Source organism: Calypte anna, chromosome 4A (genome assembly GCF_003957555.1).
Source record: "Calypte anna isolate BGI_N300 chromosome 4A, bCalAnn1_v1.p, whole genome shotgun sequence".
Lineage (NCBI taxonomy): Eukaryota > Metazoa > Chordata > Aves > Apodiformes > Trochilidae > Calypte > Calypte anna.
This window is the reverse complement of record NC_044248.1, coordinates 9,529,446-9,672,820: the sequence shown is the minus strand read 5'-3', so window position 1 is coordinate 9,672,820 and position 143,375 is coordinate 9,529,446. Positions and strand designations below refer to the sequence as shown.

Sequence of the window (143,375 nt, the reverse complement as noted above, 5' to 3'; positions counted from 1 at the left end):
ACTTTCTCTACTTGAAAGCACTTTTCTAAAAGAGGGGGTTTGGTGCCAGCTGTGTCTGTGCCAGTAAGCACAGGAACATGGGGTGCCAAATCTGAGAAAGCTGAAAAACTTTCTGCTGAGTTGTTCAAGACTGCAGAATCACAGAATCATCATGGTTGGAAAAGACCTCTAAAATCACTGAGTTCCACTGTCAACCCAGAAAAAAACCCCACCATGCCCACTGAAGTGCCTCATCTACACAGTTTTTTATTATCTCCAGGGATGGTGACTCCACCACTTCCCTGGGCAGCCCCTTCCAGTGCCTGACTACCCTTTTGGCAAAGAAATTTTTCCTCATAATCTATCCTAAGCCTCCCCTGGAGAAGCTTCAGGCCACTTCCTCTAGTCCCATCACTATTTACCTGTTCTCTGCACAGCCACAGTGACTGATGTCCCAATGGGTCCCTTCTCTTGGCCACCAGCACACCCAGAATTGTTGTCATCTGTTGCCAGGCAGAAGCATCCATCAGCTCTAACAAACTGGATGGGACGTGCAGATCTCATCCTCCCCTCAGAGTTTACAACCAGCCAGAAGGAAAGAAAGCTCACAGACCTGCAAGTTCAGAGCATAACTTGCTGGTGCTTTGTCTAGTCTGTAGATCCCAGTGATACAGTAAAACTGTTCACAGATAAGAAAATGCACAGGGTTTGGTGAGCTTTGGATTGCAAGAAATGTTTGCAAAGCACAGCTGCACCTTTTCTTTATTTTTTCAGTTCTGAATTAGGACAATATGGATACCTAGGTAATTTTTGCTCCCTTTTGCAGGGAGCCAGAATTAACCAAATAAGCTCCTCTTCCTGGACTTCCTTCTCCAGCTCATGCAAACAAGACTTGACTGCTAATACTCTTGCTATCCACCCATTTTACATGTTTAGACTCATTTCTAGTACTGCAGTCCTCATGGGTTTTTGGTATGATACTTAAAACCTCTCCAGTAACAACTGACTGACATGCATCCTTCAAATAGCTCTGCACACTTCTCACACTACTTCTCCAGATGTAGATATTGCTTCCTTCCAGAGAGTATACTCAGAGTTCCACAAGAACACAGACCAGGAATTCAGCAGTCCTAGAAAATATTTTTTTTTATTCTCAAAAATCGTGGGTGAGCACAACCTACCTGCTCTTGTCTTTCTGTTTTATAAACTTTCACACACAGGTTCTTGCCTCGCAAGTTTTTCTGGGGCTTTGCACACTTGTAGAGGTTTCGCCACTACTCTCATCCTTCTTACACAGGTAATGTGCAAACACTTGCAGTTTCCAGGCCTGTTGTCTCCCTGTGGCTCTGGCCAACACTGAAGCCATCTGACTCACAGTTCCCTCTGCCTGTTTTTTTCAGGATTTTGGCTGTCAGGTAACCAGCTTCCCAAGTGCATGGAAGCTCTTGCTGCCATTTCAGATGTGCTCCATATAATCCCACAGCTCTAACCCCTGCATCTTACCCCAAGAAGAGAAGTCTTTTCTTGTTTTCCTCTCACAGATGCACCATTAACCTGGTGGTCAACAGGAGACACACATTCCCACAGAGCCAAATTTCTTTTAGTGGTAATGAGAGGAAGAGACCATATGAGCAATGTTTAACAAATACACTTAGCTAAAGCCCATCACGGAGTAGATCTGCCCCATGCAAGGGGTAAAAGCAAATTATCTGCTACTCACAAGCAAAATACACAGATATCATTTCCACAGCTAGAGAAAGGTTGTATGGAGGATTTGTTCTGGTTCACACTCATGAGACTTTTCAGGCTATAAGCTTTTGAACATAGGATCACTTTTACAAAACCTTTCTGAAATTCTGACCTTGGAGGCAAGAACTGCCTTATAGAACATGTCATCACCTCAGCTGCTGTTACACCAAATGACACCATGTAAGAGCACGCTGTATCTGGGACTGCACGTGCAGCATGGGACCTCACAGAGTTCCTATTCACCAAATGCAGTTGCAATGCAGAGCAGTGTGTCAAAAATGCCTGGGAAACAAAAGGGGAGACGCTTTCAGTCATCACAGCAAATTATACTTTCCTACCTGACAACACAGAAATTTTATGTAGTGTGTCAGGCAGAGGAGATGGTTTAGCCTTCATCTAGTGCCAATTCAGAGCTGGTGTCTCTGGAAGGTACCTGCTGAGCTCAGAATTGCTGCTCAGTGCCAAAGACACAAGCTCGGGATGGCTGCTGAACTTGCAGTGGCAAGTTTCCTTTGCCCACCAGGAGATCAACAGGCCAGGACAGAGGAAGTGTCTGAGAAGGAGAAAACTGCTCCCCAGCCCTTGAATAGAAAAATCAGAAGCTGGAAAAGCTCACAGAAATATCTTCCTACTTTCCTGGAGTAGTCAGGCACAGCTTGAGCCTTGCCCAATACAGAAATGACTGGGTAGAAGAACAAGCAGGACAGATCTCAGGGACCCTGGAGAAGAAGGAAGACACTCAACCACCCTCCACCTTTAAGTCCTTTCAGTTAACTATGGTTTTTTTCACATGTGTTTCAAAGCAGCCTGCATGATTTACTACTTCTGTTTAGTAGAGGCTCATCACTCTACAGAGGACCAGGGGGAATGGATTTAAACTAGAGGAGGGTAGATTTAGATTGGATGTTGGAAGAAGTTCTTCACCACGAGAGTGCTGAGACACTGGCACAGGTTGCCCAGAGAGGGAGTGGAAGCCCCATCCCTGGAAGTTTTTAAGGCCAGGGCTCTGAGCACCCTGATCTAGTGGGAGGTGTCCCTGCCCGTGGCACGGGGGGGGTTGGAACTGGATGACCTTTAAGGTCCCTTCAAGACCTAAAAAATTCTATAATTCTATGATTACAGTAATTCAACAACACACAAAGGTAATCAGGAACTTTAAAATGAAATTCTGTCTCTGAAGAGTATCCACCAGCAGGTTGGAAGCTGACGGGTAAGAATTAAAGACCAAGACAACAAAAGTAACCTTGTGGTTGGTGTTTACTGCGAGGAGTAGTTCCCCTATCAAGGGGAACCTATTGATGAAGCCTTCTTACTCCAACTACAGGAGGCCTCATGCTCACAGGCTCTTGTCCTGATGGGGAACTCCAAGCACCCCAACATCTGCTGGAAAATGCACAGTGAGCTGTAGGCAAGCCAGGAGAGTCTGGAGTGCATTGAGGAGAACTTCTTAAGCCAGGAAGAGTCCTTTCAGAGGGGATGAGATCCTGGACCTGTTGGTCACCAACACCTGTGAGCTAATCAGAGGTATCAAGGCTGGAGGCAGCCTGGGCTACAGTGGTCATGCAGTGGTGCAGTTTGCAGTCCTGAGGGATATGGGACCAGCAGAGTAAAATCAGGACCCTGAATTTTAGGAAAGAAACTTCCAGCTCCTCAAGGAGTTAGTCAAGAGGATTCCTTGGGAAACTGCCCTCAGGGACAAGGGAGCAGAACAGAGTTGGCAGGCCTTTAAGGATGTTTTCCATAGAGTGCTCTCAACCCCAGGTTTAAGAAATCAAGCAAGAAAGGCAAGAGACCAGCATGGCTGAGCCAAGACCTGCTGGTCAAACCACAGAGCAGGCAGGGAATGCACAGGCAGTGGAAGCAGGGCCAGATATCCCAGGAAGAGTACAGGGACTCTGCCCAGTTGTGTAGGGATGAAGTCAAAAGGACCCAGTTACAGATGGAGCTGAACCTGGCAAGGGGTGCAAAGAGTAGTAAGAAGAGCTTCTACAGGGATGTGATCCAGAAAAGGAAGATCAAAGGAAGTATTCCCATCCTGATGAGAGAGAGTGGCAAACTGGTAGCAACAGGAGAGAACAAGGTCGAAGGAGTCAACAAAGTTTTTGCCTCAGTCTTCACTGGGAACTTCTTCCCACACCTCTTGAGTGGATGGACCACAGAACAGGGAGAGGGGGAGCAAAATCCCTCCCACTGTAAGAGAAAATAATGTTTGTTACCACCTGAGGAACCTGAACATACAAAAGTGTATGGGACCTGATGAAATGCATCCCAGAGTCCTGAGGGACCTGGATGATCTAGCTGCTGAGCCACTCTCCATGATATTTGAAAGGAAGCCCGATCCCTGGAAAAGTTCAAATCCAGGTTAGATGGGTCTCTGAGCAACCTGATCTGGCTGAAGATGTCCATGCTCATGGCAAGCAGGTTGGACTTGGGTGACCTTTAGAGGCCCCTTCCAACCTGAAGCACTCTATGATTCTGTGAAATTAGATTTGTCAAGGCACTCAAGGCACCTTGATGGAACAGCATAATACTATGGTGCCTCACTGGCCACATAGTCAGGATTTTGTCACTTGGGTGCTTCAGCAGAAATGGCAGTAGATCACTCAAGCTTCCCTTCTGAAGCATTGCATAAAACCCCAAGGAGTCAGGAGAGGAGGTTAGAGTTGGAGGTAGGTGTTGGGAACCTTCCACCTCCTACGCTCCAATGCTGATTTGTCAAAACTCTTTGTGAATCATATATTTTAAAACAATAAAACTTCTGATGGAAGGGTTTCTTCAACTGAGAATTAGACCATTCTTCAAAAAAAGAGGAAAGGTTTGTTAGTTAATGAGTAACTCCCAGTAAGAGTTGACTGTACATCCTCTTCTAACCACAGCTATTCCATGCACACACCTGTGGACAGGGTCACTGGAATAGCAGTTTCTGGGGACAAGAGCTACCAGAGCTCATTTTCACTTGAAAAAAAATTAGGAGTTGATAACCTTGGCAACTCAGCAGCAGAGATGGCTTTGGAGCAGAGGTGCCCATCTGGCAGAGGCCTGAAGATAACACTTCATTTAGCTACAGTTGGCTTTATCAAATGACAAGTGATCAACATTTTCAACAGTACTCAGCATATCAAATAGTGTATGTTTAACATCAATTATTAATTGTCTGGTGAGTAAGACTACAAAGAAAACAGGGTAAGATTAGACATTTATATCTTATATTCACCTAGTGGTCAGAAAATATAGAAAAAAAGAACCTTTTTACAGTTGCCTGTATTGGATGTGTATCACTATCAGATGCAAAAAGAATTGAGGGCCTGTATGTGATAGAAATTTTTCATCCTAATAATAACAAGTCACAGCAAAGCTGAGGAAGTTAAAAAAAGACCCCAGAACATGAGGATAAAAACAAATGAAAGTTTAAATGTGAGAAGTTCATAGAAGGGAAAGAGGAGAGAAAGAAATAATGGGTATGGACAATACTTCCAGTATCACCTGAAAATGTAGTTTAAATAAAAAAGGTTAACATGCTTTTAGAAACTCAGAACCAAATGTACAGAACAGAGTTTTCCATTTGGGTCATTTCCATAAACATCTCTTTTACTGACTCATAGGAGTAATTTGAGGACAACACTTTTAGGAGATTCTCCCATGCAAACATCTCCCTCATGCCTTGCCATGTATTCCAGATACATAAGAAAGCTATAAGATAATTCTACCTTTCTTTGAGCATTAATTCACATTATAATTCCCTTTTCTACTGCTGCTTTTACAGTCAGATGCTTAAATGTGATTAGATCTAACAGGGCCTCTTTGTAAGAATAAAAAGGAACTGCCAAGAAGAGGTAAAAAGTACTTATGGATGTGATGACTATCATCAAAGAACTCAGAGATTAGTGGAGTTTAATGGCATTACTAAAAGCTGGCATTTCTCATTATATAGACCAACAAGAAAGTACATGACCTTTCTAGGGCTGACCTTAACTTCCTCTGCTTAGGAAAGTGCAATTTCTCTGTAAATCCTTTATTCCCACTGGAGAAGAAGAAAAAGATCTTTAAAACCCAGTATTCATTCAAATGCTAAACAATCTAGATTCCCCAGTATTGGACACTTTTAAGATTCAGCTGGACACAGTGATGGATCATCTTGTCCAGATCATGTTTTGCCACAAACATTTGGATCAGAAGATTCCTTGAGGCCCCTTTCAACCTGGTATTCTACAATTCAACAAAACAGGGTGAAATCAAATTTGCAAAATCAAAGCTGGAGAAAGAAAGTGAGCAAGTTTTCAGCCAGTCCTTTCAATACAGGAAATTGTCTCCTAGAAGCTTCCACTCCATAGAAAAGAAATAAAGGACGTTGCTGTCACATGGTAACATGCACTGAATACCCAGCTTAAAAGCAGGATTTTATTTGTAAGATATATAGATAGCTATAGATCAGATAGCTACTGATCTGCAACTACTTTCCATAGTTTCAGCTGGCAGTCCTTATTTAAAGAGCATCTAACTACAGAGGTCCTAAGTAGTCTCATAGTGCTCTTGAGCTGGCTCCTGCTTTTCATCCTTTCTCTCATCCTCGCAGATATAAAGGCCCTCTGGCAACTGGAGCAACAGAAACTCTGAAGTTCCTTTCTAGTCACAGGAAAACCATGGATACCTCCAAAAGCTGTGTCATTCCCCTTCATAAAACCCTTTAACTAAAATATGCTTCTGTTAGCTGTAGGCAGCCTGGACTGCCACGGGTCTCTTCAGAGGTTAAGCTCAGTGACATGAAAACCAGCAGAACAGTAACTGCCTTTTCAGTCTAAAAAAACCCAAATAAAATAAATCCTTACAAATTCCTGACATCTGTATTTTCACACAGGGACTCCTTTCAACCTATGCATAGGAAAGCTGTAAAAGCACCAAGAAACAGACAACAAAGGTACTGGAAGCAGTCTATCTGCACTAGCCTGGGCCAGTCTACCCTCAGGTATTGGTAGTAGGCCAGATCTTTATATATTTTTATGTTGAATGTGCTCAGGCCAAATGAATTACAGGTTTCTTATCACATAGGGTTTGTTCAGACCAAGTATAACTTCACTGCTGGAAGTCATGGAGGTGATCTGGAAGATGGAGCAGCTAGAAAGGCACAGCAAGAAAAAGCTGTCACACAGAAAGAAGAAACAGCTGGGAACTGCAGAAGAGCACATGGCTGCATGCTTGTGTTAAAATGGTTATTAGACAAATTATGTAAAAAACCTGAGGACTGATAACCGAGAGAGGGCCTGAGGTAGCCAGCCCAGCCTCACAGGATTATTCCTCCTGCTTTCCAGGCAGTTGCAATAAATGGCAAGAGAGCTGCTCTTCCAGAAAGGCTTCAGAGGCAGCTTCATACCTCAGCTCTCCTGCAAAAAGAGCCTTCTTCTCTGCTGATTGAAGAGGCAGCATACAAACATTTTGTAATTTGAATTCTTTCCCCTAACTCATTTTCTGAACTCAGTACCCTGCGACTCCTGCAGAGTGATGGGTTACATTAGGGGAATAATCTTGGTATTCTGAGCTCCCAGGAGACAGTGACAAACACCTTTCCTGCCCACCAGACTAGGCTGAAGGACTCAGTGACTGCATACATAGACACAGTGAGGCTTCTCCTTAGAAGGATGGGGCTTCCTGAGAAGAGGACTCAACAAACCAAGGCCAGCCTTGAGCCAGGAGGGTAAGGTCAAAAGAGAGGAGAAGGAAAACAGTAAAAAAAATTCAGGGATGGTACCTCAGGATGAAACTGAGGGGAAAAACTCCCACCATGTTTCCAGTTACAATATAGGATGGTCTGAAGTCTGAGATTCTGAGATTGTCACCTACCAATGACCTTTACAGAGGTCTGGGATATACTTACACACCCCATGAAGTCACTGTTTAGGTTTGTTGACCTAAACCAGCTCCAATACTAAAATATTGTAACTGCATCACACTGGAATGCTGCAGAGAGGACCCTGTAACTGGTCTGGAAATATTTCCATCTTGCAGCTGCAATAATCCTCAGGAGCCCTTGAGCTGTGGCCACCACTCAGCTGGGAGCATGCAGGGTGCTTTGCAAACATCAGGAGTTATCACCAGGCTGAAGAAAGATTGGGTGTTGATGTTTGAAATACACAGTTCAGGAGAGAAGTGTCATGGGATATTTAAACATCCTAAATTCTCATGAAATCTGATTTATGTCCAGCTCACAAGAAGGAAGCAAGTAACAGTGTCCCCACACCTAAGGGCATGCAAATCAAGTCAAAGGAAAGATTTGCCATTGCTCAACCATTCTGCCCATGCTACAGAAACCTCAGCTTTGCCCCTGGTGACAAAGAGCATGCCAGGTATGAGGAGATTGCAGGCCCACACTCTATGATTTCAAGCCAAAAAAAAAAAAGAAAGAAAAAAGGATACATTAGATGTTTGCTGTGGATGAGGAGATGACATTCTCAGAAAAATGGCTAACTCCATAAGGCAGCAGAAGTTAATAAGAAGATCTTGCACAGGGGTTGGAACTAGAGGATCATTAAGGTCCTATCCATCCCATTCTATGATTCCATGGAGTAATCAGAGGATTACATCTTTGCACAGTTCAGATACTAAGCCAAACCTAAGCAACTTTGCTTGGCTTCAAACAAGGGAGAGGAAGACCGGACCTCTGAAAATGTCAAGTGCTGCTCTTGAACATTTTACATTACTCAAATCCTGTGAAGTATCAGAGAGAACAGCTTTATCATCCAATAATAATAATAAAAAAAAAAGGTGTTTTGTTTGAAGAGCTTGTTAGCCTTTCAGATAAAGTCAGCCTACCTGCAGATCTATCTATCAAAGTTTCATTTAATGGCAAATAAAAAAATCCAAATAAAAAGGCCAAATGAATGTCAGCCAAACCTGAAGATTTACATACTCAGGGTTCCCAGGTTCTCTCTTCATTTTCTATAGCTTTGTACTCATGGCTATTTGTTACTATTTTTAGCCCCAAGAATCTTCTCTGAATATTAATAAAACAAGCAGAGTCACATTCCAACAATGAAGGGTAAGTCAGACAAAAGAACATCCCAGCCTAGTTCTGGAAAGACTATGGGCTGTGGAAGGATTAAGTCCAAAGGAGTAGCACCCCTTGTGAAGTCAGAAGGATCATGCCCCGACCAGCCGTGTGTAGGCACAAACTAGCACATAATACAACCCAACTACTTTGATTCCTGACCCAGTGATCACAAGACATGTTTCCCCATATGGTTTTGGAACTTTGAGATAGTGGAGAGAGTGCACACCGGTGAGAATCCCTGATATGAGGGGCAAGTAAAGGGCTGTGTTTTCTTGCCCTCACTGACAGTAACTTTTTTCAAGACAGGATGGATGTTTAAATCACCCTGCTTATAGAAACACCTTCTCAACATACATATCAGACTTTAATGGATTTATTATCCACTTACAGAGATGGGCTTCCTCCAGAAAGACAAAAAGAAAGACTCCCCTATGTACTTAGAGAGGGAGAACAAGAAAAGCATATTTAGGTGGTTTGTCCCTGTAGAGAAAGAAGTACCAGCACTGGCTTCAGTTTATTAATAGGTTGGAGCCTGGCATCTGCTCAGCTTTCTCCTGCAAGCCAGAGGCTCCAGCTGCCATAACATACTGCTTCATTGGGATGTTAATTCTCATTGTATCAGTACCTGAGAACATGCACTATATCCTTGAAATACACTGAAGAAAGCACAAAGTTCTATAAAAGCAACAGCTGAGAAAAAATGTATAGATATGAGGGAATTATTATCTATTATCTCTCATTTGTGCAGCTGCAGTTTCTGAACTGACCAAATGACTTTGCCTCAAACTCACATTCTTAGATTCTGTTGAAGCATCTATCTTAAAGGAAATACTTAGTCCTGGTTTAAAGATGAGATGATGAGAAAGCAAACACATCTCTGAATTAACTGCTTTCAGGGTAAACTATCCTCACAGTTAAAAATATGAACTGCATTCCAAGCCTTTCTCTGCCCATCCTCAAGACCTTGAATATTTTTCTTGATGTAATGAAATTAATTATCTGGTACTATTCAAGTTCCAGCTTGAGCACACTTTAGATTGTGTCTGCCAGCCTGTCAAACTGGAAAAATTCACATAAGAGTTTAAGGAAAAGAATTTCAAGGGCAGAGCAAGTAATTTTTTTTTTACTTCAGAACTGAATGTTATAGTCAAACACATGCACAAATCCATTTTTCATTTTCTGTTTTCAACCTAGCATGTTTATAATGAGAAGATAAATCTAACTGGGTTTAAAATTGCAAATAGACATTTACAGATAAGAAATATGAATTATGCCATCAAGTGGAAGAAAAAACATTGCAAAAATTAAAGGATAATATCTATATCTATTAATTTTGTGCTGTGGTTTCTCCTCTGTTATTTACCTTGCACATTCCTACTACCAGAACCACATCAAGTCAAATTTTATTTAATCTTGGTCATGCATTTACATTGAAGACTATGACAGCAGTGTCTCAAAATCTGTATGTGCACTAACACCCTTTTCCCATAGCTGCTCAAACTTCAGTTCAGCTCCACCATGTATTTCCATTTGAGTCTGCATCAGCTGGCACTGACTGACACCCTCTGTGCTCCAACAGACCCATTTCCCAGTGACCAAGCATCCTCAGTACACAAACCTTGCTCACATCCAGCTCCATCCCTCAGACACAGCATCACCAGAGATGTTCTTTATAAAACATCTTGATGAAGATGTTCTTTATATGAAATATTCAGAGATAGAAAAACAAAAGTGAGTTTAGTAGTACTGTGTGCTGGGGTATGCACAGTTGCCCCAGAAGAGGCAAAATGCACAAGAGGTTCCTCCTCTGCCTGCCCAGGATCATGCACCTCCAGATGATGCAGTAGGTGTAGGCAACAGGTGCCTGCACTCAGCTGATGCTCAGCCCACCTGTGCCCAATTAGGGCTGACCCAAGTGGGCATGCCCGAGATCATTGGGCCAATAAAGGGTGAGGCTGAGCAAGACTAGGTCGCTCATTCCTGAGCAAGGGCCTCTGAGAGTAGGTACTCGGCTGGCTTAGCTAAGCTATCCCTAACCGTCAGTGGCAACAGCGCCATAACACCGGACTTAGCATTATCACCAAGACTCTCCTTCCTGCAACAGTAGGAGAGAACAAAAAATTATTGAATGATCTGGGTTGGAAGAGACCTTGAAGTTCATCTGGTTTCAACCCTTCTGCAATGGGCAGGGACACTTCCAGCTACACCAGGATGCTCAAAGCCCCATCCAACCTGTCCTTGAAAATTTCCAGGGAAAGCCAAAGATTCTTTGGGCAACCTGTGCCAGTGTCTCACCCCCCTCACACTGAAGAATTTCATCCTAAAATCCAATTCAAATCTACCCTCTTTCAGCTTCAAACCACCCCCCCCCTTGTCCTGTCACTCCATGTCCTTGTAAAAAAGTCCCTGCCCAGCTTTTCTGTAGCCTCTTCAGGTACTGGAAGGCCATTACAAGGTCTCCCTGGAGCCTTCTCTTCTCCAGGCTGAACAACCCCAACTGCCTCATCCTGTCTTCACAGCAGAGCTGCTTCAGCCCTCTGAGCATCTTTGTGACCTCCTCTGGACTCACTCCAACAGCTCCATGTCCTTCCTGTGCTGGGGCTCCAAAACTGGACACAGGATTCCAGCTGGGGTCTCACAAGAGCAGAGCAGAGGGGCAGTCACCTCCCTTGACCTGCTGGCCACACTTCTTTTGATGCATCACCTGTGAAGGGTGAGCAGCCCCCCAAGGGTTTGCCAAGGGGGTCCCACACTGCCAGCCCACACCAGCCCAGGTTTGTGCAAGGCTGGCTACTCCAGAAGCAAGATTTCTCAAACTTGTTGCTGTTATGTCTATACTTACTAAACAAAAAGTACTGGGCCACACCTTGTCTCATGGTGACACTCAGATATAATGCAATATTTAATTTCATGAAACCTGTCTAGCCAAAGTTTGCAGTGACCTCAGCCTAGGTGCTGCATCCTCACCGTCCTTTGGCACAGGTGCCTGCACTCATACATAGGACTTGGCCTTGCTTTTGTTTCACTGCCACTCTTCAAATTATTTTTTTTCATTCTCTCACAGTTCTGATAAAAAGTGTTCGCCTTTCTGAGCCCTCTGCCACCTCCTACACTTTCTATTAGTGTCTTACAGGTCTTTAACATTGGTCTCTTTCTCTTTGCCTTCAAAAATTTCTCCTAGAATCTCAAGTGCAAGCAAATTGCAACTCCCATTTCCTTACCAGTGAAGTGCTAGGGATATAGAAGGTATTATGATTTTTTTTTTTAAAGTGAAATTCATTAACAATTCACAAAAAATAGCATCTCACATTAGAGAGCTCCTCCAATGTTTTGGTCACTGGTTTTCTATGAGACTTCCTTAAAACTCTACATAGAGTATAAAAAATTTAATCAAGCCAGAACTTCCACAGACCCAAATTTGTTCATGTTCAGTCTTACAAGGTGGACTTCAGTTTCACAGAATCATAAATATCTCAAGATGGAAGGAACCCTCAAAGATCAAATCCAACCTCCAAAATAACAGGGGAAGAAACCCTGACCTGAGAGCACATTATTTGATAAATGCTATGCTATATAACAAAGGCTTACAAATAACAAGCAGCAGCACAAATTTTACATGTGCAGGCTTACATAGCTGTATTTTGACTTCTGAGTACTCACTACAGGTTTTTATGCTTTCAGTTAATTCCTTGAGAAGCCCAACCAGAGGTTACCCACAGAGGGGGCTGCAATGTGCTGTGCTTGGAGCAGCAGGAGCAGGGGAATAAAGTGCCATGAGCACTGTAAGACAAATTCTGGCCCTTCTGAAACAGGTGTCAAAATCTCTACTCCCAACTCCAGCTAGCCTTCCATCCTCATGTTTAAAACCCACGTAGCCTTCTTTTTGAAGTTTGATAGGATATGTAGTCTGCACTAGATAAGGATGTTGCTATGCTTACAGTAACCATAAGGACCCCAAAGAGAGCAGAACACCAAAAAAGCCCTTAAAATACCAACAATAAAAAGAAGTCACTCATTTTATACTTAAAGTCATCAGAGGTGGCTCCATCTCAGCACAGCTCTGGACTCTGTGTGCTCCAGCACTGCAAAGCACACATCAGCCCAAAGCACAGGAGGTGGAATCAGCACTGGAGTTAGGAATAGGGAAGCCTCGTCTCCTAAATCTGTGGTGGCCTTGGTGACACTGACCACTGGGGCAGGGAGCATCCTTTAACCTGAACAAAGATGTGTAGAAACAACAGATGGAGAGAGGAAACAAATTAGAGTCTGGCAAGAATTGATTATCTAATAGGGAGCAGCTGCAGTCATATTTGGTCATTGGGCTTGGATAGATAAGATTAAGGATGAGAAATGAATTGTCAAGGATGAGCAAAAAAGGGAGACAAATCTGAGGAGTACTGATACCAGTACTTTATGCTGGTGAAAAGTGCGAGACAGAGCCAGGAAACTGGGAAGCTTTGAAGAGAGGAGACTGGGGAAAGAAATTGTGCTTGAGAAGGAGGGAAAGATGAGGAAAAATGGCAGTTTGGTTCAATAGCAATCACCTAAGCAAGAAAAACAGGAAAAAGTAATCTGGATACTGGTGGGGGACAGGACCAGAGCACTCCCAAAAGGACAGTGATGTCTGGGGAGAGGTCTGCAAGCAGGAAGTTCAAAGAGCTTGGGTAGTGATCACCAGAGTGAATTCCAGGGGGATATCTGAGGAGTGACTGGAGAAGGAGCCTGGCAGAAGATGCCTCAAGAGAACAGAGGAGCTGAAAAAGCAGACAGGGTGCACAGGAACAGGGCTGGGTCAGGCTCAGATTGGAGAGGTGGGGAAAAACAGGACAGAATGGGGAGAGGCAGGAGATAAAGGAGAAGCTGAGTCTGTGCCACCAAGTACATGCTTTTCTTCAGCCACCAAAATCCAGCCCTAAAGAGATTTTTCAGCCTTTCCCCATTTCCAGGCTATAATGCCACTTCCAGTTTTAAACTGCAGCACACTTGCTTCGGCTGCAAGAATTAGGAGTTCATACCATGTTATTTAGCCTCCATCTAGCTCAGAAGTTACAGATTTATGACAAGAAACTCAAGGTTTTCTGTACCTCGCTTTCTGACCTTTGAGTTTGGGTGGTGGTTTTTAACCTAAGTATACTTCTGTTTATTATATTAATAGTTATTATAGCAAGTAAAAATACAGAACTTAAAAACCCATAAAGAAGAACCATCAACATTATCTAATGATTCATCTAAGCTGGGTAAGGGAGCTGTATAACATTAAGTGTATTTCAGGAGCTGGTTTATCATGAGAGATAGTGTTAGACAGCTGACTTTTATGAGGAACATATTTTCTCATTATTTTAATCTTGGGAAAATATGAGAGTTACACAAAAGCCTAATTTATCAAATCTGTTTCTTGATTTAATTAGTGCAGTAATGAATTAAATACAGTTATCAGAGTAGGAAAGCACTTCTAAATCACTGCTCACCAACAAAGATGAAGTCGAGCTCAGAAGAGACCATCTGAAAACAGACAATTAGACATTAGCTTGAGGAATTTGTTAATTATCTTTCTGGCTGGCCCACCAGCAGCTCTCAGCATTCAGCTACCGGGGAAGAACCCAGAAGCAACGCAAGGGGAGCAGGACAGGGCTGCACCTTGCTGACAACATCTTCTCAGACCAACTTACCCCAGCACTGAAGCCTGACCCCTTCTAACACATCAGCCAACTGCAGCCCTGTACTCCCAAGAAATCCTGTTTGTGCCTGAGAGAGCAGGAATTACATTTAAACTCTTGCATTTGCAGAAGAAACCATTCCACTCACATTTAGGGAAAAAAAATTGTCTTGTTAACACCATACAATGACAATTTGAGGACACAGTTTTCCTGTTACTCTTGGGACATATGTCTGGCAAGTAGATCTAACAGAAATAGTGTTTAAAAAGTGTTGTATTTTTTTTTGGATGTGAATTAATTTTTTTTTTTCCTAGGTGTATGATGGCATATAAATGTGCAAATACTCCTTGCAGAAGACAGCTTGATAACTCCATGTCCAGATTGTTATCTTTCAGGAAGGACGAAACCAAACTGAACCTACAGCAACCATAAAAATGTGTTTCCTCACTAACCTCCACTGAGATGTTTATACCAAAACCAGATGAGGCTCACACACTGCCCTCACAGAAGGCATTCATTCTTACAGGATGCCCTATAAAATTGCAAGTTTTATTTCTTACCTTATCTTCATGGCCTTTACCCTACTTACCTGTATTTAGAATGCCTGCCTCGTGCAAAGGCCCTGAGGTGGTGGCTTGAGGTTTCCCCCAGGACAATGAGGAGTCACCTCTGTCCCTTCCAGAAGAGGCATTTGGTTTCAGTCTATCCCAGTCTTGTCCTTTGTGCCATGATCCAAAACTGCCTCAGATCCTGTGTTCCCCTGTGCTCCCCTGACCATAGTCCTCCCCCCTAGGTGTCTGAATACTTAATACATCTTTTCTCTTTCTTTTTTTCTTTTCTTTTTTTGTTCTTCCCATTCCCTCCCCCCAATATCTGCAGCCCCTAAAGTTTGTTGATATCACCCCAAGAGTCTTTGCTCCCTATGGTGCTCAGTGATCTTAAAACAAACAAAAGTTTATTTAGGAAGATTTCAGGTCATGGTAAGAGACTAAAACCAAAAGTTTATCACAAGTATAAAACAATTCAGCTGATATTTAGCTGGAAACCTTCCAAGATGCTTCTCCCTCTCTTGCCTGAGAGCTCCCAGGCATTTCCCATTACCTGGAGCTGGGAACACAAGTTTTACAGCACCAATGGGTCAGCCAGTTTTTAGGCCAAGTTCTGAAATTTTCCAAGCTGGGGAGCAGGGAAAGTTGGGTCTCATCTTTTCCCTCCATCAATTTTACACCTAGCATTACAATTTTAATTTTCATTTAATATCCTTCTCATTATAACTAGCCTTAATATTGATAAAAGTTCTTGGAGATTAATTTTATGTCAGCTTTCAGCGTTCTACTGTGTTTGGGGATAACATCTTACCAGTAAGATAAAAAGTTGCTAGTTTTGCTTTGTGAGCAGGAAGAAACTCCCTGGATGACAGCCTGTCTCTACCTGATGACTCTTAACTAATGCCTAGGCCTTATCAACACACTGAATTATCTGAAGATTGAACCCTGACCTCATGTAGAAGATATTATTGGAATTAACTTCTGTTCTGGCATCTGATCTTCTCATTTCATGGCAAAAATTCTGATATCCTGGATGCACGGCTTCATCCTACACCATTTGCTCATCTCACAGAAGTTACAGGTTCAGAACACAGTAAAAACATCTGTGAATTTTTCTATGTTTAAATAGCTTCTTCCACTGATGAAGCTGTCAAGCTTTTATTTACTTATTGATTGAATGGCAGCAATATTGTGAAATTTTTCATAATAAACAATCAGGTGTAAGGTGAAGACCATGGAGCATTGCCTCAAAGAAAGGAATCTGAACCAAGTTTTGTGTCTGGGCAGTCAGTGGGCTCATGCACCAGGAAAGTGCAAGAGAAAACATCCTGAGAAAAGTCAAAAATTATAGTATTACCTAGAAGGGTGGGACCAGATGATCCTTGCAGTCCCTTCCAACCTGACATTCTATGATTCTATACAGAGCCTAGGGAACCAAGGACATGACTTGGTATTTTGAGTTTGTTTTATATTTAATAGTAGCTCCCTTTCTGGGTGCACTTGCACCCATCTGTAGGTAAACTGGAGCCCAAAAGCAGAGCTAAAGAACACTGTTACTTCACACACAGTAAACTCTGCAGAACAGGCAGAAGGGACACAAGTGCTGTGCTGACTGGTGTGCAGAAGATTGGTTTTTATTTCTATAAAATTAATTCCTTTTGGTCTACTTCTCCAACATAGCTATATTACTTCCATGCACAGGCTGTGTTCCTGCTCACTCTCCTACCTTTTATTTGAGCAGCATTTGCCTCCTTGTTTGCACCTCAGAGATGCTGCTCAAGCTCAACTTAAATATTAGCAGTTACATATTCTAAGGATGTATCAGGAATTGAGGATACTCACTCAAATATCATGCATCTTAGTGTCTGCAGTCTCCTCTAGGGAACAGTCGTCTTCCACCTCTTCCTCTGGGACCCCCTCAAGAAGATGAATCAACCCATAATTTGACAACACCTAATTATTACATGGTGCTAATATTCACAGATGCTGTCAGATAAAGAAGAGGGCGTAGCCTCCATGCAAACGTACTTTCCTGTTCTCAAATCAAAGGCCTTCCTTTAATTAGAGTCACCTAATTAATTTAGGTCCAAAGGAAGCTTCACAGGCAAGGTGAAATCCAGATGAGGCATCATAAATAAGCAATACAAATCACTTATACATCCTATAATTATTTGATGTTTTCAAAACAAGCCTTACAAGGAGGCTGAGGTCCCTTGTTGTTGCTATAAGGAGGAAAAAGGTTCTTTAATTATTTTATTTTTAAGTATATTTATATGGAACATGATACAGTGTACAGTAACCTAACAAATACTGTAACCTAAAAAGTTTAGAAAGCAATTAGGACAGGCTTAGAAATTATTATAAAAAGCTAAAGCTATTAGAATTATGGAAAATCAAATCCTTCCCTTTGAAACTGTTCTGGCAATTAGCCTATATTTTCTCATTATGGAAAGGCTGCTCAAATTTTTAATTTAGGCATTTCTAACAGAGGGAATCATTAATCCACCCAAACATCACACTTCCCTGCAGTCATTGATTTTTACTGGATGAGTTTACACGTTAGGTCCAAAATTCAGTGACATTCTGATATCCAGTGCTGTAAAGCAATATTTTGGGTTTTTTTCAACCAATCAGCTTCTGTGACAAACTTTCAGAGACTGAAGAAGCACTTTTCTTCCTTTGAGCAACTCTGCTTTCTTCAGCTGTATCTGTTCAGCTGTTGCTCTGATAAAGCATATTAATTTCTCCCTATAAATATTGCCTTTCAGAACACCACAGGTCTGTCAAAACTACCACTAAAACAGCTGACTGTGATAGGTAATGGAGAGTAATTCCAGGACCAACTCTGAAGGAGGACTCCACCTGTATTTCTGAAGTGCCAATGCTCAGATGAAGGCAGTGCAGATTTAAAGATGCCACATGAAGTCATCAGTGAGTGGTCTACACTTCCCCAAAGCACTTTTAGGATGAACCCCAAATGGTCAAAGCATGGGACAAGACCCTGGCTGACCTGCACACCTTCCTATGAGAAGTTTTCCAAACATAAGGATGAGGTCAATAGGAAGGCTAAGGAGGCCTCTGGCAGGTCATTAAGCAGAAAGCATCAGCATTTGAAGTGATACAGAGAAAAACATTGCTTGAAGGTTTCCAGAAATAAAGGTTGACTTAAGATGAAGACAAACAGGAATTCAATTTTACAGTTAGAGCACAATGAAACCTGTAAATATTTTCCATTCATTTAACTTAAAAACAAATTGACCTAATCTGCCTTCTCCTTTGCTGCATTTGCTCTGTTCTCATTACAAACAATTTGAATAGGTGGCACATTCTTAGAAACTTAGTTTTAAGCAATTACTGCAAAACAATCACTTTGAACACAGGGTGTTAAATTTACACACTGAAGGCAGCCTGAGTGAGTGTAGCCTAAACAAGCACAGGGCAGCAATTAAAACCAACTCTGTTTAATTTAAATACTTGCAATAGAAGTAATGATTAAAGCTGACTTCTTACAGCCCATGTTTATTCCATCCACATCTGGCCCTAGCCCCTATCCTCAGTAGCACAGTAAACACACTGAAGGTTCCTGAAATCAAACTTCACAATGTAATTCCTCCTTTTTCATACAAAATAATGCATCTCATGGCTCCTTCTTAAACATCTTCATCTAATCAAAGAGAAGAAGGCTTCTGTTCCTCTTCTCCAGTTGGGCTCTCAGTCTTTACCACCTCAGATCTATTCCTAGCTGGGTCTGACAACTGAAGGACCAGGCAAGAAGGCACATTAGTATTCCTCTAGTATCCCATGACAGGTAGTCAGAAATGGAAAAGTATAGGTTTAAGCAGAAATCTTAAGTCACAGATACAGTCTTTAGCTGAAGCAGAAATTATAGAAAGGAAAAATTACATTATCAAAAGCCTTCCATGGTTTCTATGCCCTGGTACAAAGTTGAAGTTTGGCTGTGTGAAAGTAATGAGCGTGCCAAGCACCTGGAGATTTAAAATAATTGTAGTTCCTTACGTACTAAAGTATGCAAATTATCCAGCAGTCACCACACTTCTAAGAGCTTCTTCCCATGCTGACCCTCTTCTTCCCCTCTAGACATTTTGTTTGGCCATTTCTGTTTTCTGGATGTTAAGTAACCTAGAAAAATCCTTGATAAATAGCCATACAGACCAATCCTACAATGTGTGCACTGACACTGCAGCAAGCAGGTTGAAGACTGGCAATTTTTATTTGGAGGCAGTAAAATAAAAGGAAATCATGCCCTTTGCCAAAATCTACATCAATGTGTTGTAAGCTTGCATCAGGTCCACATATCCTTTAGATGTGCTCATAACAGTAGGAACATGTGCCCCACATTTCAGTCCCAGTCTCAGGAAAACCTTCCTGACTGAAGCCCAAATTTTCAGAGGTACCTGCTTGGTCTGAAGAACCTCTCAGAAATATCCAGTTTGTCCTGGTGAATCAATGTAGATCTACATCATCCAACAAAATGAGTAATTCACATTTTTCCAGATAGGTTACAAACTTCAGTTCAATTAAGAAAAAAAGGGGCATTACAAGCATTGTCATTGCATTAATATTATCAGCATTTACCTTGAGCACATTGAAAATAAACCTTTCATTATGTCCAGGCATGATTTACAAAGACACTCCTTCAAATAGAAACAGTTAATTTTAAGACAAATCCTTTCTTATGTCCAGATGTGATTTATAGTTAATTTCCTTCAAATAAAAATGCATGACGCAGATTTCCATTTGCTTTCTGCCAGAAATTTCTATTTTTAGATGCAGGGCAACTTTATCCTCCTTTAATACACCTACCACTCCTACCCAGCAAATGGTGCACCTTAGCAAGCACTGACACATTCCATTAGATAAATAAATTCTGCAGAACTGCTGACAAAAATTGTATCAACATTGATAAGAACAGCAATGTTCTTGGACCTCCTACCTGATGGAAGTAATTACTTAATTTTTTTTCCTTTTTTTTTGGTGGGTTTTGGTTTGGTTTTTTTTTTGGGGGGGGGGTTGTTTTGTTAATTTTCTTTTTTGCCCTTTTCTACTGTCATTTTTATATGCTGAAATAAACCAGAAAAAGAAATAGCTGTCTGGGTACACTCTGTACTGGAACCAAACTGCTCTGACACAAAATGTCTTTCTGCATCTGTCAAGTTAGGGCTGCTCTAGAAGTCTCCACTGGCTCCCATGGTCAAGGCATCAGGTCTCATGTCATTAGCTTTGCCCAATATTGTCTCCACCTATGTCTCTCCCATTTCTTCCCACATTCACCTCCCACTCTCCCTGCTCTGCCCAAATTGCTGGTGACTGATGTTTTTGGATTCTTTATCCACTCCCAGCTCTGGACCTCCTTATATCCTACTCATGCTAACTGGAAACAACCCCTCAGACAGAAAATTCCTGTTCTGAAAAAGCTCTCCACTGTTAAAGCTTATGGTTACATGTAGAATCCATGACATGATACCTACCACACCTTGTGTCTGACCCTTTCTCTGGCATATGCTTGGTAACATACATACAATTTAAGATATATATATTATTAGCTAAAGGAAAGCATTTAAATAATTCACTTGGTTTGCTTTTGACAAATTTGGCTTGAGCCTTTCAATAAAAGTGAATATTTGGCACACATTTCATACACACATTTAATTTTTTTTCTCTTTTCTCTTCCTATACCTCAACATCAAGTGAAATAGAACTTTCCTGATTAAAAAAAAGTTTTTCTGTCTACCTTTGTGGTGGCCTGGTCTTTTATATTTTATGAAATGGTAACTTCAAAAGCAAAGTAATTGAAATACATCTTGTGAGAGGAACATGTATTTACTGCTTTTCCTGAAACTAAACAGCTGATTATTTACAGTGTGGAAATGCAGACAAAAAGGTCTGTGTCTCCTAATTTCATTCTCCAGAAGGCCTCTGCTACACAAGTAATGTCAGAGTGCAGAGGAGATCATGCAACTCAAATGCTGTGTTTCAGTAATCTGTAACACTCCTTGCTGCAAGCTTCTGGAAAAGAATCAACTTCTACTGGTAAAAAGATTTTCTACTATTAGCTAAATGATTTTGAGTTATTTGAAGCTATGAATATTTGTCCAAATATTTATATTACTGAGCAAATATTAGGTAAATTCCATCCAAACAATGAAGCAACTTCCAGCAATGAGTAACAGAAATAACACCTCCCTTACATATTTACTGCAGTAAATGAGGAAAAGCAACCCTACAGTCAGGTATTGGAGTGAGAAATGAAAGACATGGGGAGGATCACAACATTTAGAACAAAAACTCTTTCACCATAACACAGATAATTCTGTGTGGGAAGAGAGACCTTGTACTCACTTTCATTTCTCACGGGTGTTCTCACTTATCTATTCTTCTCAGTGCTTCCAAATAATTTCCTACTTTGACAAAACAAAACTATTTTTAGAGAATTTCTCAACTCTGGAAAAATGTTTTAAAATAACACTTGGAAATAAAATAAAAATAACACTTGGGATGAATAACACTCTCTCCCCCCCTGCTTGGTATAACTAGCACTATCACATATTTCCCATTTTATTTAAAACACTTCCATAAACTGAGAAAACATGATATAGGAAATAATTATATTTAAAACAACTCACAATTCTGATTGAATATGCAGTCCTTTGAAAACACAAACGTAGTCTCTCTCACATTAATGACCAGCTCCTTCAGAATCCTGTGTTTAGAACTGCAAGTGTTTAAGCACTGAATGAAGTTTTGCCAAAGATACAGTTATACAAGCACCCCCTTGGGATTACAAGGGTTAGAGAACATCAGTATGGAGTATGCAGAAAAAAAAAAAGAACTGAGTTTTACCTGCAATCAAGAGTTTAAGTTAGCTAAGGAACCTATTAGATTACAAAAATACTGTTTACTTATTTTTGCCATATGACATTTTCTGTTTTCAACAGAATTAGTGAACAAAGTTGAAGCAAGAGTGCTTCAGCTTGCACAGCTCTCTGCAACAATACTTCTCCAAAGTCAATGCCTGAAATTTTTGCTGGTCACCTATAATTAATACATTCCCTCACATCTCAAAACAGCCCCCCTCAGCTACCATAGAAGTACAGAACCTTGTGTCAGGACCTTTTCAGAGGGCTTCCAGATATGTAGCAGGAATACTGATATTTTAAATGAATGAAAGACCTTCCTTTAAAAATAAAACAAAAAAGTCACAGGCCATGACCCAAAGCAGTAACAATGATGATGTGTGGTATTTAAGAACATTAATGTAAACAACTATGAAGTTTGCATTAGGATTAAATAATAAGGTCAAGATAAGACACAGCAGAAGTTGTCTCCAAAAATTAGACCAGACCTGATTGTAGAAACCAGAACATAATTTCCACTACTGCTGTTTCCCTCTGGGCAAATCCTGAGCCCTTAGAGAAAGCAAATCTCCAACTCATATTAAAAGTTGTCTTAAGAAGCAAAATTTCATGGTGGAAGTCTGCTATATCAAAGCAGCAGTGGGAAGAATAAAAGAGGGGCAATGTACAGGAGGGGTAATGTATAGCATGATCCATGTCCCACCACAGTTGTTTCTCATCCTGGAAAACAAGTAAGAATGCTTACCAACCTCAACGTGTCACAGAATAATGGAATTTTCATCTTTTGCTGAAGAACTGACACACAACACTAGTGAATCAAGCTGTATTTGGCAAAGAGAAATTTAAAACAAAAGACTCTTTTGGGAGAGGGGGCTTCAGGAAACAATCTTAAACTGACATCACTTCCCAGGGCTGACACCCTAGTGACATAATGCCACCATGAAGCTTTATTTTACTGCCAAGTCTGGTATCCTCTTGTGAATCTAAACTGAGCATAGTGCTGGTCTGCCCTGCCAGCCTCCTACTGCTCCTCATGCCCAGGGAGCAGTGAAGTTCTGGGGAGCCAAGACCCCCAGATCAGTTTCTGCTGGATAGGAAGTGGTGTAAGCAATGCTGACTTTGCAACAAATCAGCTGAGGAAGAGTCACAAATCCATCCCAGAAGTGATGGCAGCAAGCAAGAGGGCAAAAATGAAGAGCTTGTAAAGATAGTATAGTTACCAAGGTAAGTATATAGCCAAACTGCAGTGAGGACTCCGGGAAAATGCAAACCCCTTAGAACACCTGGAGTGTTCTGTGTGGCACCTGGAAGTGACACATTAGCCAGGTATTTATGCATCACCAGCAAAAGCCCTTGAATCTTCAGTATAAAAAATATCTTACTTGGGAGCACAGCACACCTGGCATTTTAGATCTCTCTGCAGCTGAAATAATAACATTTGTAAGGAAGTCATCAAGGTGACAAGCAACTGAAAAGTGAAAGCTCAGTCACACAGTTACTTCTGATTTCAGATTAGTGGCTGCTTTCATTAGAAGGAAGGGATCAACCCTGAGATTTATCTACTAACCAGGGAAAGCTTCAACTTGGAACACTGGTAGAGGTGAAATGTGTAGCTGGGAAATCAAAAGCCTAAGTCACTTTGTACTCCTAGGGCACCATTTTAGGAACATCAGTGTCTGTTTAAATTCGTAACAAATTAATTCACTCCAGCTCTACTGGTTTATACCCCTTTGCTGTAACCTGGACATTGATAGGAAAGACAAGAAACTCTTTTATCCATTTATTGTATGTCACGATACCCTTGACCCCGCATGACCACCACTCTCTGTCATAAGTTCTGGAAGAAACCAGACTAAGAAGTAGGTCTGATCCAATTGTTGCCATAAACATAGTAGGAATTTAACACAACCTTCTGCTTTTAATTGTGTCCAGGAGCCTCCAGTGACCTTTTACAGAGATAATCAAAGGCGGAATTTGGCCCTGAGCAATCTGCTTTTAAGTTGCATTCAAACATCAAGATGACCAACAGATAGCACAGAGAAATCAACGTAACCCTAAAAGTCTGGAATGGTTTTCTAAGTCTTTCAAAATTATCTCAACACATTGCTGAAAATCTTCACATACAGTTCTTGCTCTCCACTTTCCCTTCTTGCTCTCTTTAGACTGGGTGCATCCTTTCAATCTTAAAAAAACCCCACACCTGGCTACATCCATCCCTCTCCCCTTTGCCATTGTTTCTCATGTAATCAACACAGCAGCAGCAGAGCAAGCCATAAAGCCAGGCAGTATAAGTATGAACAAAACTGATTTCATTCACTTACACCCTCATATCCACATACTCACAAGCACCTGGATGTGTGTGTCCAAGCAGTCTGTGCAAAACTCAGATGCCAAGGCAGGAGGTCTGCCTAGGACTTGTGACAATAAAGAGAAAAAAAAGACACCAGCTATTGAGTTCTTGCCACTTCAGTCTCTTCGTTGGCTGGTAACCACATGCTGGTTTTGGATAGGCCTTTTTCTACCCTCCTGTAGGCACTGTTAATCAAGTTGTCCATCTTGTCCTGCCTCCAAGAGGCATCATTTGCTCAGGTGCTTTGCCTCCTGGCCACCTGCACGTAGACAGATACTAGGATTTTGATGACCTGCTTATCTAAGAGACTTCAACACATGCCATTCCTACATTCTTAGCAGCCTTTCTGCAGCTGTTATTCCTTCTGATTCCTCTATCTCCCAGACATTCTCATACATACCAGTCTTGATGTGTCTATTACAATTCTTCCAAATGTCAGTGCCCACCTATCATGGGAGAGGAACACAGACATTATGACCCTCTGCACTACAAAGCAAGAAACTGTTTTAATGTAAAGCAGAAGTGCACAGTGAAGTAACCATGATTTGCCCATAGGTTATCAACAAATTATCTTCCAGCATTAGTTTCTTTAATAATCTTCTAATAAGACCATATGCATTCCATGTTATCTCTCTCAAAGGATTGCTATACATTGATACATTTTCTAGAAAACAAACTAATTTAGAAGAGTTCTATTTCTAGGTACCATGAAAAAAATACAGAACTCTCATCTGTTTTATTCAGTAGCTCATCTACCTGCCTCAATAACACTTTTTAAAATAAAAAGGAATTAAGAGCAAATAGCATGCTGCTTTTCATGCAACTGATCAAAACAACATCACCTCAAAATTAATATACACTATCTGGAAAACACAGTGCCCACTGATGCCTTCCATCCTCCTTCTGCATTTCAGTGTTCTGAACACCAGCCAGTTAGTTGGAGCACTGAGCCTAGCACAGTTTAGCTGCAAGAGAAGGGACATCACAGATACCACACATTTGTAAAAGGGAAAACACAAAGCATTGTCAATTTGCTTCTAGTCCAGTAGGATTCCACTGCAAGGGAATAGGCTTATTCCAGCATGTAGAAAGATAAAGTTTATTGTCCTTCACATTACTGCAACATTTGAAAGCACTGGTCTTGTGCTCCTTTGAGGAAACCACGGGTTACCCCAACAGTCTAAAATAAATAGGTGACCAGATGAACAAGTTCCTTACCTTTGTCCCTAAGGGTCCTACCTGTAATGGCTGTTTAAGAGATGATTTTCAATGCATCTTCATTATAAAATTTGTATATTAATTCTTCTGAGAAATACAGGAAGCAAAACCTATGAAGACTGTATTTTAGTAATTTAAGAAAAAAATATTACTGTGCCTCTCTATCTGTAGAAGAATCACTAGGGTGAGGAAAATAAGGGGTTTTTCAAATCCAATTTTTGGTTACTTTGTAAGAAGGCCTTCAACCCCACCTTCTCAGGAGGCTAGCACATCAGTTTATTCAAAACAGAACAGACTTAATCACTTACCAAGAAAACTCCAACACCACATCCAACATGCAACAGCTCTTCTGAGATGGGACTGAATTCCTCTTGTTTGACAGTAAGAGTATTGATTTGAAAACAGTCTCTTCCATTTCCCATGCCAGGCCCTAAGTGGTTCCTTTTTTTCCCTTGAAGTAAGAATAGATGAACTTTAGGAGGTAGAGCTCCTGGTGAGACCTGCGACGGCTACATGATAGGATTCTTTACCTCATGCTCTAGGTTAAATGTGAAAATTGCACAAAACCACCCAAAGTCTTCTGATTCATGGGAAGAGGTACAGTTACTGAATTACCAGAGAGGTCCCAGCAAAGCTGTGAAACTGCCAGTAGCAATACTCATGTAATAAATACCCCATGCGGGAAGAATGCCAGAACACCCACTCTACACTTACATCCCATTGTAACTTACTTCAACCCTGGACTTTGCTGGCACCAAAGGTCTCCAGATTGCTTTGCTAGCAGCTCTATTACTTAGAGGTACCTAGAGGTACAGTTAAATGTATTTTATTCACCAGTAAGTGGCATTTCTTCTCTTCCAGTTCCAGAAGTTCCTCCATAGTGACATGCCCCATAGAGATTCCCACATCATCTTGCATCTCCCTCCCTGAAACTCACCCTGTAACAATTTCATTTATCTCTCCCCTCATTCATACGCATTCTCCCTACTGCCCATTACAAAGCCTTCCTTCCCCTTCCCAAAATATTAAGACAGCTACCATTGCTCCATGTCAGAAGCTAATCCAACTCTTCTAAACTAGCTCATGAAGCAAGAAATTAGTCACAACTCCAAGATCAACAAGTTTAAGGCAGCAAGAAAGATCTCAGATACTACTGCAGTATGTAACAAGATACATGAGCCAACTCTGACTACAGAAACTCACTGAAGTATGTAAGCAGACAGATGGCATTCCCATTCTGTCAAGGTTTTCATAAAGGCTTAAAGATTATTAAGGTTTCTCAAAGCCAAGGAGCATTAGGACCAACTGCAGGCATCCTTACAAAACCACACATCTCCTCTCCCCTCTGCAAAACCAAACAGCTAACTAAACAAGCTTTTGTACCCTACTTCTTTCCCTCTATCTCCAATCTTCTTGAGCAGATGAAGAGGTCCTTTACCAAGGCAGCTGAGAGCCTGCAATACAATCCATGTCAGTGGGAGGCAATGGTACCCTGGCATGCCCAGAATGTGAAGCAAAACTACTCATGCAAGACAAGTAAGGCAAAGACTCAGCAGAGTGGGAAGTTTTCAAGTCATGCAGGTCAGGCAGAAAAAACAGCATAGACAAAAGGTCTGGAAAATGGATTACACAATGTGAACAGCAGAAAATAAAAGCTGGCCAGAATCTTAAAAACCTAAAAATGTCACATGCAAAACAAGTAGATATTAAAAAAGAGGGAGCAGTAGATGATTTCTAAGAGACCTCAAGATTAGTACTACAGAGAGTGAACTGAGAACATCCTTGCTGAGAATATAGAAGTTCTTTTGACTACAAAACTGTTAGCAAAAAAAAAAAAAGCGATGAAGAGATCAAAATGGCAAGCAAGATCAGCATGTCCAGACAACACCAGAAATCCTGGGAAACTTCTAAATCCATTGCTTTCTATCACCTGTTTCTGAAAACAGATGTAAAAGCACACTATCAACACATTTATTATTACAGAAATCTGGTAGCAAAATAAAAATATGTTTGACAGAAGGAATCAGCAATGTATTCAGAAGCACTGACCTAAACTAGTGCATTCATATCATGTCACTTTTAAGTCTACACAGTGCACCTCTACTTATCCAAGCCAGAAGTAGAACTCTCATTGCCTCAGGTCTATCCAAGACTGGACTAGAAAGATGCACAGAATAACCTCAGGGTGATTTCTGAAGGGCATGCCCCTGTGGCACAGGGCACACCTATTAACAGAAATTTAGAAACAATTATGGACAGGACAAATGAGATTTCTATACGCCTGTGGTTTAAAACTACTCAGCAGAAAGTACAGCAAGCCAATTGTTCCCAAGCACTCTGGTGTGAAAATTCAAGTTAGATCAGGAGCAAATGCTTCCTGGAAGAACACAAGGCCAAGCTTCAGCTGAATGGATTCTGTTGAAGCAGCAAATTCTCACCAAGAGTAACTACTTTGCTCAGAAAATCCACAGCACTTTGGAATGGGCACTTCTGCCCCTCCTGTCCTACAGCCTTGCCATGCCTTCAACCATTAGCATCTGTCAGGTGGGGATGCTGAACAGCAAGCAGCTGAATCAAGTTAAGAAAGGAAGGGAGAAGAGAAGTCTCTCTCAAAACTGAACAACTTTGTTTGCAATGGTCTCCCCCAACAGTCCAAAAACTTCAAAAGTCAGCTTAAAAAAAGTTACTTTAAAATAGCATATTTCAAAAATGACAGAGCATAACTCTAGTGTTTGATTTGTGCAATACCAAATAGCAATTCCAGAAGGCTTATTTATTTTTGAAGTACAGAATGGAGCATTATGCATACGAACTTGGTCCTCTTCACAAATACTGTTCTGAAGGAAGATGGTGCATTTAGCATCACTGTTCATTCAAAGAGATGTTTTAAGCCAGTTAAGTCTCTGACAGCTACTAGAGAAGAAGAAAGTATTTTAGATTTCTCAACACTGTTTCTAGCTTCTACTACTTAGCACTATGTCATTCCAAGAGCAATATATAAACCAGTAAGGAATATGATTATGCTGAAGGCGTGACATACAACGCCACACACTAATAATAAAAATAATAATAAAAATAATCTCTGTTGTAACTTTTCATTACAAAAATACCAGATGGAGAGAAGACAGACTTTCAGGAGCAATGTCACAGAGCCCAGGCAGGCTGTGACATGCAAACATTTGAGAAAATACACTCACAAAGAAATGCTTCACTGATGACTAAAGAACTGTACAGGCTGAAATACTGCATTACTGAGTACAGATGTTAAGAGTATTTAGAAACAGGTATTGAAGTTAAAGTTCACTTAATATACCTTAAGTATATTAAGTAAACAGTTGCTAAATTTTATTTTCTTACGCTAATTCCCAAGCTTCTTGTCCAAACACACTCTTAAATTTTGGCTCTACAGGAAACTACTGCACCCATTACTAGAAGATGACATCTGAGAAGAAAAAGAATTCAGTCCTGAGTTTTATTTTTTCCACAAGCAAGTTCATTTTATCTTAATAACAGTATTCAGGATGGAACTGGTTAACTACAAAAACATCACTTGGTATTTCCTTTCCTCCAAACCTATAAAAAATTTCAAATGAAAAAGTTGTCAAGGGAACTGGGTTCATATCAAATCATGTGTGAGATAAAAAAAGTCAAATAAACATACTGTAGAACACAGTCTTAGCTGGGAAGCAACCCAGAATTCTGACACACAACACTGTACAGGTGCTTGAGCAGGTACAGGTCCCATAATCTCAGCAGCCTAAGGTTAGGCTACAGTCTTGTTTCTTTACCAGTATAAAAGCCTACGTCAAGGATCCAGACTTGGTTCTTGTTCTTCAGTTTCATCAGGTAGCTCTTCAGCAGAAGCACCACAAACATTGTCCTGGTTATCTCCAGACTGATTTAGCTCATCAGGTTCCCCAGCTGCAGTCTGAGTCGTTTCTTCTTCCTCTTCTTCCCCATCATCCTCTACATCCATCTCAAATACCCTCACATGGCGGAGATTTGCACTTAGCTACAGAGACAGTAAGCAGTTGCTGTCAATAAATAAGTAAATAAAAGCACCAATACCCTTTTTTAAATGCCAGCCAATAGTTCTGAAAATAGCCTTTATCTCCAAAATGGAAGTATCAGGGAAACTAGCAACTTTTTTTTTTACTGTTCTGTGGGCTAGAAAAATAAAACAAGCAGAACTATTAATTCTTTTAAAGTCTGTGCTATGTTATCAGACAGGTGTGACTATCCTGACACACTTATAAAAGATTAAAAGAAGAAATTATTTTTAAAAAATAAGTTTTGATAAATCTCACTGAATTTTTATAAACAAGTGATCACTCTCTCCATTCATAGCATGTTTTCTTTAATAGTTTACAGGCTTGTTCACAGATACTGTACTTACCACACAGGAAACTTTTCTAATACCATTTACAGCAACATACTGAGCTTTCATATTCTCCAGCACTCTCCACTGATTCTCCAACAAGACAGCACGTGTGGGTATCTCACTGCTTTGCTCATCCAGCCTGCACACAGCCAAGAAGAAAAGCGCAATACAAGCACATAAGAAACAATTCCAGTACTAAAAAATAATTAAGTAAACAATTCAGTCAGTCCAGCTTCTTGTATCTAAATTTTATATTGTATGCAACAGCAGATAAGAATTTGAAACCATCACAATTCTGCTATGGATATTCTGGAGTAGGGGGATCCTGCTGTGGAGACACAGCATGTTTGAACTCAGGTAAAAGATTAAAGCAGGTGAGGAGGGAGTTATAGGGCCTGATCTTCCCCGAAGTAACAGCTAAAATAAGAGGATGGGATGATACTGCTACTCCTCCTTTCAAACCTCTCTTCTGCATGAAGTTTCTGAACAAAGTCCTGGAGGCCATGCCTCTCCTAACATTGTGGCCTCCATGGCCTTTCAAATACATATCATCACTCCAGTTCATCCCCACTCATAGGGACTGTAAGAAGAAACTCTCTGCCAAGTACATGGGGCAGGATTAGTCTGAACTTCTATTTACTATTTTCTGTTCATTCTTTAGTACCCATTCATTCTCCATTTACCCAAACTTATGCAAAGCATTGGGCACTGTCCCATATGACACCATTATTTCTAAACTGGAGAGACATGGACCTGGAGATGCCTAAACTGGAGACAGCAACCACTCAATGTAGGAGGAATTGACTGCATGGTCTTACTCAGAGAGCTGCAGTCAATGGCTTGACATCCAACCAGTGACAAGTGGTGTTCCTCAGGGGTCAGGATTGGGACCAGCACTGTTTTAACGTTTTTGTCAGCAATATGGGTATGGATTGAGTGCTCCCTCAGCAAGTTTGCTGCCAACACCAAGCTGAGTGGTGTGGCTGATATGCTGGAGGCCACCAAGAGGGACTTTGATGGGCTTGAGAGGTGGGCCCATGCCAACCTCATGAAGTTCAACAAGGCCAAGTGCAAGCTCCTGCACCTGGATCAGGGCAATCCCAAGCATAACTACAGGCTGGGTGCAGAATGGATTGAGAGCAGCCCCTGGGAGAACTCAGGGATACTGGTGGATGAAAAGCTAGATATAATGCAGCAGTGTGCACTTGCAGCCCAGAAAGCCAACCATACCCTTGGCTGCATCAAAAGAAGCGTGGCCAGCAGGTCAAAGGAGGTCATTCTCCCACTATACTCAACTCTAGTGAGACCCCAGCTGGAGTCTTGTGTCCAGTTCTGGCACCCCCAACACAGGAAGGACATAGAACCGGTGGGAGTGATGCCAGAGGAGAGGCACAAAGATCATCAGAGGGCTGGAGCATCTCTGCTACGAGGACAAGCTGAGAGAGTTGGCATAATTCAGCCTGGAGAAGAGAAGGCTCTGGCAAGACCTTATACCAGCCTTCCAGTACAAAACAGTTTAGGAAACTTCCATCTCCCCACTCTCCCTAGCACAAGAAGACTTTAAAAATATTTACACATACACACAAAGCACAAGTAACTGTACATAATAACTGCCTGATCTGTTTTTAAGTTCTGCATTTTAAGACTTGCTCAAAGTACCTTTTAGTAGAATCCCAAATGAATTCCCTATTTGGGTCCTCATCTGTGTATACTGAAGACAGAGGCAGCTGAGCCAAGACTCTCTCCTTCCCCTCTTGTTCCACACTTTCCTTCAGAACCACAGTTACAGTTTCATCATCATAGAAATGTGCATCTAAGCAACTGTAGCATCTGCAGGGAAAAAATTTAGAAAGCATCAAGGAACAAAAGTGGGTACAAAACTGAAATACTTTGAAGTTGCAGGATATTCATGTTAAAAAGTATTCAGTACGTAACAGTGAGCTTTACTGTAAATGATAAAAAACATCAGTCATGTAGCTAAGCCCGAGAAAGAACCAGACCATAAAGAGCAGACTTCTTTATGATACAGGAAAAAGCAATTCTGAAGGAAAAAAAAGCTTACTAACAATTTTGGTTTATCTCCATTTAATATGAAATGAAAAAAACACTAAACACAAACATCCAAGAAAAGTCAGAAGCAAAACTGAAGGTACTGAGGGTAATCACATTTGGTCTTTTTACATGAAAAGGGTGTGCTTAGTCTGCCATGCCTTCTAAGATGCCCTCATTCAGGCATATCATGTCTCACTCTCTTATTTAAAGAACATCACAGATGTAAGGAAGAGCTGTTTCCAGATAGCTTTGTTTCTTGCATGTATGCTAAAGCTTCAGTCAATTAGAAAACTAAAATTTACTTAACTTTGAGATGAAGTGCAATTTAAGACTCCCATAATCCTGTATCTTAATGCACTTGTGCCACTGTCTCTCAGCCTGACTCACTCAGGGACTACAAGCTGGCCCAGCATCTGAAGTAGTAACTTGTAGGATAAAAGCCAAACTGTAATGCCTGAGAAGTTAACTTACTGTAAGTAAACACTAGAAAACATGGTCCTCAATTTAGCAATCTGCAGTTATGGAAAAAAAAGTCAAATACACTGACCTGGAATCTGAGCTCTCATTTATACTGTTGTTCAAGAAGTTTCCAAACTCTACTGCAAGAATTCCATTACTGACAGACCTAGAAGAACAGTGTCCATTACCTCAGTGACTAATTTCTTTTCCATTCACAGAGAATCCAAAACACCTCATGACAACTGTGGTAAGAGATGATGCAAGTTTAGCACAACACACAGCTACATCCCCAGATGATGTAAGTGGTGGATGGGAACTTTTTGATTTCTTCTACCCCTCAGCAAAACATGACTAATGGAGCCACATGGAAAAGAGAGTCTGGCTTGTGGAAAACTGTTCTTCTTTGCAGAACTCTTGGCTCAGCTGCCCTAGTCTCAGATCCATGGAATTGTTACTCAAATCTACAAAAAACTAGTTTAGATATCAAAAAGGGAGGAAATAGGATAACTTTGACATCAGCAGTTCCCAATTTGAAACACAAAAGACAGCTTCATCATGTGTCTTCTTCAGCAGGAAAACTGCATTAAAAATTCCCACCCTACCACTGTTACCTCCTAAAATGAAACACAGATTACAAAAATCAGTATTTTACAGAGAGCAGGAGTTTGTGTTATTTTCTAAACCCAAAGTTTCAGTAATTTCACTGACAGAATGCATCTCAGGCAGTTGTAACACCATAACCAGGCAGTGATAAACTGCATTTCAGACACAGAAACTCCTGAAGGTACACAGACTACACCCCGAAGAGATGTATTCCATTTGATGCACCTTTGGGTCCACCTCCCATTTTTCCTTTAATTACAGGCTAGAAGGGGTTAATCAAGGAATAAAATTTACAGTGAGACAAAGCAACACTTTTTTACAGGTTTTTTGTCTTTTTTTACAGGTTTTCACACACAAGTAATTCTTTGAGAAGCAGAATTAAACAAGGCTGATTTTTTTTCCTAAGCCTAAAAATATCTTGGGTCTTGTGATTAGATTTTCTGAGTCTTATATGACACAAAATTCCTGGAGCAGTTTACTACAGCATTTCCTAATGTCCTCCTCATTTTCTCTAGCTTTCATGCTGCTCATTACTTCTTTTTTTTTCAAAAATATTAAAATTCTATTTTTGTCTGTACACACATGCTAATGGTCACAAACCATCTTCTTCCCTTTTTTGTCTTACCTGGAAGTATCAGTATGTCTCCTCAAAATGTATATTTTAGAAACAGAATTTTCTAATATGGTGAAGAGAACATAATGTATATTGGATGTTTTGTCATTCCATCTGTAATGTGGGGGGAAGAAATGAAAATTTAGGTCAAATTTCAACAACTGATAAATGCCATAATGACACAGAACAAGAAAAGCAGCATACTTACAAAAATGGTAGTTTAGATAATTGAGGTGTGGAATCTTCACTGAAAAGGAAAAAACAAACCAGTTTATAAAATGCTACTCTAATTTCATGCAACTGAGGCTTAGAAATAATGTAAAGAAATACCTTTGAGAAGTTTTGTAAAGAGACATGCAGACTGCTTCATGCACTGACTTTCCAATTACATCCTAAAAAATATAATGAAAACAGACAAAAAAATACAACTCTTTATCCATACTAATGAATTTTTTTCAAGACAAAAAACCCCAACCACACAAAACAAGTACAACTGAAAGAATAACCCACCAATATTTATGCTGGAATAAACTTTCCCTGCAAACACTACTGTCACTGGGTACACTCGTTTCATGTTTTTTCGTAATATATAAACTTGTGTACTGACAATGAACACAGTTACCTAGCACACAGCAAAAATATCAAGCTAATTAATAGTAAAAACAGATGCCTAAAATGTGGAAATGTTAGACACTGAAAAAAAAATAAAAAAAAATAAAAAATAAAAAATCACACTCTCCCTAGATGCTTAACTCCTCCTGCCAATGGTAAATCTGGGCTATGTGCTACAAGCTGCAGGCACTCAAAGGTAAATATTAAAACTTCAGGCCTTACTAAGCAAGACTACTATCTTCACTTGATTGCTACCCCTAGCAGAAAGTTAGCATCTAAATAAACTGAACTTACCGCTGGCTTCTGTAAACACTGATCAATGACCCCTTCCATTTGCCTTTTGACAAAATGCAGTGATTTCTCAGGATAGTAGGGAAACAAAAGTGGACTTTCTGTGAACAGATAAGTCTTTTAAAGCTGCTTGTATCTCTAGAAAAACATATTACACTGTTATTAACATGACAAATTGGATTGAGCTCAGTGAACAGTCAGTAAGAAAGTGATGAGGCTAAAGGAGAGGATGAGGAGGTTGGGTCTGTTCAGCCTAGACAACCAAGGGCTAACAGGCAGGAACCCCTTGGTCTTCAGCTGCCTAAAAGAGGAGCTACAGAACACATCATTTTCAAAGCTGCACACAGGGAGAGGAGATGCAACAGTCATAACCTCCATCAAGTGAAATTCCAGCTAGATACAAGGAAAAAAGTTTTCTCAAGTTTTCTCAAGGACAAGGACTTTGATTAACTTTTATTTTTTACTAAAGCAGGAGTTACCTTTAAGGTGAGTACTATTTTTGAGAAAGTTAAACCACTGGTTTCCCTCTGTATTAGGCGGGGATACAAGGTCATCATCTTCATCTTTCAAGTACTAGAAAATAAAGGGACACATATAAGATTGCATTTTAAGTATAGGGGACATTAAAATTCACCTCCAGGATTGCCCTTCCCAAATCTGTTAAACATGTCTTAAATTAGCATACCCTACTCTTAAAACTACCTCTTCTTGAAAGAATAAGAAAAATCAACTATTGCCTAACATCATACAGTGATTTTTCCATAAGAAACTGATTCTTAAACCAGGTTTGAGCAGAAACATTTTGAAATCCACTGATCGATGGGATAAAACAACAAGCACATTTCAATTCTACATTACCATTACTAGCTATAAAAGAATTTGAGCCTTTTCCTAAGAATACAGCATGTATAAGTATGTTTTAAACATTTTCTCCTGGAATAGTGGAAAATAATTAAAATACCCTCCTTTACCATTACTGTAATGCACAACACAGATCAAAGGGGACAGAGAAGAAAAGTAGGCATGGCTTTAAAAGCTTTTCCATCTCAGGATTTTGTAATTGATTATTTTTTTATTTATTCCCTGTTCTTTACCTGGCCAACTCTCTCCACATTGAAGTATTTTCCTTTACGATTATAAAGTTCTGGTGCCTGAAAAAATAATACAAAAAAAACCATTACTTAAACCAAAGTTAATGAGAAGTAGTGTACAAAATAATTTATTTTATTGCAAGGTTTTTCAGATTCAGCTCTTGGCAGAAAAAAATTGTCAGAAAAATAGCAAGTCAATAGAACATACCTCATTGAAGTGTTCAGTAAGAAAATCAGCAACAAATGTGATATCTTTTTGAGTCATCTAAAAAAAAAAAAAGAAAAAAGATAAAAATGAATAAAATAAAATAAAGCAGAGGATAAGAAATACATTTCAGTGAGCACAGAACACATCTTCTGTAGGCTGAACAAGTGCAGCTCCTTCAGCCCTTCCTCCCAGGCAAGTGCTCCAGCCCGCCACTTGCTCAGAAGCCCTCTGCTGAACTCACTCCAGTTTATTCACACCTGTCTTGCACAGGAAGGGCTCAAACTCCCTAGAAGTGATCTGATGAGTGCCAAGTATGGGTGAGGGGTAACTATTTAACATCCTGGACATGCTCCTGAGCATAACCCTGCATTCTCTAGGCTGCCTTTGCTGCCAGGGTGCACTGCTGGCTCCTACCCAGCTTGCAATCACCAACATCCCCAGACCCCTCTCAGCAGAGTGACTCCCCAGCCAGCTGGGGCCCTGCTATGCAATTGCAGGGGGTTTACTCTTCCCCAGGAGAGCACCTTTTCCCCATGTGTCCTTGTGGAACTTCAGGAGGTTCCCATCTGTCTATTCCTCCAGCCTATTTACCTCTGGAAGGCACCTCTGCCCTTCAGTGCATTATCTGGTTCACTCAGGGTGATGGTGTCTGCAAATCTGCTGCAGGTGTATTCCATCTCCTTCACCAAGGCATTGGTGAAGATGTTAAAATCCTGCTCCCATTAACTCACTCATTCAGACCACAAAGAGCTGCTATACACAGAGGTCTCACATTCACTAAACAGAGAAGTATCAACAAAGAAAACAAAAAGCCACTCATGCAAGACAGCATATTAATGTGGATCTGCAGACACCAACTTGCTCAAAGAAATGACACAGATGCTCTCTTTTAAGTTTCGGAACAAAAATCAGCTTTTAGTCTTGTGCTCAAGTCAAGCAGAATACAGAGAATACCAACATGTAGTAGAAAATGTTACTGCTACCTTGTTCAGCTCTGGAAGTACATGATCTTCTGACATTCTCAACATAGCTGAGGGAAAAAATAGACTCTTACTGCATTGATATTGATATGTTTTCCTAATATTCTTAATTTTCCATGGCTATGTAATAAGACTGCTGATAAAATGGGAAAGATTAATACGTCAGAAGCAAGAGAGTCTGGAATGAAGATTATGAATTGAGACTGAAATTAAATCTCACTTTGCTCACTAGTTTAAAAAAAAATTCCAAGATTTGTATTGTTAATCTTTTCCAGCTGCATTTATCCTGTACAAGACTGAGAAAAGATTATTATTAAAAGGGGCCAGAAGAACTTATCCATACACATACTAAGAGTAGTAAAATGGACATATAAAAAAAAATACATGAGTACTGTCATGCCCAGAATAATATGTTTTAAGAGAGTTGTACTGAAGTAATTTTAATTCAGTGAGGCTTAAACAAACAGTTCTCTGTTTAAACACAAGCAAACACAGTGAACATTTAAATAATGCAAGTTCTAATGTTATGACAGAATTCAGCTTTCTGAAATTTTTAAAATAAAAATTATTATATTCCTGCTACTAAACACTAACACTGCACTTCTAGTGCTTTTACAGTTTCTGGTAAGACTGCTTAGTTTATTGTAAAGTGGTTTAAAACCAATTAATTAAAACTTACAGACTTATTAATAACCACTTCATAAAAACAAGCAGGCTAAAATACAGCACTCTGCACATCCCTCTAAAATTTTATCTGCAACTACACAGCTACAATTGGAGGTGGCTGTTAAGTGCACCAGGACATTCACAGACTGTTTACATCTGTGCATAACCTTACAGCCAACTCCATCTCCACAGGAGAAAAAAGCAAGTGACAGAGTGAAGGTGAGTCAGACTATACTTCATATTTGGTATAAACTGAACAAATCCTTTATTCTCCAAGTCAAGACTGGCAAATTGCTCATGAAGCAGAAAACAGCTTGGAGTATCACTACAGCATAAGTACATAGAGCACCCACTGCATACATACTAAATTTAACTGAAAACTATCAAATTTATGATATGTGGGTTTATTAATATTATAACTATTCTTGTTTCATCAACTGTAACAGTTTAGATGCCCAGAAATTTTCCATTATAGAAAGAAATAGATTGTAATAACCAAGACTGGCTTAATTCCTTGCAGGCACTTCAGTGCTGACAACACAAAACAGGTACTGGATGCTTAATGCCACTGAGCTTACCAACGTAGAGCCACCGAAAAAACGCTTTGAAGTTTTTCATGCTACTGTCGATAACTCTGAGCAAGAAACAAGAGAAGAAATCATCAGATCTAAAAGTCACAAGCTGCTCCAGGCTCGTCTCAGCCTCACTACAGAAAGGACTGCAAGCACTATCAATTTCTCTTTAAATGCCCAATACAACCTTCCACGTGAGGCTGTTCCTGGTGTATGAGTTTGTGAGATGCACTGAGACAAGATAAAAGTTGATCACCAGAAGAGGAGCTTTGCTCTCCCAACCTTCTTAATTCCCAGCCACATGCTTCCCTTTTGATACAAGGCTCAGTAGGGATATTTTTTAAACTCTCCATACTTACTGAAGCAGCTCGTTTGCTTTCAGGATGAAAGAACCAACAGCAGTAATAGCATCTGCAGAGAGAGCTAACATTACTATTAGGCTTTCAAAAGTGCAATCAGAGTAGGCACACAGCACATACACAACTGTACCTTCAATTCCAGATGCATCTAATCCCAGGGATTCATACTTCTGTTTCCATAAAGCCATTCCTTTCAATTCACTCAAGTGGTATAGCAGTGCCTCAGAGCCACTAGGAAGGCAGAGGAAAGAGGTACAATCTTTAAGTCACTCTTTGGAAATTCACTGCTTCACTTCAGGCTATATTTTTATCATTTTATGTGCAAACTAGAGTGCTTTATAAGGTGGCCTTGGCATTTAAGAGCTAAAGTATCACTTCACAGAAGAGCAAATACTGCCCTAGTGATTTTAACCACCACACAAAGTTGGTGTGAGACTTTTGCATATATCCTATAAACACACCAGGCAGTAATGTACAATCCTGGAGAGTATTCAAAATACTTCAGTAGTTCTCCAGCACCCAAAAGTAAAACAGTACAATTTGCCATGATCAAGCTCTGCACCAGCACACCCTCATCCAAAGAACCACCAACACAGCATCCTGCCTTTTAGCACACTATACTCCATTTTATCTGTAATTCACTTAACATTCTCTGACTTACCTCTGCAAATGACTTATAACCAACTTTTGTATACTGGAATAGGAAGACTCTATGGACTGACCAAGTTTTTTTAAACCCTGTTAAAAAAGAAATACAGAAATATAAAAATGTTCTGCTAACTTAACAGAATAGTAGTTAAAATATATTGAAATGTAATATCTTAATATGTTAAAAATATTAACCTACCTTTACTGTCAGTTGGTTCATTAGTAATGCTTGAAGTTCCAGACTAAAGGGGGTGGGGGAGAAAACCAAATACTAGTTCATTTTGTATTTCAATACCAAATATAAATGCATACTCAGATAAACCAACAGTAACTACCTTGCTTTGCCCCATAACAACAGCTGCATAAACTCATCCTGAACAGAAGTGGTTGTATTCTTTTCCTGTCAGTCAAAATGATTGAAATAAATTGGTAAAGAGGTTAAATCCAGGCTACCAAATAATCTCACAAACACTTCTATTAAAATATATTGGAAAACCCATCCACCATATCCTTGAATGCTGGAATCAGACTCCTAATCACCATAAACTTTCTAGTATTCTAAGTTATTTTAAATTTTATTACAGAGTAAAAATTCTAAGCAGTTTGTCACCACCAAGAATCTATGAAAAAAGCAACTATTTGATTCAAATTACTTCTAGCCATGGCTAACAAACACAAACTTCAAGCAAATCTAAAAGCATTTTAAGTATGGCTGTTATAAATGCTCCACTTAACAAGGCTGTAAGTGTAGGTGGGCTGCTATTCATCCAGGAATACTGAATTCTGCATTCAGTTCACAAATGACTGAACTATATGGAGCAAAACCTTAAAAATAAAGGAACTGATCAACAGCTGTACAGGCTGAAAACTATCACTTTTCAATAACTTAGAATAAATAAAAACCTGAAGTATCACAATACAATTGTGCTTGATTGTACTGAGATCCCTTCAGCAAGACAGCACTTGACACACAATAGCTTCCAGGTTGCCTCTGAACTTAAGAGATTTTTATCTGGAGGCATTTTGCTTACACAACACTAGGATATGCAGTATGTTAGAATGAACAACAGAACAACTGCAAACATTTTTTTTTTCCAAAAGAATGTTTATCAGTACAGTACCTGAACAAACTTTGTTAGCCTTGAGTCCATCTGCATCAGTATTTCCTCCCAGGCTTCACACATGCATGTCAAAGACAGCTTTATATACTGTAACAGAGACACAAACACTGGTGTGTTCCCTGCCCACCCCCCCCAAAAACACATGCAAGAACTGGGTGTTAAAATACAAAGGGAAGATATACTCTAGATATTACACTAAAATCTACTATCAAATTCCAAGTTAGAGCTCTACGTTTACTTAAAACCAACTGAAGCTTCCTGCCAGAACACATTTATTTTATTTGTATTGAGAATACTGAAGCCTGTAAGAAGTGTGAGATGAGAAGGTGCCCTCACACAACTGTACCTGTAACAGAGTTGAAATGTGAGTAAACTTCCGGGCCATCCGAGTTACCTCAGGTAAGTAACTTGATAACAGACTGGTGTCCAGCTAAAACAAATGAAATAAGCAACAGTTAAGAGATGATTTGCCTTTCAATAAATTTAAGATTACAGAAATGAAGAGACAGATCGGAAGGGCCCACAGAAAAACTGTCACTCCTCATTTCATAGAATCATAGAATTGGCTGGGTTGGAAGGGACCTCAGAGATCATCGAGTCCAACTCTTGAAGCACCGCTGCAGTTGCTAGACCATGGCACCAGTTTCTTTCCGTAAAGAAATTCTTTCTAATATCTAACCTAAACTTCCCCTGGCACAACTTAAGACCGTGCCCTCTTGTCTTGTTGAAAGTTGTTTGGCAAAAGAGACCAACCCCCACCTGGCTACAACCTCCTTTCAGGTAGTTGTAGAGAGCGATGAGGTCTCCCCTGAGCCTCCTCTTCTCCAGGCTGAACAGCCCCAGCTCCCTCAGCCTCTCCTCATAGGGTCTGTGCTCGAGTCCCTTCACCAGCCTGGTTGCCCTCCTTTGGACCTGCTCCAGGACCTCGATATCCTTCCTGAACTGAGGGGCCCAGAACTGGACACAGTACTCGAGGTGTGGCCTCACCAGTGCTGAGTACAGGGGCAGAATCCCTTCCTTGGACCTGCTGGCCACGCTGTTCCGGATACAGGCCAGGATGCCATTGGCCTTCTTGGCCACCTGGGCACACTGCTGGCTCATGTTCAGCTTCCTGTCGATCCAGACTCCCAGGTCCCATTCTGCCTGGCTGCTCTCCAGCCACTCTGTCCCCAGCCTGTAGCGCTGCATGGTGTTGTTGTGGCCAAAGTGCAGGACCCGGCACTTGGCCTTGTTGAACCTCATCCCGTTGGAATCAGCCCAACTCTCCAGTCTGTCCAGGTCCCTCTGCAGAGCCCTCCTGCCTTCCAGTTGATCCACACTCCCCCCCAGCTTAGTGTCATCTGCAAATTTGCTGATGATGGACTCAATCCCCTCATCTAAATCATCAATGAAGATACTGAACAGAACTGGGCCCAATACTGATCCCTGGGGGACACCACTAGTGACCAACTGCCAACTGGATGCAGCCCCGTTCAGCACCACTCTCTGGGCCCAGCCCTCCAGCCAGTTCTTAACCCAGCATTTCCTTAAAGTTGATTTTAAGAGGGAAATACATTTAATTTAAAGAGACAATATTTATATTTTTATAAGTCTGTCAAAACTCCTGATAAAATCCCTCACTTTGGGATTCTAACAGTACTTTATGGATGACCTTTCTGGATAGAGGACTTTCCTGGATAGATTAGATAATGAACAGCACTGCTGCTATGCCTTTATGTGCAGAATGAAGAAAATCTGTTACTGTAACTGAATAGATTAATGCTATATTTAAAGTAATATTTTAAAAGAATGCTTCAGATCATCACCATCAGTCTCATCAATGGAACTGCATACTAACATGGTAAATCCAAAAGCTAAATAAGGATGAATTTCAGAAAGGTTGGAAATAGGAGTTTGTGGGTTTTTTCTGCAAATAACAGGAAAGCAATAAAGCTACTAGAAATTAATTTAAAAAGCAGTTTTAAAAAAAACATTTTAAAAATTACTTGCCTGAAAATATGTTATCTCTGCTTCACTGCCTGAAGAATCTTGTATCTCTGTAATAACTGATAGTGATTTCAAATCACTGGACAAACACAGTCCTCGACATGAACCTGCCACCTGGAGGATTCCAGTTTAAAAGTTAGTGAAATATTCCATTTCCTCTGAAGATGCATTTACTGCTCTAACACATTCACATACAAAAAATGTTGCAACCAACGATGTGAAAACAAAGTGAAATTTTCAGCCACTGCTCAGGAACAGAACCCTTTTTTTGCTGCAGATTAGTGTTGAACTTTGCTTCATTTGAAACAAGATGTGAAACTGCTGGAGTTACAATGTCTTTCCAACATTAACCACTCAAATCAATTATGAGAAACAACTATTACCTCATTTAAACTTCAACAACTTCAGTTTCACTTATGTGTAGGCATACATATGCATTTTTTTCACTCATTTCAGCTGTAGTTTGGCATATTATGAAGGAAAAAAAACAAGGAAAGGAATGGAACATACCCCAGTTACTGTAGCAATCTTGAACATTCCATAAGCATAAATCTCAATAAATCCTGAGCTGCCACCAAGGACAAGAGCATTAAGCCTATAAAAATAAAGAGTAAGTACTGATGAGCATACTGCAACAAATTCTAATGCATACAAACATAATTCTTAATACTTGAATTCCATCCCTTTCTAAAGATGCTCTAAAGAATCACTGAACAAAAAGAAACACTGTACTGCTTTTTACAATCCAAGAAATTTAAAAATAAAAAAACATTAGTTTGGATTTTATTGAGAAGAGCTGCCTCTAACATTTACAGAAAGAGTATAAATTACTAAATTAACTGATAGGATAGGGGAAAAAATAAAATAACTGGCACAGAAGTCCTTCTTTATTGACTTTCTATCTTCTAAAAGAAGGGAAAAGTAAGTTTATTGCAACAGTCCACCTACCAGTACAGGCTGCAAACCATTCTTAAAAAGCTACTTTTGTATTCTCTTAAGTTTACATTATCTACACACAAAGTAAGTTTGCTGCAGTCACTCAGTGCTGCTCATCAGCCAAATCTCAAAGACATTCAGCATCTGAAATAGGTGCAGCAGCAAAGACCAGGCACAAGGGACAAAAGCATCAGGAACAGAAACCCAGCTCAAGGGATACAGCCTGGGACAGACAGGTCTGTGTTTTGCTGCCTTTCTAGCATCAGTTTACTACAATGACTTGGGAAAAAGCTTCTCTCTCAGCCCTCCCTTTTTGTCTATATTTAAAATATTAAACTTTGGGCAGGGAGGTTGTTGCTCTCATACACCCATACATCTTCAACTACACATATCTGCATACATACATCACAGTGAGCAGTAATGCTCTCCAACATAAAAAATTAGAATATATTTACATGTCCCCTTGTAAAAGACAAGAAAATCAACTGTAACTTCTGCCTGCTGCACACCTACATTTATGTTAAATGAGAATGTTCCTGTTAAAACCCAGAGTGAAGCCAGAAAAAGCTCTTATACCACAGACAGCCATCACAACTCTCTTTCTAGCAAGGAAATTCTACTGTAAGAAAAGATATCAGGTCTTAAAAAGGAATAATTGGTGACAGAGATGCAAATTTTGAAATAAGGAGGATGATTCTCGGTGGAGAGACTGGAAGGAGCAGTGAAATAAAGAGAATGGAGAAATAAGGCACAGAAGTTAAGTGCTCTCCTCAAAAGTGCACCAAAAGCACTGCACAAAGCCAATCTCAGGCTGCTGAATGACACTTCCTGCAGCTGCTCCTCCTGTGTTTAAGGGACATTTATTATAAAGTAACTCTAATACATCTTATTTCAGAGCCAATTTTAAGTTTAGCTCTGCCACACTCATGCAAGCCCACAGAAATATCCTGTCTATAACACACAGTCACAAATGTCTCCAAGATCAGCTTAAATAACACATATCTCTACCCCAAGAAAGCTTCTAAGGAAAAGATACAGCACCACCAGCAGTGGGTGATAAAGTGTCTCATAAACCCTCTAAATTGAGAGGAAAGGATGTAAACTGATGGAGACCTTTTTTAATATATTCTTTGAATGAGAAAGAGACATTTAAGGAAGCTTAGAAACAGATTAAGAGTAAACATGAACCAATTTATACAGTATTTTATAGCTTAAAAAAACCCAACCCAAACCAGCCAACCAACCAAAAAAAAAAAAACATTAAAAAAATGCCCACAACAACCCAACACACAGAATTTACCTGACATCACCCAGAAGCTTCATAATCTCATCTGACTTTTCTTCACTGAAAATACAAAACAGGATTGGGGTTTACGTAGCTTGTCTCAATACCAGACAAGAAATATAAAAAACAAACAAACAAACAAAAAACCCACAAAACACAGAAGAGAGATAAAAGATGACAATTTCTTACCTGAAAATTTTCGCTGTGGCACTGTAACTGAAAGCAAAATAATTATTCTCAATAACAGTGAGCAGATAAAGCATCAGAGACAAATAGCCAAAGCAATGACTACAAATGACAAATCCTGTCTTGTCAAGCTTACTAACAAAACACTTACCTTTTTGGTAGTGCTGGTAATTTAGGCAAAAGGACATTAGATTCATCCTCAGCATTGTAAAAGGAAGTGAGAACACTGAAACAGAAGCAAGATGGTCTTGAACAAGATATCAGGAGATAAGTCTGTACCCATCAGGAGAATGCTAGAGTGATTTAAAGTGCAGTTATTTTCTTGCTACTTTAAGGTATTTTTTTTCTGGAGATGGGGGAAAATCCAAGTCAGGCTTAGACTACCTCCCTTTTTTTAATATGTGTTTTATTTAATTATTGTCTTGCACTGCAGAAAGTGCATCTCAGAGGCTTTTGTAAGACCACAGAAATAGGGACCATGATGTCCTCCAGCTCTTCTGTGCTGCTGAGACCTGTCAATGCCACAGAGCTCAGGGTCACCAGAGGCAATCTGACTTCCTGAAACAAGTACAGCCACAATAGAATTGCCTCTGTAGATGGATGTAACACCCAAAGCACATCAGGCACCAAACTAAAGTTCTTGAACACAAAGGTAAATTAAACAGTATGGAAGTAAAGTGGATCAGAAAAGCTGTACAAGCTTTTATTAAGCAGTTCTTAAGAGGTGGGTGCTCAAGATCATGCTTTATACATCCTTAAGAACCACAAGATTAAAATATCAGCACTATAAATAAGCATATAAAATGTGCCTATCCTAACTAGAAGGAAAATTTTAGACAAGTGGTAATAGAAAGCAACAGCTACATAATAGGACTGCTTGTAACATCCTGAGTATAACTGTTATTACAGTGACACTACATAGCCCATAATTTACTTTTCAGACTTTACTTTTCAGGCTCACCTGCTTTCCTCAGTTACTTCCATCCAATGCATGTATGTAATAGATGAGTCCACAGAGAAGGAGTGCAAACTTTCTGGTTTTTCTACATCACACAGAATAACCCGCTTTGTATCAGTGAGGCCAAAAGCCAAAACTAGAGAAAAATGAGTAAAATGTATAAATAACCAATGTGCAAAACTTTGTACTTTATACCAATCCAGAAAGTAATGTATCTTCAAAGTCAACTACTAGGCAGAATTTTCTATTTGCAGTCCTTCCAAATTCTCATTTGATACCTACTTATTATAATGAAAGTTTGAAGTCCTATCATATTTTAGGGGATAAATTTAAGTCTAAGGCCTGATTTCACAGCTTTTTTAACCTACATGTCAAACTGTAAATGCTTCAAACACTTTTAAGAGTAGTTCTCATAAAGCAGAAGCTTCAGTTTTTCTAAAGCCAAAATCTTATATAAAGACTTTTCACCAGGAGGTTTGGGGCTTATTACAACAAAACACAATTTGAGGCTTGCTGGGCTATTTCAGCATCACCTTCTTCTTAACTTTATTCATGCATAAAAGCACACGGCAGGCATAGGTTTCTGTGCTTACTGCCTTCCAATCACAGGCATTCTGCCTAAATAGAAGTTTCTTAAACTCCTCAGATTCCATTGTAAATCAATATTTGTAGTTGTCACCCACATGTCATGGAAGACAATTGTGCTCATTCTCCCATCTCTAATGAGTCAAAAACCCATCTAATCTCTAGCCTAAGTTTATTAAGCTACCAATTTCAAAATTATTTCTGTTGATAAGTAAAAGGCTTTTTTTTTCCTTGCCTGATGCATTATTACAGTAATTTTAGCCCCTAAAGTTCAGCCTATGCTAGATAAATAAGCTCTCCAGTCAGTCTTTATCACACAGCCTTTCTCTTCCAATAAGTTTTGTAGTTCATACTAAAATATTCTGCTTTTGCTCGGGTTTTGCTAGACCTTAAAAAGCAGTATTTTGGATATAAATCCTCCCTGTAAATCATTATGTGCTGTCAACAGTGTAGATCTCTCTGAATAAGCCTACATAAAACTAAATCACACTTCTCTTTGAACACCATTTACTGGAAAATTTCCCTCTCAGATAAAAGGTATGATCACCACAACTTCCACCATTTTCCAGGGGGATTTTTATTGCTCCACATAATCTCATATCCTTGACATTACTTTTGCCATCAGGTCTCCAAGCAAGAGCAGTCACTTCTTTTCCTGTATTTTCATTAGGAGGCAAACTCCACACTCGCTGGAAGTTTGCAAGTCGATGAAGTAAAACCTACAAAGCAAACACATTGAAGACAAAAATAAACGACATTCTTAACACCAGGCTGCAAATCTATTCAAGATGCACTTTTTTTCTTTTTTTTTTTTTTTTAAATCATTCTTTATAATTTCTGCATCTTAAGTATCACCTGCTTCTCTAGTAGGTGATTCACTCTTATGCCATTTAAGAGGACAAGATAGTGTTTTCAGGACAGAGAAACAAGCTATCCACAAGCCTAGAAGCCTGGAACCTACAGGGGTTGCCCTCACTTCTCCAGCGGAGTCAGCCTGAAAGCACCACAGGCAGTCTTCATGCATGACTGACTGTATACAGCAGCTCCAGGAAAAAGAAAAAAAAACCAAAAAACCAAAAAAATCCACAAACAACAAACCCCCAAAAAATCAAACAAAAAAACCCCCAACAAACCAAATAACCATACAAAACCATAACACCTGAAAATACATTAAATAGGAAATTTCATGTGCTTTCACATCCCACAGATGCAAGCACTCAGAGCATCACCTGCGAATTTGCAAAGAGGGAAGGGGTATTAAGCATTGAGATGCTGGATTAAAAATCTGCTATTCCTACAGTCTTGGCTAATCTAACAGGAATTACACCACTGCAAACAGCGACGGCATCCCAGCCAATGCAGAACAGAGGCAGAATCTCCCTGCTCCTCTCCCTCCACATCCCTTCCCCGCCAGCCCCCCCGCAGCTGCGGCCTCCATCGCGGCCCCGCACTCACCTCCCCGGCCCTGTTAGCCAGGGCGATGAGGTCCCTTTTGGGGGACCAGGCCATGAAGACCACCTCCTGGGGCAGCTGCTTCTCCCCCACCTGCCGGAAGGGAGGCATGGCTGCGGGCAGCTTCGGGACCCTTCCCCCGCTTCCCTTCCCTTCACCCGCAGCCCCTGACCCCGCACGGCTCCCCCCTTCCGGGGGCGGTGCTTCCCGCCGCGGGGCGGGATGGGCCGTGAGGGGAGCGGAGCTTCAGCGCCGGCCCGAGGAGCGGGTCGGGAAAACGGGTCGGGAAAGCTTTGGGGTCGGACTGTTCCTGCCCCGGCTGCCCCTCAGCCGGCGTCAAGGGCTGTCTGCCGGCTCCCTCCCCTAGCCCGCCCCGGGGTCCATTGCCCGCGGGCCTCGTGGATGGGAGGCGGTGGGGTCCCGGTCCCGATCGGAGGTGGACGTTGGGCAGGCAATGAATGGAAAGCTCAGCCTCCTGTCCCTGAAGGGCACGGCCGTGCTGCTTGAACTCGGCGTAAGAAGGCGAAGGGATCAGGCCGTCCCGCTGCGACACGAACTTGGGGTGTCTTAGGCTGACACCCAGGAACAGGCTGCACCCTTCCCCCATTCCCCCAGTTTCACAAGGCAACCCTCTGCCACCAGCACGGCCAGTCCGAAAGAGCAAAACTTAACCATTTAGAAAAATTTTAACTCGTGGAAGTAGTTTAAAAATAAGGTCACTTTTTCCCGCTCGCTGAGCTTCTGAAGTACCAGTATTATTATTTTTCTTCTTAAGCTCTTCTCCACTGGGAGAGACGATTCAAATACCCCAAAACCCCTACTGCCAGAGGACTGGGACTAACAGAGCCCAGACCCCCCAGGATCTGTGCCTTCTCCTCACCTAACCTCACTCCTCCCTTGCCCCAAGTCCCCCAGTACCTCCTAGTACAAAACTGCATCTCCCAGCATCTCCCCTCTGGGCAGCCCTCTCCTCCCTGGACTTCAGATTCCCACTACAGCTACAAACACCTAATCCTAAACACACCAAATTGCAATACCTGGGGTGTGGTTTATTTAGCTTTGTGTGTGTGTGTGCACTCCAGTAACGACGTACAATAAAAGAACCAACACTTTTAATTCAATTAGGTTTTATTTTGGATATTAATGTTAACATTTTTAGAAAATGGAATCAAAGGCTTTGGAATCAATGCTTTTTTAATACATAAAGTATTAATAACTGCATATCAGCAAGGAGTCATGTCTTTTTTTTCTTATTCTTTACTTTCTTTCTGAAGAATATAGCATGCTTTATAGCTGATGTTTTACAGATGCCCATCTTCACCCTCTTTAGAGTTTTCTGTCTTTGCCTTTTGTCAGCTCTGTAAAGCAAAAAAAGGAACATGCAGATTAGAATAAAATGGGAGAATGTATTCCTTCGTTTGTTTGTATTTTAAATAATCTGTCCATGTAAGTATATGAAGTCAGAAGTACTGTCTCAAGAAGTAAAAGGAAGCTGTACTCCATCATCCAAGTGTTACTACATTTAATCTTCCTAAACTGTTCATCCACTTTACTGCCACTGATTATTTTCTATTCATGTATTATTCAGCATTTATTTTTAAACTAATGTAGAAAACTTCAGAAATGCCACTCAAAAAGTACAAAAAAGTACATACAGACTACACAGACTTTCAAGCTCGATATATAAAGCATTAATATATAACAGGAAGATTTAGAATGAAGTACGTAAAACTTAACATTACAAAGACTCCTGGAAATAATACAAAATATAACTAAATATAACTATCAAGTGGGTTGATTTCTGTCTCTGACAGAGAATGTATTTCAGTGTTTTGTGTTATGAACACTTTTAACAAAATATACAGATGTTTGTATTAGAAAAAGAAACCTAAGTTTATCCCCTGCAATGTCAGCAAAAAATAACCAGTGACCTGAAAGGACTAAACCATTCCAGTACAACACACACATGGCAGAAATAACAGATGAGGCTTCATGAATTCCTTTTAGAATCCCTTTTAACGTTTTTAAGCAAAGAGAAAAAACAGTAAAGGAGGGAATTTTTAGAGAGACATGTAAAATGAAATATTCCTAGCTTTTAGCTTTAATGCTCCATAATCAAAACTCATTAACATCACAGCAGGACATGAAGCAATACACCTGTAAGTGTAGGCATAGCAGCCAACTAATAAATCCCGTGATGCTGGTCCAAGAAGTTACCAATCTGAATCTCACTTTACAACAGAGGTACATCCTTTGGGAGGGAAGATTTGCATTTCCACTGCTACAGCCACTCAAGCAAAGAATCACAAACAAATCTACACACTATGGAGAGGAAGTTACAAAAGTGTGGGCCAACTATCCCAAAATGGAAAGACTGAAGCAACCCACTGGATCAAATCCCCTTTTCTCTTTTCAGTTAGTGTGATCACATGCATTTTTATTTTTACTGTCTTCTGATACATACAAGATATGTGCTTGTGTATTGTTACAGAAGCACAACCATGGCAGAATAGAAGTACTTAATATCACCCTCATTAACACAGATCTTACATGGCAAAGATACAAACCATACCACAGAGAGCACCTGAATTACAAGGAAAAAACAAAAAGACACCACAACAAAACAGAAGAGACAGGAAGCAATTAAAACAGTGTAGTGAGTTTTTTCTGCCCTTTTAAGAGGTGACTGTAGGGTACAAAAGTGTTTCATTAATTTTGAATCTTCTTGACAGAGCTATCCCATGCACTATTCTTGTTTGGGATCCATATAAATACCTTTTGAAAGACAAGCCACAGTTAAGGAACTGGGAGCCAGGGTAAGTGACCTGCCTGTTCTCTATCATATCCTCCTTCAGTACATCCTCCCCAGCAATACAGCAAGTGAAAGCTGACATCAACACACAAAACAAAAAACAAAAAACAAAACAAACAAACAAAAAATATCATCTTTTTCTAAACTGTTTCCATGAAATAAAATCTAATCTCATCTTAGTGCTATTTTTTATTATATTAGTGCAGTATCACACTTACTGGCAAACTGTTCTGGTGTGGGAGAGACTGGGGCAGGTGGTACGTTTGTGCCCTGCCTTGCCACAAACAAAACAGCCAGCAGCAGCCTTCTCACAAGAGTGGTTTTGAAGAGCACAGCAGTTGCAATTGTTGCAGTGAAACCAAGCTGCAAAACAAGTAGCATGATTTACAGTCTTGAAAAGGTTTAGAATTATCATCTGGATGCTGTATTACCAGCTTTTAAAATTTGTTTTACTTTTACAAAGATGAATGTAGTCAGTTTCAGGTCCCTTATCACATTCTATAAGGCAGCCAGGTACTCCTTCATTAGATACACTGTGTAACTACTGCAGTGTATCTGAATTATTTTGCCTTTAGAGCTATCATCCAGTAGGAACTCCTAATATAAAAAATAGTCCAGATGTTAAAATGGACTTTACAAATAGCAGTTTCTGTCACAAAAATTACTGCTTCAGCTATTTAAACACAGCTATAAATAAAACTGCATTTGCAGACAATTTGATAATGCCCTCACAAGCATGTTAGTAATTGTCTATGTGTTTATAAAATTCTAATGAAAAAGTTCACAAAATCAGGAAACAGATGATAAGTAAGTTTTCCTATAAGAAATGTAATTGGGATTTAGTACATCTTGACAAGATTTTATCAGATTTCTACATAGTGTAAATGTACCAAAGTTATCAATTGGCAACTCATCTAAAACTGACATTTTTCCTTTATCTCTTTTGAATGATTGCATTTTAGTTCTTTTACACTTTTTCTTCTCATTCGTCATCCCAGTTTCTCTGGATCATAGCTTTAATAGTAAGTGTATTTTGATTCAGAAGAAGTACTTTTATGTACTTACAGGGTTTTACACATTTTTTGCAAAGAACACAGTGTTTCCATCGTCTACCATCCTACAAAAGATGAATAAATGCATGTTTGTTAAAAAAAACCCAACACTGAATCAATCTTAAAACTGAACTACTAATGTATGGTCCCCATTATTTACAGAAACAACTCCTCTGTAGGGAGGACTCTAAATTAAAAGCAACAGTCCGGAGAATCCATGACAACAGCAGCAAAATGGCTGCATTTTAAAGCTGGCAAGAAAAATTAGAAGACATGTCAAGAGACCACTGATGAAAACAATGTGGTGTAAGTGGCAAGCAGCCAAATTTTCCTGTCATATTTCCAACACAGAGGAATTGGGGTAACAGAAATTAATTCCCAGCAGGTTATAAATTGTGTCCTGTGAAGTTATTAGTAAGTCCAAAAAATTGAACTGACTGGGGGGTTCCCACAGAAATAAGTATCAGAACAGGTTTTTAAAAGAGCAAAAATTAAAGAAGGTCTTTGACTACTGCTAAAAAACCTGTCCCAAAAGGTCGTAATACTTACTTTTGACGTACATGAATTGCATATCTCACAGTGCTGGTTACCAGAACTAACATACCGTTGACATAGAGCACAAAACCTGGAAAAAAAATGAAATATATTGGTCCATGGTTTGCTCAAGAAATGTAGATTAATTATATACAAGTTAAACAATAAGCATAAGGATGGCAAAATTACTTTGTAAATTAAAGATAACGGTTTTGATGCATAAAATCACCACTTAGGACCAGGGCCTCATAATCATTTAGACACAGTACATCCCAAAGTAAAATTCAAGTGTCTGAATTCAAATTAGCAACAATATCAGCAGGAAATCATGCTAATTCCACTCCTGATGCTTCTCAGAGGGTTGATTTTATTAGACACTGTCTCAGCCAAGCTGATTATCAGCTGTAAATATGTCTCACATTTCCTATAGAGTGAGGAAAAATGCCAAAAATGTAAACCTCTTTTTAGGTGCCCAGCTCTCCTACACATTGTTTAAAGAACATGTGACCATAGAATGAGACAGAGAAACGTGCTCTTGAGCTGGGGATCCAAGTTAGGTCTGACAATACTGAACAGCACCATCCCCATCTCCTTTAGATTCTTCATCCTTAAGAACCAGCAGAGTCTTGAGCATTAATATATCTTACCTGTAGCCCTCTTCTACAGGAAGTACAATCATACTTGGGGTAAGGTTTGTGAAGATACGGACAGGGGACTGTCTACGACCTGTCTTGCCATGCTTATAAAGTGCATGATTATCATAGTCTACCTAGAAAAATAAGACCATAGAAAGAGTGTTAAACTGCTAAGTGCAGACAGAACTATTTACATAGTTATTATCTTTATTTGTGCCTTATATAAAAGGCTAATTTCAAATTATGTTACAAATTCTACAGCAAGTATTTTGTCTCATTTATTTTTAAATTTGTGCAACCACAGTATCAAAGCTAAACTGTTTTATTTATTCCTTTTTGTTCTTCTGCATGAGATCTCTGAGGTAACACTGCAGTTCACTGTTCTACAAAAGAGCACCTCTTAAATTAAAAAGAAACAGAACTATACTGTTTGTCTAGCTGGCAAGAATTGATGTACACCTTAATTTATCTCAGAATAATTACAAAGTTGCAAACCAACCAGCCCTACTTTTTTCCAGCACTGCATTCAAAGACTCAAAAATTCTCATCTAGCAGGAAGGCAGAGTCTACCCTATCCTGAGTTTCCAATTTTCTTCAAAAAACTTCCATTCTGTGAGACACAAATACGTTGTCCACAGCACAGATATCAAATATTATGCAGAGCTGTTATATGAGAAAACAAAACTCTAATGTTATGGATGTCCATGACTGCTCTCTCAAAAGTCACTGATGTACACACTCTTAAGCAGTTCACAGAACAGATACAATACTGGAGAAGCTGATGACAGATTATTGCCTTATCATGAACAAAATCATTACATAATTCCTTATCATTCCATTGTTGTCATTCTACCCTGGTCTCAGCTACTGACATTTCAACATCTGGGAAAAATGAAACACTTTGCCTCTCCCCTCTGCAATATGCACCTGTCAAAACTAGTGCAAATTCTGTCACAGTGAAAACCTGGCAAAAAATGAGTTAATGGACAGATGACAGATGAGGTAAAGGTATATAACAAACTGCAAGAGTGTGACAAAATAATCAAAGGTATGGCTAACACAAATACAGAATCTGGGGTTCACATGGTGAGCACCATAGGGCTTGCAGTGCCTCTGATGTGGTCAAAATTGAAGTTCAAGAAGGTGTCCCATGTCCCAACTAGTGGCACCATTCTGTCTGCTTTCATTCATACTCCTCTCACATTGCACACAACAAATGCACAGGGTTCAGTCATACCTGATAATCCATCATTCTGAAGCTTGGGAAAAATTCAAGAATACGAGACTCAAAGAAATATGGAAATATCCAGAACATGGGCATCTCTGGGTTGTTATGGCCTAGAAATAAAGAGATTTAGGTGAACATTTAAAAAAAAATCAAACAAGGTAGATGAAGCAAAACTGACAGTAAATGTTCTGAATACAAAAACATGGATATGTACATCAGCTTGGAAGCAAAAACTTGGTCTTTTATGCAACAAAAAGTTTTGTCACCTGTGGAGCTGTAAGCTCCCCTCTTACCACCTCCCTAGGCTGGCAAGAAACGGTACTGGTTTGATAGCTTTTTCTTCTCACCCTTTAAAGTCCATTTTAATTGCAAAGTAGATTTTTAGAAAGAATTGTAAAAAAATCTTAAGTAAGAATTAGCTATTATTAAAGTAAAAGCATCAACAGAGCAAACTGGATATAACATAGTCCATCTTTAGAAATTATAACATGAATGCAGTCACATTCACCTGAGGAGAAAGAATCACAGGCTTTTAAATAGGTAGTTTTTCTTACAGTGATGTTATGGCTCAGCACACCTCTCTGGATGTCATACATACCCACTTTTTCTGTCTCTGTCCACATGGCCATCAGTTTTTTAAAACTTGAAGCCAGTGCTTCCACTAAACCTCCAAATGGGGGATCAGCTACCATAATGACTCTTTCACCTTTGTCTTGATACAAGAATTTCCTACATGTTTCACAGGCAGCCTGTAAGAAACAGATTAATTTTGAGAAATACAGATTCAAGAACTGTAAAAATACTTTTAAAATTAGTACTTTAGAAGTTTCAACTTCAAAGATGGAAGTTATTTCCCCTTGTGGAGGTTAATCTCCTCTTGTGTAGCATTTAAAAAAAGCAGAACTAGATCTGAAGCCCTGACAAGTACTACCCTTTAGGTAACGTATCAAGGACAGATGCAGTTCAAACTTATGATAGTCTTCTTCCAAAGGGTATCAAAGTTAACTTGGAAAAAAAAGGTCATTCCTAGCAAGAAAGAAAAGTGAAGGCTCAGAAATACATTTTATTTATGCCCTCTAACTTTAGTTTTATTCTGTAAAGCATTATCAAAATAATGAAAATTTATTCCAGGCATAACTGGTTATAAAAATATAAAAATTATAAAAATATACTGTGTGCAAATTCTAGCAACCCAACCTGGACTTCACAATTAAATCAAATATAAACATTTATTCACTGCCATCTTGCATTATTCTCTCAGCTGTTACTTAGATTCTATTGCATTCCAAAAATAGATTTTTAACACTGATATGTATTCAACAGTGCTGCAGTTCAGTCCTTGAAGACCCTGCAATACAGCCTCATTACAGGTGTCACCTTTTTGCACCTTGAAAGGAACATTGCAGTGTTTATAATGCAGATGAAGAGTCCTTTAATTTTTACTGAAAAATGCAAAATTTGAATAGAGTAATTGTTTTCAAAAATTCAAAGGTAAGGCTTTCCAGACCAGCCTCCCATTTTATTCTAGACAATTCTTTTTACTCTCAAGATCCTGTTCAAAATTCAGCTTTTTAATGGAAAAAAATCTGATAATTACCAACACAATGTGAATGGTATTGCAATTAAGCTTGTTTATGCAAATCATGGGTGGCTTAGTAATAATAGGAGAGGAAGAACAAAGAATGAGCAAGTACAATATTAGGATAAAAGTTTGAAATTAGTATTTGGAATTGAAAAAGCTTCATTAAGTATCTCACTGCAGCTGCAGGTTGCCTAATTAACTCAAATTTAAGCAATCAGTGTGACATTTAAAAAGAAACAAGAAATACACCATTTTTTTTAAAACTGTGAAACTAATTCAACCTCATTTTATGACAAGGTTAACCTGTTGATCTTGCATGCCTGGAATAAAGCAGAAAGGAACTCACTCCTTTTCCCTCCCACCTCAAGTACCAGTGAACAAGTCCCAGCATCAACTGGACTTGCGAAGGCTGGGAATAAACCAATTTATTCTCTTGTAGGAACACAAGAACAGGGCTAATGAATATGTGGCAAGAACTTACACTAAGCTGTCATTTTAATAAAAGCAGAAGTGTGTAACATCAGGTGGTATAACTAACTTTTAGTATAACTAACTTTATCTTGCTTTTAATGAAGTGGGAGAGAATAACTGAAGAGGCACGGTCACTCCTTGATTTCCAGAACTGTTGACCACTTCTGTCTCCTGATAGCTGTTTTCTATTAACTAGTCATGATTTTCTAACAAAACTCTTCATTAATGATACGTACTTCATGAGAAAGCACTCAAGAAACACTTCACCTTACCTCTCCACCAAAAAAATAATGATTAAACATGTTGTAGTGGCAGAATTCATCCTCTGTGTAAAACTGTGAATACCTGTAAAATAAGTTTTATAGTAGTAGAAAAAAAATAAACAACTGCTTGCCTGCCCTAGAGGGCATTTACAGAGGAAACAAGGCCTTCCCATTACTGACAACACATACCAGAACTGGGAATTATGAAGTACAATTACTTTTCTCATATACTGGACAGCATTTGTATTTGTGTGCAGGAACAGAGATGCAGATACAGGAAAGGGTAAACAACCAGCAATTAACCTTCTAAAGCAGCAAGAACACAAATCTTTGTTCATACTCTTCAAACAGATAAACAACTATCAAAACCTACCTGAAATCAATATCTAGCAGAAGGCTTCTAACCCTGAAATCTTCTTCTTGTGATGCCTTAGTCTGGATCATTTCATGAAGCCTGAAGTGTAATTGGAGCAAAGAAATTTAACACACAATCATTGGCTTCAGAAAACACCTTGCAAGACAAGAATGCCTGGCACTTTACTAAACCTAAAAAACCAAAAAGAGAAAATGGAGTAATCTGAATTTGGATGATTCCATTTGGCTAATATTCAGTTAGAAAAATATGTTAGTCTTTAAAAATGAGAAGGCAGTGGAGCCTACTGGATCACCATGAACTTAAAAACAGGCCAAAAATAAGCAAAGAAACTCACTGTGTGTTACAGAAGAAACAGAACAGGACATTTATAGTGTATGTGTGCACGTGTTATTTGCATTCTTCTCCTGTCTCTTACAAACTCAAGGCGAGACCCCACTAGATTTTTGGATAATACCAACCAACTAAAGCATAGTGAACCTCTTACTATGGGAGAATCTTTTGATTATTTAAACATTAGTGAGCTGCAAGATGTCTGAGACAGCAATATCTGAGAGTGTACCAGTCCTGACTGACATACCGAGGAGTTCCAACAGAGAGCACTCGTCTGAATCCCAAACCAATAATCAGATCCAGCAGGAACTGACAACTCCTGTCTGCAAACAGATACTGTGCATTTGTTTTTTTATTCTCCAGGGGATGCAGAAGTTTACTGGGAGTCTTTAACTGTGCAGTGGAGACATCACAAAGGAACTGGTGATCCGAGTGTTCTTCCCATTCAGCTGGCAATAGCAATTGTTGGCATTCCTGGCAAAATCTCCTCTTTGATAATGGCAAAAGGACAAAATTCTTATACCTTTAAATACAAAAGACAGCAAGGAACAGATTTTGAAAAAGCTGGTATAAAGCACAGGGGAGCCATGAAAGGGGTTTACTATTTTGTAAGAGCTCAGACATTTTAAGCATTTTACCACTGTTTGACAATCCTGTTACCATTGCAAACAAACATCAGGAGTCATTTTTTGAATTTCAACTGCTACTGATATGTTGTTAGCATGTTATGAGCAAGAAGAATTATACAAAGAAAAAAGAAAATACAGTTCCCAGGTTGAAAATACCATGTTTAATTAGATGCTTCATGCTATTTTCTTCTTGCAGTCAACCAGTTCTTATTTTTCCAAACTCCTCTGGCACATTTTGTATTTTAAAGAATCCTGAGATATTATCTCTATGTTCAGAGTACTTAAACTTTTACTGCTTGATTTTCACTTAAAAAATACAGAACAATACCTTTCCACATTCTGCCTGTGTGTAAAAGAAGGCTGATGATTTCTGTTATACTCCTCACGTGCTGCAAGCCTGGTTTCTGACACCTGTAGAATGTATGTACATAAAAAGTCACCAAACACAAAGCAATGCTCTGTGTTGGGATTAAACATCAGTATTAAAAAGGGTGCATCAAAGAAGAAATGTTTTAGTTATGCTGCACAGAAGAATAATCACACTCTTTGGACTGTAGTTGCAGAAGAACACCCATGACTGCAGCACAGAGGCATGCAGTGTAACAGCACAAGCTGTTCACCTTGTTAATTTAAACTGTGCAAAAAAATAAACAAAAACATTCCATTTTTCTACCACACGTAGCAAAAACTCAAGGAAAAACTCAAAACACGATTATGATGAAGACACAGAGAGATACAGTTTCCACCCTGATGCATGCCAGCAGATGCATTCCCTCTGCAGAACTAGGAACTGCTGCTCCTGCACAGCTCCTAACAGAGGAAATGTTGCCCCAGTATTTTGTGTGTGAATACTGCAAAAAGCATGACAGCTCTTCTCTGAAACTTCTGCTTGGTTTCCACAAAACATACTTCATGGTTTCACAGCTAACAAGAGTTTCAAAACATTGGCACAACACTCATGGAACTGATTTGTTTAATGGGGGGAAGACAACAAAATCCACAGAGCAAAAGACACCGTGATACAAGGGATATTCAAAATTAAATTTCTCTAGGAATACCATTAAAATCTAAAGAACTGTTTAACTACCTCATTTACCTCAGCAGTAACCAGCAGAGCAATGAAACATAAACCCAACTAAACCCCATCTGTTACTGAGCACAGCCCACAACACCAAGAGAGGCGTTTAGGATACATAAAAGTAACACAAAATGTAGCAAACAAACTGGCAAGTTCTCCATGAAGAGCTATGAGCTCGTTACCCTCCAATCAAGCTTTTATATGGAGAGAAATTGCTGCAGATATTCTGAGACTACTGAGCATCACTCTGATCCCCACCACCTTGCTGGTTTGTATGTTCCAGTGTTTGCCTCAATCCAGCAGGTTTTGTGTTAACCATGTAAGATCACAGGAAATTAAGGGTTGGAAGGGACCTCTTGGGATCAGAACAGAATTTTGTGCAACGCTGCGTGGTACTGGTGAACAACTTCCAAACTTGAATTCCCAAGTGTTTTGGCAATACACCAACAAATGACAGTTTTGCTATAAACACACACAGCCTTCCTTAAAAGTTAGACTTGCCACCTTCAGAAATAAGTGCTCTGACAAATAAACAAGTTTTACAAAACAGCAGTGGCATCAGATTTCCTGGACAAAATACTGTTTTTTAAAAAAAAAATAAAATTTTGTTAGAGGAAAAAAACCCCACCACTATTTCCCATAGTACCAAGCACCACTCTCTTACCTTCTCATCCTCCCACTGGAAAAAGTCACAGTCTTTTCTATCCCTACAAGCTGAACAAGCATAAAATCTTCGTCCCTCCTCTTTCCCTTGGCTGGTCTTTACAAACAGCAGAGCAGGCCCTACGGAACAAACGTCATACGAAGACACAGGAGACATCAACAGTTGTTTTGAGGCTCAAGCTCCCAGAACAAAGCATTAACCAAGGCTGCCCACAAACACAGCCCTCCGGGGGAGCCGAGGAGGCCGAAGGAGCCGAGCGACGGGGAAGCCCAAACCCCCACACCCCTCATCCCCGGGAGCCGCTGCCACCTCAACCAGGCCCTCCAGAGCCCCCGCAGTGCCCACCCCCTCACCCCCACCTCTCCTGGGGGTCCCGGCTCACCGTGCGGGCAGCTGGGAGCTCCGGGTACCAAACCCAGCAGGTCCAGCCCTCCCGGCCCGGCCCGCTCCGCATCCCCACAGCCGCCATCCGCCATGTTCCCGCCTCCTTCCCGGCAGCCCTCGGCGGAGGAAGGCGGGCAGCGCCTCCTAGCGGCACGGCGGACTCGGGGTCAGGAGGTGGGGGGGGCGCGGGGCGATCCCGAACCCCGCAGGGACCCCAAAAGGACAGAGAGCGGAGCCCAAACTTGGGGGGTTCTGATGGGGACCTTTATTTTCTTCCGTAGGCATGTCAGGTACAGCAACAGCATCTGTTTGGTTTTTTCTTTTTTTCTTTATTTTTTTTTTTTAATAAACTGGTTAAAAACAACGATGGGGAGTTTCTCAAAGTGCTCATCTCCACCTTGTCTTCAACTCCGGCATCCAGGGAGTTTTACATTTAAGGCTTAAACGTTTCAGCTCCTCAGGTGAATCCCTGGCATGCTACATTCATATTGACACCCACTCAGAATTATATAAAACACAAGCGTTTGACTGCGTTTGAGATCAACAGTATTGCTTAGAGTTACAAAATACAGCAAATGTCTGAAATACTGAAGGCTTCATAAAAGCAGCAATTTTTCTCCCATTTCCAGTCTTAACCGTCCAGAAAAAAAATCACTAAAATAAAAATATTTACTGTATTATAGAAGCCACAGACCTAAGGACATGACCCTAAAGTCTGGAACCATGATGTAAATAAAGAGAAATGGCAACTGGCAGCTGAGCACAGCTTTGCTAAGGACACAATAGCATTCTGTGCTCTGTTACAGTCCTGGTTTTGTTTGTTTTGGTCAAAAAAAATACCTGTATTTAGATATAAATTTAGAAGGCAGGCTGGGTGTGTGATGAACACATCAGTTCTCCTGTGGTTACTGGTGCAGAACCACCCCGGTGGCTGCTGAGGAACAGATTTACACACATGGCAAAATAAAAACTGTAACAACATAGTGCAGTTCTTTTGTTGTCATGGATCTATAGAGAAATATCACAATTTTCCACACATGTACTTAAATATGTAAGTTCTGAAACTTACAGGTAGAATTGCAACCTCTGAAATGTACACCCAGGCCATTTTGTCACAGTAGGAACTGCATGCACTCATTCAGGTTGAATTTTGCTGAAATTCAACTATTTTTGGTCCCCATGTGCAAAAAACCTCTTTGGAGCAGTTTTCTCCCTTTTCCTTTACACCTGTTTGTAACAATAGATTATTTTTTTTTTTAGTGCATGACTTTTCAAGTACCTAGCCTATGAAAAAGATCTATAAACAGCTTAAAATATCAGGCAGAAATCCCAAGGGAAAGCATTTTCACAATCAAAGATAACATTCTGCATTTCTTTTTTTAAGACCATATAAAAAGAAATTGATAGTGTAGAGGTTCAACATTTATATTAAACAAAAAAAATTCCTGTTGTATTCAATATAGTTTCTCAACATATGCAAACTGTTATCTCCCCTTATTCACAATATTATTCAGAATACATAAATTTAGCCTATAAAAATACAATATGGACAAGTTCTTCTCATTCCCTGACATGAGATTTCACAATTCTGACACAAAAATTGTAAACTTTTATTACATTCAAAATACATTTCTCAAGTCTTTATAATTTAAATTCTGAGGTGTTGGCAGCCAGAGCTCTTGGTATAGAGCAGAAGGACATTATTGCAGAGCCTTTACGTGGAATTAGCTTCCTACAGTTGTGAGAAACTTACTCTTCCCACATGTTTTTGGTGCTACCAGGAGGAAAAGAAAGGCTTCCTGCTATGAAAGGTCTGTGTGAATGCATTACTCAGCTGAACAATCCGGCCCTGACTTCCAGTGCTGCTTCTCTCCACAATGACACGGGGCATCTGGACAAGCTGAATGGGACTTTTGCCATCCTTTAATGCCTGAGTCAGGTTTAGTATCTAAAAGGAGCAAAAGCAGGTGAAGTGAGGACACCTATTCAGATTGTTACTGTTAAATCAATCCTGAGGAAGCCCTTGTTGTCAAATGTCCTATTTTTAAATTATACTCTATTGCAAGGAGAAATATTTTATTTATTTGGTAACATCATGACATCCCACTGCTGTCTGACTGCTTTTATATTCTTATCTCAAATATATTGATGCAATCTTACCCAAATTTTCAGATGATCTTAGAGACAAAAGGTAATTAATACAGGAAACTCTACAGACTGGTCAGATTAAGCCACTCTAGGAAGTGTGTCTGGTTTTAAATTATCCATGTGGAATTTATGAACACAAGTCAGTTTCAATAAATTCAGGCAAATGGAATTATTAGCTTATCTAGTCCAATTCCCTGACATTTTCATAAATCACTGTTTTATACATAAAATGAACTAAATAATCTGTCCTCAGGCAGAGCTTGTTTCCCAGCACATCACACCAGCCTTAAAATTTAAAACCTCAAGAAGATGAAGACCTTCTCCTCAAGTTTCAGTGGTAAAACCCCCCATCACTTAACTAGAATTAAATTTCTCATCTGAGAGAAATTGGATTGGTTCTAAGTATCCTTCTGCCATTTGCAAAGATGAAGAAATTTTATTACCTCATATTGCATTCTGTGAGAGGCATTTCTGTGAAGTTAACACTCCAAAAGAAAGGTGTGTTTAATATATTACAGAATTACCCACCACATCTCCCATTCAAATTTCTACTCTTCTCCAGTGTTTGCTTTTTAAAATACCTTCTAAACAGGTATTAAGTTCTCCTCTATCCCCCCAAAAAAACCCACAACTCAATTGCACTAAGAAAAATCTTCTATAGAAAAAAGTAAACTCTGTTTGCTGTCTCATCTATATGCAAATAAGAAACTCGTAAAGAAATTTAGTCTTTGCAGATGAAAAATACCTTCCAGTGTCTATAGCTCAATAGGTTTCATTTTTTGTATGAATAAAAATGTACAAGCAGTCTTACCTGCCCCCTCATAACAGACATTTGGTTTTCAAAAGTAGCCTTGTCAAATCCTTTATCAGTCTAAAAAAATTAAAAAAAAAAAATCAGCATTTTAGTAATTTTTGGAAGTTTCAAATAGTCACAGTATGACCAATAACTAGGTCTATCTATTGCAGCAAGTTTACATATGCAGAAATTAAGGATCTTCCACACCCTAAAAGTAAAATACATCTGAGTTAAGGGTAGGTAAGCTTAATTCCATCACATTCCACCACTCTGTTTCTCACGTTCACTCTGGCAAAATAATACTTTTCTTCTTCAGCTTTCTTAAATATTTCAACCTCCATTGGTTTAACAGACAACCCAGAGTCACTTTGGATACAACCAAGTCAAAGGTATGAATACTGCAAGTGTGTTTCAGGATCTAGTTTTGAAGTTACAGCTGCATTTTCATCAAGTTTGAAAATCCCCTTTCTTTCCATCCTGATCATTTGTATTACTTAACTTGGAAATCTGACAACCATTAACACATCACACAGGTATGTTAAATGGAGTTTTTACACAGATCTGAGCTACCCAAGTTAATCAGCTTTAATTGATTATGCAAAACTTGGATATATAAAAGGTAATTATGTTTTCAGATGGTTGATTGCTATCAATTAGCCACATTAGTGACACAGCATCCCCTTAATTATATAAATCTTTTCTACCATGCCAGTGTTCAAGTTAAAACACCTCAGCATCATGACAGATAGAAGTCATAAAAAGAAACAAACACCTAATTGTTCCATTACAGGTATTGGCTATTTCAATAATATGCAATTCAAAGAAACACTCAATTCACCTTAAATAGCTCATAAAGATCTTCACAAAGGTCCTGTACAAAGTTCATATCAGAAATGCGAGGAAGAACCAAATCTCTGGTTTCCTGAGAGAAAGGAACTTTTGCTTGAGGAAGCCAAGCCCAGTGAAAGGGATCTAATGCAGAAAAACAGACCACTTCATGATTAACAATAGGAAAAATAAATAATTCTGAAGTGCTTACCACTGATACAGAGCCTAGTGGAAGTTCTTGTTTTCCAAGACATTGTAACCCCCATATGCCTCTTTTGGCTATGTTACAAATGCAGCTTTTCAGCCTTTTTTGCCAACAGTGAAAATGTATTTTAAGTAATAAACATTTAGCTGAAGCACTAAGTAAAAAAGGTATCCAAATTTGGATAGTAGAGGCCTTCTAGTTCAGCAATGCAGTTTCCTTTGGGGTAAAACAAAGGCTGCACTTCAATCAAACAAATATTTCAGGTGTTTAACTCATACTGAAGAATTAAAAAAACATAGCTACTAATTTTAATACAATTTTTCATCTATTAAAATGCCTACTTCTAAGTGCACTGAGAAAAATATTCCTACCTTTTCATATAATTGCTATTAAACAGCTTTTTCAAGATATGCAGTAAGAGCAATATTACCAGATGTTAAACAAGCACCAGCTGGAGGAACTGAGGAACATCACTAATAGCAGACCTGTCACATCAGTCTAGCACAGTCTGTCCTTGGTAAATCCATGCTGGTTTCTCCATCATCCTCATGTTCTTCATCTGCTTGGACATGGCTTCCAGGAGGATTCATTCCATGGTTTTCATGGGGACTGAGGTTAGGCTGGCAACCCCACCATCCCTTGTACTTTGCATCTTGCTCTTCTTGAGGGTGGATGACAGGTCCCAGAGTGTTTGAAACACCCCCCCCAAATACCTCCATCAGCCTCTCAATGTCCATTGTGCTTAAGTGATCCATTTATTATATAATTATTATTATTATTATATAATTATTATTATTATTATATAATCATTAATTCCCAGAAACTCTGCTTATGAGTCCTGAGAGCTAAAAACAAATCTTGCAACTGGAAACTGAGCCCATGTCAAGAAATAATTGAAGAATTATTTGTTCTCCTACACTTTTTGCTTTTAATTCCTTGCAGCACTTTTCTTCAGTTCCAATCTCACCTCTAATTTACCTAAGCCTTTCTTGTTGCCTTTCATGTCCTCTGCTAGCTTTAGTCCAGCTGAACTTTGACTTTCCAGACTCCCATTCTTGCACTTTTGGAGAAAATCTGTTTCTCCAGGGAAGTCTCCACATCCTTTTTTTTTTTTTTAATGTACTTTCTGTCACAGTTCAGTCAGGAGCTCCCTGTTCAGCTGTGCTGGATCAAATTCTTGCCTTTTGGATAGGCTGTTCTCTGGCTTTGAGGAGGTTATCGTTGGCAATCAAGCAGATTTAGTGATCAAAAAAATATCCTCAAAGCTCTCAAGAGTCTGAAGTTTTAAACACCATCATGCTACATGTTTACACTTACAGAATTGTCACTTGAAAAGTCTTTCAACTACAAAAGAATTCTAAAAGGATGGTTGAAGTATCTTCCCAGAAGGAAGATGACTGAAGAATGGAATACTTACATGCCCTCCACTCATCAGGATGCTTAAAAGGAAATGCTAATCCATTGTCAATTGCAGCAATTTTTATAGTAGACTCTTGAGTTATAATCCATTGGCTATCCTACAATGGGAATATTTCAAAAATAAGTGATGCCTTTGAGCTTACAAAAACAGTGAAATGCCTTAAAAATACTAAATAATATACTTTTTAGCTTCACTGCTTAAAGGTGACTTGAACAATATGAAGGAGTGTCCAAATAAACTCTAGCATTTATAATACTTACTACCACCAGGAAAAAGGAGCCCTTCCCCAAATACAAGATAAGCAAAGCACATACACAGCTGGAGAAATGTGCTTGAGCAACAGTGGGTAGTTTTATTTTTATTACAGGCCCAAGCTAGTAAATAAAAAATACAGAATACTAAAAACAACTTCCAGCACTGGTCTATCTAGACTGGTCTAACCCAAAGAGCTTTTTCATTCACTTTGCCTACATAATCTGCAATTATCATGTTTTGTCACCAGGCATGGGGACTGAAGTCTAATGCACTTAATTCCCTGAAAGACCAAGTTCTAAAACTAAAAATAAAAAAAAACAAAAAAAAACACACACACAAAAAAACAAACAAACAAAAAACAAACAAAAAAAAACAAACAAAAAAACCACCTTAAAAAATATAAGTTTCTAAGTTTCTGAGTACAATTTTCTTACCTTTTCTGACAGATCAGGTCTATCATCCTGTTTTTCAAACTTGACTAACCAGTTATCATTACCCCTGTCTTTAAAAAGAAAAATGCATGTCAACTGCCAGTTATTAATAAATCACCATCTAACGTTATATGCAATGACTGTATTGTATATTCAACTCCTACATTGCTTAAAAATATCAAGTAACAGTCAAAACCAAGTTGTTTGGATTTTGTCATATTGCAGTGTTTAATATTTTAATCCCACCTACATTTTTTTGAAGTTTCAAATGCAACAGTGTGGCCTTCAGTTGTGAAAAAGCATCTGAAATGCACTAAGAGACTTCAACAGCGTTCAGCCAGCACTGCTTGCTCGTTCTGCATCACCAAAGCAGACAGATACAGAGAGAAACTAATACCTGTATTTCTGATGACATAATCCAAGATAACCAATCTTTCAAACTGTGACTGAAATTCTTTCCTTGTGTTCTCAGGTAAAGGATCAGTTTCAAACTTCCTGAGCCAGTAGTCAGCTTCCTTGTATCCTTCCACAAACAGCTGGAAGGAGCCAACCTGAAAGGTAAGAAACTGCACTTGGAAAAGGCACTTGGATGGGTCACACAACAGATCTTAACTTTAACAGAAAAGCTAATTCTATGCTTTCAAAGAACAGAATGCAGGTATTCTAAACACCAAATTATAAAGAAAAAATTACTCAAATAATGTGGGTTTTTTGTGATTATTTTTTGCTTTTTTTTTAAAAAAATAAAACTGTTGAAATACAGGAATAATAGAGACAGATTCTTCACAGAGACAGCTATTTATTAGATTTGAGTCACTCAGAGATTTTCAACAAGCAACAAAGTTTTCTTCCACCACTGACACTACCAATTTTAATTCAAAATTCTGTGTTAAGAATCAAGAAATACACAAAAACAATGTTTTTGTCTTACCTTAGGAGGTAGTCCAATTCGATTAAATTTTTTAGCAACTTTTGGCACTTTCTCTAAAGCATATTTTTTTCCTCTTGACTTTGCACGATCTATTGCACTGTAATTAAAGGTCTCACTGACAAGCCAGACAACCTGAAAATATGAAAGTAAAAACGCAGCTCAGAATTCATTATTATTTCAATTGTAAATTTACATTAAATTTTGTGCTCAATTGTCAAGAAGGCAAAAAGGAAACAACAGGCACTTTGAACAGGTTTTCTATTAAAAGATTAATAGTTGCCATTTTACATATATCAAACAAAAAAGTGGTTAAAGACTTCAAAGTGGGATTTTTTGCAATAGCTTTTGGGAAGAATGCAATTCTGATGCATCTCATCAAAACAAAAGTCACAAAAGTGTCAGAAAATACTAGAAAACTAGAAGTAGTTCCGAAGAAGTGATTCAATTCAGATCACAAGTTTACCCTTTAGAACAAAAACCAGTCACTACTTCTACACCAAACCACTGTGCCTTTGGATTTACAACAGTTCATAACTTACTTAGTGTTAGGGCATGATATACAGGGATGTTTCCACAACCACAGCCCAGATAGTTACAAACTTGTCACTGTATATATATTTTTGCACTCAACAATTTACATATTTTAACTTTTACCTTTGTCTTAGGTACAACTCCTAGCCCCAGCTTCTCATCCACAAGATAGGCACCAGCTTCAGAGAGGTATCCCTGATTTGGCACGAGGCAGCCTCTGCCAAAGCAGCAAGGACAACAGACTTTGTGAAAATATTTGGTCCATTTTGGATTTAGATGTCCATAAGGCTCTTCAGATTTTGGTTTGAACACCCCAATAGTTTTCTAGGAGAAATAATATAAAGCATAAAGTATAAATGCTTTGTGTTGAGAAAGCTAAAATTATTTTGAAAATTAGTTAGCTGGAAGTGCTGTTATTTACTATACACTGCATTTTACAGTTGTTCTTTTCAGGTTATGAAATAAAATAATAAAGTTACATTCCAAAGACATTTACCATCAAATGCTTGTGTCAAAGCACTACAAATTCAAAATAAGCTCTTTCTAAGAGAAAATCAAAACTAGCCAGTAAATAGCAGTGGTTTTCAAAATTAGAGGACTGCATTTTAGAACATACATTTTTTATTTTCTAACTTTTTAAAAAAAAAAAAAAAAAAAAAAGGTTTTAAAAGTAATTTTCAGGCCACCAATTTACTCACGAACAAAGTATTTCAGAGAGAGACATGTTGATTGCAGGAAAGTGACAAACACACATAATGCAACTTATCAAATGTTAACTTTAACCTTTCCTATTTTATTTATTGCTTTAATTCAGAACGGATCACAACTTTCAGTACTTTGCAGTTGCAGAATGGTGTCATTTGCCACTGCTGTAGATTCCTCAACTCAAAGCTGACCATGGTTCCCACTCTCAGCCACCATTTGGATTGGAGAGGTGTAATAAGGCTTAAAATTACTCAAGAGAACAAATCATGGACACTGTGCTTCAAGAAAACTTTTCAACAGGAGAAAGTTGAAAAAACAATGAGAATAAGCACCAAAAAACTGAATAATGTAATACTGTATGAAGAGGGATTATTCAGCCTCACAGAAAATGGGGCACAATGAACTATGTAATAGGTTGCTACACAGAAAAAAGGAACAACACATTTACTGTTAACGAGCCAAGAAATGACAGGCTTGAATCCCAGCAGGTAAGCTGAAAAGAAAGAACTCTCTTGAGCCTTAAGAGTGGCTCTAGACTGGAACAGACTGCCAGGTTGTGGAGTCTCCAAAACAGGATGCCACCTACAGCAGGGTAGTTAGGCTGTCACTGGGAATCATGCTAATACAATCCTGCTCCACAACACAGGCATTAAATAGATGATGACTCTAGCTGCCTCCTACATATAATTCTCTATTTGTTAACCTCAAACCACAAAATTATTACCATACTGGAATATATAACCTTCCAATTTTCTGTGATAAACTTCAGCCTAGTGCATAATGACCTTCCTATAGTTCAAGGGAAAGGCTGTTGAAATTCTGTATCTTCATTCTTTCTCACTAGACTGTGGTAAGTAAATCAAATTCTTATCTCATAAATATTTAAGAACAACTGCTTAAGAAGCATTTTCACATATCCTGAATCCTTATCAAAAGGAGTTAATGGCTCAGTAAGCTAAACACTGCCTGTTGTGGCACCAAAGCTGATTGCCACTTTCAAGTCATGCCTTGTCAAGGCTCTCTTGCATCACTTGCCCGGACAGGACCCTGCTATGCTACCAACTCTCAATATGCTTTTCAAGGTTTCATTTAAGTTAGAACCTTGCTAAATTTTGCAGAGCCACTACTACTGAGGACCAGACACTACGTATACTAACTACCAAGTCCAGCCTATATTTTTCCAAGTCAAGATCAACTTCTAGACTGACTCCGTTGGCCTTACCTATTTGCCAGTAGCTAAACTTCCAAAACCACGTAAAGCAGTTTGTTTCATATACAAATGAACATCAGATGCAGGACTATTCAACCCTTCAGCACTAGTGCTGCTCAACAACATGAACAGCTTCGTGTCAGTACACACCTATGCTAACAAATGCAAACAGTCAGTAATTTTAATTGGATAATTTTAGTTTTATCCTTCCGGTAGACTCAAATCAGCAAACAGGATGACCTAGTGGTGTCCTGGATTGACTAGGATAGAACTGTAGAATCAGCTTTCTGTTAAGGGAGGCTGTAATTTCTGACAAGATCACAGCACCCAGTTGTGGGGGGAAAAAAAAATCGTGCACAGGAGCTGTGGTGCTTTAGTGCTTGACACCCAACATCCACTGCTGGGAGTGCACAGTCCGCAACTGTTTTATGGACAGAGTATGACTTTATTTCCAACTAGTATTGGGGTTAATAGCAGTTCTTTTTTATTAGTTTATTAAATTTGGGTTTGTTTCAACCTGCAGGTCTCCTTTTTTCCACTGATTACCCTTTTTCTGTGGGCAGGAATAATCAAGTGATAACTGCCTAAGCCAAGACAGATGGAAACAGGTTACGTTGCCTGTAACTTGGTATTAGTGTGGGTAAACACCTCAGTGGCTAACCAGTAAGAAGGCTTAGCATGCCTTTAATAAGCTCTTTCCTGGCATAAGGGAGAAGAGATTACTCAAGAAGAACAGAGTCACAAAACTGGTCTGAACAACATGATGCAACACTCTGTCAAACAGGACGTGAAATCCATTCGACAAATGGGAGTCTCACTTTTGACAAAAACTAAGTTTTATCACACCTTTTAAATGGATAATAAACCTAGAATCACACAGCACTGTCATGGTTGGAAAAGATTGTAGGCAACAGGTGCCTGCACTCAGCTAATGCTCAGCCCACCTGTGCCCAATTAGGGCTGACCCAAGTGGGCATGCCCGAGATCATTGGGCCAATAAAGGGTGAGGCTGAGCAAGACCAGGTCGCTCATTCCTGAGCAAGGGCCTCTGAGTGTAGGTACTCGGCTGGCTATCGCCAAGACTCTCCTTCTTGCAACAAAAGATCTCTAAAATCAGAGTTCAGCTGTTAAGTCAGAAAACCCACCACGCACACTAGAGCACATCCTAAAGTGCCACATCTACGTGGTTTTTTAATACCTCCAGGGATAGTGACTCCATCACCTTTCTGAGCAGCCCATTCCTGTTCCTGACTACCCTTTAAGTAAAGAAATTCTTCCTAACATCTACTCTAAACCTCTCCTGACACAACTTCAGACCATTTCCTCTAGTCTCATCCTTGTCTGCCCTTCTCTGAACTCACTCAGCAATGCAATAGCCTTGTACTGAGGGGCCCAGAACTGAAAACAGATAAGCCCTAAATTTAGTGCAAGGGATAAAAGAAAAATTCAAAGTCAGCTAGGAAATCAGTACCATTATTTTCACAGCCCCACGTTGGAAAATAATGTCATATTTTGCAATGCATCTTTTTCTGGCCCACATGAAAAAAAAAAAGAGGGGTTTCTTTAGTCTTCATTTCTCTTAAATACTTACAGTCAAATCAATGGCTTGCAAGTCACTACCACAAAGTTAAGCAGTAACCAAAACAACACTTTCACTGCAAAACAGAACTAAAACCAACAAGAACACTACCACACAAGAAACAAGGAAATAGCTGCTTCATCCAAAATACTGTAGATACAAAAATGATGTGTAAGTACTCCCTTATTAGCCCCAGGGCACGGTGAGTCTCTCAAGCAATTTGCTAGTCTCTTGGCTTCAAACAACAGAGATTCTTGCATATGTGCAGAACAAGCATGACTTTTTCCTCCAGTGCACAGCATCAAGAAAAAAAACTAAAAACCAACCTATTTAACTTGTTGTAAAGCATATTTACTAGAATACTCTTTAGACACATCATTCATTGCTCTTCTGAGAAAGTATTCCTTTAAACAAATACTTGATTACTCAGATTTTTTTCTTGTTGCATACTAAGAAAGACACAACCCTGATTTCAAATGTCTCTTTAAAAACAGCATAGCCATAACATGTACATATAAGCAGACAACCTGAAAACCAACTAAGAATTAAACTACTGAGGTAGGGGAGTGACCTCAACTTTAAGAAGTGTGATGAAACTTTGAACAGGTTTTCACATTAACAGTATTGTACCTGTACAGCAAAAATCCCACAAAGTGATTAAAGAATTTATTTTTTCCTTCTAAAAGATAGAGAAGAGACTCCCCTTCCCAACCTGCTTTGGCTCTCCTCCACCAGAATGAAAGGTGTCATTGCAACAAATGCTCCTGGAAACATCACAGTATGAACTGCTATGTGCACTTCTTAGAAGTTTTTGAATGAGTAGTTCTGCCACCTTCCATCTTAGAAATAAATGTAGTATAAGGCTATAACATAAATTTATATATTTATTTGTATTAAGTCAGGTAACAATTCTAAAAAAACAAACAAACCCTCTCATTTAATAAAGTATAAAAACTATCATCAGAAAAGCAGCATTAAAGCATATCAAACACCTATGAAAATATTGTGGCAAACTAGAAAAATATTCTGTAATGACCAATAACATGAGAAAAGCTAAACACAAAAAATCCTTCCTAAATTAATGAGAAATAAACATTGTGCAAGGAAAAAAAACTTGAATATGTTCTGAAAACCTAGGTACTTAAAGTGTTACACCCTCCATGTGCAACACTGCTGCAATCTTCAGGATTAATGAACACCTACATCTATCTAAGACCAGAAGACTTTATTGCACTTAAAATAAAATCAGATACAACAATTCAAAGGTGTGGGGCTTGGGGAGTCCTATTTTTTGGAACAGGTCAGTAAACAGACAAAGAAAAGAATATGAAGATATGTCTGAAACATCATTTTCTCTTAGTAAGTAATTCTAACCAGATGTTAATTTTCAAGCAACATATTCAGGTTACTATTACTTCCCTGTCCCTAAGTGAACTAAAGACACCTCTTTGATGTTCACTATTCAATGTAGCTTTAGCACTAAGGGAGGGGAAAACAAACCTTCAAATTAAGATTCAGCAGAGAAGTACACATAAAAAGGTTGATCTGTCTGTACCACTCTTCTTGCCTATCTACCAGTTGTATAGAAGCAAGAAGATACAACCTAAAAGACTGTCTAGAAGAGATAAAAAGGCTAAATAAAGGCTTTGCTAAAGAAGTACCCAAATCAGTTCAGCTGTGTCAAAAATCCATTAATACAAAAAACAAAACACAAAAACCCCTGAATTGTTCTCAGATGTTGAAGATGCTCCTTTATTTTCTCTGTATTTTTTAGTGTACAACAAGGTGAAACTGCAACAGAAATAGCAGCTAATTTAGTTTAGCTAATGCTGCAGGACTTAACTAGAAATCTAAATATTGCTTACATTGATTTTTCCAACAGATTTTTGCATACTGTAAGTTACTAAGCAACTTCATTAAATAAATTCCTATTTAAACGGGATTTTAAAACTTCCATTTTAAACTCACTGCTGGTAATGGCTCTGACTTTACAGCAACATGCTCACCCCTTTTGGATCCTTGGCAAAGTAACTCCCACTGGATCCTTGAGAGATTCTTTCTGGAAAAACGCCACACTCTATAGCTTGCTCTGCTCTCAGAATAATTTCTGCAAATTCTGGATCATCTAAAAATACATTCATATCAGCAGTGTGCCCAGTATGCCCTGAAAAACAAGAACACAAACATTTTTAAATGTAATTTGTACCAGGAATTAAGAACAACATAAGTAAACAGACAGAAAAGCTAGCAGCATTCCCTGTCAATGCCCTTCAGCAACAGGCTGGAAAATCTGGTCCATTAAAGCAGTGCAAGTTTTCCCACTAATTTACCTACTGATTATCTAATCAACCTTTTGTTTGAAGTAAATCAACCGAGTCTCTAACAACTAGTTAAGAGATCTGTAACACTGCAGAAGCATTTATATTTATGGATTTTTAAAAAAATTTATACAAGGAATCCTATTAGAAAAAACAAACTCTTCAAAATCATATTGGTAAAAAAAAAATAAAGATCTTGCATATAATTAAGATTTTTGTGTCCTTTTGTAAGGAAAGCTACCTGAAAGAAAGCTGACAAGTGGCACCAATATCCCCCTGAAGTACTGCATGCCATTATCATTCCAACACTACAATACTGTTAACCACTTCTACAATTTCCTTGCATAACTACCAGAAGATCAACTCTATGCAGGCATTTATGCAAATTCTATGACTCTATGCAAACATTTACAAAGATAATTAGAAATTGCCAGGATTCAATACTTCTATTTAAACTCTTTCAAATTATTTGAAACCGTGTATTTGTGTACCTTACTTTGTACTTACTTAAGGCCAGGATTATTCCACATTGTTAATGAGTTCATTTTTATGTGTCTGTGCATTAGGGCTAATTTCTGCCTTAAGAAACACCTACAGTAATCTAAATTAAACAGTCACAGATGAAGCTGCCTTGTTCCCATTTCAGCACATTTCAGCAAGATAAAATAAAGCACACACATTCTTCTGGAATTACAACTGACACAGCATCCTTACAGAGCTGATACTCCTAAACGGTTTGTGGATGGTCAAATTAAAAATATAAAAATCACTCCTGATGATTTGGAACATCTTTTTTCATCATGGGAAGCTTCTTGGAAGTTTTCTAGAACTATTGCTTGCATGAAATACTCACAAATGATAACATGGCCTCCAAGCAAAAACAACCAAAAAGCACAAAATACAGGAAAACATTAGTCTGAGCTGACCAGAAGAAGAGAAGCCTCAAAACCATCAACAGCACCAACCCACTGGACCAGAATCTGTTACACTACCTGGCCAATACTTCTGCAATAAAGTTTAACTTCAAGACTTTTCTTGGGGACTGCCAGAGACCATCAATAAATTATATTTCATAGACAACCCCCAAGACAGAGAGAAAAGGTTCTAAGATTTCCCTGTCACGAAGCATTTAAGTGAGTTAGGGAAATAAACCAATAAACCAACAATGCACTTAATTTTATGGAAATAAGTCAATTTAAATCAGTGGTTCCTACTCCTTATCCAAGCCTCAACTATTTCTACACAAGAAACAGCACATCATGCAACTGAGCTGTGACTACTACATTTTTTTGGTCAGTGAAAGCAAAATCGGGGCTATTCATAATACTATTACTAAAAGAAATGAAACATCCTTATGAAGTTGCTCTGCACATTGACCTTTCAGACAAAGAAGACCAACATAAGAACTTTCTATCACAGGGACTGAAGCTGTCTATGCAGAAGAGAATTTCCTCAGAGGTCAGCTTTTAATTTTTGTGCATTCCTTCCAGAATCTAAAACCATAAGAAGTCTCACTGTCTGGAATGAATTCTTCAAACACGTCTTTTCTAACATAAAAGATAACTGCAGGAAAAAACATATCCAATTAAAAAAAAATTAAAAGCAAGCAAACCACATTATGTTGTATATTCAAGGAAAAAGAGAAAATAATTTTTGAAACTTAAGCTTTGTTCATTATTGCTTCTGTGCTACTAGAAAGCCTTCTGTTACCACACTGATGTGGCCATATAAAAAACATAGAGGCTGAGAACAAGGAAACTGGCAGTTTGCTGTCGGTTTATCAACATTCTCCATATGAAAATAAGCCATTTTAATTGAAGCTAGTATTTGCTGAATATGGCAGGGTTTTCTGAGTTGGTTTCTTCTTCAAATATTATTTTAATCATGTTTTCCACTGTAAAAGTAAGTTACAGTCACAACCTACTCCCAGTATAGTCTCTAGGCTTATAATTACAACTAACCAAGGGTTTTGTCTTTCACTTGCTCTTGAAAACTACTCATCATTAAACTCCCACTCAGAAGACCTGGACTTACATAGACCCATCTTAACTGTCAAGCTCAATAATATTAGCCAAATTAATTTGGACAAGGCTTAGGGCTGTGAAGCTGCTACACCTGAATGATGAGAATGCACCACAGAAAATCCAAACGGTGTCAGCCTCGTACACACCTCACCACATTCTTCTGTCAAGTTAACTTGAGAGAAGCTAAACTAATGTACTTTGGAAGAGTAACATGTATGGACTCCTTCATTACTAAACCAGCTTCACTCTGTTTTAACACTAACATAATTCAACCCTTCAACCAATTTCACATTTATCTATAGAGTCTCGTTTTCTGGCCATAATTCCATTACAAAAACAACTCTGCATGTTGCAATAACATCCATGAATTACACCCACTGCACGTTTGTTCCACCTGATACATGAAACAATCCTGCACCCTTAAGTTTCAGCCACACAGACACAGCAAGGACAAGAAAACAAGCCCAAGATAGGAGATGCTGCAATCAGTCAGAGTTCTGAGATTTTCTTACATCCTCTTGGGGCAGATCTCTGCATTCACCATCCTAATCACCCCAGTTGTTCACGACCCACTGCTCTACTCTCAGGGCTGAAGCATTAACTCCTATGTTTTGCTAGAAGCAAAGTGTCTCATTAACACATCCTAAGTGGGAACAAGACAGGAAAACTTGAACATTTGAATGCCATGTCTGCATGACAGATCTGGTCTACACATGGGGCCACTGGTTAAGAAGAGACTTTTTCTTATGTTTAAACACAGTACACCAACAAAAGCTTCTATAGCTACTAAAAAGGTTGCTAGCATAACATATTTTGCTTAAATGACTAGGGGTTTGTTTGGATTTTTTTATATACACTATAGCTGCAAAAGGAACAATGTTCAGCAGGCTCTGGCAAGAAATCCTATGGTATAATTACATCAAGCCTTATTATGTGACAGAAATCCATAAATTTTTCCTTTCCTAGATGTACATCTACTTACAAGTTGCACAGAATCAGGAAACTTCAAAGTCTAAGTGAGCAACTAAGCATTAACTATACTATTGTGTAGTTTATCATCTTGCCTGTATATTTAGAATTAGATAATGGCCATGCTTATTTTCAAATCTGTAACTAAATTCTTGCATTTGTTTCTCCAAGACTGGACTTCAAAACATAGAAACCTGGTTATTTTTTTATGAAAGCCCAAAATATGACTGAAGAATCTATACCTAAAAATGAAAATACAAGTGATGACTCAACGAAGTGAAGGGACGATTAGAGCAAATGACAGAATCAGTGCAGATTTTTTTTTTACAGGACAAAAAGATAGTTGTCGAAAGCAAATAATTGTTGGAATTGGTGAAACAGGGAAACTTGATAGTTTGCCAAGGGTTGAGGAAGCAACAGCCAGTCCCGCCACAGAACACAGCCTGTAAAACGTGCAACGCCAGAAGTTGTCGGTTTGTTGTTTTTTTTTTTAAATAAAATTACAAGAAGCAAACAATACAAAGCCCAACAAAACAGGAGACAGAGAACAACGAGAAGCAACAGGGGAGACACTCATGAAGATGCAATTGAGTTGGGGCAGCCCTGCGCGTAAATGCAAAGGATTTGAACTTCCAGCCATCCCCAGCTCCTTGCCTTGATCCCTCAGCCCATACGCTGAACGAGGACTCCGCACCCCTGCCCCTCGCCCATCTCCTCCTCCCGGGGGCAGCCAGCAAGGCAGCGGCAGCTCCAGGAGGCATCGGGCTCGGCACACCACGCGTGCTTCAGTCCCCACGGGTACTTCTCCAGCCTCGCTAACAGGACAGGGCAGAGGATACCCCCTCGTCCCCGGAGAGCAGCCGGGCAGCCTCACCCGGGCAGCCCTCCCCGGGCAAAGCCACCCTGCCCCGAGCCCTACCTGCGGCGGTGCCGGTATCCCTGCTCCAGGAGGCGCCCGCTCGGCGGCTGCGGCCGCTGCTGGAGGAGCGGAGGAGAGGCTCATCCTCTCCATCCCCCTCGGGCTCCGAGTCCTCCTCCGAGTCCTCCTCTTCGAGCCCCAGCTCCCCACACAGCCTCACAGCCCCGCCGGGGGCGGCTCTCACCCCTTGCGAGCACCCCCAGGGTGGCCCTCCCTGGGGCGCCGGATCCGCCAGGAGCAGCAGACGCTCGTCGGGATCCTCCGCACCCGACTCCGCCATGGGCGGTCGCAGCCTGAACGCTGGAGGAGGAGGAGGAGGAGGAGGAGGAGGAGGAGGAGGAGGAGGAGGAGGAGGAGGCGGCACCGCCGAGGCGGGCTCAATCCCCTCCGCCGCAGCCCATGGCGCTACCGGCCACCCCACCCCCGCCGCTTGCTCCGTGGCCATCGGGCCCTGCGCAGGCGCACGGTACCGGCGCCCCACCCCCCGCACCACCTGCGTTAAAGGGGCCGCCCCCCCCTCCGAGCATCCCTGACCCGACACGAGTGTCGGCCTTCGGAGGGGGACGGTGAGGGCTCTACGGTCATTTCCAGGCCAGCTGCTAGTCACCCCGGCAAGGAATGTCTGCCTCACATCGCAGGGTGAATCACAGAGTTTGCGCAACAGTGTTCCTGTGGGGCAGCGAGGGGCGGAGGCAGGAGCCCTCCTGCTGGTGAGAGTCTGGGGGCAGCAGATGCGGGAGTCAGCTGGTGTTCGTCTGGGGATGGGTCAAGACAGCCTGAGTGGCATGAGCTGCATAGCGTTCCTTCGGGAAATCGCAGCTACAGGCCTCCACGCGTGCCTGTCATTTTGTTTTCGCTGCTAGTCATTTGCCAAAAACCTCCCCAAAACTTGATGTAGTTCTGCACCTGGAACAGGTTTGTCTCCTGGCCATCACTTTCCACTAGCCAGCTGCTCTCTCTCCCTGTACTTTAAAAAGTCACAGTAATTTCCAAAAGGAAGGCAAAACCTTCACTTAAAACAGTGACTAAATTGTCATTATTTCCACAACGATCTTTGTGTTATTGACTAGAAGAAAGAGGAGACAACTGTAACCCCAACATACTGCCTCAGAATGTGCTGTGGATGCCATTTCCCACACCTTCTGAGAGTTACTGAGTGCAGTACTCAAATATTTTGATGAATTGTGGGAGAAAGATACACACATGAAGTACTTGTACAGAACAGAGATTCTGGATTGTACTGGAAGCAAACAAGCCCTCAGCTAAAACAGTAATTGCACATATTATTCATTTTCTTGTAATTATTCATGATGTAAGAATTCATTCTGCACATTACTTGTATCATGGAAAGAAAATTAGATTGCTTGGCTACTGACATAATAAAACCTTACTGAAATGCTTGTGTTTGTTTTGTTTCAGTTTACCTGTCAGCCAGTGGACTTTGGAACTAAGTTGAGCATCGTTTACATATGTAACTATTAATATCTGTAATGTGTGATGAAATCTGTTCCCATTTCCATTTCTGTTTCCATTTCTTTCTATTGAAAGTGAACATATTCAATCAACTATGACTAAAAATGAATAAGCATTTTATGCCTAGAAAACAGGTATATGAAAGCTACAACAAATGGAAAATCTGTACAGAAAATGATACTAATGTTAATTCCTGTGTGAAACAAACAAAAAGCTTAGACTAAAATGGGAGAGGTCTGCCACTTTGCCCAACAGACCATTAAGAATGACTGCATCTCCCTTTAGTTCCAGTTGTTATGAGTGAGTTGTGTCTGTTTCAATGAAGTCCTGTCAAACAGTTCACCCATGGGTCTCTAAAAAGTTTGAAAGGTCTTTCTTTTGAATAAAAAAGCTCCTGGTTTAGGGATTCATCTACACATGCCAGTGTATGTCTAAACCCATTGAACTGTCAGTTTTCATTCTCTGCTGCAATGAGAATTCTGTAACTTGATCACAAGTCTTGACCTAATGCAGCCTTTATGTTGCCTCAATCTTCAGTAGTACAAACACTGACAGCTCATAATTAAACAAAATGCACTATCATCACTATTTAAAAAACTGTTCATTCCAAGTAACTGATATTCCCAATTAGCCACCTGGATTAAAATTACTAACACTTAAATCATGCCAATAAATTGGCTCATTTTCCTCATGCTAACACTTTTGTCTCTATCCTTTTAATCCATAGAGCATGCTTCGTCAGCTGTTTGTAATATATACCTGAGCACTCTTTGGAAACCTCGGAGCGAGAAAAACAGAAGGGACATGAAAAAAGAGAATAAATGCACAATTGTGCTCTTCTAGCTTTAGGTGAGCGCCCTCTTGTGATACTTTAAAATAAAGAACAAGATCAATAGCCGCTTAGAATTGCTGAAGTAGCAGCCACGACTATGGGCACTTAGAAACGGGACTATTCAACTTGCAAAGCTCTTTTCTGCTCAGAAGGACTAAGAAAGAGTTTATTACAGCCTGAGCCAACAGTTCAAACAGGTACACAAGTTCACTCTGTCAGAACACCTGAAGGATCCTTACCGGGCTAATTAAACCTACAGAAGCAGGATGGTCAACTACGTTCCTTTCACAAGTTAATTATCCATCTGAGCTCAAAAACTGTAGAACAGGAGAATCAGGTAGAGAATTCATAAACAAATTCGGTTGTCTGGGTACAGGCTGGTTAAAACTAAACGCTGAGCAAACACTCTGTGTACTTAATGCACCTCTTCAGCTTCACTTGCCAATGGATATTTTGGGAAGGAGCCAAGGAGAGGAGCCTCTGAGCTCCAGGGGAGCTTCCATTCGGCTTGAGGCTTCATTGGCAGTTCCTAGGAAATGTGGGATGCCCGTCCCAGATTTCCTGCTGCCATAATTTTCCTAAGTAATATGAAATGTGTCTCCTGTAATTCAACGTTTTGCATTGCCCCTGTACAGCCCTGGCAGGCAGATTGCTGCTGCTTGCTGGGGACAGCCGCACAGCCCCCTGTGCTCACAGGAAGGGTGTGAGGAGCAGCACAGGCTTCTTCCCGCCACAGGAACTCCAAGGGCTGTCAGGTGCCCGTTCTCAACACCCCGATGCTACACTTCGGTGCGTGTGCGGCAAACAACCCAGGAACGGGCCCTTCACAGACAGGACCTCCCGTTCCTGCTGGGCTTCCCCGCCCTTCACGGAGAGCCGCTGCCCGCGCTGACCCCGCCAGCTTGAAAAGGAAGGCGGAACACCCAGACACCAACAGCAGCACAGACCAACACCCACCGAGGGTCGGTACAGCCCCGGTACCTCTGGGTACGGCCCACGCGAGGGGAGGGTCCGGGCCGGCACATGCGCAGTAGCCCTGCCCGTCGCTCCCCGGCGGGAACCGAGAAAGCGGGGGGTGTCCGGTTCGGCAGGACCTCACGGTACAGCGGCGCTGAGGGGGAGCGGTGGCAGGAGCCGGCGGGGTGCCCGCCCGCCCGGTGGCCATGAACGCCGAGAACTTCGGCTGCAGCGAGCGGCTGGTGACCGCGGGCTACGTGCGCCAGGGGGCGCAGGGCCGCCGCGCACATGAGCTGCGGCTGCGGGCCCTGCTGGAGCAGGTAACGGGGCCCCGTACCGCCCGGCACCGCACCGCGGAGCCCCGCAGCGCCGGTGGCAGCGGGGGAGAGCGGCAGCACTGTGCTGCCTGTGGGCGTGGGTCCGGCGCCCAGCGAGGGAGCCGCCCCTGCCTGCGCTTCCTCCCGGCTGGGGCACGGCCCGAGGCTCCCCGAACAGTCCGGTGAGCACGCAGGCCTGACGGGACCCGCGGAGCACCCGCGGAGCCCCGGGCCGTGCTCCCGCAGCGCTGTGTTGGCTCTCCTTATCTCGGAGTGCCGGTGGGAAAGCGCCGTGTCGGGCATGGCCCGGGAGAGGGGGCTGAGGAGCCCTCGGGAGTTTGGGGAGCTCCGAAATGAAAGGACCCGCTTGGGAGTTCAAAAAAAAATATTTAGATATCACCTTTAGTTGTGTGTCATCTGAGAAAGGCCCAACAAGCGTTAAAGAAACGGTTTAAAGCAGTAAGATACTAATGCCTTGTCATATGAGGGGAAAACAAGAATACTTGCAAGGTGCTAAATCAGCGTAATTCTTTGTTTCCAGTGGACAGAAATCACTATGAAGGATTTCTCAAATGTGTCAGTTCTTGAAAATCCTTAGTCACATCATCCACTGTTTCCGAGCTTTAATGCCACACTTCAGAAGTGAATTCTTTTTACTGAATTTGTTTTACCGAGGTGCATAAAAGAGCTGCTGGTCTCTTGAGCTGGTTTTGTTTGGTACCTTTCCTCTGAGGATCTTTTCTGCAATTTGCAATAATAGATGCAGTTCTTAATGCAGAAAAAGCATGTCTCTGGGTGCAGGTTTTCACTTGTTAAATTCTCCAAGTGGTTTCCTTGCCTACTAGTGAATTGCTAGAAAGGAAAATAGGCAGATTATTTTCACTTGTAACTTCCTATATTTCCCCTCTGATCACAGCTGTCTCTGTTCTGTAATTCTCTATTCTCTCCCTTTCATCTACTTTTTTTGTTGAATTTCTGTAGTAGTAGACTCTTGTCTAGAGAATACATCAAATAATTTTTAGTCTTCTAGGAAATTATTAACGTGTATAGGCTGCAGTGGTTTTGTGCATACCTTAAGGAACACTTGAAAGTGAAAAAATAGTCTTCATTAGTTGACTTTTTTCTGAATACAGGTTTGAAACATTAAACATTTAAAACAGCATAATTAAAGTAGAAGCTGCTGTTCAGCATGAGAAAGAAGGGCAACACGAATCAAACAAGTCACATAAAGTTATGTTAGTATTTGATTTCCAAGTTTTGTAGTTACTGTGATATTGTTTGTTCATATTTAATTTCCAAGTCTCATAGTTACCTCTACATTGTCATTATTAAGGGAAAATGTCCTGAAGATGGATGGGATGAAAGCACCATTGAACTGTTTCTTCATGAACTTGCTATCATGGATAGCAATAACTTTCTGGGCAACTGTGGTGTGGGAGAGAGGGAAGGAAGAGTGGCCTCAGGACTGGTTGCCCGAAGGCATTACAGGTACAAAATCTCCTAAGTATCTTGCTGTGATGTTTTGTCTAACAAAAATGAAACAAAGTGAAATTTTGTGGGATGTTTCTCCTTGGAAGATTTAACTGAATAGAGCCTGGAAACTTTAACATGGAAACTTTAGCATGTGGAAGTTGAATTACTTGGATTAATGGCTTTCATAAGCCCAACAGTACTATGAAGAAAGCCAGTAAAACATCAGTTTAGCTTTTTGTGTTTTCTGTACTGCTCCCTAGTCTAAGGTATGTGTGGTGAAGGAGGTAGAGGGTGACACTGGAGAGAGCATCCAAGGCAGTATTGTGTTCTGAAAATGCTGGGGAAAGCATGCCCAGCTTCTGGCCAGAGAGAGGACAGACTTGGTCTGTCACCTGGCAGCTCAATTCACCTCTGAGTGTCAGTGATAGCAAGGGAAGGCACAGAGGTGTCCCCCACTCCACTTATTTCTGCACTAAGTTTTACAGGTGACTTTGAGAGTGTTGGAGATGGCAAGCAGTGGTTCTCAAGCTGGCTTCTCTTTCAGCTTGATAAATTCTAAGGGCCAGTCTGAAGGAGGGTTCACCTTAGAAAAGAGGTCAAATGTACAGAAAAGCAAAAGCAGTAGTATGGGAAAACTATTCAGATACTGCAGCAGAAGGCGGAAGATCTCCAGCTTTTGATGGAGTGAGGTTTATGTGCAACTTTCAATTAATTACCAAGCTAGCACTGATTACAAGCTATAAAAAATAAAGCTGTAAAGCTGCTTCAAGAAGTTATGAATTCCATATGCCTTGTGGACTGCATTTTACCCTATTTTGAAGACAAAACCAGAATTAAAGCCATAAATAGATTTATATTGTTACTAACTTACTTGAGCAGCTGCTGCATTTCAGTCATGGGTAAAGTTAGTTCTGTATGCTTATATTTTACTAATAATTTCAGGATCCTCCACTCCTGAAAGGTGCTAAATAGTATCCAAAATTTATAAACACAGTTTATAAACAAATTAATAAACAGAATGTAGAGAGAGATGGTGCTGCATGATACATAATAATGAATAGTAGAATGGGGTAGATGAAGACGTAGAAAGAGGAGCAAAGTGATCCATTAACCTGTCTTTCAGAACGTTTTGTTATGGTATGTATTATTTCTTCGCCTTACAGTGATAAAGCATTTGTCAGGGCACTATCTGCAAAATACCACTGTGGGTAGGGTATGTCACACTATAGGAAACTGATCTTTGTTTTCTTTGGATTTTTGTGCCTAAACAGGTCAGCATTTGTGGTGATTGTTTAACAGACTGAGGCACACTTAAAGGAAGCCTGCCAGAGGCTAAAGGTGTTGGTGCTATGGGTCTTCTCAAAGTTTTTACTTGCATGCTGGAGTATAATTAATCTCCTGTTAAATAAAAAAATACATATTCATATGAATATAGGTAGTGTGTTATAAAGGAACTCATTATGGCAGGTAATGACATTGCATTAGAGCATTTTCCACAATTGCTTATCAAATTAAATTCTCTTCAGCCAGCAAAACTTATTGCTTAGATGTGTGAAAAAAACAACTTGATCTATGTTTTCAACCTTTTTTATTTAGGTTGATCCATGGCATTGGAAGGTCAGGAGATATTTCTGCAGTCCAGCCCAAAGCTGCAGGCTCTAGCCTTTTGAACAAACTTACTAATTCAGTAGTTCTGGATGTTATAAAGCTGGCAGGTAGGTGCATATTGATAATTTTCTCTCCTTTGGGGAGGGGCATTTCATGGGTGGTTTTTGTTCATTTCTGATTTGCTTTTTCTGTGCAGGTGTCCGGACAGTGACCAATTGCTTTGTGGTTCCTATGGCAACTGGCATGAGTCTGACTCTGTGTTTCTTAACATTGCGGCACAAGAGACCAAAGGCAAGATACATTATCTGGCCACGTATAGACCAGAAATCCTGCTTTAAATCAATGATAACTGCAGGTAAGAAGGAGCTGACTGATAATGTAGTGTGGTCTAACAGGTATAAGACTTCATGTGGCAGAGTCAATTGCAGTAAGATCTGGAAAAGGCCTAAGGTGTAGAAGTTCTAACTGCTTTATTTTTATGCTCCCAGTTTCTGACATGCAATCACATGTGTGAGTTCTCTTAATGTCTTGTAAAATTTAGGCATATGCTGAGGTCCAGAGGTGTATAAAATAGAGAACACAGTACTAAGGAAGCTGCAGTTCACTCTCAAGAGTTAGGTGCTCAATTTGCTATTCCTATAATCATCTAAAACTGAGGCTGAAGGTTCAAATCAGATTTTCCAAAAAGCTTATGTGTCCTAGGAACTGTGATCCACAGGTGACAAGCTGTCTGATATATTTTCATTTAAAACATGTGTTAGCTGTCCTACTTGTTTTTATTCTTGCAGTGTCACTCAGCTCACTCAGGAAATAAGTTTGCTGCCACTCAGACCTCAGTTTCTCTCAAATAGAATTCCGTGTTTGCCAGACTGTAAGTAAGCTTAGGATAGAAGTCTGTCCCAGCACTGGAGCTGTCCCCTCCTGCAACAGATGCATGGAATCAAGGAAAGGGCACATAAGGGAGACCATAATTTTCCAGCTCAGTGCACATACCTGCAGGTGGTGGCATAGATTCTGGTCCTAGTTCTTAGGATACATTTATTTTTTGTGTAAAGGACTCATTAGATAAAAATGACTAAACAGTTGGAAGCAGGGACTGGATTATGTCCAGGTGAGATGCAGGGGAGTTTAAATGGAATCAGATCATAACAAATAGAACATGTAGATAAGAAAAGTGGGAGTGTTTTCAGAATATTATGCTCAATTTAGAATACCAAGCTAAGGAAATTATGTTCATGACGGAGAAGACTGTGAGACAATATAATTGATCTGTTAATTTTTTTAATAGTTGAGATAACTATCACAAAATTAATTAAAAGAGGCATCAGCTAAAAGCGAGAGAAACATGTGTTACCTATCTAACAACTATCTATTAAAAGCAATCTCTCTTCTGGATCATTGATTGGAACCCAGGTTAGGGCAAACAATTTCAATAAATCATTCTTGTTCAAGTTATTCTGTAGAGCCTTACATATCAATGTTAAGGCAGTGTTGAGCCATGAAGGAAAAATTCACATTGCTGCTGCAACATTATGCTGCTTTGAAAATCACTTTCTCTTTTTCCCTCCTTCTGTTATACTTCTGTCAGTAAACACAACATCTTACTGTTTTTTAAGAAAATAAATTGCTTCAGCTAACGTGGTGTTGCTGCTGTGCCCCACCTGTTTTAGTATGCTAATGTTTTACAAGAATGCCATGAAAACACTCTCTTTTTCATTGGGTGGGAAGAGGTTAACCTTCTTTTTAAAACAATCTTCAAACCTGTGGCTGTGGCATGCAAAGAATGTAATCTAAGCTTTTGTCTGGAGTCAAGTATTTAACAAGGATATTACTGGCATTTTTAGCTAGGTAGGCATTTGTACAGTAGAACAGTTTATGTATCTGTTCTTAATCCAACTCTGAAAGACTGTTTAAACAGAAGCCAAAGCTTTTTCAGATTTGTGCTGGAACCAAAACCTCACAATTAGTCAGAAATTTGATTCTATACATTTGGGTCTTGCTCTTTTTGTTCAGGTTTTGAGCCTGTGGTAATAGAAAATGTATTAGAGGGTGATGAGCTACGGACAGACATCGAGGCAGTGGAGGCTAAAATCAAGTCTCTTGGTGCTGAAAATATTCTTTGTGTGCATTCTACAACATCTTGCTTTGCTCCAAGGGTACCTGATAGGTAAGTAGTCTTTGTGAGAAGTGTGTTATTTGTTAATGTGAAAAAAAACCAAACAAACCTCCATGTTTAGATTGTCCATGTTCCTGAAATTATTTAATTACTGTCAGCAGTTATTTTTATCCCCTTGCTTAGGGAAAACAGCAGGTTGAAACTAGGTTCCACTTTCAGAAAAATATGTTAAGAAAGTGAGAAGAACACAGAAGGTCTCCCTTCGGTCACATAACTGAGGTTAATGATCATCTCTTGTGGTGAAACTGATATAATTTTCACAGTGGTTTTCTTATAATTTTGTGGAAGTAGTAAATATAGACTTTCATAGAAACATAGTCCAGGAAATGTACCCTAGCTAATGGCACATTTTAGTGTTACTGTTGCCTTTTCTGCTTTTCTCTAACCAGTGATGACTTTTCCTAGGCTGTTAATGGACTTTAAAACAAACAAACAAAACAAAAAAACTGCAGCAAAATTGAGAATTTTTGCTTGAGTTACTCTTTCCTGTATTATACAGATGTTTATAGGGCTAATTAAGATATACTGGTGTAAGGAGACTCTTGGAAGCTTCTTGGGCAGATGGGCTGTATAACATATCATTTGCCCTTCTATAACTTATCTTGGTTTGAACATTTGCTTCCTGATTGCATGATGCTACTCCTATAACGTCCAGCTGTTAAATCACCATTAAAAGAAGCTTCAAATACATTGCATTATTTCCTAATATTACATCTCTATAGACATAACTTCCGTAGTTGCTACAAAGATGTCATTCAAGCAGTAGCTGAAACTGAGATGAGCATTATGGTTATGAATGGTAAATAGAGTATCTGAGACATTATTTCATCCTGTAGCGGGCTTATGAAATATTTGAAAAGCTTCACAATCTGAAAATTACATGTTGGACTAGAGGTAGCTAAAGGACTCAGTATACTGAGTCATTTGTCCAAAATGAGCACCTTTGTTACTTGCAAAACTTATTTTCTCTCTTTCTTTACAAAAAGAAGGCTCAAGAAGCAACTCAATTATATTTTACAATTGAACAGGTATATTTTTATGGGCTTATATGCAGTACATCGACATATGAAATATTACTATGATGTCTTTTTTTTATAAGTGTTTTAAATGTGGTTGTCTTGGTTGCTTTCCTTAATTGTTTTTAATTTACCACAAAATTGCCAAGACATGTTTGGAGTTCCTCTGTGGTCCATGCTTTTTTGTTAATTACTTCCTTATCTGGAAAATCTGGTTGAATATTTGCAAGCGTAGGAAAGAAACATTATTGACTCTGAAACACGGCAAGTAAAGATGTTTCACTCAGTTTTCCTAGTTTTTAAAAAAGGCAGTGTTTATCATAGGTCAAACCTGGGTGCTAGAGGGAAGTTAAAACCATATAATTCTGTCAGAATACTATAAACATTGCTTGAAGTTGACTTGCAGATTTATTGGCTAACTTAAATCACAGCTATCAAAATTGAATGGTCTATTTTATAGCTCGGGTAAATGAATCTTTTCCTTATCTGCCTCCTCTTTTTGACATGCGATTGTTTTGTTCTCTGCAACTAAGAGATGAATTATTAGGTAGTGGCACTGTGTTATGATATACCACAGATATAGGAGGATTTGGACGCACTTTCTATTTAAAGGATACTGTCAACTATGGAAGGCCATAACATTCATCTTCCTGAAGGAAGGAAAATACTGTGCAGCATTTCTGGAGGATTCCATTTTTAAATGTCTGGTTTTAAATATCTTGCATTTGTAAGGCTTTGTTTAGTTGCAGTGGTGGTGGTTGAAAAGTCGAGGTGGCTTAAGGTCATTAAAAGGTCAGGGTAAGAGTTTCATGCTGGTTTACCTATTGCTTTCCTTTGAAGTGTTATTTAACTTTTATGGGAATAATTCAGTGGTGTCTCCCTCCTTGGAGAGACATCAGTTCTGACGTGGTCTTTTACCTGCTGTTGCTGTGAGTTGTCTCTAAAACTACTGTATTTAAGAGAACTAAAGGAAAAAAAAGTGTCTTTTAGTTAGGTCATGTACTTAAGAGGACACTGCATCTTGTTACTTTCATTAATATAGAAGAAACAGCAAAGTTTTCTTTTTCACAAACTCACAAACAGGGCAGAAAGAATAACCTGGAAAACATTTGTGTTAAGTCCTATTTGTGGCTTTTAAGATCTCAAGTAGTAGCCAGACTTGAGATGAACACTTTCTTTTTCTAATATGCCTAGCAGCTCTTCTGAGGGTTCATTTTAAGCCTTGAAGCAGACAAGTGGTGTGCATAATTGATCCCTTCCTTTGCATAATCACATTCTCTTCAAACTCGAGTGTTCTCATCCTGTATTGTAATATGGATTGACTTGTTCAGTGGAATATTTTTAGGAAAAGTAAATAGACTTCTGTTTTCAGTACTTGTAGAAGGTAGCTTATTGCTCCTTTAGGTCTCAGGAGGCAAGAAAGGTAAACATGCATAGCAGTACCCTCTCTGTTTTCAGTTTGGTGAAATTCTCTCCCTGCATTTGTAAAGAAGCCTGTAAGAGGGGAACTGTTTTCCTTTGAGTCTCTGTGGAAGGTGAGGAATTGATTAAGTTCAGCAGATCAGGAGGCAACAATTTTGCCCTGTGTAGTGTTACATTTCCTGTTAAAGTTAGTATTCTGTTAATGTTCAGGATTCAGGATGGTGATAAATGTGAAAAATTATTGGACATGGAGCTCCTGCTGAATATCTCGAGTGTAGAAAATCAATACGTGCATTAGAGTACTGGTGTTCCCTAGTCATTAAATACTTGGGATTTCTTTAGGGATGATACAGTGATGATGATGATGTTTTCCTAAAAATTGAGGTTTAGAAAATTTAATTCAGGTTTACAGCTGAGTTTTGCATAGCAAAACAACACTAGGCAGTGTAATAGAAATGGAATGAAAAGGAATGTCATCTTCTGGAAAATGTTTTCAGACTCTGTCACATTTTATATGAATGCCAGTAAATTACAGTGAGAGGCTGTACAGAAGCTGAGTAAAAATGCATAGAAGTTTTTTAGTTTCCTGTTGAAAAAAGTAATAAAATAGTACCTTATCAATTTAAATTATTATGTATTACATTATTTTTCAAAAAAGATTTTATTCCTAAAATCGATTCTCAAGTTTGGGGGAAATCAAGAGCTTTTTTTAAAAAACAGAGCATGATTGGAGTACTTAGAAAATGGGTACTAAGTAAATCTATGTTTAAAATGCAGAAGGTCTTTGCCCAAAATGATCTAGGCAGCCACAGAAATCCTAGTTTGAAATCAGTCCACTCTGAGCTCACTGTGATTTGGGGGACTTCTAAAGGCAATTGAAAAATTTAATTTATTTTTAAGTAAACACTTGAACAAAGTTTTAATTTGTTGATTTCCACATTCAGACTTTTTAGGGCTCTCCATTCCTTTGAAGACTGTCTTTTCTGTTAATCAGTTTATCTGAAAGTGAGATTTCAGCCAAATGGCTGGAATACTGGTTCTTTGAAATAAAGTTATGTAAAGGCTTACATGATGCTTTTAATTCCCAAGACACATCTCAAAACTTCCATTAGGCCAGGCTGGATATTAGAAGAAAAGGAAAAAAAAGAAGTGTGAATAGCTAAAGCTCTGTTAAGTTATCCTTAAAGTAGTATAAAAATGCTTAAGTCTGAAATGGGAACATTTGGGATCTGTTTGCTGTATTCCAGAGAAAACTTTCAGTGAAGCCTGAAAACTATCAGCCCAGGTAAACCACTAGTAATGTATGTGAAAGCTAATAAATTTTTCTTCTTAACCTTTATATCTTAAGGTGACAAGTGCTACCTTGAGGTACTAATAAAAAAAGGTTTCTTTTCTCATTCTGACCTCCTTGTAGACCTTTCAGTCTTTTAGTGGTCTGATTTGTAACGTGTTACAGTGATCAGTGCTTCTCTAATTTACAATTTTATGCTCACAGACTGGAGGAACTGGCTGTGATTTGTGCTAATTATGACATTCCCCATATTGTCAACAATGCCTATGGAGTTCAGTCTTCAAAGTGTATGCACCTTATCCAGCAGGTAGGACCTATGTATTTCAATTTTTTCACCAAATACAAGTTAAACCTTTGGTTGCAACCAACAGTAGCAAATTTTATTGGATGTTTCACAGCTTTGAGAGTAGTACTGTGCATGTCAGATATTTTAATGGTTTTCTGAGAAAGCAAGCCAGAGGGAAATAGCACTTAAAAATAGAATCTGTTATTTCTGCTATGAGCTTTTTCTGTAACAAGCCAAAATTTACTTAGATTTCGTTAATGTTAAAGTATCCTTTGTAATGGAAAAATGGTTTTAATTAGATTTCTTAAAATATTTCCTAAACTTGTTGACTAAAAATAAAATACTGGGTCACACTTGAATAGGGATGAGGCCTTCAGCAGAATGGGAGTTACGTGTTTTCAGCTGAAGGCACAAAATTCTACAGTAACACTTTATATATGTTGTCACTGTTAAAGTATTGTTGGCACCATAGACCAGCTGAGGAAACCGGTTAAGTTCAACATTATGCTCAGAAAGGTTTAATTTCAGTTGCTGCTTACTTTGAAGAAGAGGTTGTTCAATATTTAAGGTCAGTGATAAAATTTAGAATTCTTGAATTTTTACACATTCTGGTGTACGTGCACTGTTTGTTCAACATTTCTCTCTGCTGCACATATCAAAAGAGTAGGGAGTATTTTTTTTTACCAGGGGATCCTGAACGATTATGCATTTAATATATGCTGGTAATTTTTTCTAATTAAAACATTGTTATTAACTGGGTGCAGATGAACTTAATGTATAATTATGACAGGAAGGTGCTGCTGACTTCTAAATCTTGGGAGACAGGAATTTGAAAAAACCTCAGTGATACGTGAAATAGAAAATGGCAAATGCTTTATTTGTAATGTACTTGGTACATATTTACTGCATTTAACTTGCACAGCTTATTGAAATCCTAACATGAAGGGGGCTGTGGAAATGCAGAGTTTGCATGAAATGCACCTAATGATAATCTCAGACTACGAAGCTGCAAACAGAACTGTTATTGTGTTGGTTTCTGTGGTTTTTTGGCTTTCTTGATAGGCTGTCTGGGGGTTTTGTTTGTTCTTTGGTTCTTCAAATGTTTACATTTGAGCTATGATTTGCTTTAAATCTCATTTTTGCAAGGAAAAAAAAATGTATTTCCAGCAATAGAAATGTACTGCCTGTGAGGAAGTAGGTATTAGTGAATACTTAGGAATGCTGTGTGCAGAGTGAACAGAACTTGAAAAAGTATCACAGGAAAGAGCTTTTGAGATCATTTCATTTCTCTTGCTTTCGGTGGTCTCCTGTCAACGAAATCAAATTATAGCTACTGGCATTCATCTTCCAATCAAAAAGATGACCAACTCAAAATGCTGCTTCCCATCTTCCATGCACTAAGCTATTAAAGCATAGAAATAATAACTGTGGTTTAGTTGAATCTGCTTTTTTCACTTTATTTTTTTCCACAGCTATTAACTCCTCTGTTTCTTGGGTTTAGTTTCTAGTACTTTAATATGCATATATATGTATTTGTGTATTATAATGTGTATGGTTTTTTAATACATTTTTTCAGGTTGTTATGTTGCATATTTTTAATTTTTCAGTTCACAGTAGCACATCAGTCAAATTCAAGAAGTACTGCAGAATTATTTTTTTTCCCTTAACAATTGAGTGGCTAAGTACAAGGAGACATTTTGTTCTCAGGGAAGTGGGGAAATCTGCTACAGGAAGTGAAAAGGCAAAGCAGCCTCAGAAGGAGTGCTCTTACAGCCCTCTTATTTTAATGCAAATTTATAGGTGTATCAAGGAAAATCTTTTTTTTTTTTTTTTCCTAATGAACTGTTAACCTGGCACTTTACTTGAGAATCTGTGACCTATTTTGGGTTGTACAGTTTTAACTGTTTCATTCCCATTAAATTCCAAGGATTTTCTGTTTGATTGTTGTTTCAAATAAGATAGAGTTAGACTTGCAGGAGCTGAGGTAAATGTTCTAAATCATAGCAAAATAAAAACTTGTAAGGTACTGTGAAAACAGATTGTTAATAATAGTGAGCAATGCCAAGAAAAAAATAGGTTTTTTTAATGTTTCATAACAAATACAGTATCTGACTGAGTTTCAGAAAATACATCTGTTTCAATTAGACTGCTGTGTAATTATGATTCTGTCACATGTTTCCTCTTTACTAATGTGTGCTTGGTACATTTATTGATGTTTGGTTTTTTTCCTTTTTTGACAAAGGGTGCTCGAGTAGGCAGAATAGATGCTTTTGTTCAGAGCTTGGACAAAAATTTTATGGTTCCAGTAGGTGGTGCTATCATTGCTGGCTTCAATGAGTCCTTCATTCAGGAGATCAGCAAAATGTATCCAGGTAACTAGTTCATGGACTGATTTAATCCATAACAAATTATTGTAGAAAACCTGATTATCAGCTTTATTTCACATGAATTTATTTTTGCCACTTTAATCGTTTTGGGTTTTGTTTGTTTTTTGTTTTTTTCTTTTATTCAGGAAGAGCATCTGCATCTCCTTCCTTAGATGTCCTCATTACACTTCTGTCTCTGGGTACCAGTGGCTACAAACAGTTACTGAAAGAGAGAAAGGTAAGCTGCTTGGCAAGGGGCACTTTTTTGGAGTCAGCTGTTAACAAAGTCTTCTTGCAAAACTGCTTGGTGTAGTAATTCCCAGCTTCTGCCTAGAAAGCCCTTGAATTTCTTTTGAGCTCACAGCTCTGGATCTGGAAAGGCAGTAGGATATAATTACTTCTTGGCCACATGGTGTAGGCATCATTACCTTGTTGTTTCCAAACCAGAAAGCTAAACTGAGGTCTTGTAGTATCTTGTATTTATAGTCATTGTTCTACAGTGTGAGTAAGCTGGTAGAATTTTGCCCCCAAAAGCTCAGTCTAAGTACAGTTATCATGCTCACACCACACTCCTTCCAGGACTGAAGCATGAGATCAGACACTCAGAGGTAACCCAGGTGTCTCTGCTCTTCATGTGGCTCTATTATCCCTTTGTGCTATCATAGTGTTTAATTAAATGTTTGTGTACCACATTCCCTGGAGAATCACAGCTTCTGGTTAGGTTATAAATACTGTGTGTGGCCACAAAGAGAGAAGAATACTGTCATTTAAAATATTCATCTAGATAGAGAGCTAGGTTTCTTTTCTTCCTCTCACAGACTGTATGTTTTATGTTGGATATAACTGCATTGCTTAAACCTGTGCTTCTTGAGGGGTCCTTAATTCTGGACATAATACAGGCCTGATTTTTCTCTTTGCATATTAACACAGAAGATTCTATTTGTGAGGGTTTTCAGTAAGGAAATGCTGTGAATTAAGTACTGTTAGTAGTTGTAAGTCATGCATGATCTGTTCCATTATTTCATTTAGAAATTACATTCCAATAGTTTCCTGCTGACAGCTCCCTGATGCCTCTGATTCCCTGGCAGGGCAATGGTGCTGGATGCTTTCCATCACTTCTTTCTAGCTGCTTGCAGAGGCATCCAGAAATTCTGTACTGCAGTTGAAATGCCATAGGAATAGATAGACTATAGAAAACCAAACCAGCTTAGTGGCCTTAAAATGACTAAAAAGTGCAACTGAAATGAAAACATGGCTTGTAAAACACTGAAAGCAGTTACCTCCTTAGCCAACACTGCAATACAGTTTCTTACATTTTATTCTGGACTGTTTTATATATTGCCATGGATGGCTTGTGTCTTCATTAAAAACAAATTGTATTTATTTTTCCCCCCTTTGATCTCTAAAAGAATCTCAAGTGAATTTACTGTGTCTTTTGCAAAGCTGATTTTTATGTTGGATTTACAATGGTAGCAGATATGCAATGGGCAGAATATTCTCCAAGTCATAAATAATAATTCTTTCATAAATAAAATATCTTAATAGCTGTATGTTTGGAATCAGGTCTTTTTTCTTGGAAGTAGAATTTTAAAGTGACTAGAGCATAATTTTTTTACTGTTTCAGGTCTTTTTATTTCAAATGTGAGTATACTCTATAAACACAACCTTCTATATGGCATAAATATGTTTCTTTTATTGAATTTGCTGTAGAAATAGAAACCTTTTTTTACTTAAATCTGTTTGTTCCTGAATTGTAAAAATGTAATAGTGATAGTTTATTGCCTATGCTCAGTGAAAGCAGAGGCAGAGCTATTAGGCTCCCAGCAGGAGCTATTTATAGCTTGACATTGAGTATTCCTTTCTATATTGGTGCAGCTACACCTTCTCACACAAAAAGTCAGCTATAAAAAACTTCAAGTTTTTTAGTGGTTTTTTGGTTGTTGGTGGTGGGTTTGGTTTTGGTTTTTTTTTTTCTACCTTATGCTTATTCACTTGGGTTTTACTTCAGGTTATTTGTGCTCAAGCCAGAAAGACCAGAATATTACTGAGCAGAGAGTGATCTTGCCCAACCAAGGAAAGCCATAATCTGCCCAGTTTTTCTTTTACACAGATGAATTATTTAGTTTAGGAAGGGAAGAGTGCATGTGAGTGAGAGGAACATGCAGATGGAGTGGGATTTTCTGACAAGGTGTCATTGTCAGGTGTGCAATTCTCCAGGAGATGATGTGTTATGATATGAAGCAGTGAAATGATGCAGTGGATCTCAGGACAGAAGAGCAAGGGAGTAACACACCCAGGCTGTCCAAATATCTGAATAAAGGTGGCCATATGTGAAAGCTTAATAAAGAATGTTTTCAACAGTTGCATTTATCCTTGATGTTTCCAGAAAAGGGGTAGGAAGAGACAAGCATCTTCCTTTTTATATGTGTATTATGTTTAGAACAGTGGTTTCGTTATTTCAGTAGGGGATATTAGGTCTTTTTGTAATGAAGGTAGTGACAGCTGATCATAGTCAAATCTGTTAGTATCTTTGCTTTTAAGGAACTGGTAATATTATGTAAATGTTACAGTTTTGTAGCAACTGATTTCCTCAGTACAGGTTATGTCATGTCCCATATTCTGTATTGCCAGGTCTTAAAACTCTCTCTTTTCATATATGTATTTGTGTGTGTGTGTGAAACCAGACCACGTGTAGCAAATATAATGGTTACACTATGTAAAAGCAGAAAAAATAGACTTCAGTTATCACCTCAAAATTGATGGGAGAGTAAGGGCCCAACACATCAGGTTTAATACCTGTTAACTATTTTCCAATACGGTCCATTTAATCCATTTAACTGATTATTAATACTGGTATTATTGAAGAAGTGATGGTTCCATTTTGCTTTCAGCACTTACAGGTTTCCTCATTAGACTTAACAGTCTAAACATAAAGATAAGTCTCATTTTCTTAAATGTATTTCTCTGTTACTTGGGACTTGATGAATTTTTTTTATATCTGTATCCATCTGTCTGTGTATTTTCTAAGAGTGGTTGACTGGAGTAATTTTTATGTGCTTATGGAGTGTGTATCTAAAATATTTAAAATCACAGTGAATGAGAGGAAATGTTTGGGTTTTATAAATCAGTAGGATACTGGGTTTCCATTTCACAGTTTATCATTGATGTAATTATTCTGATAGGATTAAATTATTTGTACAGTTGAGTTTGAGTTTATATTGCTGTTCTACTTAAGATTGAATTTAAGGGCAAGAGGAAAGATATTTAATGCTGGATTTTAAAAATGTAAGAGATGAAATATTCTTACAACAGACAGACATCTGTTACCCTTTTTTTTTTTTTTTTCCCTCTCCTCTAGTCTTTTGCTATACTTTACTTTGTCAAACACGTGGTAATAGTGTGGGGTTTTCCTTGTCTGGAACCATATTCAAATTATAGACAAGCTATAGAGGCGGGATAGTTTAACTGAATGTAATCACTCTTAAATGATGTGGTGCAGTCAAACCAGTATGAAATTAAACTTCAAAAGAGATGTACTTAACTCAAAGCATGCATTGGAGAGGTATGGCCCACAAGGAGCCTGACTTGAGGGTCTTGGAAGTGCTAAAGAGAAAATGTGTTTATTGATGTTGTTAAGAAAGACCTCTTAAATATGAGGATGGTGATAGTCAGCATCAGTGTTACTATACTAGCTTGGCAAGATGTACTGGGCCATTTGTTAAGTTACTTTTATATGCTATGAAGATTTTAAAGCTCTGTAATTAATTACCTATTTTTAAAACTTTCCAGTATATCACAAATTCAGAACAGAACTCTTGATCTTGCAGTGCAAGAGAATCTGTGGGGGTGTGCAGTGAGCATGGGAATCACACACACAAACACCTCTGGTTTCTGTCAGGTGTTTGGCTGCCTTGCAACAAAACCCTTCTTCTCCTGGGGCTCCCTGGGAGCATCCTCCATCCTCAGCACTGCTCAGCAGGAATGCTCACTCCTTCCTCTCCTCAGGTCCCAGGTGCAGCTGCTCAGCCTGATATGCAAAGCAGCAGAGAAGCTGCATAGGAACAGCTGCTGCTGCAGAGTAATTTAAGAGGGGGCCAGATCAGTCCTGGGCACAGCCTATGAGAGTCGGCAGTCTGTATCTAGTGCAAAGAGGTGGTAAAATTGCTCTTCTGCAGTGCCTTAAGCAGCTATATGGCTGTGCTCTGGGGACAGCTCAGCTTCACAGATGAAACAGGAAAAAAAGGCAAAGTGTTACAGACTTAAAGCTTAAGTAAGCTGGGTGGTTAGAGCCAGCTAGGGTAGGTTCAAACTCACACACTCACACACTCACACACTCACACACTCACACACTCACACACTCACACACTCACACACTCACACACTCACACACTCACACACTCACACACTCACACACTCACACACTCACACACTCACACACAGTTTTCCAGACTCCATCAGTTGTCTCTCTGTCATCTGATGCAGGACTAGTGGCATTTAGTACACCCATCTCCTGCTTTTTTTCTGGAGTCACTGGGTTTTTCCTTGCTCACGTCCCTCTGTTGTCATTTGGAAGGACAGTGCCTATCACAATGGAGCAACAAATGAAGGGTCACCCATATTAGTGTAGGTTCTATTAAAAATGGTTTTATAATGTAAATACAATATGATTCAGATATTTTTAGGAATTCTAAAGTTTTGGAAAACTTTTTTGTATAATTATATAGAAGTAGGCAGGTTTGTTCAACTAATTGAGCTATTTGGCACATTTGTCACATACACCTTTGCTGACTTGTTCTTTGTATTTTTTCAGGTATTTAATTTGTTTAGGTGCTGGGAAGACCAGAGGAAGTGCAAGAGATTTTCATATAGTTTAACATTCATTTCACTAGATTGATGAGGTTTGGGATAAGTTTCTAAAGGGAAAGAGTGAATTAAATAATGAAACTTAACTGATGTTTAGTGCTTGGGTTGCATTCAGTGCAACTTTAGCATAATAGTTTCCTTGGAGAAAACTTGAGTGCCTACAACAATAATCAATTATGTAAGAGTTCATTTGTATATAATTGCTTAGGGTGTTTATAAATGTTCCACGTAACAGAAATGTTTTATAATAGAGGTTGATTATAGATTTGACCTCACAAAAATATTGCTTTTTTCCTTTTTTTGGAAAGGTCATTAATCTGTTTTACAGCAAACTGCTTAAACTTCCGAAATTAAAATATCTAGAGGGCTTCCAATGGAAAGATGTAAAATTGTGTGATTTATGAAAAGTTCTGAATTTGTGTTCCAGTAGCTTCAGTCAAACTGATGAAAATAGATACTTGGAATTTTTTACATCTTTCCATTTTTCCTTTGTTTGAACAAATGCTGAGTATGTAAAGGCTTATCTAGTAACCTGGTCTTTACTCTTAATTTAATACATTTATGTAGTGGGTAAGTGGTTGTACCAGCTTGCAGTCCTTTCACTAATAAGTACCGTAAGAAAGGCAATGGAGAGTTCCTTAGTTACAACCCAAGTAATTGCTTGGGAATTTCTTCCAGTACAGGCTTTTCTCAGTATTCATTTCATCATTAGTATCTCCATAATAGACACAATTTATATATACTTCTGTAATACTTTGCTTCAGTTTTACAAGTAAATAGCCAGCAGAGGGAGCACAAATTGATTAGTTGGATTAAAAAAAAATAAATAAAATAAAATTACTAACACAGCAGTGATGGGCATTTTGGAAAGCAAGTAACAAAGGAATTATGTTTTTGTATTCAGTGAGGGACCAGAAGGCAAAAGTGGCTGAAATATGAATATTGGTTTGAAATATAAATGTTTTTCAACTTCTGCCTGTGAACTGGAAATAAACTCTGAATAGAGACCATAAGATCACTTGATTTATAAATGCCTCTGAAAAAAAAGAATGATTTATCAGAAATTTCAAGTGTTGATAATTAACTGTTTTTGTTGTTGTTCCAAGTATTACAGAAGCTTTATGCTCATGTTTAATTAACAGCCGCATTCCTTCAGACAGTAACATTGTACCTTTTTCTCTTGGAATTCAATGTATGATAAAAGGAAGAACAGGTCAGGAGCTGTGTCCATTTGCTCACTCCTGAAGTGACATTCATTTCACTGCAGTGGCTCCAGGAAGCAGATGTAACATTCTTTTAACAGCTACCACAAAGCTCATTTGGTTTCATAAGACCTCTGGGAGGTTCTGCTCAAAACCCAATTTTGATCACAAGCTATAATTTGTATCTGTCAGAGTGCACAGGTCAGAACAGGATACTGGTCTACAAAGAGAAGAAGCAACTCTATTTAAAGAATGAAAAATCACTTGTCAGATCCAGAAATTGATGAGGATGCTTAAACAGGCAGTCACAGTGGAGCAGATGAGCAGCACACTCAGAAAGAGGGAAAACCTGGTGTTCAGTATCTTTTAAAAAGATTACCCCGTGTCTGTATCTTGCTATTTTTTGTTAAGAGACTAAGCATTAAAAAGGATGGAAAAGAAGCCAAAGGATAAAATGAGAATAATGGTGTTTATTCTCATGTTGTCCCTAAGAGTTTTGCACTGAAATGTGAAGAGGAAGAAGATATTAAAGTGATGAAGACCATAAGCAATTATCATAAATTACTGCTGGGGAGCAGAGAGGAAATAAAATAAGGATAAAGAAAGAGAAGCAGCCTTTTAAGTGCAGCATGTCTTGTATCTGAGCCTGAACATTTATATGAATCTTGGGTTAATGAAACTTTCACAACAAAGGTGCAATCTAATTAGGTGATAGCAGAAATTGGGGTATCTCCATTCTTCAGTAGTCTGGTACAGAGCGGGGATGTGTCCCAGGAATAGAACTGGCTACACAGAGCTGAGTATTCAGGAGAATATATATTGTGTGATACAAAATACATTCAGATGTGTACAAAATACATTCAGATACTCATAGCTGTCTCCCTAAGAGACTTTATTGCCATTCCCAGGCAGAGGAAGAAGTCTGTGCAGTAGCAATGATACTGACAGTGTGATGCAGGGTAACCAAACACACTGCGTGCACTCTGGAATGTGTTCATATTAGCAGATGAAGTATGGAGCAGTTTGCTGTGACATGGCTACCTGTGGTGGTGACATTCACAGATGGTGAGAGGTTCTCCTCCCCCCCTGCTCTGTCCCAGTGGGGCCACATCTGGAATATTGTGTCCAGTTCTGGGCCCCTCAGTTCCAGAACGACTGGGAACTGCTTGAAAGGGTGCAGTGCAGAGCCACCAAGATGAGTAAGGGGAGTGGAACATCTCCTGGTGAGGAAAGGCTGAGGGAGCTGGGTCACTTCAGCTTGGAGAAAAGGGGACTGAGGGGTGACCTCATAAATGTTTATAAGTACATAAAGGGAGAGAGCCAGGAGGCTGGTGCCAGGCTCTTCTCAGTGATGCCCCATGATAGGACAAGAGGCAGTGTATATAAGATTGAGCATCTTCCTCCCTATAAACATGGGGAAGAATTGTTTCAGTGAGGGTGACAGAGCACTGGCACAGGCTGTCTTCTTCTTTGGAGACATTCAGAACCCACCTGGACAGGTTCCAACGGAGGTGGACCCCCTGTAGGTGACCCTGCTCTGGGTTGGCCTCAATGATCTTTCAAGGTCCCTCCCAGCCCCTAACTTTCTGTGACTGATTCATTATCTGGGGCTCAGAGGGCTGGGCTGGGGGGAAGCTTTTGTAAGAGTGGGACAGGGTAATGTGCTGTGCAATGGGAATTTCTTAAAGATTTTACCTCCCTAGGTTTATAGGGCCACAGAGAGCATGACTGACATCCCAGGCATGTGTATCAGACCAAACAGAGCTTTGTACTAGCTCAGGAAATGGACCTGTTCCTTTACAGATTTCAGAGAGTTGTCTGGTCCATTTGGTACACATGAACTGAGGATCAGCTGGCCATCTCTGGGATATTACAGACACTTAACAGTTTTGTGAAATAGGTTCTGTTTTCTGTTTGATAGCTAGTAACAAAAATACTGCATCTTTTTTTCCAGGAGATGTTTTCCTATCTTTCAAGTGAGCTGAAGAAGCTGGCAGATAACCACAATGAGAGACTGTTAGACACACCACATAATCCCATTTCCTTAGGTAACTGGTTTTTATCTTAAAATTCATGTTTTTTAAATACTGTGCATGCATAATGCAGTTTCACATACAGTTCCTATATATAAAACATAGTTCACTACACTCTATTAAACTGCTTATAGGCTGAAATGATACCATTTAACCTAATAAGGCAGCCTGTTATAAAAGTAGTAACTTGGGCCTTTTTTTTTTATTTTTAAATTGCTCCTGTCCAGCGTACCAATATACTCATTTATTGTGATCGAGGCAGGCAGAAGATGTTAGCATGTGGTAATACTTTATAAATAAGTTGATTTTAGAATAAATTAAGGTGTATTTTTACTTGTCATCTTGTAGTACTGTAAAAGAGGTTATAGAATTCTTACTCAAGGTATTTGTTCTAACCAAAAATTCTGCTGAACACCAAAGTAATATTGTCTACCTGTGCAGAATCTCTGCCTCACTTACACAGTTTAACCAAAGGAGTAGTTTATGATAGCTTGTGGGAAAAGTAAAAATTATGGAATGTAGTATTCTTCTTTCTTTTTTTCTTTATCTGAACATAAACATTTGACTAGATTTTAGTTGTTGAAAACAGCTTGTCCTCTGCAGTTCTTCTTTTGGAATAAGAAGCTTTAAAGTAGTTTTAACCTGATCTGTTGCTATTTTAGCCATGTCACTGAAGAATCTTGATGAAAATAGTGATGCTGCTGTTACTGAGCTTGGATCTATGCTTTTCACAAGACAAGTTTCTGGAGCAAGGTGAGGATGCTATGAATCTGAAAAAATTGAGGTGGTGCTTGTCTGAATGCAATTTACCTTATGAACTGTAGGGATGTCCATATAGAAGTAGTAAATTGTTATTAATTGATTATTGATTGGTGTTAACTGCATGTATTTTAGGGAATCCTCTAATATTTGTACCAGTTGTCTCATAATGAGAGATGAAAACCTGGCAATAATGAGTCAGAGAGTAAGGCATCATTCTTTATCACTGTTACCTACTAAAAACGTCCACCTGCATAAGTTAGTAATGGGGCCCTCTTTGTTAGCTTTGGTAGGCTAGATAAATAGTCTGTGCATGTTTGATTTAGTGGCATTATGCCAAAGAACCCCTCGATTTCATTTAGTTTCCAGCTGTTGTCTCATCTTAAAATTAAGTTGTAAACTACTGAGGGAAGATCTTTGTTTTGCTTATTGCAGAGCAGATATGGCTGTGTTGGATGTCCAGGGAATAAGCTTTTAACACCCTACATATCTTTTTGTCATAGGGAAGAAAATCCTGCTTTCTGGAACTAATTGTGTTTTTATTAAAAAAAAAAAATCTAAAAAATAAATTTAAAAATATGTAAAAAACTACAACCAGAGCCAGTCGGATTTGAGTTTGTTCTTAGAGACACTGGTATGTGGAAATGCAAATACCTTTAAATTATTTTGATTTAAATATTTTTAAAAGAAGAGAATGATTTAAAATTTGTTTTGGCAGGATTCCTTAATCTGAATATTATTGCTGCCCTGCTAATTTCTGCCATAGACTTAATGTCAGATTTTTGTAGCAGAGCTGAGTGCTCTCACATCAGAAGATACGCTTCATTAGCTTGGATTATTCCACTTCTTGCTCAGATGAATGACAGTAAATCTATATGTACTATAGTTAAATATTCTCTTTAATTTGTCTGTCCTAACCTTGGTTTGTTCTGCAATTTCAGCGTCTTTGAGCTGAAATCACTCACGAGGATCAATTTTTGAAAAGTTAAAACTCTACAGTTCTTTGCCTGATACAAAGGTTTCAGGCTTTTTATATTTTTATTGGTTGTTTTGCAGTCTACATGCTAAGTTCCAACAGACTTTAAGTGTTATGCCTGTGCTGAGCATCAGTGGTAGGGAGAGCAGCTTCCTACTTGATCAGCATAAAGGCTTCTTTGTAACCTGGGATGAGACAGGGCACTGGGTTCCACTGGGAGAGTGGAAGGATCTGCTCATCATGGTGATGTTTGTCTGAATGCAGTTTACTTTATGAGCTGCAGGGAATGTCTAAATGGAAGTAGTAAATTGTTGGTAATTGATTATTGATTGGTGTTAGCTGCTTGTGTAGGCTTTAACTATAGTCACAAGGTGAGTCTTTCCTTTAACAAGTGAGGATTTGGGTTAGGGTCTTTGTTTATCAGGGAAATGCTGAGAAATAGGGTGCAATAGGGAGAGATACAAGCAGTGGCAAAAAGTATCCACTGCAAGGAGGGAGTGAGTACAAGTTTGATGTCATAGAACAGGGGAAAAAGGAGATGCGGGAGAGAGGAGTGGATGGTAGGAAGTTGGGATCCTGAACCCCGAGATTTTGGGCTGCAGAACACTGTGTCTGCTCTAATGTCAGTATGGTGGGTGGTGCTGGGAAGGTCAGGGTCACCAGGTTGCTTAAGTAGGAATGGGTCAGAGACAGAGCAGATCAGAGCTAGTTAGGACTTGTGTTGGAACAGGAAAGTCTGCTGCAGGTTTCTTTTTCCCCACACACTGGAAGGTTCATAAATACCAGCAGTAAATAATAATTTAACTGAGAGGGAGGAAGGGACATATGTATATATATATGCTCAGACTTGAGCTACTGCAGGATCTGCTACTACTGTCATTCATAGTAATGCTTGGGCACTAAGTTGGAAAATGCCTGATCTAAGCTTCCTTACTTTATTTTTTTTTTTAGAGTTAGCAGATATATTGTATAGTGACTTGTGTAAATTGTAGGGTATCATAAAATATCCATGGCATCTTTAACTGAATCACAGTATTGTTTGTTTGTTTCAGGGTTGTTCCCTGTGGATCTGTACAAACAGTGAATAACTACACTTTTAAAGGCTTTATGTCACATGCAAATGACTATCCCTGTGCTTACCTCAATGCTGCCTCAGCAATTGGAATTAAAAAGCAAGATGTAGATGTATTCCTAAAAAGACTTGACAAGTGTTTGAAGACTACTAGAAAAGAAGCAAAGCAAGAAAAAAATGTAAATGAAATAAGTAATTCTAATACAGGCACAGGACCACTTGAAGACTAGAAGATGCAGCTTCAGTAACACAGGAGGAAATGTTTTTATTTTAAGTCTGTCAGGTTTGTATTAGGTTAGGGCAGAAAATTTATTACCAATCTGAAAAAAAAAAAAGCTTTAAAGAAAGGTGACTCTCTTTCCAAGACAGAGGGCCAGACACAAGTTTTTGCAGCATATAAATGTGTTTAATATCTGCCAAAGTAAAGCTTTACATTCATAAAGACCTTGAGCTGGCCTTTCAGTCTGTGGGTGACTGTTTGGATCCATGTTCAGCAAATCACAGGATGCTTATTCATGTGATTTTGATTAACAACTTGTGCTGTGGCAGTGATTGAATTCTTTCCTAGGTATAGACTACCCAGCAAGAAATATTTCACTGCTCTCAAAAGATCCTCTTACTTCTCATCAGCATACTTGGCACTTTTAATTTCTTTCTGAAGATTTAATTAAGTGTTGGGATAGCCCTTACTAACTACAGTGTTAAAACTGCACAAGGATATAGAGTACAGTAGTTTTTCAGGCATTCTCAGCTCTCATTAACTGCCTGGAACAAAGCAGCCCTCAGTGACCAACTAAAACCTAGAATACCTCATTTGCTGTCAGTACTTGGCTCTTGGAAGCACTTCCATAGTTGAGCCAACCCAAAGGAATGTTAATCATGAATGCAAGGAGTTGTGGAGTGGAGAGGTGCAGTCCTCTTTTTTCTTGTTTTTCTTTTTTTTTCTCTTCTTGTTTTTTCTTTCCATCTCATTTTTTCTATGATAGAGTCATCAGGTCAGAGACCCACTGAAAAGGAGGAGTGCCTTGTGGGATTAATGCAGCAGTTTCAGGAACTAGTGAGACCTGAGGGTATTTTGGCATTTTTATTCCATTGTTGTTAAAATTTATAGACTTCAGTTTCTCAAGTGTCTCTTGCCATTGGTACTGCTGCTTCCATGGCTGTGCTGATTTGAATTAATTAAGTAAACAATAGATTCAGAGTCTGTTCTTGAAACAAAGGTTCTGTGTCACTGGAGTGACAGTGCTATAGATTGCAAAACTTTTAGTTGTTCTTAAATGCAGTTACTCCATTGTGTGTAGTTTTTATGTCATTTACTATTCAAAGTGACATTAATGTTCCAAGACATTTTCTTTGTGTCTCTTTTGTGTAGTAATACTTGGGACACAGCAATGAGTTGGAAGTGTCAGGAAACTCAAGCAGCTACTTTGTTTGGTGGGATCTGGGATATGTACCCTTCAGAGCCCTCTGTAAATTGGCTTATATCAAAATAGTGATGTTTTTGAAAGGATTGCCTATCCAGCCTGTTGAAATGAGTTCTTACAAGGGGTGTTGCTAATATGCAGAAGGTAATAGTATGCTAATAATTATGAACCTGCTCTCACTTAGTCAGGTTCATTGTATCTTCAGCTTAAATTGAACTGCTGCTTCTCCAGTGTTATTGCTGGGGTTACATCTTAGATTGATTAAAACTTGAGAAGTTATGGCTCCCAGGGCTACACTCAGGGTTGTTGTTTGCTGTACAAACATCCTAGGAGAAATGTAATGTAATTTGGCCACTGAGTCCTTGTGATTATAAGGAGATGTAAATGTCTTCCCTCTGCCCTTCCCTCTGCCCTTCCCTCTGCCCTTCCCTCTGCCCTTCCCTCTGCCCTTCCCTCTGCCCTTCCCTCTGCCCTTCCCTCTGCCCTTCCCTCTCCCCTTTTTTTTCCCCAAGTCACTAAAGCTCTTCCAGAAGCAGCTCTGCAGCTCACTGCCTCAGTATTCAGTATATGCGAGCAGCCAGTGGAAACCACAGAGCCATAGTGATACCTTTCTTCCTGGTTTTCAGTACTGCTGTTCTGTGCCTGAATTACTATAAATTATTGATTTAGATGACTAGTCAGAGAATGTGGCCATTAGAGATACTGTTACAAGAGTTTAAGGAGGTGCCTGGTAGCAACTAAAATAAGCATTTGGTGAATAATAACCTGAAACAGAATAAAGGAAACAGCAGTTGTCTTTCCTGAGAGGGAGAAGCCTCTGCATTTTATGGTCTTGTAATAAATTGTCTGCTACAAATAATTTGTTCACTTCTATAGACTGGACTGCTTTCTCAGGTAGTGTTTTTCCTGCCTTTGAAATGTTTCTCATTTGAAATCAAAGCTGAAAATTTCAATAGATCTCTGTAAGCAAGTATCCAGGGAAAGAATTAAGTGCTTTACTTTGATTTTGACCTATTCTTTTAAAATAAGTAAGTAAATAAATAAGATTATGGCTTTAGTTGAAAAATAATAAAGAACTTGGACACGCAAATTGTTTTTTACAAGTTTCAGTGGTGCCACCTGAAATACAGAAATTTAAAGTACTGAGAAATGTTCCCTATCATGGTGTATAAACTAAATATTCATGTTACATTACTTCAGTGAACTGTTGTACCAGTTCGCAGTTTTGTTTGCTTGCTTTGTCCCCATCTTCAATTTTATTTAATATTCATTTTTAGAGACAGAAGCATTACATAATGTCACTAAAAAATTAATGACACTTTTAAGTAATTCAAATGGCAATATACTGTTGAATAAGTGGAGCTGATTATTTATGGCATATTTGAAATGGGAGTTTCAGTAGATGATAAATATTTTTCAAGGATAAGTATAAATCCCTAATTCTTTATTCACTTCATTATCTGTAATAAAGTAATGAAAGAAGATTGGAACATACACCCATGAGCAGAGTTTTCATTTCCTTTGTGTCACAGATATGGGGAGATTTTGTGGCTATGGCAGGTCTCCCCACTGAAAGTAGCACTGTGTAGGATGGCAATAACATGGGCACAGGTTTGTCAGACTTCACAGAGTAAAACAAATACATGAACAATATTTGCCTTATATGAAGATCTTTTGGAGAATGTGCAGTTAAGTAAGAATCTTCTAAATTAACTGTGCAGCTCTAAATCTCTACAGAGGCTTCCACATACCTCAAAAATCTGCAGGAGCCAACGGGCTGTCTCCAGAACCCACGTCACTTGTGAGACATCATAGAGTCATAGAATCATAGAATGGTTTGGGTTGGAAGGGACCTTAAAGTCCAACCAGTTCCAACCACCCTGCATGGGCAGGGACACCTCCCACCAGGCCAGGTTGCTCCAAGCCCCATCTGACCTGGCCTTGAACACTTCCAGGGAGGGAGCAGCCTGTTCCAGTGTCTCACCACCCTCATACTAAAGAATTTCTTCCTCATGTGTAATCTAAATTTCCCTTCTTCAAGTTTGAACCCATTTCCCTTTGTCCTCTCTCTACACACTTGTGTAAAAAGTCCTCCCCCAGCTTTCTTGTAGCCCCTTCAGATATTGGAAGGTTGCTATAAGGTCACCTTAGAGCTTCCTCTTCTCCAGGCTGAACAACCCCAGCTTCTTTACCCTGTCTTTATAGGGGAGGTGCTCCAGCCCCCTGATCATATCAGTGTCTCTCCTCTGGACACATTCCAGGAGCTCTGTGTCCTTCTTATTCTGGGGATTACAGAACTGGACACAGAACTCCAGGTGGGGTCTCACAAGAGCAGAGCAGAGGGGGAGAATCCCCTCCCTGGACTGCTGTCTGTGCTGCTTTTGATGCAGCCCAGGACCCAGTTGGCTTTCTGAGCTGCAGTCACACATTGATGGCTCATGTTGAGCTTCTGATCCATCCCCACCCCCAAATCCTTCTCCTCAGGGCTCTCTGCAATCCTTTCTGCTCCCAGCCCATATTTGTGCATGGGATTGCCTTGCCCTGGTGCAGAACCTTGAACTTGGCCTTGTTGGACCTCATGCAGTTTGTTCCAGTCCACTTCTCAAGCCTCTCAAGGTCGCTCTGGATGGCATCCTGTCCCTCTAACGTGTTGACTTCACCACACAATTTTGTGTCATCTGCAAACCTGCTGAGGGTGCATTCAGTTCCCCTGTCCATGCTGCCAACAAGGCTGTTAAATGGCTCTGCTCTGAGTACTGACCCTTGGGGAACCCCACTTGTCACACATCTCTGTTTGGACACTGAGCCACTGATCACAACTCTTTGGGTGTGACCATCCAGCCAATTCCTTATCTAATCAGTGGTCCATCCATCAACTCCATATTGTTCCAGTTCAGAGATCAGGATGTTGTGCAGGACACTGCAAAATGCTTTGCACAGGTCCAGGTAGATGGCATCTGTTGCTCTGCCTCTGTCCACCAAGGCTGTGACCCCATTATAAAAGGCCACCAAATGAGTCAGGCAGGAGTTGCCCTTGGTGAAGCTGTTGGGAGGATGGCTGCTGGGGTTTCAGAACATTTTTTGGGTTCATACAGGAAGAAGCCTTAGTAAAAAAAAAAAGAACACATGTCCACCTAGTAAGGCTATATCCCAACTACTACTTAGTTAGCTACCTGTCTCCATCATCTTTTGGGTCACAGGATGTGGTTACCAGTCATGAAATAGGAAAGGACAAGCACTTGAAAGATTCCTCAAGAACTGAAGATTCAGAAAGAGAAGTTTAAGATGTTACCATCCTGCTCTGCTGCTCGGAGTTACTGACCTGCAGCAGAAGCAGCAAAGTGATGGCTTGGCTTGGCAGCTGCTGTGATTGACACAGGATTAACAAAGACTGAAACTGAGGGGGGATTTGAGCACTGCAGGTGTGAGAAGCAGTGGCTGTAGAGCCAGGACCTTTCCCACCCTGCTTCTGCAGAAGATGCATTCTGCAGATACTTGGTTACTGAAGACCTTTGGCAATGGGGCAGGGTGCACGCATGGGCAGGGACCCCTCAAACTCCTCATCACCCAAGTGACTTTCCTCCCTTAGGGTGCCTGTAACTGGTCTATGAGGAGCTTTTCTTTCCCTCTGATGTTGCATCTTATGCTGTGTGGATCTATATAGGTGGAAGAAATGAAGGAGCAGATGGCTGGGCCTTTTAGAGGTAGCACTGGTAAAATACAATGCAAGCAAACTGACACGGAATGACCCATCTCACAGGCCCACTCTTAGTTTCCTTCTTCTACAGTATCTGAGATAGAAAAAAACTAAGGACTGTTTGAGCATCATGCTGCTTATTCACACTTCGTTCATAACGATTGCCTAAGATACAAAGCAAATAAAATCTACCAGATGCAGCAAATTCTCTCGAGCCTAAGAAAGCAAAATTGTAATGTTGCAAATGTAAATGCTGGCATTGCAGCTTAATACACATATAAACCAAGCAATCTATATAGTGTGATCATCATTTTTTAAGAAAGGCTGGAGCCCTGAGACTCGCAAATGTTCTCATCTGTAGTGTATCAGCAGTTCTCGGTCTTCAGCTGCTGTATAGATAATAATTCTAATTGAAGAATCATTGCATGAATCCATATGTGAGTGATAGATGGGCTATGACCTTCTGCTTGTGATGCTTTAAAAATTGAGTTCCTCTTTTGTCTTATATAAGGAGTGATTTGATTGCTTTTTTTTTTTTTTTTTTTTTTTTTTTTAACAAAGCCTTTTAACCAACCTGGCCTTACAGGATTTAGAATTTGAAGGAAAAACAATTTCTGTAGCTGACAGATTTTTTTAAACAGTAGCTATGTAAAGGCTTGAGTCAGTCATGAAGTGACTCTCCACAGAGAGAGCCTCAGTTCAAATGCTTTTAATCCTGAAACCAGTGCTTGAAAAATTCTGCTCTATGTGCTCTGCAATAATTGTTTTTCATGTATTATACTTTTTTCTCTCAAAGGTAACAGCTTTCTCTTTAATGCAGCTTAATAATTCTTTTTTAAAACCATAGTTAAAAAGGCATTTGCTCTGTCACTCATCAAACATCTGTCATATCAAAGTACCAGTAACATATTTATCTTGATGAATAAGCTTCAGTGTTCTGGACCAAGTTCAGTGCAACTGGACCAAGTTTTCAATACTCCATTGGGGATCCTGAAGTTGAGTTCATGATCTAATTAAGATCAATGTGATAATTATATCTGCTGCTGAACAGGAGTCCTTCATCATAACACATTTCAGCTAAATTCTTTAGTGTGGCATCAAAGCTGATCCAGGTCAGAAGCTGAATTGCTTTCTTAACATGGATGGTGAAATTTAATTTGCTTTTAGATCCTGGATTCAAATGCTGGCTGAGTCAGCTATACCAAAATTATAACTGCCCTTTTTTTTTTTTTTTTTTTTTTTAACCTAATTTGAAAAGAAATAATAAGGTGGTTTCAGCTGGGCATTACCTTTCCTATTATTTGTCTCAAAGAGCTGCAAACCTTGGGCAACCTATCTGACTCTTACTGTGAATTGTGGCAGGTGGGGGGGAGGAACTTAGTCTTGCACAAATAGCAACAGAGTTGTGTATTATTAGTCTTTCTCTAGGCATCCCAAGTAGGAACACCCTGCTTCATTGGGAATTCAAGACAAACATGGAGTGTTTCTGCTGATCCTTTCTCTCCAAAAGCTGTTTCTCCAGCTCGTTTTTTGCCATTGAAGAGTACCTGAGGAGCACTTGGCCAAAATACAGGGAAAAGGAACAAAGTCTCATACACTTTGGAAGGTTTATAGGTTGGTTATATATGTTTGGCTTTTGCTATATATGAAGTTTATGCTATTATAAAATTATAGAATGGTTTGGGTTGGAAGAAACCTTAGAGATCAACCAGTTCCAACCCCCCTGCATGGGCAGGGACACCTCCCACCAGCCCAGGTTGCTTAAGACCCCATCCCACCTTGCCTTGAACACTTCCAGAGAGGGGGCAAACTCCCCAAAAAAATTGTTTGCAGCCATTCCCATCCCTTACCTGAGCTGCTTCTGGATTGAATTCATTTCAGTGACACTTCTGCAGGTGCTGGGGCATCTCACCCAAGGCAGCAGCAAGGTCTGACCGACTGCAGGAGAAGAATTTGGTGCCAGGCAGGGAAAACTGTTCCTGATTTGCTTTGATACCTCTCTGCCAAGAGATGTGACAGCTCGAATTAGCTTGCAGACACCAGTGCTGTTGAGCAGTCAGTTAATCCTGTAACTGGTCTTTCTGGAGCCTGAAGAACTACAGCTGGGAAGAGTGCTTGGTTTGCTCTGTAGAATGTCAAACAAGGAATGTAGCTATTGAGGGGGAAAAAAAACCTTTCAAGTGTAACTGCAGAGAAAAAAACTTCAATATATTGCCTACATATTACCTTTAAGGCCTACAGGAAAGCTGGGGGAGGGCTTTTTACACAGTAGTGAGAGGACAAGGGAAATGGGTTCATACTTGAAGAGGGGAGATTTAGGTTACACATTAGGAAGAAATTCCTTCCTGTGAGGGTGGTGAGACACTGGCACAGGTTACCCAAGGAAGTTGTGGCTGCCCATTCCATGGAAGTGTTCAGTGCCAGGATGGATGGGGCTTTGAGCAATCTGGGCTGGTGGGAGGTGTCCCTGCCCATGCAGGGGGGTTGGAACTGGATGAGCTTTAAGGTCCCTTCCAACCCAAACCATTCTATGATTCTATGAATTTGTGACTATATAAACACTGGATTAAATGGAAGTTATCTAACCACTCTAATTGTTTTCTTCTGGTTCTCCCTGTGATGAAGCTATAATGCAGGCTCTGGCTTCTGATTTCATAAGGCATCTTTTTCAGTAGTGGTAGAGAAATTGACAATGGCTTAGTGGGAGGAGGGACTTGGAGTACAGCTCAAAATACATTTTTTAATGCAAGATAGGAAAAGTGTCCAGGATGACAAAAATAGAAGTAGCCTGAGATGCTTGCTGTGCAGCTGAGGGGGCAGTGACTCCAGGAGGATCTGTGTAGGCACAGAAAAATCTTGTCCTGCTGCACAGGGCAAGCACCAGAGAATGCTGTCAAAATACAACTCTCATTTCATCACAACAGTAGCCTGCCCTCTAATAATATTAATTTCCAGTACTCTTGTGTCCCCCCCCCACCCTACTGGATGTTTTCTAAGCAGACTCAGCTGCACTGATCTGTCAGACAAGGGCTGGGGAGGGGGAAGGGTTCCTGCCAGGGTGTTGCTATCCCCACTGATGCAGAACTTCCTATGCAAGAAGCCCAGAGGAGCAGACAGAGGCAGCAGGTGTGAGTACACAGGCTGCTGCCTTTTTTAGTTTTGTTGAAGGGTTTTATCATCAGTAAATGGATTTGGGTATAAAAATGTTTTTTAATAATGATATAACTGATGCTATTAAAATGCAAGCTCGTATTCCATGCAGATGGCACAACCTGTCACGCTCTGGTTTCTCCTTTGGTTTTGTTTCTAAAAATTGCAGCTGAATGTTAAATCTGTGTCAGGGCAGCACTTCAGAAAAGTTGCTCACCGTGTCAATCCTCTAGCAGTAGATGGTTGGCTCACACACAGTTCTTCTCCCCTCTCCTAAGGCAAGCTTAGGAATTTCATCCTCATGGGCTCCAAGGCCTTCTGAAGTAAGATATTTCTCAGTGACTGTTTCTTCAGAGTCTGTCGTGTCTTTGTAGGCCACATAAACTCTTCACAGTAACTTCATGCAGTGGCTTCAGGATCCCTCTGCTCATTTACAGGTGAAGAGTTTCTGATCTCTTCTCACAGTGGGATGGTCTGGAAGGCTTCCTTATTGCTCACACACCCTTATCAATATTGAAACCTGTGGTGAGTGAAGTACTACTGGCACCTTCAGTAAGGTTATCAGGCATGTGTGGGTGTGCTAATGGAGTGAAGGGAGGTGAGGGGTGTCTGAGATCCAGTGATTTGCACCCCAAGAACTGAAATGCTGCTGGAGCACCCAGCGTGGCAGGGGCTGCGGTGGCCCCGCTGCTGGTGTGAGGTGGGCAGGACTGGGATGTGCAGCTGGCCTTGGGTTGTTCAGTTTGCTGATCCACAAGGAGGTTGTGTTTGTTAGAGTTGGAATCTGGGGAAGGAGAGGCAGTAACAAGGTATTTTTGCCAGGGAGTCAAGTAGCTGTGACTTGCGGGGCTCCTGGGGCACCCTTCAGCAGAGTTAAAAGATGCTGTTTCCATTTTGTCACTATATAACTGCATTTCTGAGTCTCTGTTCACTTGGCTCTTGCATAATCCCCTCTTCATGCATTTTCAGGCCCTAATTTTCCCCTGCCTTGCACTTTCTGTATATTTTTTACATCCACACAAGTGGTGGTAAAACTCTGCTCTTTTTATGCAACAGCATTTAGCATAGATTCTGCATTTACTTGGCACAAGCATAGAAGGCCATATCAGGGGCAAGGCAGTGGGGAATCAAGCCAGTTGTTTACATCTTCCTCCAAAGGACTGGTGGGTCAAACATCCTTCTCCTTGTCCACAATGCTCTGCCATTAACAGCTGTTAGTGAGTGTTGGCGCATCATATTTTTTTCCCCTTGAGGCTGAGCACATTATCTCTACAACACTCCAGCACCTTGCTGGGAACACGCCACAGTTCTGTTTTCAGAGTGTTTTGTTAATGCTAGTGACCTTGGTGGTGTGACCACAACACCTGCTTTACCTGATAAGATCATTAATTTTTTTTTTCTCTTTGCAGCCTTTTTGTTGAGCGTAAGCAAATCTTCATTTGTACCTGGAAAACACTGCCCAACCACCAACTTACTGGAGCACTGACCTGTATCTCCTGGTATTTTTTAAGGCATTAAATAGGCAATTAGAAGAAATCACTTCAATAAAGCAGAATGAACACAAGCCTCTCCTTAGTGGCAATGGAGCAGGGCAGCATTGGAATCAATTGCACAGCTTTTCAGCTGTCACTCTGCTGCAGCAGCAGCTGTCTGTCAGGAGAGGTGACAGTGGAGAGCTGATCTATACTCTTCCCTGAAATGCAGAGATAAGCTGCGTGTGCACAATGAACACGTTCTCAAAATAAACACACTGGGAAGAGCAGGGTAATTTTTTTCATGATAAATCTTCTCGCCCTGCTCACAGTTCCTCCTTCCCTCTCCTTGGTACAGATTGCTGGTACCCCCTGCCTCTTCTCTTGCAGTGCCTCTGTGTCCTCCTTCTGCCTTTTACCTCACGGGTTTGTTTTTCTGCATGATGCTGCTTTGTATCTCTGCGATTGCATCCCACCTCCTGCTGCATCATTCAGTTGAGGTAGGGCCTGTCCATGCAGGGGATGCAGGTGGTGCTGCCCCCCAGGCAGTGCCATGGCTGCAGCTGCTGCCTGTAAAGTGCTGATCAGAATTTCTCAGAAATGGTGCAAATAGATCTGAAACTCAGAGGAGCTGTAACTCCTGAGCTTCTGGAGGGGGGGATAGCCCAAATTCAAGCCATACCTTTGTACAGGTAGGACTCCAGGATTTTTTTCCTCTTGCTCCTTTATTCATTAGGTGTGAATTTATGAAATGATAATGTGGCTTCAGCTTTCCCTTCCCCAAACTATTTTGCTCCAGTTTTGTTGTTCCAGTGCTGATATTATCTGCATGTATGGGGCAGATCTAAACTCTTCCTCACCCCTGTGTTGAATGTAGAGAAAGAGATGTCCTTGGCAGAACTTTGCTGTGGGATTCTGGTTGCATGTCCTGTGTGACAGGGCTGTTAAGGCTGCTCTGCTCCAGTCATGCTGTAGCTGAGGTTGCTCCTGGTTTTCTGCCTTGCTCTACAGTAACAGGCATTTGTTTTTAGGAGTCTGTGCGTCTTGGGTGACCTCATTTCCTCAGTAAAATGTAGCAGTGTAAGCACTGTGTCATGGAAGTGCAGGGTATGATGGTGGTTCAGAAGATTGATCATGTCACTGGTCCAAAGAGCAAGTACATCATGAGGGAATTGCTTCAAGGCTTTGACAAAACAAAACAAATAAAAAAAAAAATACAAACAAAGCAAAAAGCAGCAGAAGGTAGCAGCTGGCATAAAAGAGGAAAATCTGATTTCTGAGAAACCTTTACATGTACAAAAATCCCCACCCTAAATCTTATCATTTTAAACTTTATCTCGGCTGTGCAATACTTGTGTGTATTTTTCCCTTTTTCTTGAGGTCTACAAAGCCTGAAATGCCAAGCATGGGTTTCTCAGTCATTCTGTGAGATACAGCCAACTAAGTACATATCTTTCCCATTTGATAGATGAGAAAGTAAAGCCAGAGGGTCTCCTCTGAGTGCTGATGGCCTCTCATGGAGCTGTGCTGGTTGAGGTTGGTTATTCCCCTGGGTTCCATCTCCAGCAGGTCAGGGTCTGATGCCCGAGACAGGTAGCTCAGAATATGTCCTGTCCCTGCCCTTGTGTCTCCTTCTTTAAGGTGCAGGTTACTTGAACTATTTCCCTTTTAACTGTTTTGTTCCTAACCAAGGAGAAATTTTTTTTTTTTTTTTGCCTGAAGGTTTGTTTATAGCAAAGGTTTGCTTATAAGATTCATGATACCAAATACTGCATTATGGCATAAAGGGGGGGTGGGGTAAAATCAGTCGCTCCTATTTTCAGGCTGGTGGCTTTGACTAGCTGACTCCTTTGATAATTTCAAAGAGCTCAAGATAAAAGGAGTTTAGAAAAGAAAGACCTCTGGTTTCCTTCCAGAGGTACAGTGGAGGAGCAGGGAAGTGACACTGAGATATTGCAGGTTTTGTAACTCTCAGCTCAGTGAATACAGACTGCCACAATATGCCACTTTTCAGGCCTGTCAACAGATATTTTTCTTAAGTATTTGAAGTATCTCAGCAATGATATTTACATAGCCTCCTGCTCACTGCCAATCCTACCTTTCAAGTCTGGTTTTAGGAGAGTTTACTACAGCTTGCTTAAAGTTAAGCCAATAACTCACCCACATGCAATAGAAGTCTGGTCGTACTATAAAACTGGTTGTTAGGTTGGGGTTTTTTAAGCTGTTACTTGTAGCTTTCCAGAAAACAATGTGTCTAAAATAAGATTTTTCACATCAAAAATTTGAGCACTACAGGTTAGTGGGAAATATTAATTTTCTTTCTCATTCTATCTCAGAGTAGACCTTTGATTTTTAACAGATGGGAAGTGCAGAACAGCAGCAGCATACGCAGCATCTATACATAGAGTTTTGCTTTATTTTCCAGTGAAGTTATAATTTCTGTCCAAATTTAGGGCATTGCTGAGCTCTGGTTTCAGTTTTATTGTAAAGTCTCAACAATGAAATATATAGAAGGTATGCAAAGGCACTAAAAGACAAAAATTAACAAACCCAGTACTTTCTGAGATTTATTAGTTTTAAATCCTCATAGTTTAATTTAAACTGTTCTCTTAGTAAAAAATAGGTGCCATAAATCATGGTCACCTAAGCCACACCTAATCCATACCTACACAAAACTTCCCTTATGATTTCACATTTTACACAAGTGTTTTCATACAAAAATACCTTTCCAAGCTTTTTGTGACATCCTGGTATTTTTAATGGAAAAAAACCCACTGCATTCAGAAATGCCAGACATTAAAGAATTAAGCATTATGCATATGCAGAAGAGAGAGACAGAGGCTGTGCACTCACTCTGTGTTTCAGCTTGTGTTTGTACAGGGGCAGGAACATCAGGTTATTGATCACTACCACCCAGCTGGGCCAAGCACCCTTGGCTGTTCCCTTTATTAACCTGATTTTTAAGTGCAAGCCAAGGAATAAGATCAAACAGCACTCTTTGGGAACAGCCTTTGATCCCACCTGGTTAGATGTGAACTGAGGGAAAGCTGAGGCTCTCACTGGTTTGTGGCACCACCCTGGGCAACAACCATGGCTCCTAGTGGTCCTGAGTCAAGTCTCTCCACATAGGATTTTCCCACTGATGTTTAGCCTGTCTGAACTCCAGAGCAGTCTGATTCCTCTGAGTGGAGGTTTCTAGCTAACAGGTTACCAATAAAAGCAAAAAAAAGAGGGAAAACAACCCCACAACCCAAACCAAAAGAAAAAAAAAAAAAGGAAAAAGGAAAAAAGAAAAAAGAAAAAAGAGAAAAGAAAAAAGAAAAGGCAATTAAAAGAAGATGGGTGCAGGGAATAGACAAATTAATACAATATAAACTGTGGGGTTACTAGGGCAGCAATCGTGTCCAAGTTGCATGTGGCATGACAGAAACCCTTCCTTGTTGGTAGCCATTTAGTAACCATTCCTACAACAATGATAATTTTTAACTGAAAGCCCCCAGGGAACTCAACCCAGGAAGTCCTTGCTCAGTTCTTACCAAGTCAGAGTGCTGATGTTATGATGGATGGCACCTTACCCATCTCCTTTCCCGAAAAGCACAAGGCTGCCAATATTTGTAAGCTTTACTCGCACAGGTCAGCAAATATAATAGGCAAATATGCAGAGCAAAATACATTTTGATTGATTAGACCAGCTTTGGAGAGAAGGCACCTAGTTCTTTATTACAGATATTTATCTTGCAGTCTCTCCACTCTGCTATTTGTTAGTGCGTATGAAGGTTTTTGCATGTATTTTTAAATACTAATAAGTGTGAGAGAGCTGGGAAAGGTTTTTTTCAGTGGATTTTTTCCTGGTTTAATTGAAATTAGGTCAGAAATAATGCTGGCCTAATCATATCTTGTTAAGCTCAGAACTATGTATTTTTCCAAGCACTTCCTGCATTATGGAGAATCAACCTAAAGTGTGTCACAAGAAGTACAACTAAGAATCCCACCTTTATAAACATTTCAAGTATACAAAAACAAAGACTTTTTTCTCTTTTATCTGCATAAGAATACTCAGGAATACACCAGAATTTTCTCATCTAATACAATGTGTGGTGCTAACAATTTCCAAATTCAATACAAGGTTCTTCCAGTTCATTCCTCAAACAAGTTCTCCTGCCTCACCTTCCCAGCAGAGCTTCCTCAAAGCCTATCTCGATAAACATGCAATTCCCAACTGATCAATCTCATCATTTCATGATCCCTTTTTGCTGCCTTGACCTTTCATTGCTCTTGCATGCTAGTCTGTGTTTTTCCCATGCTCCAGTTGGTTGCAACCAAGTCTCAAGCAGGAACTTCTGAGGATGTGGTTGCCAGACTCAGAGCTTTGGCTCCACTCCTGAAGACTTTACCTTTGTCTTTGTTGAGAGTTCTTTATCTTGACTGTACGTTTCCATTCTTTCTGGAAATAGGTCTTAACATTTTTTCAAAACAAATAATTCATTTTTGCTCAGACTCATCTTTAATAGAACTTTAAAATTCTGCTTTTGAAAGCAAAAGTGAAAATATAAAGAAAGGAAAAGATCACATAAATATAAAGCAAAGTCAGTTGAATGGTATGGGATTACTCTGGTGACTTCAGTCTTTTATCTTAAGCAAGGATATTCTTTTAGCTCATTGATTTAGAATTCAAACTGATGGGTGTTTTCTGTTTCCAGTGACTGTCTGGTTCAGAGCAATAACTCTTTCTTCCAGCTAGCAGATACTGTAGTGCTAATTCTCCTGATGCAGGTCATGATGTTAGATTTACTGCAGTGGGGAGCACCAGGCTGGGTGCTATTCAGCTGTCAGCATTGCAGGTGACAGTGTCCTGAGCCCTGTGCAGAAGCCAAGAAGTGGCAATGACCACTGGACCAGCGTGGTACCACACGAGCCAAACCTCCTACACCAGAGCCCAACACCCTCCTCCTGCAGCTCAGGGGTGTATTTGCATTTGTAATGGCCTCACTGAGCCTCTTTTTCCCAGTGCTTCCTATAAAAAGGAACAGACTAAACATTGAGGGTGCACTAACTGGGAAATCAAGCATTGTGTCTGGGAGCCTGAGTCTGGAGTGGGGCATAATCTTCAGGAGGAGCAAAGCTGCCATCTCCAGCAGCCCTGTGGTACATTATGGTCTTGTCCATGTCCCTTAGGTCTCTCTTGATTCCTGCTAGAGGGTATGGCCAGGCTAAAACACTTTTGGCAGAGACCATCTCCCTGGAGTCTCATTTCCTAACAGTCAGAAGCACAGACCTGGGTATCACCAAGTGTGATGCTGCAGTCCCTAACACCTTTGAAGGGCAGCTACAGCCCCAGAATGTTTATAAAGAAGTTTTCAGAAGTCTTTTTTGACTTAAAAATATCAAAACTCTGAGCCCTCTGGCATGTCCAAAAGACCAAAGTGCCTGACTCAGAGGTGGGGGCAGCCACAGGAGCTCCCCAGCCCAGCCTCAGCAGGGGCACCTATACCACCCTCTTAAAGAGCATCCTTAGGTTACTGCCCCCTTCTTCCTGGGTCATGAGGCCACAGGTCACCAACCTACTTTTTCCTCCTGCTGAACTTAATGAACATTGAGGGGATTATTTTCTGTTCCCTCCTTGGCACACATAGAAGGATGAAGTACATCCCTCCTCTTCCTCCAGAGAAGACTCTAAGCCTCAGGCTAAGCCTGACAATTACCTGGGGCAAAACTGAAAATAGATTTGTCATTTCCTTGGTGAATGGTGATCAAACAGCTGTGGAAGGAAGGTGGTGCTTATAATGATATTTTAAAAGTCATGGTTGGAACTGCATTTCATGAGGGCCTTGTTCCCATGCTATGGTAAGGGACTCTAAGAAAACATAGAGTGGCTCAAGGTTTTCATGGGTACAAAGAAGTGTCCAGTTTCTGTATCTCCTTTGATTTCAAGCACCCTTGATCTGGATCACTGAGTCTTGGTCAGTTTTGGGCATGGGCAACTTTTGAATTTGGTAGCACCAGAGAGAAGCAACAACCAAGCCACTTGAGAGATGACCATTTGGCTACTGGAAACCATATTCTGTAGATGATGCCCAAATTCCCAAGCTGTGCAGCCTGCTTGACTGGTGATTTTTCTCTGAAAAGTCAAGACACAAAAAGGGATGCTACAGCCATTTAATCTAGAACCTCTACATCAGTGTCTTCTTTTTTCTTTTTAAACCTCCAGCTTACACTGAGTTGGTAGTTGTGCCTGATCCGTACTCCTGCCTATGGGAGGGAAGAATCTTATGCCTCCCTCATATGGACTTCAAGGTCTGTCTGATGCTTTGCTGAGATTTCAGTGTTCTGCACTGAGAGCTACTAACTTACTTTCCCAGCCTGTCTGGTTTTCCTCTTTTACTGAAAGGTACAACCCCTGAACTGCAGATTCTGAGGCGTGTGCATTGCTGTAGATAAGGTCTTGCTGACCCTGTAAGAGACTTAACAATAAAAGAAATTATTTTGTTGCATCAGTATGATTTACAAGTATTTAAAAGTAGACAAGGATCCTAGCAAGGGAAACAGAAATCTGATGTGAGGAAAAGAGATGCTGCTTGGGTACAGAGTTTGGAAACACTGAGTCCTAGTTACAGCTCTGGAAAAATTGGATCAAGTTAACCATATGACCCAAAACCTAATGGAGCATTCACATTAATATTAAAGACCTCAGTAAATCACTGTCTTGAAGGGTGAAACAGATGTGCTAAGATTGAAGACTGAATATTGAAGCCTCTCTGTGTTACAGAAGTAGGTGAAGGAACCATCTCCCACTTAGTACCGGCAGCAAGCACAGTGTATGAGATGTGAGCTCATTGAAGAAACAGAACCATCTGGGAAGAGGAACTTTTTGACATGGGATTCATGCAAGGGAAGAGGAAAACAGTCTTTTAGCTGCTCAGAAAGTCAGCAGAAAGTCAGACCTATCCTGAATAAACGTGACCCTGAGAAAAAGCCCAGAGGGCAGGTTTGGAAACATGTTGTCTGAAGCACAGACACAGTCTTTGTTTACTTAATCCCTTCAATGCTCAAAGGAACAGGGCTCAGAAATTCTGACTGCATTGCATCAATTTCTCATAAGCTGAGGAGTTTGCAAGTTTTCCACATTTCTGGCAGGAAAGCATCTTGGATTTGCTGTTTTGTAGCTGCCTTGGGATCAGGTTTTTAAACATTTTATAACTGTATACTTTTTTCCCCAGTTTATTCTATTTTACCAGATTTGTGTAGGGCTGGTACATACCATCCCTCCTCTGCCAGGTAGGAACAGATTTGCAGCTTTGCAGGTTGCTGCCCTGTTGAGCAAGAAACCTGTGCTGCAGAAATGTTTGGTGTTTTGTTTTTTTAAAATTTCTTTGCTTTACTTTCACCCACTATGGATGCAGATACAGACAGAGAACAGATTCAACAAAATACCTCATCAAACTGTATGCACCCAACAAGCATGGCTCCTGCTGCACAGCCTCCAGTGGTGACCAAGCCTTCTTTTTTTCCTGTTTGTAAATCACTGCCATGCACTGACCACTACGTGTTTCATCTCCCAGTTAACCTTGATAGAGACTGGGGATAATGAAAGCTAAAATAGAGATGTGCAAAAGATTAGTTATTTTCAGTAAACTTAATGTCTTTTCTACTAATAGATAAGACAATTTATATCTAAGATATTTTTACACACTTCTAGGCTATGGTGGAAAAAAAAAAGACATTTGAATGTCTTCCTGCTGTTGTCCAGTTCAGATGCTTTCTTTTATTCACTGTTTCTTTACCTTGTATTAGAGAGTTCCAACATTTCCTTTCAGTTTTCCTGTTTCTCAATGTTCCTCCGTAAAATAAGAAATCCAGCAGTAAAAGAGCAATGAAAGATACATCCACACTTCACCAGGGATTTTATCATGTATTTTTTATGTATTCCCAAATCCCTACTCCCAAAATCAACCAAATAGGAAATCGTTATTTAAGGCAAGAGATAGTAGCAGAAGGCACAGCTGATGGTATCTCCCAACCTTCACACACATCTTAGCCAAATGGGAACACCACTGGGAATTAGCTGGCCAGGTGCTTATTTTCTAAGGTTCCTGCAAAAATTGTTATATATTCTACTACTTTACTGTGGAATAACTGAACAAATGCATTTTTGCTCCAGTCCATAAGTGTTACTTAGTACAGGCTTAGAGCTACTCATAAGACTACGTGAGACACACACAGAGAGGGCTGAGAACACGCAGCATCAGTGTCCTAAAATGGCAACTTCAGAGCTGACCACCTACATTTTAAAAATAGCTGTCTGTCCCTGCCTTTTCATTCAGAGACAGAGGGCAGGCAGCTCTGTCAGCTGGGCAGCAGGCACATGGCATGGGGTGCTGTGCTTGGTGCCTCAGGGAGGTGATGGGATGGAATGGGATGGGATGGGATGGGTGATGGGCAGCTGCCAGCAGGTGATGGGCTCCTGACCCCCTTCTCCCTGTGCCAGTGTAGCTGGTTTGACCTGAGTGGGCTACAAATATTTAGTCTTCAGTCTTTTAAAAGGCTGTCACCATCCTCTTCTTGCTTCCCTTGAGCAAGTCTGAAGCATTTTGGCAAGAGTGCCCATGGTTGGAGCAGGTGGGGTGCCTGCTGTGGGGCAGGGGCTGTCCCCAGGGGCATGGGTGGCCATGGCATCATCCTGAAGAGAGCCACAGCTGATGAGCACACATGAGGGAAGATGTGGTCAGCTGCTTTTCAGATCAGCAAGCCTCTGTCCTGCACTTAACAGATTTCAGCTGATCAGCCCAGAGGTCCCAAGCAGTTAAATGCAGATATAATTCTTTCACTCATAGCAGGCTGGGGATCTGGGGGCAGGGTTCAACCACAATGCTAAAAACCCATTCAAGCAGAAATGTCACGTTATTTACTTACTAAAACAATGGTCTTATTACAAAGACATGTTAGGAGTGAAAATATGACATTGTCTATTTTAGGTTGTCATTGATCTTTAATTTGCTGTGACCTGAAGCTTTTCTATGTAGTCAGTGCTTTTTGGCCAAAATATATGACTGCAGGGAAATGAGTAAATGAGTGCCAGAGATGTGCTTTTTTTTTCCTATGAAAAGACCGAAATTGCTTTGTGTAAATGTGTGGAAAATGCTGATATTTTGTTTCTATAAATACTTTGCCTCCTGTGTGCTGTATTTCATTCGTGCTGTTTCCTAGGAGTATTTGGCTTCTTATCACTTTTGCACAGGGAGCTGAATACAAATGAGCTACAGTTTACCCAGCAACCAAGCTGTGGAGCATTTGTGACTGTTGTGCATTTCCTGTGCAAGAGTAACTACTGAATGAAGCAGATTACCCTATAGCCTTGCAAAACACTGAGGATTATAAAACATGCATTTAGTGGATAAATACACAGAGGAAAATGCGTAGACACTCTCTGTTTCTATATGTATGGACATGTGTGTATTTGAATATATCTGGGTGTTGTAAAAAAAACCCAACCAACCAACCCTGAACTAATCGGTAATTTTTAATGAGAATTTAAATATAGGGAAAGCAGAAGAATTAAAAGTTGCATTTTTCATTCTCAGTGACACCACCTATGACCATGGTCCTTGCTTATGGAGTCTGTAAGCCGGGATTCATTACCACAGACTCCTGTGCTCACAGGATGGCTCAGATTGGAAGAAACCTCACTGGTCCAACCTCTGCTCACAGCAGGGCCAACTCTGAGCTCAGATGAGGTCTTTCAGGGCTTCCTTGTCACAGTTGTTCCTTGAAACCCCCAAGGATGGGGACTGCCCTGCCTCTCAGGACAGCTTTCCCTCTGTCTGCCTTTGAGGGGAAAACCATTTTTCACATAAACAAACTGAGTCTCTTGTTCATCATCTGTTGTCTCTCATTCTCCCACCATGCATCTCTGTGAGTGAAGACCCTGTCCCTGCCTCCTATATGACCTTGTCCAAGGTGACAGAGTGGCCTCACAAGGGCATCAGTCAGCACTCTGAGTAGCCTTGGATGCAGCCTGGAATGTCCCATGGGCACCTGTGCCTTGAGTTCTCTCCAGGTCCATAGCTTGATCCTCACCAGTTCTGGTCATCTTCTCCAGCCCTGCCCCTCAATGCTGAGACCTGGGGTGATGGTGGCACTTGGGAAGTGCCAGGGCTGGTCTGGGTGCAGTTTGTTGGAGCAAAGGGAAGGGTAAATGGATAGAAGTAACTCTTGGCAGATCCCAGTGGTCAAGGAAAAGGGGACGGCAGGCTCCCTTTGCTGGCAAGGGAACAGGTTAGCAGAGCCGAGAGGAAGAATTCACATTTTGTCAAGAATGTTTTGAATGAAAAGCCTGGACACCTTTTAAAAATCTTTTTGAACAATGGCAGGAAGCTTTCCTGAGATGGGTAATTAGCCACTGGCAGAGCAGGGGTAGAAAAAGTGCACATGAAGGTACATACGTGGTCATCACCCAAGTCAGTTTTGGGTTTTGCTCATTCAGAGCCTGAGGGGAACAGCAGTGGAAGCTCTGAGCTCCTCAGCCCTTCCCATGTGTGTGCCACTTCTTTGATTGCTGAAATACAAACACAGATATGCCTGATTTTGTTACAGGGAAAGGTTTTTACTCTCTCAAATTAATTTAAATTGGTCTGGCTAAGCTGTTTGACATAGGTAATATAGATGGACTTGGCAATTTTATCCTTTGCTTAAATTAAACTTCAGCCTGTGATACAGTTTTGCAAAATTAGGCAAAATGATGTTATGATTACTTCAAGATAGTGGTCTCCATATCACGATTCCCCCTCTGCTTCATACTTGCAGTGCTAAACCTGCCTTATTTGCTGTCTATCACACATTGGGATAAGCTTTTCAGTGCTCTCAATTAAGCTGCATGCTCCAGTAAAATTCAGTATTTTTTATAAATGTAAAACATAATTGATAAATGTAAAACACTTAACACACTGTACTGTCTTTAAACAGGAGTCATAATTAGTGAAAATACCACTTACAACCTGTTGCACAGTGGTTACCACACACGATTTTCATGGGACTGGGAGAAGAGAAAATGTACAGAGGGAGTCTCCCAAGGAAATGAGTATAACCAGTGATGGAAGAGCCTCCTTCCATCCTGCTGGTCTCTACAAGGCTGAGACAAGTGGGAGTGGGTATCCAGTGATGAGAAACCCACCTTCAAGTAGTGGTTTTATGAAAAGAGAGCTGGCACAGTGGCAGAAACATCTACAAGTGTTTCAGTATATAAATACTGTGATGGAAATGGAACAGGACAGACAAGGGAGAGAAAGGAGCAGGCAGGGCATGACAAAGCCCCTTCTGCTTCACCCAGTGATTCCCTTTCACATTTCCAGCAGCAATCAGCATGCCCAAGCTGCTCAACAGACTGAAACCACTGAGAAATTTGGAGGATAATTAGAAAAATCTAGCAAAGATGTCACCAAATGCTGCCAATATACCCAAGATGCTCCTCATCTCTTCAAGTAAACTTGAAGTGTTCTGCCTGTTCTTTGCTGAGAAAATGGGGGCCTGACTTTCCTGAAATTCAGAAAATACCATAGCACTCTCTAGCATAAATAAAGCTGTGTCAGAATAAGTCTGACAGCTTTGATTAAACCTGGTGTTTACAACCTACAAGCTGAGCAAAGTCTCTTTTGTGAAGGACATAATCTCAAGTGTGCAAAAGCCATCATGGGGTCAGGGAAATTGAAACTGCAGGGAACTGGTCCTCTTTTAAAACCAGTGACTGTCTTTCTTTCTGAAAGAGTGATGTACCCAGCAATCCTGGTTTGAATGGCAAGGTTTGAAGTAGTTCAGTGCACAAGAAATCAATAAGCAGAATTGGGGTGGAATGGTCAGGGAACTGCAGTTGATCAAATGGCATTAAAATTTATTAGCTGATTGTAGAATTTGTCAGTAAACATGTATATACAAGGCAAAATCTACTCTTCTTCTTCTTAGTAGTCCCCTGACATGATTCCCACACAACCTGCTTTTCTTCTCCCATAGGGTCCCTGTCTCTTTTTGTGGGTTATCAGAAATGATAGGTTATCTAAGGATTTTTCCTCTTGTGCCTATGCTTCTGGGGCACTGCAGGTTATCCGGGCTTTTGCCACACATGGAAAAAAAATACAGTAATTCTGTTCCATTTATTTCAAGAGACATAACCCACCCACGAGTGGACCACTTTTTCTTTAGTCAACTCTATAGTTATCCTGTCCTTAGGATTATAAATTGTACTTTAATTTACAAATCTAATTGGGATTTTTTTTCCTGAATTTAAGGTGAAAAGGGAAAAAAATAAAATTCCTTATTGATTTCTTGGGGGTTAGGTCGTCAAATAGATACCAGACTTCACACAGCAAAATAGTGAAATGCAGTAATCCTGCAAAAATTAGTATCTCTTTTTCTCATAGATCATCCTCTCTCTGGGGTTTTTCTTTTGCCTGCTGTCCTAAAGAAACAAAACTTCTGTTATTGCACTTTCTGTTTTCCAGAATCCTTTGATAACTTTGAGATCATTTGGTTTGAACCAGTTTGGAGAGAAGATGGAGGATGCAGAAATCCTGTGTTCCCACTGAAGTTGTTGGAAAAGAAAAGATGAGGGGCAGGCAAGGAGAGCTCAACCTCTCCCCATTCTGCTCACAGGTCTCATTTGGTTTGCTCTTCAGGTAAAAACTTGCATCTCCAACAGTGTCCTAGGCATTCACAAGTGAAGAAAAGAAAGCCATGTGGATTGTTCTGTCTATGAAGTTGTTATTCCATGCATGGTGCTAATACAGTACTAATACCTCTTCTCAGAAAGATGTACGCAGGGTAGGACCACAAATGAGGCCACACGTGAAAACCTCTGGAGCACCCCAACCTACTCTGCTTGTTCCTCTTTCTGTAGTGAGTCCTCTCCAGATCTGGGGGTTTGGAGGCACTGTGAATCTCTGAACATGAAAGCAAGGACTGTATGTGTGACCAAGTCCTCTCTTCCCAGTGTAAGGTGAATAACCACCTCCAGCACCCGCAGCACACAGCTCACCTCTGGTGTGAGAAGCCAGGGCTGGTGAGCAGGGTGTCACTCCAGAGGACTTGCCAGCTCTCCCAAAGCTGGACTTGGCAAGCTGTTTGATTTCTGAGAATATATTTTTTTAAAATATTTTTCATAAAAGCCCACCTTGCAATGCTGCGTTTCAGCAAAGAAAACTGCTTTTGCGCTTCTTTAAAGAAAAAGGCAGTAAAATACCAGGTGTGTTATCTGGAATAGAAATCCTCAGAAGTCAAATGCTAAGGACGTTTAATCCTGACCAAGCAGACTAAACATTTGGTAGGAAAGCTGGAGAACATTCAAGATAATAATAACATACTCTGCATGTTGCAGTACATCTTCTCTATCAGTTGGAGTCCAGAAAGGTCACACCAACCATGAGTGAAGAAAGAAAGAAAAACACTCAGCAAGATGAACATTGCTCAGAGCATTAATTTTCCCATACCTTCCTCCACAGCAGGGTCACAAGCAATTAAGAGCCTGCATAGTGGGAACACTGCTACTGACACACTTTCCTCTCACCCACCATGTTTTTGAATTCCTTACTTTGGGCAGGTGGTCAGTTGTGATCCAACAAAACTAATTTTTTACTTGCAAAATAACCTAGATATTAAATTTTCTCAGACAAAAGGCTGAAGTGTTCTTCCCTTCTATAATCTCATTTTGTATGAGGTGAGCTAATCAGCAGCTTTCCCACTTCTGTCAATCTACTGGAAATATACATTAATACATTACCTTACATTGCATTTGCATTGATATTCTACTCAAGACAGCAGGGGGGTTATGAAAAAAAGGTTTGAGAATCAAAACTGAGACCATGTGAGAAATACCTCCCTGATCTCGAAGAAGTAGAGCTGACAAATTTCACATCAGGGTATCTATTTTAATATTTATGTGCTCCCAAATGTTTGTCTGATTCAATTTCTCTTTGCAATTCAAGATAAAATATCAGAGATTTTGGAAAAGAGAAAGAGTCGTCGTGTTAGCAGGAATTATGGTCTTCTCATAATACATCAAAGTGACAAGATGTCTGAGCTGTACTCACTTCAGAACCAGAATATTTTCCATTTAATGTCCACCACTGTATGTGTTTGCACCAGGGCATGTGGTGACCCAGGGGACCCATGTGCTCCCCTGCACACTTGGCTCAGGAGCCTGTTTAACAACATGGTGTGTCCTTTGCACCTCTCTTATCTCTTCTGACTTTTATATCATGCCCATTGACATGCTGTCTGAGTGCTTCTTTCATTGTGTTACCCATCTGAAATGCCATTTTACCTATGGCTATCTGATAGCACAATCATTCATATGCAGTTGACTGCATTTATTTGTGGCATGACTTAAATGGATGCACCTGCAAGTCTGCTTAAAAAATCACCTGTGCCTATTGAATTGGCATTTGAAAGAAAGCAACAGAATGCACATTTTAGTGTTATTTCTTACTCTTTGGAGACCGTTTCAACATCTTTTTCTTCTTAAAGAAGAGAGAAGATTTAATTTTCATGCAGGGCTACTGTATGAGTACAACAGATATAACTTTTTTTTTAAAAAGTAATCTTTAATGTTCTATTAAAGACATTTATATATGCGTGTGTGTGTATATGCATAGCTCTATTTCTAACCCTCCAAGCACCTGTTTTCTGTCATCTGAATGTTCGGAAACAATAATTCATTTTTAGTTTCAGCAAGACAGGACCGTCTGCTGCATCCTGCTGGTGCTCTGGGCTCTCTCCTCAGTCTCCCATGAAGCCCTCACACTCTGTCCTGGCTTCCTTCTGCTCAGTGCTTCATCCCTGCTGCCCCTGCCTCCTCTTCCACCTCATCCTCCTCTGGCCCTTGAGGAGGGCTCCTTGGTGTCTCTGAGACCCCCAGAGAGCACAGGCTGCCTGGCAGCCCTTTGCCGAGTAGAACAAGGCTGCTGCAGGTGAAGCTGCATGAAACATCTCAGGAGGAGAGAGAGGAAGGAAATCCTCCTTCCTCTTCCCCGTGGAGGGGGAGATGATCACCAAATAAATAGCAGTTAAATCAGAAAACACCTTGACTGCAAAATTTGTTGTAAGCAATGATAGTAAGTAAATAGCCTTCTCTTTAGAAGGGTCATGGAATTTTTAGAGATCTGCATGGAACAGCGCAGCACGAGTAGAAGTCACAGAGTTGAGCCACAGAATTAGGATCCTAAAGTCTTTGGGGTGAAACAGGTACATTTCTTTTAGAGAAGGTGCTTTACATAATAATATGACATTTGCAGACACTTAAAACCCTGTCACAATACCAAGCCCCCAGACTGCATTTTCTGAAAGTTTGCTGAATGCCATTTGGAAAGGGTGGCTGCTCCAAAGCAGCCATGACTCATGGAGAAATGACTTATCTGGCTCATGGGAATACCGCAGTTATGCTGCCAGTTTACAATTTTGCTGCCTTTTTTTTTTTTAATTATTGTTGTGCCTTTTTTATTTTACAGAATCATAGAAGACCTCAAGTTGAAAGGGACCCATCATCATGTCCTTGCTCCTTGCACACCTACTTACAGATAAACCATATAACTACGAGCATCACCCATGCACTCCTTGAACTCTGACAGGTTTGGTGCAGTGATCATTTCCCTGGGAAGCCTCTTCCAGTGAGCAACCACTCTCAGTGAAGAACCTTCTCTTAATGTTTTCTTTTCTTAATCTGAACTTCCCCTAATGCATCTTCATTCCATTTCCTTGTGTTCTATGGCTGGTCACCAGAGAGAGGAGATTGTCACACATCCCTTCAGGGCTTTATAGACTGTGATGAGGTCACCCTTCAGCCTTCTCTTCTCCAGGATGAACAAACCAAGTGACTGCTCCTCCTCAGTCTTGTCCTTGAGACCTTTCACCATCTTGGTCACCTTCCTGTGGACACACTTTGATAGTCTGATGTCCTTTTTGTATCGAGATGTCAAAAACTTCAGACAGTACTTGAAGTGAGGCCTCAGGAGTGCTGTGCAGAGCAGAACAAACAGATGTCTTGACTGGCTGTGCTTGATGTACGTCAGGGCACACTGTTGACTCCTATTCAACTTGCCATCCACCCAGACCCGCAGATTTCTCTCTGTGGGGCTGCTCTCCAGCCTTTCATACCCCAGTTTGTATGTACAACCAGGATCACCCTGTCCTAGGTGGAGAATCAGGCATTTGGTCTTGTTAAATTTCATATGGTTGGTGACTGTTCAGGTCTCTAGTCTATCCATACCTCTCTATAAGACCTCCTGACCCAGAAGGGAGGCCACAGCTTCTCCTGGTTCAGTGTTGTTGGCAAACTGACTTAACATTCATTAGATTCTTGTGTCCACACTGTTTATAAAAACACTGAAGAGCACTGGCCCTAAACTTCAGCCCTAGGGAAACCCCAGTAGTGTCTGGCCTCCAGTCTGATGGGACCCCATTTACTATAACTCTTTGAGCCCACCCTGTCAGGCAACTGCTCACCCAGTGTGTTATGGGCTTGTCCAGCTGTGTCCTGGACATTTTGTCCAGAAATATACAGTGAGAGATAGGATCAAAAGCTCTTGACTTATGGTAGCATTCCTGGGCTTATTTTGGGGGGAGTTTGACCGGATAATCCAATGGGCTTCACAGTTTCCAACATTTCTGTCTACTTACCAATGAAATAAACACCCTGAGATTACTGGGGTTGTTGAATTAAGATGCAGATGTGGTATGCAAAAGCTCCCGCAAAGAGGTGTATTACATGAATCATTAAAATCACTGAAAAGATAAAACTGTGCAAAGCAAACTGGGAATAACGCTGGCCTACAATAATTTCTCTGTCTTGTTCCTACATAATCAGACAAAAAAAAAAAAAAAGGAATTAACCCACTAATTCAGGTGCTGTTCATGCTTTCTGAATTTTAACCTGCCGGAGGGAATATGTATAGGTGGAGATGATGAGACCTGGGTCTGCTTAGCATGAGGAAGACTCACTGCTCTCTTCAACTACCCAACTGGAGGCTATGCTGGAGCTCCACAGTAAATGATGAGAGGCAGCAGACACTCGTTGCAGCAGTGGAAATTGTCACCAAAAAATCCACAACTAGCCTGTGGCAACCAAGGAGAGACTAGGACACAGAGTACAGAATTACAAAAATAATGCTTTTATTCATGTGCATGAGGTACCCCAATCAAACTGGAACACTCTGAACGCGCTTTTATACACAGTTCTTACAAAATCATTGAATGGTTTGGGTTGGATGGGACCTTTAAGGCTCATCTAGCCCAACACCCCTGCAATGAACAGGAACATCTTCACCCAGATCAGGTTGCTCAGAGTCCCAGTCCAACCTGACCTTGAATGTTTCCAGGTATGAGGCATCTCCCACCTCTTTGGGCAGCCAATTCTTTTATTTCACTCCCTTCGCTGAAAAAAAATTTCTCTCTTGTATCTAAATCTACCCTCTTTTAGTTTAAACCCATTACTCTTTGTCCTATGACAACAGGCCCTGATTTCAGAAGAATCTTAGAAACACAGGATTGCTTTGGTTGGAAAAGTCCAACTGTTCAACTGTTAACTCAGCACTGCCAAGTCCACCCCTTAAACCACATCTCTAAGCACCACACCTATGTCTTTTCATTGTGTCTTTCCAGAGATAGGGACTCTACCACTTCCCTGGGCAGCCTGTTCAAACCTTTTTGGTGAAGAAATTTCTCCTAATATCCAATCTAAACCTCCCCTGGCCACTTCCTCTTGTTTTATCCCTTGTTACCTGGAAGAAGGCACCAACCCTCACCTCACTACAACCTCCTTTCAAGTATCTGTAGGGAGACATCAGCTCCCCCCTCACCCTCAGCACCACCCAATCAGCCGGGTTGCACAGGACCCCTGGGATCATCAAGTCCAACCCTTGATCCACTGCCACTGTGATTCCCAGACCATGGCACTGAGTGCCACATCCAGTCTCCTTTTGAACACCTCCGGGGACGGGGTGCCCACCACCTCCCTGGGCAGCCCATTCCAAAGCCTCCTCTCCAGGCCAAACCCCTCCATGTCCCTCAGCCGCTCCTCACAAGACCCGTGTTGTGGAACCACCGCCTCCCTTGACCTCCTCTGGCCGTACCGGATGAAGCCACCAACCCCGGGCCCCCACCTTACACCTCCCGCTCAGCTCCGCCGGGACTCCCGCCCGCCCGTTCCCCCCCCTCCGGGCCCGGCCCCTCTCCTGGGCGGTGCCGCGGTGCTGATGTCAGGGCTGGGATAGGCGGCGAGGAGTCCGGCGGTCAGTGGGAGCGGGAGCGGCGGCGGCGGCGGCGGCGGCATGGCGGGCCCGCTGCGGCTGTTGTCTCATTCCAGAGCCGCCGCCGCCGCCTCAATGGTGCTGCTGCTGCTGCCGCCGCTGCTGCTGCTACTGCTGCTGCTGCCGCCGCCGGTCCCCGCCGCTCCGCGCAGGCCTCCGCGCTGCGGGCCGCCCTGCAGCTGCTGGCGGGAGTCGGCGCTGTGTGTGGGGGCGGCGGGGGCACCTCGCAGCCTGCCCGTCGGACTGGGCTCCTTGTGAGTGCCGGGGTGGAGTGAAAGGGAGGAGGGGGGGAGAATGCATCGGGAAGGAGAGGGAGGAGGAGGAGGAGAAGTGGGGAATGATGCGGGGCAGTCCCGCTTGACGGGTGGCTTCTCTTTTTGCAGGAGCCTGGTAAACGGGACCTTCACCGAAGTGAAGGACAGGATGTTTTCTCACCTGCCCTCCCTGCAGCTGCTGTGAGTATGGCACTCAAAAAAAAAGAAAAAAAAAGAAAAAGCCAAATAGCACTTCGCTCGTTCCTCCTAAAGAGAGTTTCGGGTGCCTTTGGAGGAAGGGAGGTAAGGGGTAAATCCCCAGCTTGTGCCGCCCCGCTGGTAGAGCGGCTGTTTCGTAACAGAGGGATGCGCTTCCCTCTCAGGAACCACTTCGGAGAAAGTGCATTAGTTACTAAAGGAGAACGAAATGTTTTCCGATGCCCTAAGTTCCTATTTAAAAAAAAAACAAAAAAAAACAAAAACAAAAACCAAATAAAAATAAAAACCAACAAACAAAGCAGCAAAAAAGCCAAAAACAAAAACGAGCTTTAATGAGTTTAGTTAAAGACTCCAGTTTTTTCTCTGGAGTTACTTCGTGCCTGTGAGTGTGGCATCGGCTTTGGGACGTTGAGGGTGGCAGAGGCTGCCAGGACACACCTCTGGGGAAATCCTCTGCATGTGGTGTCTGCAGCATGACTGTCCTTCAGCATCCTGCTTGGAGGGTGGCCCCTCCGATGCCTTCTGACGTGATGGACCTACAGGCAAGATGTTCCTCTGTCCCATGGGACAGCAGTCCAGCTCCCAGCACTCTGGGTCCTTCCCGACCTCAGGGAAATCACTGGGTTGTGCCTGTATGGCAGTCAGGTGTGACTCACCCAAACTTGCTTTAATGGAGCTGTCCTGGGAGGCAGAGTGCTATGGCATGCAGGACAGTTCCCCCGGGGAGCCTGGATATGTGGGAGTCTGCAGAGAATCTGTGCCACTGCCTGTGCCCTGGCTAGCCCTGTAACCCTCCATGCCACCTGCTGTGAGGATGGGGTTACCCCCAAAGCAAAGCACAGGCACACTGCAATGAAAAATACAGCAAGAAGATGCAAGGCAAGCCAGGAACCTGGGCTAAGCGCTTGCCCAGGATGCTGGATGTTAAAATTGGTCTTAGCAAGGTAGAATCCCTAAAAGCATTGGTAGTGTGATAGCAAGCCTCATCTCCTTGGACAACCCAACCTCAAAGGCTTGTCTCAATGTTTAGGGGGACTGGCACCCTGTGGAAGAGTCTGGGGAGAAGTAGTCAATGGAAGTGATAGAGGCTCTCACCTTCTTTAGCATGGCACTTGGTCCCACACTCAAATTTTTGTAGGGCTTGGGGGCCAGCCAGCTCAGAGCAGTGGGACTCTGCCCAGTGGTTAACTGGGGCCTAACAGGAGACCAGTGCCAGCTGGTAGGGAAAGGTTTGGATCCAGGGGGTGGTTTGAGAGAAACTATGGATGGAAAATTAGAGGTGGGAGGAATCTTGCTTGCTTTGGATAGCAGCACTAGGAGGAAGAAAGAAGAGCAGGTGAATGTTGTCCCTTTTGAGGTGTAGCAGATTTCCAGGAGATGTTGGGGTATGTGGTGTTATAGGGCAGGGGTCAGATGTTGAGAAAGTCAGAAGCTGAATATGTTACTTTATGTGGTAGATGAGATGTAAGAACAAGAGGGGCTTGTTACCACTGCCACCACCCTGGGCCCTGACAAATTATGTTGGTTAATGTGATCTGGGACTTGTCCCTTCCAACTTGAGAAAAGAAGGACAATTAAATGATAAGAGATAACTGCATAATTGAGCACTTGGGTACTCAGGACTATGTTTTCTATGGCAATAACCATAGTAAAATAGTAATGCAAGGATTTTATTTTTGATGGTGGTCTGCATCTTTGTAGGATTTATTTGGGATAATTTAGGGAGCATTTATCTAGTATTGACATAACCCGGGATCACAGGGAAAGGTTGCATTTCATGTTCATTAGTCTTTTAAATTAATTTTAGAATAATGCCTAAAACCAAACAAAAAGAAGATTAATAAGTTACTGTTAAAAGCAAGTAGTACAGACTTACTCACTTTTAGCAGAAAATTCGGGGAATTTCCAGAATTTATTTTGAGTAGTGTTTGATTTTCAGACCAGACAAGAAGTTTTGCTATTTTGCTCTCCGTGCCTTTGAGCATCAATGCTGGCAATCGTCTGTTTGTGCTTTGGTACAGCAAAGAGGGAACTTTGCTGGCAAAGCCTTTCCATAGCATCCTTGATTTCTTTGTCCTGGCTCAGGTGACAGCTGCTCTGGTGCAGCTCTAACACTTTTTTGTCCCTGAAGTTCATGTGGAAGGGCAAGGAGCAGGCAGCACCCCTGCTTTTCTTCGCTGCCTGTAGACACAGGGCTTTGCTTTGCAAGGGCAGCAGGATTGTCTGTCTCTGGTGGCTTGGGGATGCCTGTGTTTTCAGCTGACAAACTGGCTGCATGAACTGTGCGCTGTCCTCCTGTGCCATGAGCTGTAGCCCATCTGCAGGTCAGGCTTGGAGCATCCCTCTGGGAGCAGAGAGTGAGTGAGCATTGACCCACTGCAGCTGCAGAAATGAGAGCTGGTGCTGGGGAGCTCAGGAGTGGTGCTGAGATGGTCTCTTGGGAATTGTCAGTGTGGCTGGAAGTGTGCTGGGAGGGCAGCTGGGGTCCACACTCAGCAGACCCTGCCCCTCTGAAGACAGCTTGTCCTGCTCAGGGCACTGGAGAGTCAAGTGCCAGATTGTATTTAGCAAGGTGAATGGCACAGTGAGTGTTTTTCCTGGGGAGCAGAGGACATTAAATAGCATCACATTATGCCTTTGATTTTTTTTTTTTTTAATAGACCATTCCACAATATTTTATGTGTGCTGCATTGATGGGGCAATATGGGCTCGAGTCAGTAAGATTAGTTTGGTCATGGGCAATAAACACAATGGGCATCATCCGGTGTGTCAAGTTTTAATGTGCTTTCCTAATGCCTGCTCTCCATTTTTCAGCTTGCTGAACTCCAACTCCTTCACTGTTATACGAGATGATGCCTTTGCTGGTCTCTTTCATCTAGAATATCTGTAAGTTTGGTGTTTTATGTCTTCCCTTGTCCTTAATAAATCAAGATGTTTTGATAAGTTGGCAGGACTCCTGCTGTGGAGTCTTAGTCTTCACTGTGATTCCCACTAGCAGGAGAGATGGAGGATTTATGTTACATTACCGTGCAAATGTTCTCTGCAGTGGCTTGCCATTTTTCAGGTGGATTTTTAAAATATGCCACAAATACAAGGTAGGTCTATGCAATTAGGGTACACCAAAAAGGCCTTGCTTAGCAAGAGCTCATCCTGGCATTCCAGGACAGTGCCATCACTGTAGAAGGGCTTTGACCCTCAGGAAAGAGGTGAGAAAGCCTTTTCTGGCCTGCTGACAGCCTGAGGGAGGAGTTGTGGAGTATCCATACTGCCCAGAAGAGCTCTGATTAACAGTTTGGCTCTCTTCCCGCAGCTTTCTTCTCCAACTTCATCTTTTTCTTTCTGATATCCCATTTAATGCCTATGGCATTTATTATTGTATTACAAATAATTATAAATATATACTTCATATACTATATATTAATGTAATTATTTATTTTTTAACTTTCCTTGTCTTTGCTTAGTTCACTTGGTTGATTTTGACATTATCTGCATTTCCTAGGTTTCTTTGTTTATTGTTGTTGGGTTTTTTTTAGGTCATTCTTCTTTTTCTTTTAAAAAAAAGTATTAGCCCAGGTACCAGGTTGTCCTCACTCCATACTCCAAGAGGCTGTGTTACTGGACATGAGCTGGTACGTTTGAAACTCTGAATATGATCTCAAAAAAATTCCTCCTTCTGCTCACTTTCTTGTGCTGAAAGGTAACTGTGGAATTTTTGTCTGTTTCTAAAGGAAGACCAGTGCTCACAAAACTGGTTCTTGCTAAAGTCTTGCAAACAAATAGGTATCTATGTGGAAGATATTCAGGATTAGTAGTCTGATAGATGTGGAGCAGCCAGGAAACAGGATAAGTGTAAACAGTATATACTAAAATCCATGACTCACCTACCTCTGGATTTTTCAGAGGTACTGAGTGACACAGTCATTCTCTTTTCTGTGTATCTACAGTAAGAAAAGTAATTTGCAATATGTTTGTAAAAAAGAAGAAAAACTTTTTAATGTTGTTTCATTAATGATTTGCTTTCAAGTGCTGATGAGCTTGTCCCAGCAACATCTGCAGTCCTAGAGGTTGCATAGGCTTCTGCAGCCAGACCCCTCTGACAGAAAAAAGTCCTGCCCCTCCTGGCAGGACTGGTTAAAGAGGAAATCTCTGTCCCCTTTTGCCAGCTGCAAGCCAGAGACAGCAATGAAGACTGGTAAAGCCTTGCAATTTCAAATTTCTTTAGCAGCAGCTGAACAAGTGGTCTTGGTTGTTCTCCATGCAAAGTCCACAGAGGTCTTCCCAGCAAATTGCATCTCCACCTTTGAGGAACCAAGTGCGAGCTGCCTTTCTCTAGGGGTCTTTTTTGGCCATGCCAAACACCATCCCAGCTTCAGTAGCTTATGTCTCTCAGTTACCAGTGATAGTGATCAGACCTTACAGAGAATAAGAAAACCTCACTGACAATCAAGAATAATAACAAGCTTCTTTGTGAAAAAAAGAAACTCTGAACAAGGAGCAGCTGGGCAGCACCCACGGCAGATATATATGGATATATACCCACATATATTTATATATATATATGTATATATCTGCAGCTGTGTCCCACTGCATTTGCAGCACAGCAAATGTCATTCAATGGACCCTTATGCTAACTGTCTCCATGTACAGAGCCTGGATAAGACAGGTCTGATAAAGATGGGAGGTTTGCTGGCCAAGAGGGTGGCATTCTCAGGGTAGCATCCCTTCAAGGCCAGGTCTGGTGACTCAGGAATCCTGCAAATTACTAAGTCCTGGCCCAAATTTGCATCATCTTGCTGCAGTGTGTGCAGTGAAGCTGTGTTTATTTTCATGGCCCAGTGAGCTGGCACTGTGCAGGGATGCCAGGTGCTGGTGAGGGTGTCAGGAGGCATTCTGGCTCTCAGCTCTGTGGATTGAATTCATGTTGCCAGGCAGCCTGGTAGCAGCTGACCCTCTTCTGACACTTTCCACAGAGACTTTCTCATCCACACCCTTTGCATGCAGTCAGGGTGATGGGCACTTCGTAAGGGATTTTGGCTACATCTAAGCTGCAGAACCCAGAGCACTGTCATCTCCTGCATCCCCCTCCTGACTCTTGAGAAGAGCCCTTGGCTCACAGCATTTTCCCCCTCTTTCTCTGGAAGGCAAACACTGATGTGTAGGAGGGAGACACTTCCATCTCATAAAACCTTCCACAAAGTCAACATGCAGTTGTCTTCACCCTGATACAGCTGTATCTTGTGATATCTTGATGGCCAGCTGGCAGGGCTGATGGTGTATTTAGGGATGCATACTCAGGGGTAAAGATGCTTAAATATCAGCTCTTCCTTTTACTGCTGATGGGAGGGTCAGGATGAGCAGCATATCCCTGGAATCGATGTGTGCTTGTCAGTCTTCACAGGGCTGTGGCTGGTGTGCAGCCAGGCCCCCTGCAGAGGTGATGTCCTGGCTGGAGAGAGCAGAGCTGCGGCAGCAGGAAGGAAAACAAAGCAGAGATCTCAGCATTTCTGCAGACCTCGGGTGTCTGCAGTTCAGGTCAGTGCTCTGTGGGAGCCGAGGTGGCACTGTGCACGCAGCCACAGCAGCTCCCTCCCCACCTGAGCATCAGTCTGCAGCCAGGGCTGCATTTTAAATCCCCGGGGATTGAAAATGTAGGGGATTTGTGAGAGGAAAACAGGGCTTCAGCTTCTGAAGTCCATCTGGGAAGCCACTTCTCCGCAGGTCTTCTGCCTCACACAACACATCCCAAGAGGATTAATTGACAGAAGAATTTGCTTGTTCATTTTGTTCCCCTTCTGGTAAATGTTTGTGTCACGTCTCTCTCATGCAGCCTGGTGCCTGCATCCTTCCCTGCAGTCCACCTGAGGAGAGAGGAAGAGGGAATGTGAGCAGATCCACTGAGACTTCTCTGCCATTAAGTTTGAAGGGGCTGCCCAGGAACCTGCTGAATTTGGAGACCATAGCTTAAAGCACTGATGATGCAAATAATAATGTTAAAGTGTTAGTTAAAGAATATAATAATACTTCCTTTCCTTTTTTTGATTTTTCAATCTAGATTCATTGAAGGAAACAAAATTGAAACCATTTCAAGAAATGCATTTCGTGGCCTTCGAGACCTGACTCACCTGTAAGTTATTTAACACTCAGTAGAGTCATTTGTACCTGAACCCAACACTTCTGGGGGACCACTGTAGTAGGTTTTCCTACTACAGAGAAAACCTCCATTCTGCTTTGTGCACCAGCTTCCTCCTGCTGTCAAGAACATGCCTTCAACAAATTTAAAACAGGCCTTAAAAAAGTCTCTGCTCAGGCAGCACTGTGACACATGGTGCTGCCTGCACACACAGCTGTAACCCATGGGTGCATCACCAGGACCAGCATCACACTGTGTCCTCATGTTTCTTCTTGGCATGCTCAGTGATTGTTCTGTGTGTTATACTTGCACCTGAGCAATAAAAAAAAGCCTTTTGTGTTTTACGTGAGCTTCAAGCAATCTTTGTTCTTGATTTAGTATAATTAAAATGTGTCAGTTCCTCAAAACTATTAATAACTCCAGTGGCTGCATAGTACCAGATAATTAACAACCTGTAAGTGAGCTCAGACTTTGCAAGAGTAAGATAGATAAGAGATAGCAATGATACTGTACTCTAACTTTCTTTTCTAGTTCTTTGGCCAATAACCATCTCAAAGCTCTGCCAAGGGATGTCTTCAGTGATTTAGATTCTTTAATTGAACTGTAAGTAATGAGAATCTTTCCATTGACTCCCTGCTTCTGCCACTACTCCCTCAGTTTTATGTTCTGGGTTTGTGTGGTGCTGTATCTGACATTGGCACAGAAAATAAATGTGCATTTTCTTGTTCTAGCTTTTCTCATTTTAGAATTGTTTACTTGGTAGACTGCACTAAAATACATGCTATTTCTCAGATAACGGTTGCTTCTCGTGATGCTGCATGTAGCTTGCATTATTGTACCTCTCTGATGTTTCATATAAATTATTTTTTGAGGGAAAGTGAAACAATTTTAGAACTATTATTTCTCCTAAACATTTTCCTGTTAATGTTGCATGTATTCCCTGAAATTATTTTAGCAAAAGGCATTAATTTAAAAAAAAAATGCTTTTTTCTTGTTTTTGTACAGTTGTAGTACATTTCTGATTTACTGCCAGTGTTTTCTAGTATAAATGAGCTGCTTGTCAGCTTCCCCTATTTTTGTCTTGGCTTTGCCAAACAATATAAATGTAAGCCACAAAAATTGGCAAGGGATTGAAGAACAGGTACACTGTTGACACTGCATGTACATTAATAGAGGGAGGTTAAATTGACTCCACGTTGGCAGCAACTCTAAAAGTACAAGCCTTACATCCATACTGTAATGTAGCACAGAAATGATACCAGCAAGGCCAGCTGTACTGGAGTAGTTGTGTTAAGAAATGGGATTTTTTTTGTGTGTTGGCAGTAGATGGTGGGATGGAGGCTTGTAGCAGACCACCAGACTGTCAGGATTTATTAGGTCCTAATCCTTTGAAAACTTATAAACATGAGTGACTTTGCACATGAATCACAGTGCTTTATTACCACGATTATATGTGAGCATATTTCCTAGATCAAAACAGTTTTTCCAAGGACAACACTGAGTGAAGGAGAGTCCACAGTAAGAGAGTCCAAATAAAGATTCTTACCTCTTCTCAATTCAAAAACAACTCGTATTTTAAAATTCAGCATGTCAAGGTGATAACAGTTCTGTAATATTCACATTGCTATCAACCTTTTCAAATATGTTTATTTCTGTGTGTTTTTTTAGAGATTTAAGGGGAAATAAATTTGAGTGTGACTGCAAAGCCAAGTGGTTGTTTTTGTGGTTAAAGATGACAAATTCCACTGTTTCTGATGTCCTGTGTATTGGTCCAGCAGAATATCAGGATAAGAAGTTAAATGATGTGACAAGTTTTGATTATGAATGCACCACTACAGGTATTCAGAATGTATATTTCTAAGCACACTACAAATAGTTAAATATCAGAAGTTCAGCTTGTACCCTTTCACTTCTGTGAGCATGACCTGGGGGGAGGAAAGGGTTACATACAAAGCACTTCTGAGTACTAGAACAAATATAAGATGGGAAAATTACATTTTGAAGCCAAAGTAAGTGCTGAGTTTTTATTTGAATTAAGGGATAATGGGAGAAGAGCTCTGACTATTCACATGCCAAAAGACTTGATTATGACTCACTTTGTGACTTAATTTTCATCATAGAATGCTTTCTATTACCTGAAATAAAGCCATATACTTATGGCAGATGAGCTTCCCAAAATCTGTGTTTCACAGAAAGCAATGAAAAGAACTTAAAATGATGTGGCCATATCTGTTATGTTTATTCAATTGGCCACAATTTAATAGCATCAAATGTGGCAGCAATACTGCCAGCAGTTCATGGGACTCCATTAAGTTGGAGAGGAATGTCCAATAATATTCTGACTGCTGTTGTTTAGGATCTTGATTTTTATTTTAGGTAATATAAAGCATGCTGAAGGAAGTGCAGAGAATCTTGCATGTGGTTATGTTTATATTTTATGACCCAACAGTTGCAGTTACCTACCTTTAAATGTAGTCACATCATATAACTGAGAATATCAGCTGTGAGTATTGTTTTTCATCTTTCATGGATGTGATGAAACTCTGCCTTTTTCCTATATGGTAATACCAGAGGTGTTTAAGTTCTCATCTGTCATCAAGTCAGTCATTATTATTAAAAGACAGTAGAAAAGCTGATTAATAAGAATGTAAAATAAAGTTTCAGGACAGGGTATGAAAGGTAATCCAAGGGCAAGATGTAAGGGAAAAGAGAATGAACTCGGAATTCAAAAATATGTCAGAAGAGCAGCAGAGGTAAAGCATGATAATCTGCTACATGAAAGGATGTCAAAAGCAGGAGAACAGTGTAGCTTAGAACGGTATCAAAGTTATATTCCTGTGTCTGCAAATCCACTGAGGTGCAAAAGTACAAAGTAAAAGCAAGCTTCATTTCATCTCAATCTGATGCAAGCAATTGCCCAGCACTAACTGTGTGTGGGGACAGTTGCCTACCTGGTCCTCAGACCCATACTGACCTCTCTGCCCTCTGTCATCTCTGGGTATCTGGAAAGCTACCTATAAAGTTGCTACAGGCAAAATTCACCCTCAGAATTAGTTCCTTTGTCAGCTGTAAGAAGAGTTACACCCAGCATAAATCTAATTTCCTGTTGCTGAGGAGCTGTGTTACATGGTACAAGCTGAGTATTTGTTCAGATGCCATCAGAGAAGTGCTCTTGCAGCACAGCATATACCTTTAGTACACTCTTTAGATAGTAAAGGACATTTCCATAGCAGTAATTCTCTGCCTGTGGTGAGGGAAGGCTGTGTGCCTTACCTCCCTGGCTTGGGGGCAGGCAGCAGCAGGCTTCCCAGAGCTCCAGTGCTTAGGGAAGGTGAAGAGTACAGAAGATTTGGAGCTCTGGCATCCTTACAAAGTGTCTGAGAAGGACAGACTGTATGCAGTAATGCCCCATAAGAACAAACCAGAGATAAGTAGAATGGAAATTCAAATCTTCAGGAATGGATGACCCTTGAGACAGCATCATGACCCCTGCACTGAGCTTCAAGCTGTAACTCTCTGGTGGCCTTGGTGTCTGTGGCATCAGGCCACAGATCCTCTTTCCTTCCCTGCCATTGCCTACCCCAGATTGAAAGGAAGTGTAAGGATGCCCATATTAATTCCTTGAAGACTAATTAGTCACAGGTACAGATTTATACCATATTCTAAAGGAAAGCAGCATACCCTGTAGGTGTATTCTCCTTTCCCACTGGTTTGCAGGCAGTGCTCTGCAAACCTCTTTCACTGATGTTAATCTTTGGTATCACAGAATGGTTTGAGTTGGAAGGGACCTTGAAGATCATCTAGATCCAACCCATCTAGTTTCATATTTCTGTCTTTTGCAAGTTGTGCTTAGCCTTTCCACCATTTCTAAGTCTCTGGTTCTCTGTGTTGAGCATGACTGGGTGTAGGATGTGGTAACAGCAGTTTGCTTGGTAAAACATGCATCTGCCAAACTGCTCCAGTGGTAACAGGAGGAGACATGGAAAGAGGTGCTGCCAAATTTGGGGAAAAAAAACCCAACCAAAACAAAAAAACAACATCAAAAACAAAAGCAAAATAGCCAATGAACAAAAAGATTCTATGGCTTCTTCACAGAGAAAGCAATTCACAGGCTCAGTGATCTGCACTTTTAACTCTTTGTGATAGCATTTCTTATCTTTGCCCAGAGCTGCAGGCAGGGATCATCTCACTGAGCCTAGAAAGCTTGGTTTCCCCTTTCTTGACCTAGATGGAAGTCTCTTCTGGAGGTGGTCCTCTCTTTCCCCACTGGCTGGAAAGAAGGTAGTTTGGAAGGTAGATGGCTGGAAGGAAGGGTTGCTTGCTCCATACTTTCTCCTGTGCTGGAGATGCCCTGTGACACAGCTGTGGGAGACAGGAAGGGATGGCTGATGCTTCCTCATAGCACCCTCAGGTCCCAGGTTTAAGTCTCTACTGCAGGAAAAAAAACACATGAGAGGGACCAAGTTGCAGGATGCAGTTCAGGAGCTGCTGCCCAAACAGATCATTGCTCCCCTTTCTCCTCAGTGTCCTTTAGTGTTCCCCATGCTCTGTTCCACCAGCACTGGTGCTTCTCTGTGCTGGCACCAGGGGCTGCCAGGAGGGAAATCAGCCCAAAAACAGAAGTGCTGGGCCCCTCACCCATGATGGTTCTCTCCAGTTCAGCAAGCCAAAGGAGCAGGACAGGGTGGGTGGGTGGCTGGAGGATGAGGAGACCACCCCAACTCTCAGAAGAGTGTTAAAAACACTTTCTTGAGACAGAGTAAAACTGCCTGGGGCTGAGAGGGAGGGAGTGACAGCCCATGTGGCCATCAGGGTACAGGGAAAGGGTGAAGTGAGGGCCATGTCTTCTCCTCTGCAGGCTGATCCAGCTTAAAAGTGCTGGGAAGCTCCACGCCTCCAACCCTGTATGTTCTGTGTGAGCTCTGGGCATGTGGACCTGCTTCTGAAACTAAACAGCTCACAAGACCTAAATGTTTGGGCAAGCCTGATGTGCATCCTTTTACTGTGAAACCCTGTTCCACATTAGTGGTATTTCCAGCTGGTGCTAAAAACAACATTTATTGTTTTTTACTGATTATGACTGATCTTTTTTACCCGTTTTTACTCATCCAGTGACAAGTAAAAATAGCTGTGTTAACACTGAATCATTGCTGGATGAGCAGTGGGTTTTAGCACACAGGCTGCTATGCTTTTAATTCACAGATTCTCTGAAAGTATTTCACACATGTTCAGACTTTGAGAGATGTCTTTCAGCTTTTGGTTTGTTTTGGATTTTTTTTCAGCTTTTGTTTTTTTTGGTGGTATTTTTTTTGGTGGTTTTTTTTTCCTCAGGATTTTAAAAACATTTTGATTTTCTGTGCCTGTATCTGCTATTGTTCCACCCTGAGCTACCTTTCATCATTTATCACTTACTTTTACTTCCTGCATACTTCAGTGTCAGTTTTCTCCAGTCCTTTTATTTTCCCAGTGAGAATGAAGATAACTTCCTTGTTTTCCTACCAGCATTTATGAATCAAGCCCAAAGTCTATTCATAACAGTCCCTCGAAGAATGGAAACTGTAATTTCTTTCACAGCTGTAGAATCTGCTCTGTTTGTTTAATGGTAGTCATCTATCTTTATCTCCAGAAGTGTAACTCCTCAAGGGCAAGGCTTTCAAGCATGCAGAGAGAGAGTTCTTAATTAAAAAACAATTATTTCATAATGCACCAAAATGAGGGACTCGAGTGAGGGCTTAATTACCATGTCACCAAAATCCCTGGATGCTCAGGCCCTTCCATGGTGGATGGTGAAGGGAGGTGACCAATGGAGCTGGAAGCAGAGCAGTGGGTGCCTCCCGAGGGAAATGCCATCCTA

General features: G+C 40.5%; 5 protein-coding genes and 1 long non-coding RNA gene across 12 annotated transcripts in view; 3 read left to right on the top strand and 3 right to left on the bottom strand.

Annotated features, from left to right (window-relative positions):
* Nucleotides 1-28,533: 28,533 nt before the first annotated feature.
* On the bottom strand, nt 28,534-47,618 carry ANAPC4 (anaphase promoting complex subunit 4). Its single transcript, XM_008490628.2, has 28 exons — nt 47,466-47,618; nt 46,624-46,729; nt 45,429-45,561; nt 44,619-44,693; nt 44,471-44,497; nt 44,297-44,341; nt 42,571-42,655; nt 42,064-42,174; nt 40,421-40,504; nt 40,075-40,161; nt 39,289-39,353; nt 39,153-39,195; nt 38,967-39,043; nt 38,436-38,536; nt 38,306-38,357; nt 37,953-38,008; nt 36,712-36,758; nt 35,729-35,785; nt 35,524-35,580; nt 34,909-35,002; nt 34,433-34,530; nt 33,857-33,918; nt 33,735-33,773; nt 33,539-33,640; nt 32,399-32,476; nt 31,459-31,629; nt 29,815-29,938; nt 28,534-29,430 (listed from the first exon to the last, which is right to left on the bottom strand). Exons 1-28 carry the CDS (start codon nt 47,571-47,573, stop codon nt 29,224-29,226), a joined length of 2,391 nt encoding a protein of 796 aa, XP_008488850.2. The 5' UTR covers nt 47,574-47,618; the 3' UTR covers nt 28,534-29,223.
* Nucleotides 47,619-48,574: 956 nt separating this feature from the next.
* ZCCHC4 (zinc finger CCHC-type containing 4) lies at nt 48,575-59,593 on the bottom strand. 2 transcript variants are annotated; one of them, XM_030449863.1, is made up of 13 exons: nt 59,499-59,593; nt 59,117-59,235; nt 57,703-57,785; nt 56,993-57,268; nt 56,413-56,493; nt 56,049-56,121; nt 54,322-54,472; nt 53,733-53,833; nt 52,508-52,629; nt 51,876-51,951; nt 51,340-51,391; nt 50,493-50,637; nt 48,575-48,820 (listed from the first exon to the last, which is right to left on the bottom strand). In XM_030449863.1, the coding sequence occupies exons 1-13, from the start codon at nt 59,590-59,592 to the stop codon at nt 48,697-48,699; spliced, it is 1,497 nt and encodes a 498-aa protein (XP_030305723.1). In that variant the 5' UTR covers nt 59,593; the 3' UTR covers nt 48,575-48,696. The 2 variants fall into 2 exon arrangements, with proteins under 2 accessions (XP_030305723.1, XP_030305724.1); XM_030449864.1 differs by lacking the exon at nt 59,117-59,235.
* Nucleotides 59,594-59,832: 239 nt separating this feature from the next.
* On the bottom strand, nt 59,833-77,356 carry PI4K2B (phosphatidylinositol 4-kinase type 2 beta). Of its 3 annotated transcripts, XM_030450087.1 has the most exons (11): nt 77,131-77,192; nt 76,770-77,085; nt 72,546-72,703; nt 67,169-67,369; nt 66,515-66,646; nt 65,981-66,134; nt 65,587-65,654; nt 64,895-64,994; nt 63,283-63,416; nt 62,460-62,519; nt 59,833-61,448 (listed from the first exon to the last, which is right to left on the bottom strand). In XM_030450087.1, exons 2-11 carry the CDS (start codon nt 77,047-77,049, stop codon nt 61,275-61,277), a joined length of 1,461 nt encoding a protein of 486 aa, XP_030305947.1. In that variant the 5' UTR covers nt 77,050-77,085; nt 77,131-77,192; the 3' UTR covers nt 59,833-61,274. The 3 variants fall into 3 exon arrangements, with proteins under 3 accessions (XP_030305947.1, XP_030305948.1, XP_008488851.2); XM_030450088.1 differs by lacking the exons at nt 76,770-77,085; nt 77,131-77,192 and adding an exon at nt 77,263-77,356; XM_008490629.2 differs by having other exon boundaries at nt 76,770-77,199.
* Nucleotides 77,282-79,078, top strand: LOC115598280. The gene is made up of 3 exons (XR_003987540.1): nt 77,282-77,479; nt 78,189-78,240; nt 78,970-79,078. It is a non-coding gene; the product is annotated as an uncharacterized LOC115598280 (long non-coding RNA).
* Nucleotides 79,079-79,703: 625 nt separating this feature from the next.
* SEPSECS (Sep (O-phosphoserine) tRNA:Sec (selenocysteine) tRNA synthase) lies at nt 79,704-105,809 on the top strand. 4 transcript variants are annotated; one of them, XM_030450100.1, is made up of 12 exons: nt 80,269-80,351; nt 81,482-81,583; nt 81,682-81,836; nt 83,418-83,536; nt 83,626-83,784; nt 85,443-85,596; nt 89,539-89,641; nt 91,863-91,992; nt 92,133-92,224; nt 100,006-100,099; nt 100,747-100,837; nt 102,872-103,214. In XM_030450100.1, the coding sequence occupies exons 3-12, from the start codon at nt 81,748-81,750 to the stop codon at nt 103,119-103,121; spliced, it is 1,281 nt and encodes a 426-aa protein (XP_030305960.1). In that variant the 5' UTR covers nt 80,269-80,351; nt 81,482-81,583; nt 81,682-81,747; the 3' UTR covers nt 103,122-103,214. The 4 variants fall into 4 exon arrangements, with proteins under 4 accessions (XP_030305958.1, XP_030305959.1, XP_030305960.1 ...); XM_030450098.1 differs by lacking the exons at nt 80,269-80,351; nt 81,482-81,583 and adding an exon at nt 79,704-80,036; XM_030450099.1 differs by lacking the exon at nt 81,482-81,583 and having other exon boundaries at nt 80,057-80,351; nt 102,872-105,809.
* Nucleotides 105,810-131,035: 25,226 nt separating this feature from the next.
* Nucleotides 131,036-143,375, top strand: part of LGI2 (leucine rich repeat LGI family member 2) — a 16,912-nt gene continuing 4,572 nt past the window's right edge. Inside the window, exons 1-6 of the mRNA XM_008490638.2 lie at nt 131,036-131,172; nt 131,302-131,373; nt 134,206-134,277; nt 137,444-137,515; nt 138,053-138,124; nt 139,190-139,359. Of these exons, the coding sequence (XP_008488860.2) occupies nt 131,342-131,373; nt 134,206-134,277; nt 137,444-137,515; nt 138,053-138,124; nt 139,190-139,359 (418 nt within the window). The 5' untranslated portion in view covers nt 131,036-131,172; nt 131,302-131,341. The remainder of the gene's footprint in view (nt 131,173-131,301; nt 131,374-134,205; nt 134,278-137,443; nt 137,516-138,052; nt 138,125-139,189; nt 139,360-143,375) is intronic.

Coding starts and splice junctions, on each gene's coding strand:
- ZCCHC4 (XM_030449863.1), bottom strand. CDS start 59,592: ATGGCGGATGGCGGCTGTGGGGATGCGGAGCGGGCCGGGCCGGGAGGG. Junction 56,494..56,992: donor CTCTCTGTTGGAACTCCTCG/GTATGTCAGTCA, acceptor ATTACACTTCAG/GCTTCATGAAATGATCCAGA. Junction 51,952..52,507: donor CCTGTAGAAGAGGGCTACAG/GTAAGATATATT, acceptor TTTTTTTTCCAG/GTTTTGTGCTCTATGTCAAC.
- SEPSECS (XM_030450098.1), top strand. CDS start 79,851: ATGCTACACTTCGGTGCGTGTGCGGCAAACAACCCAGGAACGGGCCCT. Junction 80,037..81,681: donor CAGACCAACACCCACCGAGG/GTCGGTACAGCC, acceptor GTCATTATTAAG/GGAAAATGTCCTGAAGATGG. Junction 100,838..102,871: donor AGACAAGTTTCTGGAGCAAG/GTGAGGATGCTA, acceptor TGTTTGTTTCAG/GGTTGTTCCCTGTGGATCTG.
- ANAPC4 (XM_008490628.2), bottom strand. CDS start 47,573: ATGCCTCCCTTCCGGCAGGTGGGGGAGAAGCAGCTGCCCCAGGAGGTG. Junction 44,342..44,470: donor GCCACAGCGAAAATTTTCAG/GTAAGAAATTGT, acceptor TTGTATTTTCAG/TGAAGAAAAGTCAGATGAGA. Junction 39,354..40,074: donor GGCTAACAAAGTTTGTTCAG/GTACTGTACTGA, acceptor TTTGACTGACAG/GAAAAGAATACAACCACTTC.
- PI4K2B (XM_008490629.2), bottom strand. CDS start 77,049: ATGGCGGAGTCGGGTGCGGAGGATCCCGACGAGCGTCTGCTGCTCCTG. Junction 66,647..67,168: donor GAGTTGTACCTAAGACAAAG/GTAAAAGTTAAA, acceptor TCATATTTTCAG/GTTGTCTGGCTTGTCAGTGA. Junction 66,135..66,514: donor GAATTGGACTACCTCCTAAG/GTAAGACAAAAA, acceptor CTTACCTTTCAG/GTTGGCTCCTTCCAGCTGTT.